Source organism: Macaca nemestrina, chromosome 5 (assembly GCF_043159975.1).
Source record: "Macaca nemestrina isolate mMacNem1 chromosome 5, mMacNem.hap1, whole genome shotgun sequence".
Taxonomy (NCBI): domain Eukaryota; kingdom Metazoa; phylum Chordata; class Mammalia; order Primates; family Cercopithecidae; genus Macaca; species Macaca nemestrina.
Genome location: NC_092129.1, coordinates 151,241,098 through 151,379,584, shown reverse-complemented (window position 1 = coordinate 151,379,584; position 138,487 = coordinate 151,241,098). Strand labels below are relative to the sequence as shown.

General features: G+C 47.7%; 8 protein-coding genes, 3 long non-coding RNA genes and 2 other non-coding genes across 21 annotated transcripts; 7 read left to right on the top strand and 6 right to left on the bottom strand.

The window, feature by feature from the left end:
- The first annotated feature begins 8,149 nt into the window (after nt 1-8,149).
- Nucleotides 8,150-11,018, top strand: LOC105497647 (uncharacterized). 2 transcript variants are annotated; one of them, XR_011623854.1, is made up of 3 exons: nt 8,150-8,458; nt 8,660-8,813; nt 10,133-11,018. It is a non-coding gene; the product is annotated as an uncharacterized lncRNA (long non-coding RNA). The 2 variants fall into 2 exon arrangements; XR_011623855.1 differs by having other exon boundaries at nt 8,318-8,458; nt 10,650-11,018.
- Nucleotides 11,019-15,642: 4,624 nt separating this feature from the next.
- LOC139363446 (uncharacterized) lies at nt 15,643-30,061 on the top strand. The gene is made up of 2 exons (XR_011623856.1): nt 15,643-20,846; nt 23,496-30,061. It is a non-coding gene; the product is annotated as an uncharacterized lncRNA (long non-coding RNA).
- Nucleotides 30,062-44,570: 14,509 nt separating this feature from the next.
- On the top strand, nt 44,571-58,866 carry LOC105497646 (MHC class I polypeptide-related sequence B-like). The gene is made up of 6 exons (XM_011768924.2): nt 44,571-44,973; nt 52,808-53,050; nt 53,320-53,598; nt 54,173-54,451; nt 54,550-54,687; nt 56,925-58,866. The coding sequence occupies exons 1-6, from the start codon at nt 44,883-44,885 to the stop codon at nt 57,050-57,052; spliced, it is 1,158 nt and encodes a 385-aa protein (XP_011767226.2). The 5' UTR covers nt 44,571-44,882; the 3' UTR covers nt 57,053-58,866.
- A 24,146-nt stretch (nt 58,867-83,012) lies between these two features.
- Nucleotides 83,013-84,277, top strand: LOC105497643 (mitochondrial coiled-coil domain 1). The gene is made up of 2 exons (XM_011768920.3): nt 83,013-83,249; nt 83,800-84,277. The coding sequence occupies exons 1-2, from the start codon at nt 83,079-83,081 to the stop codon at nt 83,986-83,988; spliced, it is 360 nt and encodes a 119-aa protein (XP_011767222.1). The 5' UTR covers nt 83,013-83,078; the 3' UTR covers nt 83,989-84,277.
- Nucleotides 84,278-84,279: 2 nt separating this feature from the next.
- Nucleotides 84,280-96,048, bottom strand: LOC105497644 (DExD-box helicase 39B). The gene is made up of 11 exons (XM_011768921.2): nt 95,909-96,048; nt 94,278-94,620; nt 93,121-93,248; nt 92,762-92,854; nt 90,533-90,716; nt 89,404-89,522; nt 86,835-86,966; nt 85,347-85,456; nt 85,106-85,250; nt 84,832-84,979; nt 84,280-84,503 (listed from the first exon to the last, which is right to left on the bottom strand). Exons 2-11 carry the CDS (start codon nt 94,486-94,488, stop codon nt 84,487-84,489), a joined length of 1,287 nt encoding a protein of 428 aa, XP_011767223.1. The 5' UTR covers nt 94,489-94,620; nt 95,909-96,048; the 3' UTR covers nt 84,280-84,486.
- LOC112429470 (small nucleolar RNA SNORD83) lies at nt 90,407-90,482 on the bottom strand. The gene has a single exon (XR_003021727.1). It is a non-coding gene; the product is annotated as a small nucleolar RNA SNORD83 (small nucleolar RNA).
- LOC112429469 (small nucleolar RNA SNORD83) lies at nt 95,060-95,137 on the bottom strand. The gene has a single exon (XR_003021726.1). It is a non-coding gene; the product is annotated as a small nucleolar RNA SNORD83 (small nucleolar RNA).
- A 2,296-nt stretch (nt 96,049-98,344) lies between the features above and the next one.
- LOC105497639 (ATPase H+ transporting V1 subunit G2) lies at nt 98,345-100,684 on the bottom strand. Its single transcript, XM_011768909.3, has 3 exons — nt 100,356-100,684; nt 99,992-100,092; nt 98,345-99,467 (listed from the first exon to the last, which is right to left on the bottom strand). Exons 1-3 carry the CDS (start codon nt 100,435-100,437, stop codon nt 99,294-99,296), a joined length of 357 nt encoding a protein of 118 aa, XP_011767211.1. The 5' UTR covers nt 100,438-100,684; the 3' UTR covers nt 98,345-99,293.
- A 44-nt stretch (nt 100,685-100,728) lies between these two features.
- Nucleotides 100,729-113,374, top strand: LOC105497640 (NFKB inhibitor like 1). Of its 4 annotated transcripts, none has more exons than XM_011768911.3 (4): nt 100,729-100,874; nt 102,095-102,371; nt 112,173-112,349; nt 112,567-113,374. In XM_011768911.3, exons 1-4 carry the CDS (start codon nt 100,752-100,754, stop codon nt 113,154-113,156), a joined length of 1,167 nt encoding a protein of 388 aa, XP_011767213.1. In that variant the 5' UTR covers nt 100,729-100,751; the 3' UTR covers nt 113,157-113,374. The 4 variants fall into 4 exon arrangements, with proteins under 4 accessions (XP_011767213.1, XP_011767212.1, XP_011767215.1 ...); XM_011768910.3 differs by having other exon boundaries at nt 112,173-112,394; XM_011768913.3 differs by lacking the exon at nt 100,729-100,874 and adding an exon at nt 101,399-101,682.
- LOC112429463 (uncharacterized) lies at nt 102,331-131,974 on the bottom strand. 2 transcript variants are annotated; one of them, XR_011623853.1, is made up of 3 exons: nt 131,523-131,974; nt 105,021-105,136; nt 102,331-102,417 (listed from the first exon to the last, which is right to left on the bottom strand). It is a non-coding gene; the product is annotated as an uncharacterized lncRNA (long non-coding RNA). The 2 variants fall into 2 exon arrangements; XR_003021719.2 differs by lacking the exon at nt 131,523-131,974 and adding an exon at nt 127,375-127,561.
- On the top strand, nt 126,781-129,105 carry LOC105497641 (lymphotoxin alpha). 2 transcript variants are annotated; one of them, XM_011768918.3, is made up of 4 exons: nt 126,781-127,094; nt 127,520-127,627; nt 127,714-127,819; nt 128,064-129,105. In XM_011768918.3, exons 2-4 carry the CDS (start codon nt 127,529-127,531, stop codon nt 128,474-128,476), a joined length of 618 nt encoding a protein of 205 aa, XP_011767220.1. In that variant the 5' UTR covers nt 126,781-127,094; nt 127,520-127,528; the 3' UTR covers nt 128,477-129,105. The 2 variants fall into 2 exon arrangements, with proteins under 2 accessions (XP_011767220.1, XP_011767219.1); XM_011768917.3 differs by having other exon boundaries at nt 126,781-127,238.
- Nucleotides 130,347-133,334, top strand: LOC105497642 (tumor necrosis factor). Of its 2 annotated transcripts, XM_011768919.2 has the most exons (4): nt 130,347-130,710; nt 131,310-131,355; nt 131,549-131,596; nt 131,898-133,331. In XM_011768919.2, exons 1-4 carry the CDS (start codon nt 130,525-130,527, stop codon nt 132,317-132,319), a joined length of 702 nt encoding a protein of 233 aa, XP_011767221.1. In that variant the 5' UTR covers nt 130,347-130,524; the 3' UTR covers nt 132,320-133,331. The 2 variants fall into 2 exon arrangements, with proteins under 2 accessions (XP_011767221.1, XP_024653691.2); XM_024797923.2 differs by lacking the exon at nt 130,347-130,710 and having other exon boundaries at nt 130,941-131,355; nt 131,898-133,334.
- Nucleotides 133,335-135,347: 2,013 nt separating this feature from the next.
- LOC105497638 (lymphotoxin beta) lies at nt 135,348-137,422 on the bottom strand. Of its 2 annotated transcripts, XM_011768907.3 has the most exons (4): nt 137,225-137,422; nt 136,605-136,650; nt 136,350-136,421; nt 135,348-135,955 (listed from the first exon to the last, which is right to left on the bottom strand). In XM_011768907.3, the coding sequence occupies exons 1-4, from the start codon at nt 137,420-137,422 to the stop codon at nt 135,501-135,503; spliced, it is 771 nt and encodes a 256-aa protein (XP_011767209.2). In that variant the 3' UTR covers nt 135,348-135,500. The 2 variants fall into 2 exon arrangements, with proteins under 2 accessions (XP_011767209.2, XP_011767210.1); XM_011768908.2 differs by lacking the exon at nt 136,605-136,650 and having other exon boundaries at nt 137,225-137,418.
- Nucleotides 137,423-138,487: the final 1,065 nt, after the last annotated feature.

Below are 138,487 nucleotides of genomic sequence, written 5' to 3'. Positions count from 1 at the left end.
AAAAAAATGCTTGTGATTTTATTGGAGCATGAATTTAAAAGTGTTGATGTGACCGGGCGCAGTGGCTCACGCCTGTAATCCCAGCACTTTGGGAGGCCGAGGAGGGTAGATCACGAGGTCAGGAGATCGAGACCACAGTGAAACCCCATCTCTACTAAAACTACAAAAAATTAGCCGGGCACAGTGGCAGGCACCTGTAGTCCAGCTACTCGGGAGGCTGAGGCAGGAGAATGGCGTGAACCCAGGAGGCGGAGCTTGCAGTGAGCAGAGATCGCGCCACTGCACTCCAGCCTGGGTGACAGAGCAAGACTCCGTCTCAAAAAAAAAAAAAAGAGTGAAGTATTTGTTCAGGGATAGACAAACAGAAAAAATTATTAAAATACAGTCCTCTGTATTTTCTTCTAGGAGTTTTATAATTTAACCCTTACATGTATGTCTCTAATCCATTTTGTGTTGATTTATGCATATGCTGTGAGGTAGGGTTTCAGTTTTTTTTTTTTTTCTTTTGCAGACACAGTGTCTGTGTCACCCAGGCTAGAATGCAGTGGGGCAATCAGAGCTCATGGTAGCCTTGAACTCCTGGGTCCAAGCAATTCTCCTGTCTCAGCCTCTCAAAATGCTGAGATTGCAGGTGGAGTCACCACTTCCAGCTCCCCAACTTCATCCTCTAGAATGTGGACATCCAGGTGTCCCAGTTTCATTAGATGAAGAGTGTATAGTTTAACACGTTGAGTTGTATTAACACCTTTACTGGGGTTCTTTACATATAATTTCTTCATGTGTCTCTGAGCTGTTGTCTAGTACCCTTTCATTTTAATCTGAATGACTCACATTAGTATTTCTTATAGGAAAAATCTACTGGCAATGGAATCTCTCAGTTAGCTGTTAATTAACTGGAAATATCTCAATTTCTCCTTCATTTATTTTAACTTATTAATTGTGATAAAATGCCCATAACATAAAATTTACCATCTTAACCATTTGTAGTGGTAGTGTTCAGTAGTGCTAAGAACATTCACACTGTTTTGCAAACCAATCTCCAGAACTCTTTTCATCTTGTAAAACTGCATATTTTCATTTTTGAAGAATAAGTTTTCTGGATATAGAACTTTTGGTTGACAGCTTTCTTTTTGTAGCACTTTAAACATGTCATACCACTCTGACTTTCCTCGGTGTTTTCTGGTATGAAATTGGCTGTTAATCTCAATGAGGATCCCTTGTACATGATGCATTATTTGTCACCTGCTGCTGTCCAAGTTCTCTCTGCCTCTATTTCAACAGTTTGGTTATAACGTATCTTGGTTTGGATGTCTTTGAGTTCATTCCACTTGGAGTTCATTCATTGAAGTTCTTGAATGTGTAGATTCACAGATTTTTATCAAGTTTGGCAAGGTTTCACCTCTTATGTTACCCTGCCAGGACCAGCTCAGTCAGGGAGACCCTAACCCAGCAACGCTAGAGGAATTAAAGACACACACAAAGAAATATAGAGGTGTGAAGTGGGAAATCAGGGGTCTCACAGCCTTCAGAGCTGAGAGCCCCAAACAGAGATTTACCCATGGATTTATTAACAGCAAACTCATCATTAGCATTGTTTCTATAGATATTAAATTAACTAAAAGTATCCCTATGGGAAACGAAGGGATGGGCCAAATTAAAGGAATAGGTCGGGCTAGTTAACTGCAGCAGGAGCATGTCGTTAAGGCACAGATCGCTCATGCTATTGTTTGTGGCTTCAGAATGCCTTTAAGCGGTTTTCCACCCTGGGCAGGCCAGGTGTTCCTTGCCCTCATTCCAGTAAACTCACAACCTTCCAGTGTGGGCATTAGAGCCATTATGAACATGTTACGGTGCTGCAGAGATTTTGTTTATGACCAGTTTTGGGGCCAGTTTATTGCCAGATTTTGGGGGGCTTGCTCCCAACGTTACCCCATATTTTTACTGTCTCTTTCTATCTCTCCTCTACTTTGGGAACTCCCATTATGCATCTGTCAGTCCACTTGATGCTGTAGAGAGGTGTCATAGCCTCTGATCATTTTGCTTTATTTTTTTTTCTTCCTGCTCTTCAGATTACATAATCTTAATTGGCCTATCTTCAATTTGCTGGTTCTTCTGCCCGCTAAACTCTGCATATATTAGTAAGCATGATGGTGTCCCACAAGTCCCTTAGGCTCTGTTCACTAATTTTTTATCCTTTTTTTCATTTGTATTCCTCACAGTCTACAATTTAAGATGACTTGGCTTCAAGTTTGCTGATTCTTTCTTCTATCTGTTCAAGTCTGCTATCAAACATCTCTAATGAATTTTTTTCAGTAATAATACTTTTCCCTTCTAGAATTGCAGTTTCCTTATTATATTTGTAATGACAGTCTTTATTTTGTGAGATATTGTTCTTCTGGTTCATATATGTGTGTGTATATATATATAGTATATATAGTCCATGGTCTTTTTTATTTATTTGAGCATATTTAAAACTATTGGTTTAAAGTCTTTGTCTAGTAAATCTAATGACTTGGCTTCCTTAGGGACAGCTTCTGCTGATGTATTTTTTTCTGTGAATGGGCCATTTTCTTAAACTTCTAAATACCTCAAGAATTTTTGTTGAAAACTGAACACTTTGAATACAACAATCTAGTAACTCTGGATACTATATTCTTTCCACTCCCCAGAGTTTCTTGTTGCCACTTGTGGATGGAGTTGTTTCTTAGTGACTTTTCTACACTATTTTTTAAGCTTTTTCTTTGTCATGTGTGACCACTAAAATCTATTCTATTAGCTTCATGGTCAGCCAGTGATTTTACAGAAGTTTCCTTAAACAGCTGGAGCCAAAAAATAAATAAATAATGCCTCCCAGACTTTGCAGATGGACTCTGAGTTGGGATACTCCTTCGACACTTAACCAGGCAGTTTAGACGTCCACCTTAACCTTCATTGGCTGCTTACTTGGAGGCTAAAGATCACCCATAGGTAAAAGCCTAAGGTCATCTCAGGTCTTTTTAAAGAATGTGTTTGGCCCTGGCCGTGTATGTGGCATTCTGATTTCCTCAGTATATGTGGGATATTTTGAAAGCCATATTGCCTTATGTATCTCCATCTCCAGCCTCTACCTTCCTAGGCTTTTCAGTCTGTCTGCTATTAACCCATTCGTCATTCCATGCCCCAGGCATCTGTGACTAGTATTTGCCTTTAAATGCTTTTGACAAACATAGCTATGGAGACCATTCCAATCTTAATAAAGTTCCAAGAGGAGTGAAGCAAAGACCAGCCTCTAAGCTGATCTTTTTGGGGGCTATCATACATGTCAAAGGACACAAACACAATTATTTGAAAAGAAAGTTCATTTTGCCTCTTCTGGCATCAGGAAACTACACCAGGAATGTGGGCCACCATCCCCATGGCTGCCTCATAGCTGAGGGTGTAGGGTTGGGAGTGAGTAGGTGGCTAAGGAATAGTGGCACCATGCTCTCTTACTAAAATCTAGAGTTCCTTTTTCATTAAGCACTACTTCGGTTGTTGTAAAAAAAAAAAAAAAAAAAAAAAATGTATAGGCTCCAGAGTACAGAAAAACTTAATTTTGTTATTTTTTTCCAGATTAACAGTTGCTTTAGTGGGGGAGTGTGTTTTTGGAGTTCTCTACCATTTTTGGTGAAGGCATTACAATTGTCTTTTAATAAGATTTAAAAATTATGAAAAAGTCTTACGTATCTACCCACATGCTTACCATTTCTGGTGCTCTTCATTACATATTTGCATTTGGTATCATCCTTTTTGCCTGAAGGACTGAACTACTTATTACAGTTCATGTCTCCTGGTTATGTATTTTTTCACTCCCTATAAGTCTAAAATCCCCGTATTTTTTGATAGATATCTTTAGAGTCCATTAAGTAGCTTGATGTAATCATTACACATGGTATATATATATCAGTACATCACACAGTACCTCATGAATGTATTATTATTTGTCAATTAAAATTATACATATATACATATATGTTTTTTAAAAGTTCTTTTTTCTGGAAATAGAATCTAGTTTGACAGCATTTTCCTTTCAGAACTTTAGAGATGTTGGTTGTCTGTCTCCTCATTTGCATTGTTTCCAATGAAATAACTACGGTCATCTTTATTACTATTCTTACGTTTTGTGTTTTTTGTTTTTTGTGTTTGTTTTCTGCTTTTTCAATTTTCTCTCCTCTGGTTTTGAACAAATACATGTTACTATCACTCACAACCATAAAGTGAACTTGGGAAACAATCTGTAGGGAGAGTTTGTTGATGATTGGTTTTTCATGAAAATTTTCAGAATAAATTTTCAGAAACAATTGTTTATTCCTTGTTTTACAAAGGCGAATTTCCTTAGAATATTATTGTATTGAAGAATGTCACAAATAATTTTGTCACCTGGACCTGGTGCCCAGATAGGTGGTCAAGCATTATTCTGGATGATTTTTTTAGGATGTTTCTTGGATATGATTAACATATAAATTGCTATACTTTGAGTAAAGTAGATTGACCTCTATAATGTGGACAGGCTTCATTCAGTTCATTGAAGGTGTAAATTGAACGAAATACTGATCTTCCCCAAGCAAGATGGAATTCTGTCCTGGGATTTGAACTGCAGTATCAGTCACCTGACCCATAAAGAGCTGGTTGGTTTGTGTATAGCATTTGTAAGATGAATGGACAACACCCCGTTTGGAAGTCCACCCCTTTGATCAAAGAAGATAAAAACAGAACAGCTCTTGTGGAATGAATTGCAGGGTGTTTTCTTAGCAGTGATGGAAGAATTGAACAATGATAAAAGCTACCATGTTTTAGTTTTTACTGACTTATGGGCAGTGACTGATGGACTGGCCATATAATTAATTAAGAAAGCAACGGAAAACTGGCCTATGAAAAGAATGCCCATATGAGACACAGTCCTATGGAAATCACTATGGTAATCTGAGGGGTGCATTAACATAAGACATGTTGATGCCTGATATAGATTGGATGTTGTCCCCATCCAAATCTCATGTCAAGATGTAATTCCCCATGTTGGAGTTGGGGTCTGGCAGGAGGTGACTCGATCATAGGGTGATTTCTCATGAATGGTTTAGTATCATCCCCTCAGTGCTATTCAATACCCATCAGAATAACTCCCCTCCAGGTTTGGAAGGTGATTGAAATCAACAAGCATTTATCTCTAAGTGCTTGCCAGGTGCACCTGTAATTCCAGCTATGAGAGTGTCTGAGGCAGAAGGATATCTTGAGTACAGGCATTTGAGTTCAGCCTGAGAAATATTTGAGTCTAGCCTGGGAAACATATCAAGACCACATCTCAAAAAAATTTACGTTTGCTTGTGAAGATCACTGGGGTCTATGAAATAAGTAGACACTGGGGCTGCAGCCATCCAGAGATGGGCTGAATCAAGACATATTCCTCTTGCATCCCCGACCTCACAGGCACATAACACTCATAAGAACTGTTCTTTTTAACAAGACTGGGTGCAGTGGCTCACACCTGTAATCCCAGCACTTTGGGAGGCCAAGGCGGATGGATCACTTGAGGTCAGGAGTTTGAGACCAGCCTGGCCAACACGGCGAAACCCTGTCTCAACTAAAACTACAGCAATTAGCCAGGCATAGTGGTGTGTGCCTGTAATTCCAGCTACTCAGAAAACTGAGGCAGGGGAAAAGCTTGAACCTGGGAGGTAGAGGCTGCAGTGAGCCAAGATGGCGCCCCTATTCTCCACCCTGGGTGACAGAACAAGACTCTGTCTCAAAAGAAGGAAAAAAAAGTATTCTCTTTAACAAGAAAAGAGACAGAGACAAACAGAGACAAGAAAAAAACATGAATGGCAGGTATTGCCACCATGTGGACCACTGAGCCACATTACACCAGGAAACACATTTGCCCACAATGTTCAACAATGGTCAAAGAAATTTCTTCCTCAGAAGAAGAGTTTCAGAGATAATTAAAATAGTTGAAACATTGAGTGTATAAATCAGGAGTAGGGAGACATAAGCATGAAGGGCGGGCTTACACACCTTCATGAGTGTGCTCACACTTGATATGAGTGTGGACAAAGGAATGTCCCCACTAGAGAGTGTCCTCTTTTTCCCTGCTGGATCGGGGAAAGGTGCTGGTGTGACTCCACATACAATCCTTCCCAAGGCCGGAAGACACTAGATTGATGACTATACTTTACCTCAACTTGCTTTTCTCATACCCGACGCGGTGGTCTCAGGACTAGGGATGCAAATAAAAGTCCAGAAACAGGAATTATTCCTAAGCAAGAATTTGTTAACATCTTTAAAAACCATTATGCAAGACTTCCTAAGGGCCTGGAGAAGTAGACATGCCTTCACTGCATCTGGCAAAGTTGGAGCTAACATTGAATGAAACTGTATTGCCTGGAAGCCAGATAGCCAACCAGTTCTCTGCCTGCATAACCCTAACCTCTGTGAACTGAAATGGACTGATGGAAGACACTCACTGTTAATAGCACGTATAGCTCCCTGCAGGCAAGGCCAGCACAGCAGGAGAATCTAATGTCCCTTCCAAAACGAGAAATATTTGGTATAAATGCAGAAGAGGAAGAATAGTAGCTGAGGTGAAATGAATGAATAAAAGGGGTATGTAATGAGGAAAATCCAATATAACATGAACTCCTCAAAAGAGGTATAAACGAATGATGAATTGTCTTTTATCTCATTTTTACCAGGTGTCTGCAAGGTTGCAGCCATATGTTGCTGAGACCATTGCTATTTTTGAACGGCAATGGGCTAATTGATAATGACTAAACAGGACTCTGGTAATGCACCAGTATATTTTTACTGTTATGATTCTTCTGCTATAGGAGATCTGTGGTTAGCCAAGCAAAGGGGCTCACATTTGTAATTTCACCACTTTGAGAGGCCATGGTAGGAAGATTGCTTTTGAGGCCAAGAGTTTGAGAACGGCCTGGGGCACATAATGAGACTGCATTTCTACAAAATATTTAAAAACTAGTCAGGCATGGTGGTGTGCACCTGTAGTGCCAGCTACTCAGGAGACTGAGGTGGAAGGATCACTTGAGTCCAAGAATTTGAGGTTACAGTGAGCTATGATTGTGCCACTTCATTCTACCCTGGGCAACAGAGCAAGACGTTGTCTCTAAAATAAAATAATAAATAAATAAATAGAAATTATAAGAAGAGATAATGTGGTTAAAGGCAGGAAGTGATCTGTGGTCTAATAAATATATTTGATCTTTGCTCCTGTTCCCTGACAGGCAGGTCCTAAAACGCTTGCAGTCCCCTCAGTGATAAGCATGACTTTAATATGGCAATGAGATGACTATGGGGTGAGGGGCTCCTAGATAGCTTCAGAATGGGGGCTGCTTGCCAGAAACACCAGCTGTGATTAGAGGATTGGAACTTTCACTGCCACCCCCATCCTCTGGGAAACAAAAGGGGGCTGGAAGTTGAGCTCAGTTATCAATGGCCAATGATTTAATCAATCTTGCCTACACAATGAAAATTCCATAGATACCTCTAGACAGTGGGTTTTGGAGAGCTTCCCAATTGGTGAGCACATCCACATGTCCACGTGCTGGGAGGATGGTGCACCCCATCTCCATAGAGACAGAGGCTTCTGTGCTTATCTCTTTCTGTAAAGCAGAAACCCTTGTTTCTAGGAGGGAACTAGGGTGGACTGTGGATTCTTTCTCTGGGTCAAATAAAAATGTAGAGTCAGAAAATTCAGACACTTTGTACTCCTCATGGGACACTCCAGCAGCACTCACGTGACCATCCTGAGAATGGACGGGACACCTGGGGTGGGGAAGGGAGCACAGAACCCAGACATCAGCCTGGACACAGGCACCTGGGATAATCTCCTATTCCTTGGGAAGTTCTAGTCTCTGAGGGGGGAACAGCGACTTCTGGTCCTGACCTGAGTGGAGGCCGAGGGACTCAGAAGAGCGGGAATCAGACCCCCACACACACTGAGTGTGAGGAAGAGAACAAGGCCTGAGAGAAAAAGTCACAGTGCCCAAGGCTGCTGCAGGGGTCAAAGGGGACTGCTGATCAGTATTCCAGGGATTTGCTCCAGATTAATCTGAGTCATGGAAAAACTGCCTTTCTTTTGTTCCTAAACAAATACCTGCAAAGACAAAAGACTACATAAATAAATCCCCAGGTGCACAACTTTTTCAGATTTAAAGAAAAAATAACCCTTGTCTTTGCACCTCCATTCCCAGGACAAGCTCACTCTGTGGCATCAAGCTTCCTGGGTGAGTTCTCTTCTAGAAGAGTCCAAGGGGACAGGCAAGGAGTGGGAGGCAGGAAGTCCAGTTCAGGGAGGGGGATTCTGTGATGAAAAGTGACGGGAGACGGACTGAGCCCATGCCGAGGGTTTTTCCCTGGTTTCTCAGATAGCTCCGGGGCCAAGATTCGGGAAGACATCGAGACAGAGCCTTTGATATAAAAGAAGCGGGTAAGAGCCAAGTCCCAGGGCCCGGGGACTTGGCTTTCTGGGTTTCAGGCCCCGAGGGCGGTGTCTGGGGTGGGGCGGCTCAGCCTTGGGACCCAACTCCCCTCTCTCTCCCCTAACTTTCCCAACCTGTGTCAGGTCCTTTTTCCTGGATACTCATGACGCGGCCCCAGTTCTCACTTCCATTGGGTGTTGGGTTCCTAGATCAGCCAATCAGCGTCGCCGTGGTTCCTGGTTTTAAAGTCCTCGCCGGCCCACGGGACTCATTCTCCCCAGACGCCAAAGTTAAGGTTCATGGCGACCCGAACCCTCTTCCTGCTGCTCTCGGGGGTCCTGGCCCTGACCCAGATCTGCGCAGGTGAGTGCGGGGTCGGGAGGGAAACGGCCTCTGCGGGAAGGAGCGAGGGGCCCGACCGGCGGGGTAAATCTGCACATATATTTAATTACAGATTACAATTACAATCAAGGCAGAAATGATCTTATTTTTACATTTTTACACAAATGATTCTCCATCAAGAGATGGAGATACAAGAGATCAAGGCAGAGAGGGGACCTTGTGCTGTAGCTGTCACAAAAACAGCATTTGGCCTAAGGCTATGTTAATAAAGCTATTGCCTTTAGAATAGGGAGATCCTCTAAAGTGATCATTCATTCAGCTGACCTTTGTTGTCTGACAGACGTAGGACAGAGTGGTTCTGCATCTGGGGAACATAAATGAAGTAAACTCAGAAAAATCTTTGGCCTTGTGGAGCATGTGTTCCAGTGGAAAGAGGCAGACGATAGATACACTATAAGCAGATTAAGGAAAGAAAGTGCTGGAAGGTAGAAAAGTGTTGTGGGGAGATGATCCCCCTCAGTTTTATGGCAGGGTTGGAATGTTTCTGGGGGAGGTGAGTTTCTCTTGGGGCAGACATCTTCCCGGCCAGCCGGAGGGGCGTTTTCTCGAAGCTAGCATGTCTCTGGTCCAGGAGGACTTTGGAATGTTTCTGGTTGAAGATGTTATTTGTGGCTTATGGTCGTGCTGACCTTAGCCGTTAGGCTGATGCCCTTTGGATTTAGGCGGTTTTTTATTAAGGTGAACTTTAGAATGAGGGGCTTATCAGAGATGGTGATGCTCCTGCTCTGTCACGGAGTGTGTTATTTCTTCACATAAAACACTCCAGTAGGCCAGGCGCAGTGGCTTACGCCTGTAATCCCAGCACTTTGGGAGGCCGAGGCGGGCGGATCACGAGGTCAGGAGATCGAGACCATCCTGGTGAACACGGTGAAACCCCGTCTCTACTAAAAATACAAAAAAAATTAGCCGGGCGTGGTCGCAGGCGCCTGTAGTCCCAGCTACTCGGGAGGCGGAGGCAGCAGAATGGCGTGAACCCGGGAGGCGGAGCTTGCAGTGAGCCGAGATCGTGCCACTGCACTCCAGCCTGGGCGACAGAGCGAGACTCCGTCTCAAAAAAAAAAAAAAAAAAAACTCCAGTGGCTCCATCTCAGTCTTGTGAAGCTTCTAGAATGTCAGGCACATGAGCATATGAGGGCACACTTGGTTCATCATAGGCACTAATTTAATTTGTGTTGATTGAATCAATGAAATATGAGTGTATTAAAATTTAACTGCATCACCAAAAATTATAAAAATTAAAAATTTTACCTGTAAAATTTTTACATTTTTATTTGTCCCAGAGACAGAATCCACAGTCCTCCCTAGGTCCCTCCTAGAAACAACTGCCCCTGCTGCTGAGCACAGACGCCACTGCTCACACCTCTGACACCCTGGTGCTGGACACTGGGCCCTGAGGCTAGGACAGATGTCACTGCTGCACCTGGAAACTGGACATCACCACTGTCACTCAGTCATCTTTACTAAAATGCGTTCTGCACAGTCACAGCCTCGTCCTGGGTCGGGGTCCCGTAGGTGGTCGTCTGACTGGTGGAGCCTAAGCCTCATGTCCATGACCAACTGCCAGGGTGACTGGGGCACTGTTCTGTTCCAGGGAGGGAAGTGGTTTCTGTCTCCTCTCAAGACTTTAAGTGTCATAAAGCAAAAATAAACTTCAAAGACCGCCAACCCAACCCCAAACATCTTCTTAATGGACACTATCCTCACCCGCGGCACTCAAAATTTAACCTGAAAGACCAATTCAGGCCATGATGGCAAGGGGGCACTGAACATTCTTCATTATGGTCTCTTCCCTTTCAGAATTATTCTCTCTGAAGCCTGCCACCTGGAGGCATCATCGGCATGATAAACTTTGGTCTCCACAACCTCTTATCATAACCCAGACATTCCTTTCTATTGATAACAGCCAATTGCCAATCAGAACATTTAAAAATCTACCTAAAACCTAGAAGCTCCTCCTCCCCAACCCTGAATCAAGTTGTCCTGTTTTTCTGGACCAAACCAATGTATATCTTAAATGTATTTCTTTGATGTCTCTTATCTTCCTAAAATGTATAAAGCCAACCTGTGCCCCAACCACGGTGAGCACATGTTCTCAGTGTCTCCTGAGGGCTGTGTCATGGGCTGTGGTCACTCATATCTGGTTCAGAATAAATCTCTTCAAATATGTTACGAGTTTGACTCTTTTTATCAACAATGTGGAATTCTGATGTAGTAAGAGGGTTCAAGTGCTGGAGTGTGAGGGGTGGGAAAAGAATGACAAATTTTAATTCTTGGAGCAGTGATCCAAGATGAGAACTTTATCTGGTACCTGGTAGACAGAGTGGCTGAATGTACCAGGGACTAGTAAATAACATCTTTCCACCCATTCCCTTGAGAGTATGGTATTACGTGAAGCTTTTGCCTGTCCCCGTTCATACTCTAGATTATCGGAGTGGCATTGTGTGATGGTGAAATGATTATTCAAACATCTCCCCTCGGCATTGTCTCTTACTAGGACTGAAACACCCAAGTTTGTAAGATCTCATAAGATCTGGGTGCACACTGATGTTTTATATTAATATTTATATTTTCTTGTGTTTGGAAATATTTCTGGGTAGAGAATCTCTAACATTTATTAGTTTTTATGTAACTCCCTCAATATGTGCTTCTGAAGTTTTTTTTTAAGCAGCCCTATCGTGTTTTCCAGTCATTTGCTGTTCCCTCACTGGTTATTCCTATATAACCTTTTTCTGTTGGGTTTATTTTGACCAACCATGTGCATTTCCAATTCTGTAAAAGTTTAATTTAGGTGTATGTGTGGTGATATATAACACATCAAATCCTTTGCAAGATGAAATTGGCTTGCACATCAGATTGAACATTGTATACCAGAAAATCTAGAGAGATGCCAGTGAGCCAAGGATCAAATGACCTATTTCTAGCCAAGGCCATTTTCATGAAATCCTGGTCCTCTCTGTCACATGCCTCTTTACTATTGGCTATGGCTTTGTTCCAATTAAGAAGTCATAATCAAGTAACTAACTGGGCACCCAGCACTGGCATAAGACACAGAACCTGTGAGACCACCCTGGGCTGCTGCCCAATTCCATCCCCCAGAAAGAGCCTCCATCCTGAGTCTTGTGATTATTATTTCTTTGTATTTTTATAGAAATGTGTACAATAAGTCTATATATCCCCAAACAAAATATGAGTTAGTTTTGCCAGTTTGGGAACTCCCTGTACGGTAAACTCATACTGCATTTATGTTTCCAGGATGCACATTCTGTGCAGGAGTCCTCTTTGGTGTGGGCGGCTGTCATCCATTCATTTTTAGACTGCTGAAGCTTTACATTTTATTGTTATACGATCATTTTGCTGCTTTTCTATTCATGTATATGTGGTTGACTCCAGTTTTTGTCATAAACATTAGTGTGCATGTCTCCTGGACACATAGGCAAGAAGGTTCCGAGTACATGATCAGGAGTGGGATGGTTGAATGATATGTTGCATGGACTTTACCCATACTAGATAATGAAAATTTGATTTTCAAACTGATTGCACCAACTCAAACTTTTACAGTGAAACTTTTACATCAGTGGAAGAGCTGATGTTGATGATGTCTTCTGAAAACACTGGCTTAAAGGTGAGGAATTAAGAGTTAAAAGCCACTGTCTTGACTGCAGAATTACAATGGGTATTTTTTATTCAGACTCTGTTAATAACGTCCTGCTCTTTACTGGTATCCCATATACAGTAGCATTGTACTTATAACATAGATTCAGAAAATGCTTCCTTAGAGCATTACCACATAGGGTTATTTTACGTCTTAGGAATGTTTCATAATAAAAAGGAAATATGGAGGAAGTGAGGGAGGATGGAAGGAAGGAGGGAGGTTGCAAACAGAAAAGAAAGAGAGAGGGAGAGGGACAGAAGAAAAAACTAAGGGAAGGAAAAGAAGCAACAAAGACAAAAAGACAAACTGAAATCAAGAAGAGAATAGATGTAGAGGAACTGGAAACACCATGTATGGCCAGTATTATCAAAATAGAAGGAAATAAAACACACATAGATAGCCACTCTAGAATCGTGGAGACATAAGAGAGCTACATTAGTTGTCTGTTGCTGTGTAACAGACGTCTCCCAAGTTTAGTGACTTAAAACAACTTAAATGTAAAACAACTTGAAACTGGAGCCACTGCAGGTGGGAGAAGTTAAATAAACAAAAGGAGTTTACAATTTGGAATAAGTAAGAGGTCACCGGTATGCAGATGGAAATGATTTTGTTGGTCCAAGTCCTCCAAGAAGCAGATGCCACCATGGGATGAAAGTTGCAGCATTTTATTAGGGGAGGCACCTGTTAGACAATGTGGGAAGGGAGCCAGCAAACCCTGGGAAAGGCAACAGACTGAGATGCAAGTGTGACCCCAAGTGATGGGCAGAAGGAGAAAAGGTGTTTTGGATGCATTCTAGAACACAGGCAATCTAAGGAGAGTTGAGCAAGGCCATGGAAGAGTCCTGCAGCCACCGTTGGCCATCAAAGGAGTCCTCTGTGTCCCAGGAATGGTCCTGCTTTCGTGTCCCTGGTGTGACCCATCACTGGTTGGGAACAACCCGCAGGAAGCAGGGCCTCTGCATCACTGCTGCTGAGGATGTCAGAGCACAGGAACGAGGCCTTGGGAAATGCAGCTCAAAACTTCCTTCCTGAGGGGTTTGGGCTTTTGGAAGTTAAACCCTCTCAGTCTGGGTTGGTGGATCATTCTCTTCACACTTACAAAGGGACAAGCGGAACCAGGAGGCCCCAAGGGGATCCCTGGTTTCCACACGAACTCCTCTGAGAAGGGGACTCCTCTTCTCACCTGCTGGTCTCTGGGCACACACTGTCCAAAATTCCCCTGTGGCAGCTGTAATGTGTAGTTCAGTGGGCACTCATTTGTCCCCTTTTAAGAGTACTTTCCTTTAGAATCCAGGACCTTCTTCCCTGCAGAGCATGGTTTTGGGAGAGGAGAAGTGCAAAATCCCACAGTAGGTGAGTTGAAGGAATGGGATATGGAGCCACATCCACGTCTACCCCTTGGTATCTGGACCCACGTGTTCTTCCTACTGAGATCACAGAACCGTAGAGATGTCTTTGATTTTAAAAATGCACCATGTCCTGAAAGACGGCACCCTCCCACCCGCAGAGAGCTTCCTGCAAGCTGGCGCTGAGCTGTGCCTACAGAAGCTCTTTTCAGCATTCTTTATGGCCAGCAGCCCTTGGTTGGTGCAGATGGTGATAGGACCAGTGGGTCCCACAGCCATGGCCACACTGCACCTCCTTCCCTGTCAAGTGGGTCCCCACGAAGATACTGCACGGACAGCAATGCCAAGCCTGTGGATCAGGAATATCAACAGCCCCCAGAGAGTGGTGCTGGCTGAAGGTCCGAGAGCAGGACAGGAAAACCCACCTATAGAATAGGTGCCTATCCCTGTGAAGATGAACCTCTGGCCCTTCCAGGATGGAAGGAGTGCAATGTAGTCAACTCCTCACTTAGGGTCTTGTTGGTCACCTGAAAACATAGAGCCCTACCAGGTAACATCATTGGCCTCAAATGCTGATGAGTAGGACATTCAGAGGTGGCAGCATCTGGATCTGCCTTGGTAGGAGGGAGTCAGTACTGTTGGACCCATAGGTAGCCTCAGCCCTGCCACTGTGTTTGCTCCATTTATGTACCCATCCTACCCGGCCTGGCTGACCCATGGGGAAGGCTGGCTAATTTCAATGCTTCTGCTTGGTGGTTCAAGGCCATTTCAGGTTTGGGTGTTTTCTGTGGATGTTAACATGGGATTCAGGCTCAACTCACATAAAACATTTCCATCTCATGATGGATGCTCTCGGGCATGTCCAATGTATGACTTCATGAGTTACACAGATGCTGATTTGTAGGGGCACTTGGAATCACATGATCGTTTGTGTCCTATGGTCAAGCATTCTATCTCATCAGGGTCCATAACATGCCAAAAGTTGCTTCTAACATATTGCTCTGCTTTGGATGGGGTATATGTCTGTGCTGTGAATGGCGTGGCCTTACTCCAGAATCCCAGGCCCTCCGTTGTGACTCTCCTGCTGGTGCTTGGTTTGGTTCCATCCCAAATCTTACCCCACCACTGGCCCTTTCAGCACCAGTGGGTCTGAGGGATGATGGCTGCAGCATGGCCTGGATCTACTGCAGTGTCCTTTCCTGTGGAGGCTCCACTCAAAGCTGGCATCCTTCTATGTCACTTAGAGTGTGGGCCAAAGCAATATATCTACATGTGGAATTTGATGTCAGAACTCAAACAGGCTCACCAGGCAGTGTGCTTGCTTCCTTGCATGAGGATGCGAGATGCAGCAGTTTGTCATTTACTTTGGAGGGGACACACCTGGATGCCCCTAAACACTGGAGCCGTAAAACTTCACTGCAGTGGCCATTTCTGAATCTCTGTTAGGTTATCTTCACCCTCTGGAGAGAAGATGTTTTACCAAAGCCTCCAGTGTACTTTTTTCCTCTTGCTCATCCATCCCAGTCAACATGATGTTGTCAATGAAATAAAGAAATTTAACATTCTATAGGATGTCCAGGTTCTCCAGATCTCTTAAGACCGTACTATAGAGGACTGGGGAATTACAGAGGCAAACTATAAATAAATGTGTTGTGGATCCCACATAAATCACTTATATCCACTTTTTTTTTTTTTTTTTTTTTTGACAGAGTCTTGCTCTGTCACCCAGGCTGGATTACAGGCTCACGCCACCATGCCTGGCTAATATTTTGTTGCTGGGTTTTTTTTTTTGTTTTTTTTTTTTTTTTTTGACAGAGTTTCGCTCTTTTTGCCCAGGCTGGAGTGCGATGGCACAATCTCGGCTCACCGCAAACTCCACCTCCCAGGTTCAGGTGGTTCTCCTGCCTCAGCCTCCCAAGTAGCTGGGATTACAGGCATGCGCCACCACGCCCGGCTAATTTTGTATTTTTAATAGAGAGGGATTTTCTCCATGTTGGTCAGACTGGTCTCAAACTCCCAGCCTCAGGTGATCCGCCCTCCTCTGCCTCCCGAAGTGCTGGGATTACAGACATGAGCACCACGCCCGGCCTATATCCACTTCTAATTGGAATGGAAAGGAATGCACTCACCAAATCCCCAGCTGCACACTGTGTGCCTGAAGCCTTATTAATCTGCTCTACCAGATATATCTAGCCGCATATATCGGTATAAATATAGGCATGCTAGCTGCAAACAGGACTCCTACTTAGTTACGTCTGGAGGAGTCCCATTCATTCCTTAGGCCGCATCAGGCTTATTTGCTAGATTACATGGAGAGAATAGGCAACCCAACACCACCCCACATCCTTCAGCTCTCTAATTTTGGTGCTAATCCCACAACACTTGCAGTGCCCTCCACAAGATTCACCCTGGGACACATGATCATTTGTGATTTGGCCAGAATGGAGGTGGTTTCAGAGATTTCCCTTTGGCCTTCAGCACAATGAGAGCCCTTACTCCACAGACTAGGGACCCAGTGTGGGGGTGACTCCAGCCGCCAGGGCATCATGTCAAATATGCACTAGGAGAATGGGGACATAATTAGGGCTGGGTCTATGGACTCAGTGATTCCATCATGAGCCATAATGTGTCCAGGTTTATTTCGTGGCCTCCTTAGTCCCCAATGTGATGGGGGTCATGATGGTGCTGTGGGCCTCTGGGCATCAATGTCATCTCACACCCAAAGTCAGACCCGCCCAGGTTCTCCCTATTTCCCTTTCCCAGGGTACAGTCTCTAAAGTAAATGGCTGTAGGTCCCTTTGCAGAATGGCTCAGGGAATTGACCCAGCATATACTTGCCATGGGATTGCACAGTCCTCCCTCCTAGGAATATGGACACCTCCTCCATCACTGGGGTCTGAATCTGAAGCTTGACTGAGATCTAGGCATTGAGAATGGATCATGATTTTGTATTGGGTCAAACACCCTCAGCCTCCTGCTCAATTCTTGCTTTCTTATCATAGATATCAAGCAGCACCCTTGCTGGCTGCCCGTCTGTTCTGACCCTGGAACACCACCCTCTATTAACCTTCCCCACAACTCCAGACAGGTCAAGCCCCCTCGGCTGCTCCTCTGGGGTTGCCATGGTAACTGTGTCCTCTGGCTGTTGCAGGTCACTGCCATCACTCGTTCTCTATCTCTTCAGAGCCACACTCTACCCACAGATATTCATGAGCCCAACTCTGAGACAACCTTTCCTACCATCACCCCCAGCCTTCAGAGAACAACACAATGAAACTTGTTAGTGATGCAGGTTCCTGTCGGCAGCACGTTCCTGAGGCTCTGGTGAAGGTGGGGCCCCTGGGTCCTCTTATAAAGCATGGTTCTGGTGAGCCTTCTGGCCTCACCCGGTGTCTCCATCCCACATGCCAAATTCCCTCAGCCTCATTATTCCATCCTCTACGTGTTCCAGGGCAACTAAGTCTGGTCTAGTTTGTGAGAGTCCAGCATCATTTTTTTGCAGTCTACATGGATCACCCTAGCAGTGGGTTTGCCCCATGCCCTGGGGTCTTTGAAAAACCCATGTGATATGGTTTGGCTGTGTCCTCACCCAAATCTCATCTCAAATTTCCACGTGTTGTGGGAGGGACTCTGTGGAAGGTAATTAAATCATGGGGGCAGAATTTTCCCATGCTGTTCACATGGTAGTGGGTAAGTCTCATGAGATCTGATGGTTTTATAAGGAGAAACCCCTTTCGCTTGCTTCTCATTCTTCTCTTATCTGCTGCCATGTGAGACATGCCTTTTGCCTTCTGCCGTGATTGTGAGGCCTCCCCAGCCACATGGAACTGTGAGTCCATTAAACCTCTTTTGGTAAATTGCCCATTCTGAGGTATGTCTTTATCAGCAACATGAAAACAGACTAATACATCATGCCTTGAGACAGTGTTCCCAAGTCAAAGGAGTTTTATTTATCTAGCTTGAAATTCTCTCCATTTGATCAAACGCCCTCAAATTCCAATCCCAGAAGTGCTCCCCGGAATCCTATGTGGCCACGCCGGCTGGTTCCTGCAAAGCTCCTGAGAGGGATTCCCGCTGCGTTGTAAGGGGGAGGCTTCTGCAGCGTCTCCCAGCCTGGGAAGTGGGAACCATTACTAGAGAAGGACGGGCCTTCTCTGCACACCCAGAGGGTCCTGGAGGGCACCCATCAGATAATGCTGCCCTAGTTTGCAGCATCTCATGTTTCCCCACCAGGGCCCTGACTTTCCACAACAGGCCTGCCTTGGCTGAATGTCAAACATCTCTGGAGTTCTGTGACCCTCACAATAATGTCTTCAGCTACCATCGCATGCTCTCTACCCTTTCTCCACAGGAAATAAGGGCCTCTCCATGAGGCACTGCAGAGGCCCTCACACGTAGCCAGTGACAGCTGTTAGAATCCCTTAGATTCTCATTCTCCTTTTACAGGGCATCAACACAGCCGAGCAGTAACCAGCCAACTTCCCTGTTATAGGTTTTCCCTCCCACCCTGTCATTATTGTGTAGAGGCTTCTATCACCCCACCTAGCACCCGGTAACCAGGACATCTTCTCAGGTCAGTGCTGGGGAGATCCGCAGCAGCTTCAGCTGCACCTTGTGCCGTGGACTTTCTGTGTCCCCCACCAATGCGAATGGCATCCTCGGCCTGCCAGGCAGTGGGCAAGCTCAGCCCCAATCCCCGATTTTGCCTGTGTTTATTGACCACTCCTGAAGCCACTTGTGTTGGTTAGCATCCCCTGAGGAGCAGACTGCAATACAGAATTAAATGTGCCAGGATTTATTAGGGGAAATAGTCATGAAAGAAATTGGGGAGCAAGACAGAAAAGACTGGGAAAGCCATAAGACTGTGACGCAAGTGGCTTTCTTTTTTATTTTTGTTTTTATTTTTTAAGCGATCTCAGCTCACTGCAACATCCACCTCCTGTGTTCAAGTGATTCTCATGCCTCGGCCTCCCAAGTAGCTGGGATTACAGGCACACATCACCACACCTGGCAAATTTTTGTATTTTTAGTAGAGGTGGGTTTTCACCATGTTAGCCAGGCTGGTTTCAAACTCCTGACCTCAATTAATCTCCCCACCTCGGACTCCCAAAGTACTGGGATTACAGGCGTGAGCCACTGTGCCCGGCCAGACTACAGTGTGAGTTTAAACCCCAGTGAAGGAGAGAGGAAAGGAAGTTTGGCTGGAAGCATCCTAGACCCAGTGCAGGTTAGGAGAAGTTCAGTAAGGGTGAGCCCTGGATCCTCAGTGGGCCTTTAGAGGAGAAACATTCCTGTCTTAGTTTCCCCTCTTCCCTCAATTACTGAATTGAAGAAGTCCATGGCAAGTGTGGTCTCAGAGCAAATGTAGCAACAGATTTCAGGCTGCAACAGCTGGAGCATTATCAGTTGTGCTTCCTCTAGCTGAGGGGCTGGGATGTGCATTCTTAAGACTGCCACAATGATCCAGTGGGGAGAAAGGACAAAGGGTGATGATAAAAGAGAGAAAAAGGTATGAACTGATGAACTGATACCTTTAAGTAAATGAGAAGGGATGATGTTTGGGACACCAGTAGAGGGACTGGCTCTGGCTGGGAGCAGGAAGGTTAACCCACAACCACCATCCATGTAGTAGAAGGCCCAGCATGCAGCGCAGCTGCAAATGCAAAAGCAGATGGAATCTGTGAAGTTGTCTTCTAGTGTGTTCAGTTTTCTCAGTGAAGTAGGAAGCAAGGTCATTAGCTGAAGTAAGAATGCAGATAGAGGGTTGGATGTGTGAGCAGAGAGAAGGTGTGTGAGAGTCACCCAGGCCAGCAGGAGGCTGAGGGTGAACCATGCGTGGAGAGGGTGATTGCTGGCCATGGTAGGGGCTCCCTATGAGGTTTGGGTCATGAAGTTGGAGAGAGTAGTCAGTGTGCTGTGTGCTGCTCTCCAGCCTCCTGAAGCTCATGGGGGCAGGTGCAGTGTAGGCAGAGGTCGAGTTACCCACAAAGGGAAGCCCATCAGACTAACAGTGGATCTCTCAGCAGAAACCCTACAAGCCAGAAGAGAGTGGGGGCCAATATTCAACATTCTTAAAGGAAAGAATTTTCAACCCAGAATTTCATGCCCAGCCAATCTAAGCTTCATAAGTGAAGGAGAAATAAAATCCTTTATAGACAAGCAAATGCTGAGAGATTTTGTCACCACCAGGCCTCCCTTACAAGAGCTCCTGCAGGAAGCACTAAACATGGAAAGGAATAACCAGTACCAGCCACTGTAAAAACATGCCAAACTGTGAAGACCTTCGACATTATGAAGAAACTGCATCAATTAATGGGCGAAATAACCAGCTAGCATCATAATGACAGGATCAAATTCACACATAACAATATTAACCTTAAATGTAAATGGGCTAAATGCCCCAATTAAAAGATACAGATTGGCAAATTGGATAAAGAATCAAGACCCATTGGTGTTCTGTGTTCAGGAGACCCATCTCACATGTAAAGACACACACACACTCAAAATAAAGGGATGGAGGAAGATCCACCAAGCAAATGGAAAGCAAAAAAAAAAAAAAAAAAAAAAAGCAGAGATTGCAATCCTACCTCTGATAAAACAGACTTTAAACCAACAAAGATCAAAAGAGACAAAGAAGGCCATTACATAATGGCAAAGGGATCAATTCAACAAGAAGAGCTAACTGTACTAAATATATATGCACCCAATACAGGAGCACCCAGATTCATAAAGCAAGTCCTTAGAGACCTACAAAGAGACTTAGACTACCGCACAATAATAATGGGACACTTTAATACCCCACTGTCATTATTAGACAGATCAACGAGACAGAAAACTAACAAGGATATCCAGTGATATAATTCCCCCCTTGCAGAGTTTCAGGAGAATAAGTGAGAAAAGACACAGTGCCAAGAGAAACAGATACAAGACCTGTAGTGGGTTGGACACCAGTGCTCTAAAGCAAGTTCTGCCTAAACTGGCAAGAACATTTTTCAGGTCAGGAACAAGAGTTGTTCTGGATTCTGTCTGGGGCCAGGCTGGGAGGGAGCTGGGCATGGCAGAGTAGGATGGGGGCAAGGGCTGTGGCAGGGCCTGGCACTGAAGTGAGGCCAAAGCCTGGAGAGAATGGCTCCTGGTGGCTGTTGGGCAGCTCACGTAGCTCCCTGCCTCACCCACTGTATAAGTCAGGGTTCTCTAGAGGGACAGAACTAATAGGATGTATGTACAATGTAAGGTAGTTTATTAAGGAGAATTGACTCACATGATCACAAGGTGAAGTCCCACGACAGACCGTCTGCAAGCTGAGGTGCAAGAAAGCCAATGGTGGATCAGTCCAAGTCCCAAAACCTCAAAAGTAGGGAAGCTGACAGAGCAGCCTTCAGTCTGTGGCCAAAGGTGTTTGGCTGCAGATTCCAGGACAGGACCTTCTTGTCCCCTGCAGTGACCCCCCACCTTGCCTGACTATATCTGTCCAACTTGATGGTGCCACTGAGGGCTCTGATGCAGGGAAGGAGCTGTGTGCTCTGTGTGGGAGAATGCCTTCTGCCTTTCTAGCGGGGCCTCAGATGAGGGCTATGAGCCTGAGCTGGAAGAGGAGATGGAAGGGAGATGGCCTTGGAACAAACGTCTGCCCCTGATAGTGTATCCTGTAGGTATCATCCCATCAGCCAGTGCATTGGCAGGACCCCATTCACTCAACCCTCCCCCTGGAGGTGGTTCCTGGTGGTGCCTCCTCAGGAGCTCCCGCTTCCAGCTGCACAAATCCCTGCAAATGGCACGTGGGTACGAGGGTGTCGGTAACTGTCATGCTCCAGTGCTGACTTGAGTGTGTGTGTGTGTGTGTCTGCACAGGTGTGTGCATGTGTGCACAAGTGGGAATTGGAGTGTGTGTACACGTGTGTAAGTGTGAGAGTGAAGCACGAGTGTGTGGGTGCCCACAGGCAGCAGTCGGGGTCCCAGGGTCCTCACTCCTCTCTGCTTTCCTTTCTCTCCAAAATTTGACCACACAGCAGCTTGGTGACCATCTAGGTTTAAGTGTATCAAAGAGAAGGGAAACGCAACTAGGATTCCTGTAGTGTGGGGAAGGGAAATGCCTTAGCCCAGCTCTCTGATTTGCCTTTTAATGGGTTTGAGTTGGAATGTGGGTGCAGAAGAGCCTCCCACAGTGCCACTGGTGGTGGAGGAAATAGCCCCTCCCAATGGCCCATTTTCATGCTGCTGATAAAGACATACTGGGAAGAAAAAGAGGTTTAATTGGATTTACAGCTCCACATGGCTAGGGAGAACCATGGTGGGAGGTGAAAGGCACTTCTTACATGGCAGTGGCAAAAGAAAATGAGGAGGAAACAAAGGCAGAAACCCCTGATAAACCCATCAGATCTCATGAGACTCACTCACTATCACAAGAATACCACGGGAAAGACTGGCCCCAAGGATTCAGTTAACTCCCCCTGGGTCCCTCCCACAGCATGTGGGAATTCTGGGAGATACCATTCAAGTTGAGATTTGAAGGGGGACACAGCCAAACCATACCACTGGATGAGAGCATTTAGATGGATGTCACAATGTATATGGGTCCATAGGAACTTGAAAGACTCTTCCCCTTCACCCTATTTTAGCAAGATAAACAGCGGAAAGGAGCTTCCCTTAAGGGAAGATATTGACTCTATCCCTGAAACTAAATCACAAGAAAATAAGAAATGCATGAAATCTAAACTAAGATATTTGGGTAAACTGTCTCAGAATTTAAAGCATCAGCAGCGACAAGATATAAGGATCAGTGACAATTCTTTCACTCCATGGTCTAGTCCAATGAGACTGGTCAGGTCTTGCTGCCTCAGTGCTGTCCTGGTACTTTGAAACTATCTGTGATTCTGTGAACTGAACCCCCAGCTGCCCAAAAACTTCCCTTTGCTGATCTGAGCCAGACTCTGCTTTTATGGCTTACACCCAAATAATTCAAGTTATTTTAAAAAACAATAATAATTCAAGTTATTCATTTATGAGTTATATAGTCTCATGTGGGGAAAGAGAAGGAGAGTGAGGTAATACTCAATTTTACTACCTGCTAAGCATTTATAAGTGAGATACTTCTTTTTAAAGTCATACTTTTGGATTAAAACAAACTCTGGTGTATTTAAGTAAATTCCCTGAGGAATGTGAACACCGTAAGCAGGTGAGTGCGTTATTCGCTGCTTCCCCTCCACAGAGCTGTGGTTCACTCTCCTCCATCCTGCCCCCTGCACTGGGAGGCGACCACAACAGACAGCGTGGCCTGTGCTCCTGCACCACCTGGCTTCTGCTTGAGTGTGGATGAGAACAGGCGTCTGCAGGAGATGGGAGCATGGTGGGAGAAGTAACTCAGGGTTTTCATTTCCTTAACTCCCTCTGGACAGGTCTGTGGTTCTGTAATCATTGCCGCCCTCTACCTACAGCCACAGGCATGCGGGGCTGCCCCTAGTGAAAGCCACAGATTTCCCTGGGTTCTGGAAACTGCTCCTTCTTCCTTGTTTTTTCAAGCTCAGAGATGGAAACAGTTTCCTGCCACTGATCATCCCAGGGAGCTTCAGCACCCCTTGTGGTTTTCTTAGCCCTGCCAGCACCTCTGTAATGTGTCTTCCTTCTTTGTCATCTCTTTCCTGCCAGGACCCTGACTGCCTCACAGAAGAAGTGTCAAGAATTTATTTATGACATGGCAATAACACATCTATTCATGGTGTTAATTCAATTTGTTTCCTAGAGACAGGGTCTTGCTATGTTGCCCAGGCTGGTCTTCAACTCCTGGCCTCAAGCAATCCCCCTGCCTTGGCCTTTCAAAGTGCTGGGATTACAGGAGTGAGCCATTGTCCCTAGCCCTTAACTTGAAAATCTGACTTAGTATAATAAAAGAAAAAAATAGAAGTATTCTGGAAATGGAGCAGGAAAGAAGGCAAAGGTGGGAACCATCAGTCTGTGTCATCTGAGAAGCCCCCCGTGCAGAGACTGTCCCGGGTCTATAGTGAACAACAACAAAGCACACAGGATGCTGGTGTTAGGGACAGAGCATGGCCGCGGCGGGATGATAGCGGCTATCCTATGAAATAATGCTCATATACAGCCCTTGTGAGAAGGATCAGATCAACATATAAAAATATGCCAAATAAAGTGAAACTCAAGGCAGGAGTGGGACTGGCCATTCTCAGCCCCTGACCTCCATGGACTTGGAGAAAGGCTCAGCCTGGAGATGTGTGAGGCCTCCCACCTGGAGCAGCACCCGCCCCTAAAGACCAGGCACAAATCCCAGCACGTGGAGGGATCCAGACAAATACACAAGAAATGACCACAGCGGGAGCCTTACTGAGCACAGAGCGAGGCCGCACACCACTCAGCACCTGCCCCTCCACCTGCCCTTCTCTCCCCAGCACAGCAGATCCTCAGAATCCGAAAAGAGATCCTAACCTCCATGTTTTATTAATGGTTTATAATATTTTATTGCATCTTGAGAAAACAATATGCAGAAGATAACTGTAGAGCAAGACATCTAGTTAGGGTGAGTGAGTCACAGTGGAGATTTGGGAGGGAAACCCTGTAAGCCTTTCATTCCAAGAAAAGAAAGTTTGATCCAAAGAAGGGGACCCCAGGCCTGGATATTGGGATTACATGCAAGGGATTCTGGAACATCAGGAGAATGGGTTCCTCTCCCTACATCCTCCCGGGGCTATGCTTGGGAGGACAGCAGCTGGGGGAAGAAAAGTCAGGGTCCACAGAAATATAAGGGGACTGAAAACAATCTGTGTCTTGCTGGTCTGCACAAGGCAGCTCTCAAACTGTGGAGAACATAGTAATGACCAGATTCAGCTCAGCCACTCTCAGCCTTGAAACCCAGAGCATTATGAACAGCCCATCACCATCCCCCACCTTCAAATCCAAAGATCCCTACAGCCCAAAGCTGCTCCCTGGCCTCAACTCCTGTTGGCATCAGGCCCCAAGGAAGCTGGAGCACGTCTGTCTGGGACCCTGTCACCTTCTGGAGAATGACAATAAAGAGGACCCAGCAGCCTGCAGGAGGAGACTGTATTCGAGGCAGGACCATGGGATGGGTGAGGCACAGGACTGTGGTTCTATCCTCTCTATTCGAGGGATTAGAGATGAGCTGCCTCTGCCACCCTTTCCGTGGTGATATTTCTAGAATACACCCCTGCTGGAATTCGTATGAGGAAAGAAACCCGATGAGATGCTGTGGTGAAGAGGGGCTACAAGGGTCTTGAATACCAAGTTAATATCGCTACCAGCTGAGATTTGGAAGTGAAACCCAGGACCCAGGAGAGGAGGAGGAAGAGATAGTGCAGGACCCTGTGATCGCTCTCCTGGCCGTCTGTGTGCAGTGAGGCGCTTCCCTTCAGGGTTGGGAGCACCCAGTATCATGGTCCTGAGTGTTGTGACCCTGTCGTTCTCATCTGTGACTGGGGCCGGATCCCTTTCTTCCTCTAATATAAATAACTTGGAGGATCTGTCACCAGACACCTCATATCTACATATTAATAAATTCTGTACAATGGTTTGGTTTAATGTTTTATATGTTATAAGAAATAAAACATAGGGATGATATTTTTAGTAAAGATAATTCAGGGGATATGAAAATCAGATTCCTAGGGTCCTGGGTACCTCATCTTGCTGTCTGAAGTCCTGATGGAGGATCAGTGGAGAGCAGAGTTCAGAAATCATCCTGAAGGCTGAAGTTCCCTGGTGAAAAGGACCCTCTCCTGCACCGTGGGGCTCAGACGGAACAACACAGCTCCCTCCTGGGGGCTCCAGCCTCTGGCCTGTGTTGTCAGTCTGCACTTTCTCGGCCTTCCTGGCTGCCAATATTCTGGTTCCCAGCAGCCTCCTCTCTCACCCTTCACCTCTTCTGACTGGGTGTAAATGGTAACTAGACCAGGCAGTGCCCTCCCTGTCAGTCTGCCTGTCTGCCTGGTTCCCTCTCAGAGTTTGTGTCTTCATTCCGTTCACCATCCCCAGCCCCAGCAGGAACAGGGAGAAGTGACTCGGCAAATCCCCCACTCAAAATGGGATCCCTCAACCAGAGACCACGTATGAAAGTCAGTTTTCCCTGACTAAAGAAACAGGTCATTTACCCTGTTAGAAGTTCGTGTCTGCCAGAGACCTCCACCTGGGAAATGCTGGTTCATGGCAGGGTCTCTCTTTTAGTAAAGGGAACAATTCCTGGCTAATTGACAGCTAATAAGTCATTTAGAATCCAATTCTTGTAAAAAGATTACCTACTTAAAGGATTAACTCCGTTATAATAAGGACACACATCCCACACCGTACATCCAATGTCATTTGTGAGATTGTTTTCATTTGCTCATGTAGAATGTTACTCTACTGCCTTGCAGAGAGGCTTGCCACACATTTCAAATCTCTGCTTCTCATTTCACACCATCTGGCTCAGGAGGTGAAGGTGATGGGAAGTGTCTTCAGACAATACTCTGAGGTTTGTCTCTCAGAGTCACAGTCATATATTACATATAGAGATTATTTTCTTAGAAGTTGTAATTTATTGATATGTATTTTAATCATGGCATAGATAGATACTATCCAACAATTTGTTTTTATTACCTCCATGTTACACTGCTTAGGTGGCCACTACTGGTATCTCTGCATTTTCTTTCTTGTATGTGACATTAATGTATAAGATTGTGTGTACATGGTGGCTTGGTTTCCAGGAATTGCTGATTAGGTAATTTAGACCATTCCTTCCACTGAGTACAATGGGAAAAGGAGGAAAACACACATATTGGAAAAATCTGGTTGAGCAAATGGATGGGCTAACAAAGCAGTGAAGACTTGCCTGGCCAGGAACCAGGAGAGGCAGAAATCCAGAAGAGCATCTTGAGCTGTGGAGCTGCTTTCGTGGATCAGAGGCAGTGACACCTGCTCCCTGGCCGGAAGCCCACTTCCAGGGTTCAGGACTCAGGATTCAGAACTTAGACGGTCTCTTGGTCTCTCTAGAATTTGGTGCTCATTTAGCCAGGGCTAACACCCCCACACACAATGGCTGGAGGATCCAAGCTTATGGTATGACTGCCTCTGGAGCATTTCACTCTAGAGAAATCCCAACAGGTGGAGGTAAATGGTCCAGAGGGCACCAGCCAGCCTCCCACGGAACTCAGTCTAAGGCACTTCCCTGTGTTGTTACCCATGTTGGCCGTGTCCTCAGGAACTCAGTGGAACGGCCATGTAGTCTCTGAGTGGAAGTGAGGGCCAGGGAGAGGGGCAATACAGGGCGGTGGTCCCTAGGCCGTCAGAGATTTTGTGTCCCTGCGTCCCTTCCTTCCATCCTAATCAGAGACCACTTGTGAAAGCCCAAGAACAAATGTCCTTAAATGTCAGAGGTGAATCCAAGACCACTGATCCATTGTGCCCAGGAGCCTTGGGCCATGTAGCCCAGCAGTAATAAAGTCTATGAGGCCTTGGTCGCCCCCAAAGTGTTGCCCCAAGAGGAGCTGCCACTCATTGCCATCAGGCACCCCAGGAGCTGGACATGTTATTCACTGTCATTTCTGATGAGGAGCTAGAGAGGTCCCATAGCATATACACCTTGATCAAATTGGGTCATGGTGGAGTCAGGCAAAATTCTGCAATGACTCACAGGTACCTAAGTATAAAATAAAGTCTCAACTCAGAGCATCCATCAGAGCTTCAGGCTCAGTAGTCATTCCTTTGTGCTGTTGCTGTGCTTGTACTGTGAAAACTGGTGCTTGAAGGAAGGAGATATAGTGACATGTTGCAGGAAAACACATGTCATTAGAAAACTTGGCATGATTCAGGGAGTGGGAGGGACCATTGTCTTTTCCATGGTAGATGTGGGGCTCTCTGTCATCTTTATCCTGTTGTTCCAAGTGCAGAAGAGAAAGCTTCTTCCTACTTCCAGCTACATGACTGACAACAGGAGCTGGAATTCAGAGGATCAGTGGCAGACTCTCTCTCTCCAGGCCCCAACCCTGTAAGTTTAAGGAACAGACTTAGGTCTCTGGCACTTTGTTCTCAACATGCATTTTCCTTCACTCATTCAGGAAAAAAAAAAAAACATAGAAAATGAACCAAAGGCTGCAATTCTCATGGCACCTAGAGAACTGGAGTACGGACCAAGGTTGCCGTGTGCCTGTCATTGCTCCACCACACTCGGTTGCTGTGTGACCTCAGGAGAAGCTCTCTACCACTAGGGACTTTTAAATTCATCTGTGAACCCTGGATAAACACAGACATTCCGGTAACCTTACTGAAATGAAGTGAGGACCAATGGGTTGACAGGCAGAGAAAAATTTAAGTGATGGCATTTACTCCTAGACAGGGCTGTTTAGGAACATGCATCTTAAAAGTAGGAGGAAAACATAATGCCAGCAACGCCCTGCCTAAAATCCCCTTTAGTGATGATAATTATCATTCATCTTTCTATAAAAGTACAGCAAGACTTTCTCTCTCAACATCTCAGATCAGTTAAGTATATCTTCTGATCATATACCAGTGTGGACCCACATGTTTTGCTCTGAGTGAAAATGAAAAGGAATGAGAACATCTCCACCTCCGTGTGGTGACCATGGGACCACAGAGGTCTGGAAACCAGCCTACATCGCCCAAACTCTACATCACTTTCCCTTGTCAATTTTCAATCTATCTGTTCTATGCTTTGGAATCCTACATAATTCATACTCTTGAATAATCTCATTTCCATATGCAGGGCAGGGTAGAAAAGGTGATATCTCTGTTTTAATTTGCTAAGACTTCCATAATAAAGTGGCACAGACTGGGTAAGTTAAACAATAGAAATGTATCATCTCCCAGTTCTGGAGGCTACAGGTCCAAGATCAAATGTATTGCAGGGCTGATTGCTCCTGAGGCCTCTCTCTTTGGCTTATACATGGCCATCTTCTCCCTCTATCTTGTCAACATAGGCCTCAAAATATGTGTAGAGGGACACAGTTTAGCCCATAACAGTCTGTGCCATCCTTGGCAGTGCCTTTTGTAAGAAATAAAAGAGAATACAACCCTTTGGCTGGACTCTGTTGATATTTTGAAATGTTGGTCTTGCAGTAAGAACACCACCAAAACAAGGAAGCCAAAGTTTAGTTTTCCCTGGAAGGGGAGCCCTCCCTGAGCCTGGCTGCCCCAGGGCAGCAAGACCCAGTGCTATGTAGTTCTCCAGAGTGCTATTTACTATAGTGATTCTGATTCTCTACTTTTAACTGGGAAAATAATTCTCTCTCAGGAAAGCAACCACTTCTGATGCTATGTAGGTATTATTCTCCTTATACTTACAGGAGAAAAAAATTGATGTTAATAAACAGGAAATATTTGCCAAATTATTATCACACAAATAATTTTTATATTATCTTAAGATATCCTTTATTGTATTGCGCTTGTTGGTTTTTTAATAAAAAAATTACTGGCACATAATATTTGTACATATTTTGGGGTACACTAATATTTTCATGCGTGTGTAGAATGTGAAATGATCGAGTCGGGATATTTAGGATATTCATCACCTCAAGCATGTGCCATTTATTTGTGTTGGGTGAATTTCAAATCCACTCTTCTAGCTATTGTGAAATATACAATACGTTGTTGTAACCATAGCCAGCCTGCTGTGCTATCGAATATTAGAATTTATTCCTTCTATTTAACTGTATCTTTGTACCCATTAAGCTACCTCCTTTTATCTCCCAGGTCCCCCCACACACGTTTCCCAGCCTCTGGTAACTATTATTCTACTCTACCTCAATAAAATCAACTTTTTTTCAGTTCTCACATGTGAGTGAGAACATGTGATATTTGTCCTTCTTTGCCTGGTCTATTTCACTTAACATACTGACCTCCAGTTCCATCCATGTTGCTGCTAGTTATTATGAAGTAGCTCTAGCTAGAAGAATGGAGAATTAAAAGAAATCTTTGTGAAGCCACTACCCAGGTTTGTCCATTTGTAACATTTTAATATTATTGGCTATATGTAGTATACATAGAAAATAATAGAAATATATGTAGATAGCCCTGATTTTCCACAGTTCTGTTATGTATGCGTTTCAGTTGATACTGTACTGAGTAAAGCAAGGACTGCCAGTGAGAAGTGAGCGATGTCTTGAATTTGGTGAATGCCTTTATAATGTTACAAAGTTTTTTAAATCCCTTTGTTTGACATGATTTTAGACTTTGTATAAATTGTTTTTTGTTGAATGCATCATTCTGTGGCTTGCTTTTTCATTTAACATGGTCTATGAGGTGAATCCACACCCACAGAAACAGTTCATTTGTTTTCAGTGCTGGATAGTATTCATGGGAGGAATATCCCACAATTTATCTCTTCTCCTGTCCACAGACCTTTAGCTTGTTTCTGGTACAGACACTGCCACGATGAACATCCTGGGTCATCTCTCTCTGGTCCCCTGTGTGAGTTCCCCAAGATATGGATGGAGGAACAGGATTACTGTGCTTTTACCACATGATGTTATAGGATGTCAAATTGTTCTCTGAAGAGGTTGTATCAACTCCACCTCTAAAATCTTATTTGATATTTTACAGGTCAAGTTCTCTTCCTCCCCAACTGACTGCTCATCCTCAGTCCCCCTTCATTGGCTCCTTTTGTTGTAGATGCTGGAGCACTCTGGGGTTTACTGCCTCCCAACCACTCTAGTGTCCTCCACTCCCAGGATTTTAAATATTGTCTAGACACAGATGGCTCCCAAATATATATCTCTACGTATTTCTATAATCAAAAAGATAATGGTACCAAAACAGGTACCCTGATATATTGCGGATGGGCCTGCAAACTGGAAATGTTTTCAGGAAAGGCAGTATGGCGATTTCTGCCTAAGTTAAAAATGCATACACCCAGCAGTCCCACTTCTAGAAATGTGTCCAAAACTACCCCTGCATTCCTGAAAAATGACTGTATTCAGAATTAGATGTTGCAACCCTGTTTGTAAAAGCAAAAAGGAAAGAAGAAAGAAAGAAAATGAAAAATAAAAGAAAAAATAATCCAGATGTCTGTCACTAGGGGACTGGTTAAAAAAGCATTGCAAGCTGGGCACAGTAGCACTCACCTGTGAATAGCCACTCTACTCCACTCTGGGTAACATAAGGAGGCCTCCCTACCTTCCTAAGAAAACCCAAACAAGCACTGCGTATCTACACCGCGGAGTCTACAAACATTTAACACAAAAGAAAAAAGACATAGGAAACTCTTGATATTCCCTCATGGGATGGTCTCTATGATACATTATTAAGAAGAAATAAAGCAAGGTGTAGAATAACATATAGAGTCTGCTAAAATTTGTGTGAAAAGGGACAAAGATATATATGTACACATTTATATTTGCTTGCATATGCATAAAATATATTTGGAAGAATAAACAAGAAGTTGATATCCCTGGTTGCCTGTTGGGGATGAGACAGGGTTAACAGAGAGACATTTTACCTTTTGAACATTTTAAATTTTGAATTTTGAACTATATCAAGAAATAAAAGATAATTCCTAGGGAGACCAAACAAACCCAAGAAAATTCACAATGCAAAACCTTTTAAAAACTAATAGAATTTTTTTACTTTTATTAAAATAAATTTTAGGCCGGGTGCGGTGGCTCAAGCCTGTAATCCCAGCACTTTGGGAGGCTGAGACGGGCGGATCACGAGGTCAGGAGATCGAGACCATCCTGGCTAACACGGTGAAACCCCGTCTCTACTAAAAAATACAAAAAACTAGCCGGGCGCGGTAGCGGGCGCCTGTAGTCCCAGCTACTCGGGAGGCTGAGGCAGGAGAATGGCGTGAACCCGGGAGGCGGAGCTTGCAGTGAGCTGAGATCCGGCCACTGCACTCCAGCCTGGGCGACAAAGCGAGACTCTGCCTCAAAAAATAAATAAATAAATAAATAAATAAATTTTAAAAATTTTCTAAATATTATATTATTCCTTTAACAAGGAGGTTTACTACCATTTTAACTCAGTATGTTGTTTTCTTTTTAATTGCATTATTTTTCCTTACATCTGTCTTTTTTCCAACACAACGTAAAATAACAGCATGATTGATTAAATGCAATTTGTTTGGTGAAGGAAATTTTGTTCAAATCTTGGTCTAAGTGGGAAAGGGATTCTAGAGGATCCAGTGCAACAATTACGGCTTCGGTATGTTCACAACGCCCTCTAGTGTTTATATGGGCTCATGGATGTGATATCTAGAAAACACTGGAATTCTCAAGGACACACGACTGAAGCCATTTGCCAAATGTTCAAGGTCCTATTAAAGGCCCATCTGAGTACTTGTCATACAAGGTCACCCTATCTTTGAATCAGAAGGTACACTCAGAGCTCCTAGGGTCACATCTCAGGCCCAACCAGCTAAGGTCAGTCAAGGAAGGTCTGGAGGTCAGTGTCGTGAGGAGTGGGGGGTCAGTGTCACTGGGAGTATGGGGACCAGTTGTGGAGTGGTGGGAGTCCCAGGTGCTGTATGAAGCCGAGCCTTTGGATCACTCTGTGATTCCACATTTGGTCCCTTCTTGGGTGTCTGATATTCCCGGGACTCCAAGGAAATCAAATGCTGCAAGCTTGGGTTGGGGAGCTGTCCAGGATGGGTCAGGTGTGGTCTCATTGATCCTACACTTCTGCCTCCCAGCCCACTCCCAGCCCTCTTCTGATATTAGAAATCAACACGGATTGCCTTAGGGTGGTGGTTCGCAAAGTGTGGTCCTGGGGGAAGCAGCATTGGCATCACCTGGGAACTTAGATATGCAATCTTCGGGGCCTGGCCTGGACTTACTGTATCAGAAACTCTCCATTTTAACAAGCCCCCAGCAGAATTCTGCTTTTCAAATCAGATCTCTGTCTCTCTCTCTCTCTCTCTCTCTCTCTCTGTCTCTCACTCTTTGTTTCAAGTCTCAATATTGAATAACTGTGACTTCTGGATAGTCAGATGTTAGACAACCTTTCTGCCAGGAAGCACCAGGCTCCTTGATCAGCTTATTCTCATTCTTGGCCTGGCCCAGAGGAAGATGTTCACTTCCTGGATTCTGAGCAAAGCTCTCCTATCCTGGGTGTCTGTGGTGCTCCCACTTACACCACAAAACAAAGTTCAAATAATATTCTTTTCTTTTATGAGATTTTTGGTATTCCTTCATTAGTCAGAGCTGAAGATCTACATATATGTCTACCAAGCAAGTGTGCATGTCTCACTAGCCAGTTTGTTAGTCTTGCCAATGCACCACAATGTAGCAGCCTCTCAGTGTCTTCTTGTGAGGTGTTACCTGGAGTTCTTTGTCTCACCACCAAGAGAATTAAGGAGCGTGGATACAAAGAGTGAGGTTGGAGCAAAAGTTTAATAAGCAAAAAAAGAAAGCTCTCCCCTGCAGAGAGGGGGCTTGGAAGAGGGTTGCCATTTTTACAGTTGAATGCAAAGGCTGATGAGGGCTGGGTGTCTCATTTGAATAAGGCACGAATTTATGGTAGCTCCACCCCATCCTCCTAGTGCCCATGTGGACCCTTAGCTTGACTCCACATTGCTTTGTTTCCCTTACTGCCCATGTATCGGGGAACAGAATTTTCCATTGCGGGCATGTCTGGGCAAGTTTCCTGTGTAGCCTTTCTTATTTGTGCAGCTGTGGGCATGTCTTAGGCAAGCCCCCCTGTGCAAGTTCCCTTTTCTGTGCCTGCAGGCTGTTCTTTTGTTTGAAATAATTCAACTGAGGACCCACCATAACTGGCCACCTGACCAGTTTCTTCCTTTTTCCTCTCTCAATTTGTGTTATAATTTCCTTACTGATCTCTGCCTGAGCAAGACTGGGCATACCTTGAAGGCAAGGAGGGTTTACTTCCTCTTACCTCAGTCCCAGCTCCTCTTAAAACAATGCCCGGCACGCAGTAGGTATTTGATAAATGTTTGCCAAATGAAGGGATTGCCTGCAATGGCCTGGCAGACAGGAAAGCAGAATGAAAACCCACAGGCCAAAAGTGGCTGGGAGAAGATTTTCCAAATCCTGGTGCTGGGCACAGGGCCCACTAAAGTTCACTTTTGAACCTTCCCATCTGTCTCATCCTCCTCTCTTCAGGGACATCCGTGCCCCACAGAGCCCACTTAGTCACACACTACCTTTCAGGACCACCTTCCAGATCAGCCAGGCACAAACCCCACAGACTTCCTGCCTGTGGCTCCAAATCCTCCGCTGAAATTCTGAGGCTAATTTCAGTGGAGTTAGAGGCTTATCCCTTAGGAGTGGCAATGGCTGGCTTTAAGATTCGAGAAGTAGTGTTTCTAATTTTTTAATTTTTTTTTTTTTTTTTGAGACGGAGTCTCGCTCTGTTGCCCAGGCTGGAGTGCACTGGCGCGATCTTAGCTCACTGCAAGCTCTGCCTCCTGGGTTTACACCATTCTCCTGCCTCAGCCTCCGGAGTAGCTGGGACTACAGGCGCCCGCCACCTCGCCCGGCTAGTTTTTTGTATTTTTTAGTGGAGATGGGGTTTCACCATGTTAGCCCACGTTAGGATGGTCTCGATCTTCTGACCTTGTGATCCGCCCATCTCGGCCTCCCAAAGTGCTGGGATTACGGGCTTGAGCCACCGCACCCGGCCCGAGAAGTAGTGTTTACATCTCAAAAGAGAAGACCGCTCCACCAGAAATGCAGAGTTTTGGTATGTGCAGGTCCGGGGTCTTCAGGAGGTAAAGAATGATAGCTCCAGGAGCACTGGGACCCCCATGCAGCCCACCTGTCACCACAGCCTAGGCAGGGGTTGGGCTCTCACCTCGGCCCCTCCTCTGCACGCCCTGGATGTGGATGGTCCCTGTGTGTGAACTCACCTGGGCTCTGACCCTGGTGCTCTTCCCGCTGTTGTGGGGCCTCTGCGGGTGTGGGGCCTCTGCGGGTATGGTGCATGCACAGGGGGCTTCACAAGAGACCTGGGGCCCTTTAGAGTCTCAAGGCCAACATTCTTGGAGAATCCATGTCAGGCATTCAGGCTCTCAGGGACTCAGATGCCCAAACTATGAAAATGAGAAAATCTATCCCACTCTCTCAGGTGTGGTGAGATTCATATTACATGACAATCGGTCATCTATATGTCAGGCCTCTGAGCCCAAGCTAAGCCATCACGTCCCCCGTGACCTGCACGTATACATCCAGATGGCCTGAAGCAACTGAAGATCCACAGAAGTGAAAATAGCCTTAACTGATGACATTCCACCATTGTGATTTGTTTCTGCCCCACCCTAACTGATCAGTGTACTTTGTAATCTCCCCCACCCTTAAGAAGGTTCTTTATAATTCTCCCCACCCTTGAGAATGTACTTTGTGAGATCCACCCTCTGCCTCCAAAACATTGCTCTTAACTCCACCGTCTATCCCAAAACCTATAAGAACTAATGATAATCCACCACCCTTTGCTGACTCCTTTTTCGAACTCAGCCCGCCTGCACCCAGGTGAAATAAACAGCCTTGTTGCTCACACAAAGCCTGTTTGGTGGTCTCTTCATACGGACACATGTGAGACACTATACACGCTTCGTACTCTCAGTGTTGCCTTTATCAGTCGGCCAATGCCTAAAACCCAAAGATGGGTCAGGCATTGTGGAGGAAGAGTTCCTTTCTTACCTTCTGAAGCTGCCATCAAAAGGAATTTCTACCCTGTGAACTCTAGAGGGGACTTTCCTTGAAGCTGAGTTGGGAATGGACATTTGGACTTTTTTTTTTTTTTTTAGAGTTAATAACTCCATGGAGAACCACACGTTTATTTGCTTACTTTAATTCTACAGCAACCTTCAAGGTGGCTTACTGCAACAAACCCAGTGTAATAAATACATACAAATTATTTTAAAATCAACACCAGGGAAAATATACATTTTAAAAGATTAAGGCTGGGGTAAGGCTAGAACATTACCAGGCAAGCAGGAACATCTAAAACATTTGCTGAAATGGAGTTCTCTGTTTACCTAGCCATAGGTTTGTTGCCTCATGATTTCACTGCATCTGAGCACCACGGAGCGGGGCGACAGTGCAGGTCACTAGTCCCTTGTTTCCTGATTCAGGAACAGCATGCTGTTCTACACTTACAGTCAAAGGAAATTACATCATTATAAGATGTTTAATGATGCAGTCAAAGTCCACAGAGTCAGCAAGTAAGTGTAAAAACCTCAGGAGTCCAAGGAGAGTCTACATTTCTCCCCGGAAATGGCCTCACGATGCGCTGTTGAAGGGAGCGGGTCCTTTCAAGGGGCCCCAAGATGCAGGAGCAACTGGGCTGCAGCTCTCAGTAAAGATGCCCTTTCTACCTGCAGTTCCACGAAACCTCACAGGCAACTTCGGTGATCTCACCTGAGCTAGGAATTCGGGTTTTTGATATTGGTTCTCTTTGAGCCATTGTGTGAGCTTTAAAATGTGATGTGGAGATTTTGCTATACTGGTGTTTTCTTGCTGGAATTTGACATCCACGCTGACTCTGGCTTCCCTGTCTGGTCTCAGGAGGAAATGGAGTGTCCTGCACTTTTTTCCAGCATCTCTTTGTGTAAGAAGGATCAGGAGACTTGGATTCAAGGGCTCCTCCAATCTCACTCTCCTCCATAAAACAGTGTCCCATAAGCTTTCTGGGGGTGAGGGCCTTGACACTGTGCTGTTCTGATGAATATAATTGTCCCAGCTCATGAAATAAAATCATAGGTGTACAAAATACCGACTCTTGCAAGCAATGCCAAGGTGGGGATGTTTCCTGGGCACCAGGTTTAGCACTTTGACTTTGTATGTACACACACAGGAGCCAGGCATTGTGGTTTATGCCTATAATCTCAGCACTTTGGGAGGCTGAGGCATGAGAATTGTTTGAAGCCAGAAATTCAAGACCAGCCTGGATAACAAAGCAAGACCCAGTTTCTACAAAAAAAAAAAAAAAAAGAAAAAAAAGAAAAAATAGATGTATATACATACACACACACACACACATAGTAGTGGCTCCAATCTGTAGTCCCAGCTACTCGAGAAGCTGAGGCGGGAGGATTACCTGAGTCCAGGAGTTGAAGCCTGCAAGGGGCTGTGATCGGGACACTGCTCTAGCTTGACCATTAGAGTGAGACCCTGTCTCAAAAACAAACAAACAAAACAAAACAAAGCAAAATACATACACACACACAGCCAGAGTCAGCGCTAAGGGAGAGGGTGACCTCGGGGTGGGGTCACAGGCATTTCTCAGGTCCCTCTCAATGGCCGTTGTCTCTTTTTCCTGGAGGAATCTGTACTCCATGAGGGGAAGTCCTCTGAAGAAGGCGGGAGATACTTAGGAGCAGGGTCCAGAGAGCAAAAAGGATGAGGAAGTGGAGACAAAGTGTAGGGGGCAGGGCAAGAAGGGAGCATGTGAGGAATAGGGAGGGGGAGGACCTTCCAGCTGTCAGAAAAGTCAGGCAGAATTTGGCTCTTGGTTTTTGTGCTTTGTAAGAATGGATTTGGGGAACCAGCCGGAGTGGGAGATAAGAGTCTACTTTGCAGAGGACACGCGTCAGTCTCCTAGTTTGAACTCATCAGTAGCAGCTGACAGCCAGGACCCTTGTGGGGGGCACGTGACACCCCTTTGCAACCAGGGTGTTTTCTGCACCCCACTGGCCGCCCCTCCTGGGACAGTGCTGGTCCCTCCAACCCTAACAGGGAGGGAAGGAAGGAGAGATCTGGAGGCTTTGGGTCCTCCCTTGTGCTCCTTCTTCCTCTGCCCTTTATTCCCTGAGTGTCCTAGCCCTTCCTCTGCTACCAGGACCCCACTACGGCAAAGCACATCCTGCACACTGGCCTGGACTCCCTTTGTAACTATCCAGTGGGTTCATCTTGCCCGCTACCTAGACAAAACCGATTTACCAAGACAGGAGAATTGCAATAGAGAAAGTAATTCATACAGAGCCCTCCGTGCGGGAGACTAGAGTTTTATTACTCAAATCAGTCTCCCTGAAAACTCTGATCAGTTTTTAAGGATAATTTGGTGGATGGAGGGGCCAGTGAATCGGGAGAGCTGATTGGTTGGCTCCGGTATGAAATCATAGTGAGTGGAGGCTATTCTCTCAGGCTGAGTCAGTTCCTGAGTCCGGGCCACAAGACTGATTGGCAGGTCCAGATGGGGCCCTCCAGTTGTTAGAAATGCAAAAACCTGAAAAGACATCTCAAAAGGCTGCTCTGAGGTTCACAATAGTGATGTTACCTTCAAGAGTAACAGGATAAGTTGCAAATCTTATGACCTCCGGAATAATGGCTGGTAATATTCAGAATTCCAGCCCCTCTCATCCTAACTTAATGGCCGGTGGCCTTTCTTCGTTTTACAAGAACAGTTTCCTTTTAAACTATAAACTAAATTCCTTCCCAAGGCTAGTTCAGCCTATGCCTAGAAATGAACAAGGGCAGTTTAGCGGTTAGAAGCAAGATGGGGTCACTTAGGTCTGATACCTTTCACTGTCATCATTTCCTTAGTTAAAATTTTGCAAAGGCGATTTCATCTTGGCTTCAGACCCACCAATGCAGTATCACTGTGCCCTGTCCTTCCAACCACTGCCACTAGGTGGAAGCAGAGCGAGCATCGCCCAGATGGGCTAGATTCTTGCCACAGGCTCACTGCTAGAACGAACACTCTTGAGACTTTAGATCTGAAAGTCAGCCTGATTTCTGAAAGCCTTTGACCGGTTCCAAAATCAAATCAATACTCCAGGAACAAGATCTGCCTCGGCTTTGTCTCCACCCAAGAACGCTATGGCAACGCAGTTTTCAAACGTGCTTTGAGAATAAATGGAAGGGTCCCCTGTGTCCACACTCATTTGTGTTTTCCTTTTTATTACAGCCAACCCCTTTTGTAAATATTGTTACACGTCTCTCTATTCCACTGTAAACATCTCTTTCAAAGGCACTTTAAGAAAGATTCAATGCCATGAAAATATGAAGGATCCTCTTGAAAGAGAGTTTCTGGTGGTGGGTTTTAATGAACATTTTGGTTTTTAAAACTCTAACTATTTCGTTGTGGGGCTTAGCTTCATATTTTCAAACTGAAATATTCTCTTCCTTAACCTCCACATAAATCCAAGTTTATAATTTTTATTATTTTAAATTTTTATTTATTTTTCTGTTTTGGGGACAGGGTCTCCTCCTGTCACCCAGGCTGGAGTGCAATGGCACAATCGGAGCTCTCTGCAGCCTGGAACTCCTGGGCTTAAGCAATCCTTCTGCCTCTGATTCCCAAAGAACTGGGATTATAGTCATGAACCACTGCAATCCACCCAAATCCAAGTTTATACTAAAAGATAAAATTTCAACATTGTAGGGGATTGGTCAGGTGGTGGGAATAATTATAAAGATAAAGTTATAGGTAATAGATACAAACCTTCTTGGAAGGCAGAAAGTTTTGCAAAAGCCTCAGGATAGGGTTATGGCTGAAAGCAGCCTAATCCTCTTACCTTGAGTTAATAGCTTCGAGTAGGTACAAAGACATGTAAGGGAGTTTATCTAAAGAGCATGTTTACTCATGTGGTCCTAAGACCAACCTTTGATCATTTGTAGTACTGCTCTCTCCGGGGGGATGGCGACCAGATTAATTACCCACAGATGTGTTGACTCAAAGCCTTTGTCATTAAATCTATGCTGAATAAAGGCCCACAAGGTCAGCTAGTGAAGGTATGCAGCTGCCACAACCCTTTCTGTGAGTGGCCCGGCCCCCGGCGCACTCTTTCACTGAATATCGGTGTCTTGAGTACGTTATTCATCCATCGTGCAGCCTGGGTCTGCCGGTCAGACCCCAGCACAACATCTAAGAGGAAATGAAAGTCACAAAGTTATCCCAGTCTCTGCAGTCACTGTCAAAACTTTCGTGAGGAATCTTCCAGGTTTTCCCCTACTTAAAATATATATTAATATTATGTAAGTGGTATTAGTGGCATTTTCGCCCAGGCTGGAGTGCAGTGGCATGATCTCAGCTCACTCTAACCTCTGCCTCCCAGATTCAAGCGATTCTCCTGCCTCAGCCTCCCAAACAGCTGGAACTACAGGCACCCGCCACCACGCCTGGCTAATGTTTGTATTTTCAGTAGAGACAGGGTTTCACCATGTTGGCCAGGCTGATCTTGAACTTCCGACCTCAGGTTATATGCCCGCCATAGCCTCCCAAAGTGCTGGGATTACAGGCATGAGCCACTGTGCCCAGCCTCCTTAACCTTTTAAAAAAGGTTAAAAGTATGCTTGGCATATCTTTTCATAGCAATACTTAAAATTGCTCTTACTCTTTTTAATGACAGCACAGAATTTTATCATGTAGCTGTTCTTTGGGAGACGACTGAAATCTTCTTTATCTTCACTGTGGTAAAGGAGATGTGGGTGTGTGCAACAGCTAAAATTCATCAAGTTGAACATTTTAAATAGATGCAGTTTATTGCATGCAAAGTATGCCCCAATAAGATGATTTAAAAATATTATCCTCTTTGAGGCTTGTACTTTGCTTATGTGAAACAAAACAAAACAAAAACCTTGTTCTTGTGCCCAGGAGACACACCCTGACACATCTGGAGGTAGAGGGTCATGCTCTCTGCAACTTACCTCCACAGGCCCTGAAATAACAATAATAGCAGTATGTTTACAGATTCACAGAGAGAGAAAGCTATTGTAAAAATGTTCATAAGTAAAACTAGATAAAGAGCAAAAAAAAGAAATAATGAAACTGCGTCTTTTAAATTTTATCTCTCCGGCCGGGCGCGGTGGCTCACCTGTAATCCCAGCACTTTGGGAGGCCGAGGTGGGCAGATCACGAGGTCAGGAGATCGAGACCATTCTGGCTAACACAGTGAAACCCCGTCTCTACTAAAACACAAAAAATTAGTCGGGCGTGGTGGCGGGCGCCTGTAGTCCCAGCTACTCGTGAACCCGGGAGGCGGAGCTTGCAGTGAGATCCCGCAACTGCACTGCAGCCTGGGCGACAGAGCGAGACTCCGTCTCAAAAATAAACTCATAAATAAATCTCTCCTTGACTTTTTCTCTCCCCTTTTCTTCCTATCTCTTCCCTCCTTTCCTCAACGCGTCCCCCTATCCTTCCCTCTTTTCTGCATTCTCTGCATTTGATCTCCGGTGTATTCCAGCCTCCAGGCCAACAAACGTGTCCGCATCCGCCGGGGGCAGGTCAGGGAAGGGACGCGAGGCGGCGCTGTCACCGCATTCTGAGAGCCGCAGCGACCTGGGCCCCTTGTATCATTTCAGTGAAGGTCACTCCAGTCTTTGATGGAGGCCACACTCGGAGCGTAAATTAGGATCCTCACTGAAGTGGCAGGACCCCGAGAGGCTTTTTCCTGGCCCCTTAGTTGTGGGTTTTCCTGCGGGCGGTGGAGACCGTTTCCATCAGAACTGCCCAGAGGCGGTCTCTGCCTTCCCGGGGAGACGGAGCAGCAGGAAGCGTTTTCGGATCCTGGAATCCGTGGGCGGCCCGTGGGAGGAACTGAGGCGCATTTCCCTACTCACCCGGCTCCGAATCCACCGCGGTGCTGTTTCAAGCGACTCAGATTCCAGATCGCGCTCCAGCCCGGACTCGGAATTCCTGCCCCGCGGGTCTGCATTTCACAGCGGCAGGTGTGAGTGACCCGCAGCTGGAGACCAGAAGCCTGAAGGCAGCTCTGCCCTCCCCAGCCCGCAGCGCCGTTATTCCGTTTCTATATCAGTGAACACGTTTCGTTTTCCGTAGACCAGGGCGGGGTGACGGGTGATCCCAGTCCTCGCAGTGAACTCCGGGCCGCAGAATTCAAAACGCTTGCGGGCAAGGCCGGGCGCGGTGGCTCTCGCCTGTAATCCCAGCACTCTGGGAGGCCGAGGCCGGCGGATCACCTGAGGTCGGGAGCTCGAGACCAGCCTGACCAACATGGGGAAACCCCGTCTCTACTAAAAATACAAAATTAACCGGGCATGGTGGTGAATGCCTGTAATCCAAGCTAGTAGGGAGGCTGAGGCAGGAGAATCGCTTAAACCTAGGAAGCGGAGGTTGCGGTGAGCCGAGATCGCGCCATTGCACTCCAGCCTGAGCAACAGGAAGGAAAACTCTGTCGGAAAAAAAAAAAAAAGCTTTCGGGGCCGGAGCGCAGCCCCGCCCTGGGTTATGGGAGCGACCGCGCTGGGCCGTTTCTCTTTCTTTTCCGGACCCTGCAGTGGCACCTAAAGTCTGCAAGAAGGAAATCGCCTCTGTGCTCCTGAGTGCATGGGGTATAAGGCAAGTGCTGAGGGAGAAAACGTAGTTGATGGGGCAGAGCAGACGGGGCTGGTGGTGGGGTGGAGGGGGAGGGCTTTGGACAGAAGACCTGGGGGGCTTGGTGGGAGAGGGATGCCCAGGCCTGGGCACTAAGAAGCAACTCTCCTGGAGCTTGAGACCATCTTGGCCTCCCCCAGCCCCGGAGAGGACTGGCTTCATGTCTCCCTGAAACCACTTCTAAATGCCTTAGAACAAACCTTGCATATTTATTATTATTATTGAACTATTAAGTCTTTTTTGGCGGTGAGCTGAATGAGATGCTTTGCTGGAGCTGGCACAGGGAGAAGGTCCTGGAGGGAGGGTAGACACTGTGGAGGGAAGGGCTGGGTCCATCTCCCTCTCTGTCTCTCACTAGGCTTACGATCTTTAGCAGTGAAAATAATCTCTCTGAGGCGGGGAAAGGACTCCAGTCCCTGCTGTGCTCAATAAATTATGAGGATCAAAATAAATTATCAGTGAATGTGAATGGGAAAACTAAGAAATTGTTAAAACTCTCAAATATGCTACATTTTAATCCACAGAAAAGTATAGGCTAGGGATCATGGGGGAATAGTTAGTAATGACAGGTATAGTTTAACTTAAAAAAAAAAAAGTTTGTGAGGCTGACAAAGAAGAAATGGGCACATTTCCTGATCTTGGAGGGTTCACAGGGTAGAAGATGGTAGATGACAGCTGGGTGTGGTGGCACTCGCCTGTAGTCCCAGCTACTCAAGAGGCTGTGGTGGGAGGATTGCTTGAGCCCAGGCATTCAAGGTTGCAGTGAGCTATAATCACGCCCCTGCTTTCCAACTGGGTGACAGTTGGAATAAAAAAATAAAATAAATAAAAAAAGATTCAAGGCAGGGCACAGTGAGTAGTACTATTAGGAAAGTTCAAACCACGGGCTAAATCTGTAGTTCTAAAACGACTATACATTGGAAACACGTAGGGAACTTTAAAAGATACTAAGATTTAGGTCCAACCTAGGTTTACTGATTTAACAACCTAGGTTGTGGCTGTGGCCTGGGAACATGGATTTTGAAAACTCCACGTGGTTCTATGCAGTGGCTAGGTTTGAAGACCACTGCCTAGATGGCCCAGCGACTAAGAAATGCACTTTGGGGACAAGGCAATTCTCTTAGTAGAAAGAGGCTTTCCGGACAGCATTCTTACTATTGAGAATTAAGAATTCATATGCCACACAATTTATCCTTTTAAAGTGTACAGCTCAGTGTCTTTTAGCATAATCACAAGGTTGTGCCACTGTCACCACTATCTACCCTGGAAGATTTTTTTCCTTTTTTTCTTTTTTCTTTTCTTTTTCTTTTAAAGGCTAGTCAAGTGAAACACTGGGAGTGAAGAAGAAACAAAGACATCTGTAACTAGTTGTGATCAATTAGTTGTAAACACCACTGCACTCAGACCAGCCTAATTGGGAAGATTTTAAGGCTATGGTGCGGTCTGATGGGTTCCAAGTCAGAGGTGACAGTAACCTGGAAGAGGGAAACTGCTTGAGAAGTGGCATTCTGGTGGGATAGGGTGAGGAGACCCCAGAGCCCACTTTTACTGCAACCCTGGAGAGATGTCATCAGAGAAATGGGGGTGGTGCCAGACAGCAGGTTGTGGCAGCTGTGGTTTCCATGATAGAGTAGAAGCATCCATCATGTGTGACATTCAGCAGATGGGGCGCTGTGGGTAGCTTGGAGCACTCTGGTTGTAACTGAGGCAGGCACAGTGTTTAGGAAGCCTGTGCAGTAATCTAGGCTGAAGGGAGGGGAAAGCCCAGACTAACATTGTGGCTGTGGGATTGAAATAGGGTTGGAGGAGCTGACTTTGATTCCCGGAGATGAAGGGGAAAGAGGAAATCAGAAAGGACCAAGGATGGTGATGTTCTTAAGAGAAACTGAGGAGGAAGAGAGGATGATGTGGTGGGAGATGTGTAGAGTCCTTGTAGATCTGCCACATTGGAGGGGACTATGGTCCCAGAGGTACAGATGTCCTAAAACAGGCTGGAAAAAGGAGTCTGGAGAGAGCTTGGTGTAGTGAACCATGGGGAGCCTCCTCGTTGGCCCTGTGATCACCCAGGGACTGAATAGAGAGGCGGCCCTGGGAGACCTCAGACACTTAAAGGATATAAAGGGGTGAAAGGGGGGCCTGGCTTTGAGTCAAAGGGAGGAGAAGGAGATTATAAAGCTGAAACGTCTAAGAGAGTTTGTGGTCTGAGCTGTTCTACTGGGGCAGGTACTTTTGAGAGGCAGAGGTGGCTGAGATCTGGAAACAGGTCTGCAAATCTGGCCAGTGACGCTATGCGCGGTTAAGGGAGTGTGTTGGGAGAATAGCCACGCATTGTCCGTCCCGGAAGGAACAAGCCAGCGAGAGCCGATCTGATGGGGCGGCCGGCGAATGGGGCTTGGTGAGGCCCGCGATCCTAGGGGTGGGGGTGTGGGGATGGGTGGTCGCGATGCCGGGAGGGCGGGCAGGGCCCTGGCCGTGCTCATGAAGTTGGAGCTGTTCTCTCAGCTACTCGAAGCTCGTCCCTGCTTTAGGCTGCGCTCCCGCGTGCTCCCCTTTTCTGGGAGCCAAGTCCCGCCTTCTAAATCTCCCCAAGTCTCCAGCTCACTGGAATTTTCTCTTCCGAGCGTGGCCCCGCCCTCTCCGCTCCTGATTGGTCCTAAGTTCCGGGCCCCAGTTTCATTGGATGAGCGGTCGGGGCCGGGCCAGGTGATTAAGTTTCCGCCGCGCTTTCCCCCCGGGCTTAGCTCAGTTCGCCACTGCTTGAGCCGCTAAGAGGGTGGGGACGTCGGGGCCATGGGACTGGGCCGGGTCTTGCTGTTTCTGGGCCGGGTCTTGCTGTTTCTGGCCAGCATATTCTCTTTTACACGTCCGGGAGCCGCTGCTGGTGAGTGGCGTTCCTGGCGGTCCTCGGCGGAGCGGGAGCAGCGGGGCGTTTCGGGGGGTCGGGTGGGTCGCGGCGAGCGCTGTGTGTCAGGGCGGGGCTCAGGTGCGCTGTCGGTGGTGCGGGGAGCCGGACGCGGCCGTTGCCGCCACCCTTCAGCCTGCTTTCCCGTCTCTTTTCAGTCCTCGGGATCCCGCATCACCTGCCTATTCTGATCTCCTCCTGCGCTTGCTCTCCTCGCCTCTCCTCCGCTTCCTCTCACTTTTCGGACAAACCAGTCCTTCTGAGGCCCATGGGTTCCCGGGCTGCCTCCGGGGCTGCTCCTGTGAATGGCATTCGAGGGCTCTTCCAGCTCGGCCACTGAGGCAGCCACAACCCCCGGTGCTCGGGGCGGCTCTCAGGTCCCTGAAGTCCTGTCCTCTCCCGGAGCCGACGTGTTCTCAGCTCCTGGGCCACAGCTCCTGGATTTGGAGCCCTCCTTTCTTGGGACCCGGAGCTGGTGCTTCCTGCTGTTGTGGGTACTGTGGGGGTTTGGAGTCTGCAGGCTCCGGACAGAGGATTCTTCCTGCGACTTCTCTCATCCCCAGCTCATTCTCCCCTCGCCTCCGGCTTCCGGGAGTCCTCTCCTCTCTCGCATCCCACTCCTACTAATGACCAATGATCTAAGGACACCAGATTCCCTCCTACCTCCTCCCTGCCCATCTCAAGGCCCGCTGGGTGCTGTTGCCCTCCCAGCTCCCTGCTACCCCTTCCTGTGTGCTGTTCTCTGATCCATTTCTAGGGTGTCCTCTGCCCTCATCCCCTGCCCCCGCCACCGAAGGTCCCTCCTGCCTCCCTTATGGGCCTTTCCTACAAGCAGCCTTCACCCAGTGCTGCCCCTATGCCTCCTACTCCCAACTGTCCCTGACCCTAACTTTCTGGTGCTGCCTTTTTTCTGGGGGTCTTCCCTCCATCCCACTCCCCTCCAGACCACCCAAGGGGAGCCCTGGTGCTAATGGCAGTTGGGCCTTAGGCAGGGCACAGGGCAGTGCAGATGCCCCCTCCTCTCTAGCGCAGGTGCCTCCTCTGGACTCTGCCTCACGGTGGCCCCTTCCCCACTTCTTCATCCTCAGCCTCACCTTCTTGAGGACCCCACCCTCCAGCCCACAGGTGCTGAACCATCCCTCCCGGGTCCCTCCGCCCCTCTCCACCTTGGGACCTTGCACTGCTCCCACTTCTTGCCCAGCTGCCTTGGGCCCTCAGCAAGTTCTCATCTTTCCCAAGTCCCACCCTCCCCTCCTGTCCTCACCCTACCTCAAGTTCTCCCACAGTTACTCCTGCCCCATGGTCATGCCGCCCTCCAGTTCTTGCTCTGCCCATCTCCCCTCCCCAACCCAGACCTAAAACAGGCTGTTGGGCCAACTGCTCCTTGACCTTCATTCTTTTCTTTTGGTTCCTTGACCCCAGTGGGCTCTCACTCCCTACATCACATATCTAAAATCTGTTTTGCCTGCCCTTGGGGTGCCACTGTTCCCCCTCCAGCACTACTCCTTTTGGCAGGCCCTTCCTCAGGCTGAGAATCTCTCCCTCTACCTTGGTTTTCTCTCTCTGGCCAGCACTCCCACCCCTTACTTTGTTTTTAATTTTTAACTTTTGTTTGGGTATGTAGTAGATATTATGTATTTATTTATGGGGTACCTGGGATATTTTAACACAGGCCTACAATATGTAATAATCACATCAGGGTAAATGCAGTATCTATCACAACAAGCATTTATCCTTTCTTTGTGCTACAAACCCATTATGCTCTTTCAGTTATTTTTAAATGTACAATAAATTATTGTTGACTGTACCCACCCTGCTGTGCTATCTACTAGATCTTATTCGTTCTAACTATATTTTTGTACCCATTAACCATCCCACTCCCCCACTCCCCACTACCCTTCTCAGCCTCTGGTAATCATCATTCTATTGCCTCTCCCCATGAGATCAACTGCTTTAATTTTTGGCTCTCACAAATAAGTGAGAACATGCAAAGTTTGTCTGTCTGGGCCTGGCTTATTTCACTTCACATAATGACCTCCAGTTCTTTGCAAATGACACTATGGCTGAATAGTACTCCACGTACACACGTACGCCACATTTTCTTTCTTCATTCGTCTGTTGATGGACACTTAGGTTGCTTGCAGATCTTGGCTGTTTTGAATAGTGCTGCAATAAACATGGAAATGTAGGCAACTGTTTAATACACCGATTTCCTTTCTTTTGGGTATATGCCTAACAGTGGGAGTGTGGAGCATATGACAGTTCTATTATATTTTTAGTTTTTGGAAGAACCTCCACATTGTTTCCCATAGTGGTCGTACTAGTTTACATTCCCACCAACAGTGTACAAGGGTTCCCTTTTGCTACATCCTCGCCACCTTATTGCCTGTCTTCTGGATAAGGGTGGGATGATTTGATTTGCCTTCATCTGATGACGCATGATGTTGAGGACTTTTTCATATACCTGTTTGCCATTTGTATGTCTTCTTTTGAGAAATGATTATTCAGATCTTTTGCTTATTTTTAAATTGGATTATTAGATACTATAGTTTCTTAGTTTGAGGTCATAGATTTACGTCTTTAATCCTTTTTGATTTGATTTTTGTATATGGTGAGAGATAGGGTCTAGTTTCATTCTTCTGCATGTGGATATCCAGTTTCCCCAGAATCATTTATTGAAGAGACTCTCCTTTGCCCAGTATGTGTTATGGGTACCTTTGTTAGAAATGAGTTCACTGTAGATGTATGGATTTGTTTCTGGGTTCTCTATTCTGTTTCATTGGTCTGTGTGTCTGTTTTTATGCCACTACCATGCTGTTTTGATTACTGTAGCTCTGTAGTATAATTTGAAGTCAAATAATGTGATTCCTGTAGTTTTGTTCTTTTTGCTCAGGGTAGCTTTATCTATTCTGGGTTTTTTGTGATTCCATATATATTTTAGAATTGTTTTTCTATTTCTGTGAAGAATGTCATTGGTGTTTTGATAGGAATTGCATTGAATTTATAGATTGCTTTGGGTAGGATGGATATTTTAACAAAATTGATTATTCTGGCTGGGCGCAGTGGCTCACACTTGTAATCCCAGCACTTTGGGGGGCCGAGGCGGGTAGATCACTTGAGGTCGAGAGTTCAAGACCAGCCTGATCAACATGGAGAAAACCCGCCTCTACTAAACATACAAAATTAGCCGAGCATGGTAGCATATGCCTGTAATCCCAGCTACTCAGGAAAGCTGAGGCAGGAGAACCGCTTGAACCCAGGAGGCAGAGGTCTCGGTGAGTTGAGATCACGCCATTGCACTCCAGTCCAGGCAACGGGAGCAAAACTCCGTCTCAGAAAAAAAAAAAAATTGATTATTCCAGGTCATGAACATGGAATGCCTTTTCCATTTTATTGTGTCCTCTTCAGTTTTTTGCATCAGTGTTTTGTTTTTTTTTGTTTGTTTGTTTGTTTGTTTTTTCTGAGACAGAGTCTCGCTCTGTCGCCCAGGCTGGAGTGCAGTGGCCGGATCTCAGCTCACTGCAAGCTCCATCTCCCGGGTTCACGCCATTCTCCTGCCTCAGCCTCCCAAGTACCTGGGACTACAGGCACCCGCCACCGCGCCCAGCTAGTTTTTTGTATTTTTTTTTTAGTAGAGACGGGGTTTCACCGTGTTAGCCAGGATGGTCTCGATCTCCTGACTTCGTGATCCGCCCGTCTCGGCCTCCCAAAGTGCTGGCATTACAGGCTTGAGCCACCGCGCCCGGCTCCGCATCAGTGTTTTATGGTTTTTATTGGAGAGATCTTTCACTTCTTCAGTTAAGTTTATTGAAGGGGTGGCCTGCCCCTCCACACCAGAAATAAGACACAGAGACAAAGTATAGAGAAAGAAAAACGGGGCCCAAGGGACCGGCGCTCAGCTTACAGAGGACCCACACCGGCACCGGTCTCTGAGTTCCCTTAGTATTTATTGATAATTATCTTTACCATCTTAAAGATAAGGGAGTGGCAGGACAATAGGATCATTGTAGGGAGGAAATCAGCAGTAAGACATAAGAACAAAAATCTCTGTGACGTGAATAAGTTTAAAGGAAAATGCTGTGCCTTGAGATGCATATGCAAACATCTCCATAAACCTTTTAGCAGCATTGTTTCAGCCTATCACGTGGGGAGAAACCTTGGACAATACCTAGCTTTCCTAGGCAGAGGTCCCTGCGACCTTTGGCCGTGTACGTGTCCCTGGGTAGTTGAAATTAAGAGAATGGTGATGACTTTCAACCAGCAAGCTGCCTTCAGGCATTTGTTTAACAAAGACATCCTGCACAGCCCAAAATCCATTAAACCTTGAGTCACCACAGCACATGTCTCTTGCAAGGACAAGGTTGGGGGGGTAGGATCACAGATTAACAGCATCTCAAATACAGAACAAAATGGAGTCTCTTATGTCTACTTCTTTCTATATAGACACAGTAACAGGCTAATCTCTTTCTTTTCCCCACAGTTTATTCCTAGGTATTTTATTTTATTTGTAGCTAAATGGGATTAGTTTCTTGATTTCTTTTTCAGATTATTTGCTGTTAGCACATAGAAATGCTACTGATTCTTCATGTTGATGTTGTATCCTGCAACTTTACTGAATTTGTTCTTCAGTTCTATTAGGTTTTTGGTGGAGTCTTTAGGTTTTTCCAAATATCAGACCACATGATGTACAAACAAGGATAATCTGACTTCTTCTTTTCCAATTTTGATGCCCTTTATTTCCTTCTCCTGTCTGATTGCTCTAGCTAGGACTTGCAGTATTGTGTTGAATAACTGTAGTGAAAGTAGTCATCCTTGTCTTGTTCCAGATCTTAGAGAAAAGGCTCTCAGTTTTCCCCCATTCAGTATGTTACTAGCTGTGAGTTTGTCATATATGACTTTTATTATATTGAGGTCTTTTCATTGTATACTCAGTGTTTTTAGAGTTTTTATCATGAAGGGATGTTAAATTTATCATGCTTTTTCAGTATCAGTTGAAATGGTGATATGACTTTTGTCCTTTATTCTGTTGATATGATGTACTACATTGATTAATTTGTAGATGCATACTTGGAATACATTCCACTTGATCATGAAGAATGATCTTGTTAATATATTGTTGAATTTGGTTTGCTAGTATTTCATTGACAATATTTGCCTCAGTGTTCACCAGGGATATAGGCCTGTAGTTTTCTTTTTTTGATGTGTCTTTGCCTGGTTTTGGTATCAGGATATTCCTGGCTTTGTAAAATGAGTTTGGAAGTATTCCTTCCTCCTCTATTTTTCAGAACAATTTGAATAGGACTGGTATTTCTTGTTCTTTAAATGTTTAATTGTGGTAAAGTATACATTACATAAATTTTACTGTTTTAACCACTTTTAAGTGTATACTCGGTGGCATTAGCTACATTCACATTTTTGTGCAACCCAAAACTCTGTACCCATTAATCGGTAACTCCGCATTCCTCGCTACCTCTGGCCCCTGGTAACCACCATTCTACTTTTTGTTTCTATGAATTTGACACTCTAGGTACCTCATTTAAGTAGAATCATGTAATGTTTGTCTTTTTGTTTCTGGCTTATTTCACTTATAATATTTTGAGGTTCATCCAGGTTGTAGTATGGGTCAGAATTTCATTCCTTTTAATGATGAATAATACTCATGATATGTATGTACCACGTCTTGGTTATCCATTCCTCAGACAGTGGACACTTGGATTATTTCTGCCTTTTGGATATTGGCAAATATTTCATTTCTCTTGGGTATATATTTATTTCTTTTGGGTATATATCCAGAAATAGAATTGTTGGATCATACAGTATTTCATGTTTTAATATTGAGAGGCATCACATAGTGTTTTCCATTGCAGGTGTGCCATTTTATATTTCCAAAAGCAGCATACAGGGGCTTCAGTTTCTCTACCTTCTTGCCAAACTTGCTATTTGTGTGTGTGTGTGTGTGTGTGTGTGTGTGTGTGTGTGTGTGTGTGTGTGTGTGAGATAATAGCCATCCTGATTGGTTTGAGGTAGTATCTCATTATCTCATTGTGGTTTTGATTTGCATTTTCCTAGTGACTACTGATATTGAGCATCTTTTCGTGTGTTTATCGATCATTTGTATATTTTCTTTGAAGAATTGGCCATTCAAGTATTTTGCCCATTTTTCTCCCCCACATAGCTTCTCATGGCTACTTTGCCCATTTTTGAGTGGGTTGACTGTTTTGTTGTTTTTATCAGACTTTTTAATATTCTGTATATTCTGAAAACTAATTTCTTGGTTTTTTTTTTTTTTTTTTTTTTTTTTTGAGACAGAGTCTTGGTCTGTCACCCAGGCTGGAGTGCAGTGGTGTGGCACGATCTCTGCTCACTACAAGCTCTGCCTTCCAGGTTCATGCCATTCTCCTGCCTCAGCCTCCCTAGTAGCTGGGACTACAGGCTCCTGCCACCATGCCCGGCTAATTTTTTTTTTTTTTTTTTCTGAGACAGAGTCTCCCTCTGTCACCCAGGCTGGAGTGCAGTGGCGCCATCTCAGCTCACTGCAAACTCCGCCTCCTCGGTTCACGCCATTCTCCTGCCTCGGCCTCCCAAGTAGCTGAGACTACAGGTGCCCACCACCGTGCCCGGCTACTTTTTTTGTATTTTTTTTTTTCTTAGTAGAGACGGAATTTCACCATGTTAGCCAGGATGGTCTTGATCTCCTGACCTCGTGATCCGCCTGCCTCGGCCTCCCAAAGTGCTGGGATTACAGGCGTGAGCCACCACGCCTGGCCTTCTGGAAGCTAATATCTTATCAGATATATGACTTGCAATTTTTATTTCATTTCAGGGGTTGATTGCTTTTTCACTCTGATTGTGCCCTTTGATGCACAGATGTTTTGATTTTTCATGAGTCCAGTTTGTCAGTTCTTTCTATTCTATCTGTGCCTTGGCGTCATATCCATGAAAGCACTGTCAAATCCTGTGTCATGAAAATTATCCCCAATGTTTTTTTCTAAGATATTTTTAAGTTTTAGTTCTTGAGTGTAGAGTTTAGGTCTTTGATTCATTTTGAGTTAATTTTTGTATATAGTACAAATTAAGGGTCCAATTTTATTTTATTTGAACATCCAGTGCCCCCAACAGTATTTGCTGAAAAGATGGACTGACTCTTTGAGACCTGTCACCTGCTCACCCCGGTGGACACTAGCTGGTCCGTCCAATTGCTGTCCTGGGGCCTTGTCATGCCACTCCTCCACTTTGGACCCAAGCCCACACCATTGCTCCCCTCTGGGATACTGACCCCACTATAAGCTTCCCTGGGGCTACAACCTTCCTACCCTTGTGCCTCATGACCACCCCCTCCCTTGTCCCCGCCATGCCCATGATGAGTCTTTTCTCGAGGCAGCTCCCCTTGCCTCCATCTCACCCTCACCTGTGCACCACAGCCACACTGGACATGGGTCCCCCTGAGCCTGAGTCCCTTCCCATTCCCCCCGTCCCCTCTGGCAAGACCTTCCTTCCACCGCTGCCTTCCCTTGCCCCTTCAGGGCAGCCTCACCCCATGGCCCCTATTCCCTTAGGGGGCTTGTGGCCACCCAGTCCTGGCACCTGGCCTACAAGTTTGCCATCTCCATTCCCCCTTCTTCTGTTCGTCAGTCCCCTCCTCTGTCCTCCCACCCTCACAGTTTTCCTTGTATCTGAAATCCTCGTTCTTGTCCCTTTGCCCGTGTGCATTTCCTGCCTCCTCAGGAAGCTTGGGACAGCAGACCTGTGTGTTAAACATTGATGTTAAGTTATTTCCAGGAAGAAGTTTCATCTGTGATTTCCTCTTCCCCAGAGCTCCACAGTCTTCGTTACAACGTCACGGTGCTGTCCCGGGATGGATCTGTGCAGTCAGAGTTTCTTGCTGAGGGACATCTGGATGGTCAGCTCTTCGTGCGCTATGACAGGGAGACGCGCAGGGCAAGGCCCCAGGGACAGTGGGCAGAAGCAGTCGTGGGAGACCAAGAGACCGAGGACTTGACAGAGAATGCGCAGGACCTCAGGAGGACTCTGACTCATATTGAGGGCCAGAAAGGAGGTGAGTGCGGGCAGGGGCAAGAGTAATGGGAGGCCTTCTCCAAGAGAGTTGGAGGCAGAGAGCAGGACCCGTCTCTTCCTGCTGGTTCTGGCTGGGGGTGGGGGTGAGGAGTAGGTCGGTGGGGCTCAGCAGGGAGGTGAGTCGGCACTAAGCCCACACAGGGAGGCATGGAGGAGGGCCAGGGAGGTGTCCCTGCTGGGCTGAGTTCCTCACCTGAGTGGAAAGGTGACGGTTTCAGGAATGGAGAAGTCACTGCTGGGTGGGGGCAGGCTTGCATTCCCTCCAGGACATTCAGAACTGTGAGATCTATGAAGATGGCAGCACCGGGGGCTCCCGGCATTTCTACTACGATGGTGAGCACTTCCTCTCCCTAAACCTGGCGACTCAGGAATGGACAGTGGCCCAGTCCTCCAGAGCTCAGACCTTGGCTATGAATTTCTGGAAGGAAGATACCATGAAGACCAACACACACTATCGCGCTATGCGGGCAGACTGCCTGAAGAAACTACGGCGATATCAGAAATCTAGGGTGGCCGTCAGGAGAACAGGTACCAACCCTGGCCAGGGGCTCTCCTCTCCCTCCAATTCTGCTAGAGTTGCCTCCACCTCCCAACTCTTTCCAGGGAAACCCTCCCTGTGCTATGTTAGCATCTTGTGTCCTGATTTTCCTCTATCGTTAGAGCCACTGGATAAAGACAGTGGGTCAGGGACTGAACCATCCAGTGTTGTAATCTGGGAAAGCGGCGGGCCCTGCGACAGAAGCCTGAGCCTGGGGTGGGAGTTAGGCAGGAGAGGAAGCCCTCAGGGCCAGGGCTGCCCCCTCTGCCTCCCAGCCTGCCCATCCTGGAGAGTTCCCTCCTGGCCCCATGACCCAGGAGTCCACCTCGACATCCCCCTCCTCAGCATCAATGTGGGGATCCCAGAGCCTGAGGCCACAGTCCCAAGGCCCATCCTCCAGCTAGCCTGGAGTAATTTGGCCACAGGTTGAGGACAGACTTACAGAAGGTCCGGGATCTGTGAGGGATTCAGCCAGAGTGGGAACAGTGGAGAGGAGCAGACCTGTTCCCCGCATCTCCCTTTGTGGGGAGCAGGGCTTCACTGGCTCTGCCCTTTCTTCTCCAGTGCCCCCCATGGTGAACGTCACCCACGGCGAGGCCTCAGAGGGCAACATCACCGTGACATGCAGGGCTTCCGGCTTCTATCCTGGGAATATCACACTGACCTGGCGTCAGGATGGAGTATCTTTGAGCCATGACGCCCAGCAGTGGGGGGATGTCCTGCCTGATCAGAATGGAACCTACCAGACCTGGGTGGCCACCAGAATTCGCCAAGGCGAGGAGCAGAGGTTCGCCTGCTACATGGAACACAGCGGGAATCACAGCACTCACCCTGTGCCCTCTGGTGAGGCTGGGGTGACCCTGGAGAGGGTCAGGCCAGGGTAGGGACAACAGGGAAGGCTGTAGTTTTCTGCCCAGTGTATAACAAGTCCCTTTTTTCAGGGAAGCCACCGGTGCTTCAGAGTGAACGGCTAAACCTTCTGTATGTTCTTGTTGCTGTTGCTGTTGCCATTACAGCATTTATTATTATCTGTGTTCATCGTTGCAAGAAGAAGAAAACATCAGCGGCAGAGGGTCCAGGTGAGAAAAGGAGGCAGTTTCTGGAGATGACAAGGCTCCTGTCTGGGCAGCAGGGTCCCCTCATTGCTCCTGATAGGATGTAGGTGACAAGGCTGGAACAGGGGATGGAAGTTGGGGTATTTGGGAGGGGAATGGGAGCCACATTCCCATCTACACCCATAAGTCCTTCCCAAGCCAGGACTGGGGAAAGGCCCTCGAACGTCCAGCTGTGGCCTCCTCCTGCTGCAGGTGGAGTGGGCAGCAGGGAGGGCTGCAGCGCCTGCTCTGTCCCCGTCCCGGCCTCTCTGTCTCTCAGGCTCACGAGAGTGCGTCCAGGTGGGGTGAGTTGGGAATCACATGCTGATGGATGATCATGGCCTCAGAGGGAGCAAATAGTAAAGGCAGCTGTGATCTGGGGAGGGCCAGAAACTGGAGAGGAATCCAAGGAGAGGCAGTGCCTCCCCTATGTGCCTCCTCCAGGAGGCACTTTCCAGGTTCCCACCACCTGGCCTCCTAGAGTTTCCTTGCAGATGACATGGATGAATAGATAAGCAGATGTTCCTGGGCCATTTGAGGAGCGGGGCCCAGCCCCTCATCAGGGCAGCTGTGGTCCCTGTTTTCATCCCACCTCCGAGTGTTTTGTTCTCCAGTCCCTGAGGGACACAGTCCCCAGGCACCATCTTTTGGGGGCTTTGTTCTGTGCTCTGTGGCCTCACCTTGCCCTCCCTGAGCCAACTTCCCTTTCTCAAGGTAGTCACTGCCTGGTAAATTTGGAGTAAGGGACGGTCAGAATCTTTTCTCCCCCAGTCAGGTTGTTTGATGGGAGATGAAAAGAGACAGCAGGAAGTTTTGTGTTTCTGCAAAAACAGGCCATGCAGGGGACAATGAGAGGCTGGGGTGTCCAGGAGACCTGAGTCTTTCCCCACTTCTGTGTGTCTAGCGGTAGGGGCGCTGGTTTCTCATCCTTGAACCTAATTGCACTATCAGTCGGCCCCTCAGGCCTGAGCAGATGGGAAGGTTCATCCTCTGCCCTGCAGCAAGAGGGCCCCGTCCAGGAGGCACCCACAGCAGGGGCAGCGCAGGTCTGTGGTTGCTCCTGCTCTCACCTGCAGTGTCTCCCGTAGAGGGATTGTCGGTTCTGCTTTCCTGTGGGCAGGAATGGTTTCCTCGTAGGTCACTGGGGTTTTGGCCAGGAAAAGGGTATGAAATTCACGTGCCAATTGCTCAAAATTCCTGCTTTCAATGTTGATGTCCAATAAAAATGTTCATAATTTCAGCTCTATAATCTTAATAGGATTTCCTCTAATACTGCTGTTGTAAAGCATATTAAATAAAACAGGAACTCAAATTTGGAGCCCCCTCTCCAGGAGAATCTGTGTGGGAGATGGTGGCTGTGGCAGTGGCAGTTCCCAGGTGCAGAGGGTGGGCGGAGGCAGCCTCAGGCTAAGGGGACTCCCCTACTTCACATGGAGAAAATCCCTTTTAGATTGCAAGGGCAGTGGCCTAGGTGGAATCCCTGCTAGGGACAGAGCAGGAAGGCCTCACAGCCTCACCAAGCAGCAGCCCTGGGGTGGAGTAAGTGGACCAGGCAGGAGCAGTGGTGACTCAAGAGCAGGTCACAGGCCTCGGTGGGTGCTGAGGGTCAGGAGAGGCCAGGCCTTCTCGAGCAAGGTGGGGTCCCAGGGTCACGTCAGGTGCGGATTCTCTGGCAGCCACGTCTTTCCATGCTGGGCCTGCTGGGCCCCCCAGCCTTCCTGATGGGATTCCCAGTTAGGAGCTGTCTGCTGAGGGCTGGGAGAGGAGGAGCACTGAGCTGCAGATAGAGGGCAGAGCCCACAGTGGGCAGGGCCTGCCCTGGTGTGCAGGTGCCTCTGCAGGAGAGAAGGGCCTGGGGACTGAGAGCAAGGGTCAGGACCTCTCTTTGGGGAGGTCTCTCGCTGTAACAGGACTGGTCAGGTCTGAGAGGAGGGGAAGGTACTGGGTTCCCTCTTGGGTCTTGTCCTTTAGTCTTGTGGCCCTTTCACTCCGTGCACGATGGGTGGTGGGCAAGGGCAGGGGCTGATGTTGATGGAGTGATGGGAGGGAACTGGCAGGAGCTGGGAAAAGCAGGGAGGGAGGAAGAAAAAAGTGGGGGCCTCATCTTCCCTCAGAGAAAGGGTGAATCTGGTTTTGGAGCAACTGAAGAGAGAAAAGTCCTCAGGGAATAAACAGAACACTGCACCCAGTGGAGCATTTACCCGTTTCCCTCTTTTCTCCAGAGCTCGTGAGCCTGCAGACCCTGGATCAACACCCGGTTGGGACGGGAGACCACAGGGATGCCACACAGCTCGGATCTCAGCCTCTGATGTCAGCTCCTGGGTCCACTGGCTCTACTGAGGGTGCCTAGACTCTACAAACAGGCGGCCGGGATTCAACTCCCTGTCTGGATCTCACCAGCACTTTCCCTCTGTTTCTTGACCTATGAAACAGAGAAAATATCAGCACTTATTTATTGTTATTGGATGCTGCAAAGTGTTAGTGGATATGAGGTGTTTGCATCTCTGCCATATAGAGAGCGGCAAAGAGATCATGACCAACTCAACATTCCTTTGGAGGCTATATGATCAAACAGCAAACCGCTTATCATGAATGCAGGATGTGGGCAAACTCAGGACTGCTCCTGCTGACAGAAGGTTTGCTGAGGACAATCACTCCATGGTGCTCATTGAGGTTATCTACTGGGTCATCTAGAGCCTATTGTTCGAGGAATGCAGTCTTGCAAGCCTACTCTGGACCCAGCAGCTGACTCCTTCCACCCCTCTTCTCGCTATCTCCTATACCAATAAATACGAAGGGCTGTGGAAGATCAGGGAGCCCTTGTTCGCGAGAAGCAAGGAGCCCCCTGACCCCTTGTTCCAAATATACTCTTTTGTCTTTGTCTTTATTCCCACGTTCATCTTTCGTTCAGTCCAGTACAGGGTTGTGGGGCCCTTAACAGTGCCATATTAATTGGTATCATTATTTCTGTTGTCTGTGTGTGTGTTTTGTTTTTTTGGTTTTTTTTATTTTGAGACGGAATCTCACTCTGTCACCCAGACTGCAGCTCACTGACTTGATCTCAGCTCACTGCAACCTTTGCCTCCCAGGTTCAAGGAGTTCTCATACCTCAGCCTCCCGAATAGCTGGGATTACAGACAGGCACCACCACACTCAGCTAATTTCTGTATTTTTCGTAGAGACGGGGTTTCGCCAAATTGGCCAGCCTAGTCTCAAACTTCTGACCTCAGGTGATGCACCTGCTTCAGCCTCCCAAAGTGCTGGGATTACAAGCATGAGCCACCGTGCCTGGCCTATTTTATTGTATTTTAATATATTTTATTATATTAGCCACCGTGCCTGTCCTATTTTCTTATGTTTTAATATACTTTAATATATTACATGTGTAGTAATTAGGTTATCATAGGTAAGCTTTGTGAGTATCTTGGTGATGACTCCGGACCAGCTTTCTTGTCACCTTGAGGTCCCCTCACCCCGTCACACTGTTATGCATTACTCTGTGTCTAATATTATATGTGCATAATTTTATACCATAGATGTTTACTCTTTAAATAGACATTTCTGGTCTGTGTTTTATTTCATGCGTCTGGGAGCGGATAAAGTGTGAGGTTCAGAGAGAAGAAGAAGAGGTGTGTCTCAATGCCCTGAGCCAGCATCAAAGCCATCTCCCCTCCTCTTTCCCTTTCCCTGCTAGTTCCCAATGACTGACAGATTCATAGCAGAACAGAAAGGACTGGGAAGGGATGGAGGTGGGACATCTTTCACCAACATTCAGGGGCTGACCTTGTGGGGGAACATCTGCTCTGAAGAGCTGGAGCCTCTTGTGATGACACAGAGATCTTTGTCACTGTGTTCAGGGAAAGGACCGAGCCTCACTCCCCATGCGGAGAGGAGGTTCTGGCTGTGACCAGCCTGTGGGAGAGGTGAGGACCCGCTCCCTCTACAGTGACAGCCAAGAACCTGCAGGTGACAGAGAAGGCTTCCCCTCAACTGTGTCCTATCAGGTTCTTCCAGACATCAAGGAATAGACCTGGGACACTGCCTTCAGTGACATGAACACACCCGGAAGTGAGGTGGCCCTACCAGGGGGTCCTGGGGCTGCCACTTGTTTTGGGAACTCAGTGTCTGCAGAGGGGCGTGGAGAGTAGGCTTTGTGCAAAACAGTGATCATGACCTATAAATTATTTTATTCTTCATTAGCTTTTTGTCATAAAAGTTACTCAAAAAGAAAAACTGTCTGAAAATGTTTCCCTTTAATAATAATAAAAGATAAATACCCTTCAACCACCAGAGATACAGAAGTTTGTCAACCAGCCCAGAAACCCCATCATTTGCCCCAACTCAGTGATAAAGGCTTCCCTCCTCTGCATAAAATCACAGCCTGACCTTTATGATCATCACTTCTTTGTTCTATTTTATATTTTCATCATCTGAAATTGTAGTTAAGTTTTACCTTGGGATATATAAATTTTGTTCTCTTTTTTTTCTTTTTTTTTTTTTTTAAGATGGAGTCTCAATCTGTCACCCAGGCCGGAGTGCAGTGGCGCAATCTCCGCTCACTGCAACCTCCGCCTCCTGGATTCAAGCGATTCGCCTGCCTCAGCCTCCCGAGAATCTGGGACTACAGGCGCGTGCCACCATGCCCAGCTAATTTTTTTGTATTTTTAGTAGAAACGGGGTTTCACCGTGTTAGCCAGGATGGTCTCAATCTCCTGACCTCATGATCTGCCTGCCTCGGCCTCCCAAAGGGCTGGGATTACAGGCGTGAGCAACCGCAGCCTGGCCTGTTCTCTTTTTCTCTCTATGCTCCTCCTTGAAATTTATATTGTCCTGGTTGAGTTTTCCATAGTTTGCATTTTGCTGTCTCCATCCCAAGGCATAGTTTAATATGGACCGGTTTTATCTGTACTTTCTATAAATTGGTACTTGGCTGCAGATATTTGCTTATAGGCAGACTTGATTTTCTTCTTGAATACTTTATGGCACTCCATTGTATTCTTCCATCAAGAGGAAGAACTTAGTACTGATTATTTATACTTTACTTTTTTCTTTCTTTCTTTTTTTTTTTTTTTTTTTTTAGATGGAGTCTCTGTCGCCCAGGCTGGAGTGCAGTGGCGCGATCACAGCTCACTGCAAGCTCCGCCTCCCGGGTTCACGCCACTCTTCCGCCTCAGCCTCCCGAGTAGCTGGGACCACAGGCGCCCGCCACGCCCAACTAATTTTTTGTATTTTTAGTACAGACAGGGTTTCACCGTATTAGCCAGGATGGTTTCAATCTCCTGACCTCGTGATCCGCCCGCCTCGGCCTCCCAAAGTGCTGGGATTATAGGCGTGAGCCACCGCGACCGGCACTTTTACTCTACTTTTAATTGCCATTGCTTTTCAATGGCTAAATCTGTTAATTCGTTATGGGTTGCAAAAGAATTATAGTCTCAGTCTCTCATTCCTTCCTCATTTACTAGCTGAATAATTTCTGAAATAAGAGATTTATCCTTGGCCGGACGCGGCTCATGCCTGTAATCCCAGCTACTCGGGAGGCGGAGGTAGACGAATTGCTTGAACCCGGGAGGCGGGGGTTGCAGTGAGCCGAGATCGCACCATTGCACTCCAGCCTGGGTGACAAGAGTGAAACTCCGTCTCAAAATAAGTAAATAAATAAAGTGGAGCACTTGACGGCCATGGGAGAGAATAGGCTATGACCACACATAGCAAGATGATGAGCCCAACAAAGATGATGAGCCCGACCACATGAAAACAACTTTTAATTTCATTCGATCAGAACCGACAGAACTAATCTACTGTGTTACAAATCAATACAGTGGCTACTGTAGGGTTGGGGAGGGTGGTTTATGAGTGAGTAGGATTCCAAGGTGTTTCTTGGAGGGTGGACATGATGTTGCTTGATGAAGGTGTTGTTTATCTGAGATTTTACTTGGTCAAAACCCACTGCTCACCTGTGATTTGTCCCCCTTCCTCCATGCATGATGTCTTTCTTTCTTTTTTTTTTTTTTTTTGAGACGGAGTCTCACTCTTGCCCAGGCTGGAGTGCAGTGGCCGGATGTCAGCTCACTGCAAGTTCCGCCTCCCGGGTTCACGCCATTCTCCTGCCTCAGCCTCCCGAGCAGCTGGGACTACAGGCGCCCGCCACCTCGCCCGGCTAGTTTTTGTTTTTGTTTTTGTTTTTGTTTTTTGTATTTTTTAGTAGAGACGGGGTTTCACTGGGTTAGCCAGGATGGTCTCGATCTCCTGACCTCGTGATCCGCCCGCCTCGGCCTCCCAAAGTGCTGGGATTACAGGCTTGAGCCACCGCGCCCGGCCGCATGATGTCTTTTTTTTTTTTTTTTTTTTTTTTTTTGAGACAGAGTCTGGCTCTGTCACCCAGGCTGGAGTGCAGTGGCCGGATCTCAGCTCACTACAAGCTCTGCCTCCCAGGTTTACGCCATTCTCCTGCCTCAGCCTCCCAAATAGCTGGGACTACAGGCGCCCACCACCTCGCCCGGCTAGTTTTTTGTATTTTTAGTAGAGACGGGGTTTCACCGTGTTAGCCAGGCTGGTCTCGATCTCCTGACCTCGTGATCCGCCCGTCTCGGCCTCCCAAAGTGCTGGGATTACAGGCTTGAGCCACCGTGCCCGGCCCGCATGATGTCTTTCATTCAAGTTTACATTTCTGGTGTTTTGAAACAATTCTCTCTAAGCTAATAGAATTTCTCCTACTCCAAGTCCTTAGAAATGCTGCATTGGAAATACCAGTGAAATTTTTTTTTAATTCCAGGAAATAAACACCTGTGACTCAGATATAAAAAGGAGAATCTACCACAAGAGCAGTCGGCTTGGGAGCTGACACCAGAACAGCTTTGGAAATGGCTGTCCAGCCAGGAACTAGGAATCAAAACTCAAACAGGACCACAGGAGGTGGAGGGTAGAAATGACGCCCCAGCAGTGCATGAATGAATGAGTCATGGGCAGTGGCTCGCGGGTTGCCTGGCCAGTCTGGAACTTGGGGAAAATAAAGTTGGAAAATTGGGGGGTAGAAGAGAGAAGTGTGCATTCACCTCTTTCCATGGGAAGAGCGTGTGAAGATAGAGGTTGCATGTAGATGCCCACCAGAGGGTCTCCAAGGGCTGGGGCTCCCTGTAACCAGTTGGGCGAGATGGCTTGATGGACGATGCCACTCAGTCGCACAGGGCTTGCTCATGGAGTTCGTGCATGAAGTGGCCATGGTGGCTGCGATGGACACTGCATGGGCACAGCAATTGAGTCGCCACTCACCAGGGCTGACCTGGCAGCTGCCACTGCTGAGGACCTAGCCTGGTAAAAGCAGCTGTTTCTTTGAACAGAGAAAAAAAAAACAGACAATGCTAATTAAGAGCAAGACAGTGTTACGACAGATAAATATGCCACTGCAGCTATAGTAGAGATGTAAACAATCTTGAAATTATTTAAAAAAAAAATGTTGATGGAAAAGACTTATTGCAAGTAAAGAAGTTAAAACAGTTGTAAAAATTATATTTCTGCCCAACTATATCCAGATTGTTTCACAGGGAAGTCCTACTAAACCTTCAAAGAAGGTTATTGGACTTATTTAAAATATTCAAGAGAGGCCAGGTGCGGTGGCTCAAGCCTGTAATCCCAGCACTTTGGGAGGCCGAGACGGGTGGATCACGAGGTCAGGAGATCGAGACCATCCTGGTTAACACGGTGAAACCCCGTATCTACTAAAAAAAAATACAAAAAACTAGCCGGGCGAAGTGGCGGGCGCCTGTGGTCCCAGCTACTCGGGAGGCTGAGGCAGGAGAATGGCGTAAACCCGGGAGGCGGAGCTTGCAGTGAGCTGAGATCCGGCCACTGCACTCCAGCCTGGGCAACAGAGCCAGACTCAGTCTCAAAAAAAAAAAAAAAATATTCAAGAGAATGGGGCAAAATATGAAAAGCTAGACAACTCACTTTATCAGATATGAATAATGTTAATTCTAAAGTCAGAGAACAAATAATAAAGAAACATGATAGGAAAATCACTATTAATAATTAGATGAAAAATAGATGAGAAAAAAGTAGACTGTGTCCATCAGTGTGCTATAAACAAATTAAATATCTTGACCAAGTTATGAATCCCGAGAATGCAAGAATATTTAAACTTTAAATCTTTTAATGCATTTTAACACTTAATTCAATAATTCAGAAAGAGATCATCATAGTTCACTAGATGTAGAAATCACTGCAGATGAAATCCAACACTACACCTGACCTACATTTCTTCAGTTATCTCTACTTTTAAGAATTCGTGATCAGGCCGGGCGCGTGGCTCAAGCCTGTAATCCCAGCACTTTGGGAGGCCGAGGCGGGCGGATCACAAGGTCAGGAGATCGAGACCACAGTGAAACCCCGTCTCTACTAAAAATACAAAAAATTAGCCGGGCGCGGTGGCGGGCGCCTGTAGTCCCAGCTACTCAGGAGGCTGAGGCAGGAGAATGGCAGAACCCGGGAGGCGGAGCTTGCAGTGAGCCGAGATCGCGCCACTGCACTCCAGCCTGGGCAACAGAGTGAGACTCCGTCTCAAAAAAAAAAAAAAAAAAAGAATTCGTGATCAGTGCAGCACTATTCACAATAGCAAAGACAAGGAATCAACCTAGACGCCCATCAACAGTGGAACGGATAAAGAAAAATGTGGTACATATACACCATGGAATGCTACCCAGCCAAAAAACAAGAACAAAATCATGTCCTTCACAGCAACGTGGATGAAGCTGGAGACCATTATTCTAAGCAAATTAATGTAGAAACAGAAAACCAAGTACCACATATTCTTACCTATAAGTGGGAGCTAAACCTTGAGTACACATGGACCCAAAGAAGGGAACAATAGACACTGGAGCATCCTTGAGGGTAGAGGGTGGGAGGAGGGGGAAGATTAAAAAAAAAACTACCTATCCAGTGTAGTGCTGATTACCTGAGTAACAAAATTATCTGCACACCAAACACCCATGATGCACAATTTACCCATGTAACAAACCTGAATATGTATCCCTTGAACCTAAAAAGTCGAAAAGAAAAAAGAAAAAAAGAATTCCTGATCAGGTTGAGCCCACCTAAATAATCCAGGAGAATGGCCGGGCGCGGTGGCTCACGCCTGTAATCCCAGCACTTTGGGAGGCCGAGGCGGGTGGATCACGAGGTCAGGAGATCAAGACCATCCTGGCTAACAAGGTAAAACCTTGTCTCTACTAAAAATACAGAAAATTAGCTGGGCATCTTGGCAGGCACCTGTGGTCCCAGCTACTCAGGAGGCTGAGGCAGGAGAATGGCGTGAACCTGGGAGATGGAGCTTGCAGTGCGCCAAGATCGTACCACCGTACTCCAGCCTGGGCAACAGAGCGAGACTCTGTCTCAAAATAATAATAATAATAATAATCCAGGGCAGTCTCGCCTCTCAGTGTCCATACCCTTAACAATATCTGCAGTTCATCTTGTTGTGTAAGATCACACATCCAAAAGTTCCGGAGCTTAGAGTTTGAATATATTTGTGGGGCCATTATTCTGCCTATTATAATTATATGGTGGCTGAATGAGATTTAACATTAGTCTAATTAAACTCCTAGAAGATGAAAGGTAAGTAATTACAAGGCGGCATTCCATAAGGAGATATGGCAAACAATTAAGTAAAGATATACACAGCCCCATGAATTAAAGGAGATTCACATCAACTCAGACCGCACTGGAACTTCAGATGGTAAAGACAAACAGTGATCTTTAAAGTGGCCATAGAAGAAACACAGATCTGGCCAGGCACGGTGGCTCACGCCTGTAATCCCAGCACTTTGGGAGGCCGATGTGGGCGGATCACGAGATCAGGAGATTGAGAACATCCTGGCCAACATGGTGAAACCCAGTCTCTACTAAAAATACAAAAAAATCTGCTGGGCGTGGGGGTGCGCACCTGTAGTCCCCACTACTCAGGAGACTGAGGCAGGAAAATCGCTTGAACCCGTAGTCCTAGCTACTCGGGAGACTGAGGCAGAAAAATAGTTTGAACCCAGGAGGCAGAGCTTGCAGTGAGCCAAGATCGCACCACTGCACTCCAGCATGGGCAACAGAGCAAGACTCTATCTCAAAAAAATAAAAATAAAATAAAAAGAAACAGATCATTATTTAATTTTTTTTTTTTTTTAGATGGAGTCTTGCTCTATTGCCCAGGCAGGCTGGAGTGCAATGGTGCCAAATCGGCTCGCTGCAACATCTGCCTCCCAGGTTCGAGCAATTCTCCTGCCTCAGCCTCCCAAGTAGCTGGGATGACAGGTGCACACCACCACGCCTGGCTCATTTTTGTATTTTTAGTAGAGACAGGGTTTCACCTTGTTGGTCAGGCTGGTCTCAAACTCTTGACCTCGAATGATCCATCCGCCTCGGCCTCCCATAGTGCTGGGATTACAGATGTGAGTCACCAGGCCCGGCCAACAGATCATTTAAAATGCAACTGGATTGGAATGTAGCTGATGTCTCTCCCTGTCAGCCCCAGTAGCCAGAAGAGACACTGGCATTCACAAGCTGAGGGAAAAACCAACATCAAACTAGGAATTTGTGGCTGGCAAACCGATCTTTTGAGGCAGGCAGATCATAAGGTCAGAAGTTCGAGATCACCCTGGCCAGCATGGTGAAACCCTGTCTCTACTAAAAATAAAAAAATTAGCTGGGCATGGTGGCACGTGCCTGTAGTCTCAGCTCCTCGGGAGGCTGAGGCAGGGGAATCGCTTGAACCCGGGAGGCCGAGGTTGCTGTGAGCCGAGATCGTGCCACTGCACTCCAGCCTAGGTGACAGAGCGAGACCCTGTCTCAAATAAACAAATAAATAAATAAGATAAAGTTAAATAAGGTCACAGGGTGGGGCCCTAATCTGCTGGGACTGGTGTTTCTAAGAGGAAGACATAGAAATGTCTCTCTTTCTGCAAGCACACGGAGGAAAGGCCATAGGAGGACATAGTGAGAAGATGGTCATCTACAAACCAGGAAAAGAGCCCCCACTAACCGGAAACGAAATTTTCCAGTACTTTGATCTTAAGATTTTGTTATTGAATGAATGTTTGTGTGTCAAATTCATATGTCAAAGCTCTAATTCCCAGCATGATGGTATTAAGAGGTGGACCTTTGGGAGGTTATTAGATTCAGATGAGGTCAAGAGATTGACCCCATGATGGGATTAGTGTCCTTATAAGAAAAGGAGGAGACTGGAGCTCTCATTCTCTTCACCACATGAGGATATGGCAAGAAGGCCGCTGTTTCCCAGGCAGGAAGAGGGACTTCACCCCGAACTGAATCTGCTGGCACCCTGATCTCAGACTTCCAGCCACAAGATTTGTGAGAAACGAATTTTTGTCATTTAAGCCACCCATCTGTTGTGTTCTGTTATGGCAGCCCTGTAACTGAGTACCCCATTTTCCTTAAAATTATCTTTACCTTTTTTCTTTTTCCCTGTGTGTTCGCCTCTTACTTAGCTCTTTAAGAATGCAATTATAACCTTTGCCTTCTCTCTCCCAGACACTCCCTACACTGCAAGCTTACCTATGTGTGGGCTTAGAAGTTCCAGGGACCAGCAGGCTCATACCTATAATCCCATCACTTTGGGAGGCCAAGGTGGGTGGATCACCTGAGGTCAGGAGTTCAAAACCAGCCTGGCCAAAATGGTGAAACCCCATCTCTACTAAAAATACAAAAATTAGCTGGGTGTGGTGGCGGGTGCCTATAATCCCAGCTACTCAGGAGGCCGAGGCAAGAGACTCGCTTGAACCCGGGAGGCGAAGGTTGTAGTGAGGTGAGATCACACCACTGCACTTCAGCCTGGACAACAAGAGTGAAATTCTGTCTCAGAAAAAAACAAAACAAAAAAACAAGAAGAAGTTCTAGGGACCAAACCTTAAAACAAACCAGGAACCTCCAGAACTCTCCCCCACCAGGAGATTGCTTTGAGACAATGGTCAATTTACAACCTAGTTCTGCCCACAATGGTGCCAATCGGACCACTCAATAGATAAGCCATCAAACAAGTCACGTAGACCTCACACCTCCTTACCCCTTCCCTGCAAGCCAGTCACACCAAGTCCCCCTTTATAAACCTTGGCCTTCTCCCTAGAAATTTGAAGTATTTACTTTGGATGGGAATTTGGCCACTTCCCCACTACTAGTTTTGGTTAATAAAGTTACTTTCTTACTACCAGCCCTCCTGCTTGTTATCTGAATTTGCAAGCAGCAAGTAGCCAGACCTGAGTTCAGTTACAGTGCAAGATGACTAAGGCAATCCCCAAAACCAAATACCAGTAACTCCCCCTTTCCAGTCTCAAACCCAGCTTTAAGATCACAGCATTTAATCATGCCTTTTTTTTTTTTTTTTTTTGAGACAGAGTCTCGCTCTGTCACCCAGGCTGGAGTGCAGTGGTGCTATCTCGGCTCACTGCACGCTCCGCCTCCCAGGTTCACGCCTTTCTCCTGCCTCAGCCTCTTGAGTGGCTGGGACTACAGGCGCCTGCCACTGCGCCCGGCTAATTTTTTGTATTTTTAGTAGAGACGGGGTTTCACCATGGTCTCGATCTCCTGACCTTATGATCCGCCCGCCTCGGCCTCCCAAAGTGCTGGGATTACAGGCGTGAGCCACCGCGCCCGGCATTAATCATGCCTTAACAAATATTTAGTGAGTGCCTCTGTGCTAGGCATGGTTCTAGGCCTGGTGATCATTTAATCAATAAAAGACAAACACCTGCTCCCTGATGCTTACAATCTGAAAGACAGACAATAAATAAAAGCATAATAACAGTAGTGGGTTACATGGATGTGTTCCAGTAAAAAAAATCTTAAAATAAAACAACAGACTTTATATGTTCTCTCTTTCTCTGGGTTGACTGGGCTCAGCCAGGCAGCTCTTCTGCTCCATGTGACATAGGCAAAAGCTGCCATCATCTGGAGCCTGAGGGGCCCAGAGCATTCAAGAGGCTTACTGGGGCTGTTAACTCGGTTGTCTGAGTTCTCCTCCACCTACTGCTCCACATGGCTAGGTTGCTCCCTGCTCCATCCCTGGGCTTCAGAGGGGGTGTTTCAAGATATCTAGTCAGAACCACAAGGGATCTTTTGTAAGAACCTCAGAAGTCAGGCAGTATCATGATCCCCATGTTCTAGTCACCAAAACCAGTCTCAGATCCAAGAGTCAGGGAGTAGGGGGATTAGGCTCAGGTCTTGATAGAGGATGGCAAGGTCACATTGCTAAAGGGCATGTGGGATCGAAGACATTGGTGAAGCCATCTTTGGAAAAAGACATTTGCATACTTAGAAAGAGATAGGAGATAAGAAAAACAATAATACAAAGTAGAGAATTAATGCAAAGTCACACAGGTGGCATTTTTAAATAGTATGGTCAGGGCCGAGTGCGGGGGCTCATGCCTGTAATCCCAGCACTTTGGGAGGCCTAGGCGGGCAGATTCCCTGAGGTCAGGAGTTCAAGATCAGCCTGGCCAACATGGCAAAACCCCATCTCTACTAAAAATACAAAAATTGGGCCAGTCACGGTGGCACATGCCTGTAATCCCAGCACTTTGGGAGGCCAAGACAGGCGGATCACGAGGTCAGGAGTTTGAGACCAGCCTGATCAACATGGTGAAACCCTATCTCTTCTAAAAATACAAAAATTAGCTGGGAGTGGTGATGCGCACCTGTAATCCCAGCTACTCAAGAGGCTGAGGCAGGAGAATCACTTGAACCTGGGAGGCGGAGGTTGCAGTGAGCCAAGATCATACCACTGCACTCCAGCCTGGGTGACAGAGTGAGACCTGTCTCAATAAATAAATACATAAATACATAAATAAATATAGGATGGTCAGGGTGGGCCTCTTGGATGGGCCATGTGAGCAGACCTGAGGAGGAAACAGCTATGCAGATATTTGAAGGAAGAACCTTCCAGTATCACGCTGTAAGCATACCCAGGACTCTGCTCTGGGGCAGACCCTAGAGCTGCAGTAGAAATGGAGGTGGCCACACTCACAGAGACTGTGGCAAAGTGATGGGGATTTGGGTCTCCTTTTCCTGTTGTGGCTGTTAGAAGTTCTGGAGTTGGGGAGGGAAATGCACTGGCATGTGGAGGAAGATGAGGAGAGGAGGGGGAGGCTGAAGTGTGTCCCACCCTCGCTCCACCTCTCTGTTCTCTCTCTCCTGCACCCGATGCCTCCCCGACTTCCCCAGAGTTGTGGCCACTGACAAAGAGGACCCTGAGGGCAACCACACCTTGCCATGCAGAGCACCTGGCTTCTGACCTGCCGACCTCACTCTGACCTGGCGGTAGGAAGGGAAGGAGCCAACTCTGGACTCAAGGCTCAAGGGGACCAGACCCAGGGAGATGAGACATATCAGGGCTGGGCAGCTGTGGGGGACCCTCCCAGAGAAGGCATGAGATACACCTGCCTGCAGGTGCCCCTGGGCCTAGAGAAGCCGCTCAGTGTGACTAGGTGAGGTGTTGTCAGAGGACCAGGGGCTGAGGGAGGGGCATCCCATCCAGACCCTGCCCCCCTCTCTGCCTCAGCACTCAAGGCCCCTTCCTCCCTCCTCTATGGAGATGCTGAGGATGTCCTCATTCTCCCTCTGAGCACTCACATCTCACCCCTCATCTGTCTCTCTAACCTCCTTCCTTCCTGCTGCAGCTTCTGCCCCAGCCCCAGGGCCTCTCTCTCCCCAGTTCCACCCTCCAGGGGGTGATGGTTCACTTCCCTCTGAGGAGCCAGCACTAGGTGAGAGGCTAGGAGAAGGAAAAGCTCACGGGCATGGATTGGGAGGGAGAATGGGCACTGAAATGGAAGGCTGGGGAGACAGAAAAGGCAGGTGTTTCCAAATCACCATTTTTCTGTCATGGTCAGAGTGCCATCCTGCTGCCAGGCCCAGGGACGTGGAAGGAGCAGCAGGAATTGGGACATACTCCACAGGAAAGAACAATGTGACTCCTTCCTCCACCGTCTTCTTCCTCTTGCCTATTCTGGTCAATTCTGTAAGTGAATCATGTTACCAAAATGTTAAATGTTTCTTTTAGGAAAGTCTCCAAATATTAGGGAATAAAATTATTAGGGTCTAAGCCCTGCAAACTGAAAAACAGAAGCTTTAAGAAATAAAGACCTGCATGGAGAATTGGTCATCAAGTCGGGGATGTCAAAGTCTGCGCTGAATCAGCTCTTTTTTTCTTTCTTTCTTTTTTTTTTTTTTTGAGACAGAGTCTTGCTCTGTCACCCAGGCTGGGGTGCAGTAGTGTGATCTCAGCTCACTGCAACCTCTGCCTCCCCGACTCAAGCAATTCTCCTGTCTCAGGCTCCCAAGTAGCTGGGATTACAGGCATGCACCACTACACCCAGCTAATTTTTGTATTTCTCAGCAGAGATGGGGTTTTGCCATGTTGGCCAGGCTGGTCTCAAACTCCTGACTTTAGGTGATCTGCCCGCCTCAGCCTCCCAAAGTTCTGGGATTACAGGTGTGAGCCACTGCGCCCAGCTGAATCAGCTCTAAAGTGGTGCTGAAGTGAGAGCCATTTATGTGCCTGTGTGAGCTCAGGCAGGTCTCAGACAGGTCTTGGGACCTCTGTATCCTCCTTAGAAGAGTGAAATAAGCACCCATTGCCCAGACCTTGGTTATGATACGTCATTCTCCGATAAAAGGAGGCAGGGCTCCTTAGAAAAACAGCTGATTCTAGGGCTGGGATAGCAAAAACATAAGATGAGCCTGGAACATCTTGTAATGCCGGAAAGTAACCCCCACCCATCTCCCAACCCTCACCACCAAAAAATAAGGGCATGTCAGAGGGACACAGGAGTCAACCTGAAAGACAAAGCTGGAATAATCTGAGCAACAAAGTACAATAGTATTGGATTATAACCCAAAATATAAATAAATATTCATTCCACACTGATTTATTTAATCAAAAATAATTAAATAAATAAATAAGGAAGAAGAGACAAATCTTCCTTACAGAAGAATTTCAAAAAATATATTACAAGAATCTCCATTCCAGGAGACGGAATTTTATTTCTCTCACCTTGAATACAGGCTGGACTTACCGACTTGCTTCCAAAGACTAGAGTATGAAAAGGGAAAAACAATAACTTTACAGTGGAAAAATGTAGCAGACACTACCTTAACCAAGCAATCAGTCATGTTAACATCTTGCACCCCAGAAATGATGTGATGAGGACACTCCCCCTCTATAGTATTCTTCCCTTAATCCCATAACCCCAATCTAATCATCATAAGGAAGCATCAGACAAACCCAAAGTGAGGGACATTCTACAAATTATCTGTCCAGTATTCTTCGAAACTTTCAAGGTCATGAAAATAGGTAAAGACTGAGAAACTCACAGATCAGAAAGACTAGAGAGACTCAAAAGCTAAATGCATTAATGGGCCCTGGAAAAACAGGTGAAGTCCAAATAAATCTACAGTTTAGCAAATAGTATTATAGCAATGTTAATTTCTTAGTTTCTTAGTCTTGACATAATTTTGTTAGATGTTAACATTAAGGAAAGCTGGAGTTTATGGAAACTCTGTGTTCTAGCTTTGCAACTCTTTAAATCTATTATTGTTATTGTTATTTTTTGTTTTGTTTTGTTTTGTTTTTGAGATGGAGTCTTGCTCTGTCACCCAGGCTGGAGTGCAATGGCGCGATCTCAGCTCACTGAAACCTCCACCTCCTGGATTCAGGTGATTTTCCTGCCTCAGCCTCCCGAGTAACTGGGATTACAGGTGCCTGCCACCATGCCCAGCTACTTTTTGTATTATTAGTAGGGATGGGGTTTCACCATGTTGACCAGGGTGGTCCCAAACTCCTGACCTCAGGTGATCCGCCCACCTCAGCCTCCCAAAGTTAAATCTATTATTATTCAAAACAAATTGAATTTAAAGTGAAATTAAGCTAGGCAGAGTAGCTCATGCCTGTAATCCCAGCCTTTTGGGAAGCCAGGACAGAAGGATTCCTTAAACCCGGGAGTTTGAGAGAAGCCTGGGCAACATAGTGAGACCTTGTCTCTATAAAACAATTTTTAATATAAAAAGTGAAATGAATAGACATATATTAAATAAATTAAATCAATAATTAATAACATTCAGAAACAGAAAACATCAGCCCGCAAATGGGTTTACTGATAAATTCTACCAAACATTTAAGGAAAAAAATTATACCAATTTTCTATAATCTCTTCCAGAAGCCATACTTTCTTTTGCTGCTGTTGTTATTTAGTTTTAATTTCATAATCATAAACTTAATGCTGCAATCCAGCTAGGCATGGAAGGGAACAAGGAAAACATGGAACCCAAAGGGAACTGCAGCGAGAGCACAAAGTTTCTAGGCTACTACGAGCAGATGGGTGGAGGGTGCTCTCCTGAGTTATGGAAGGAATGGTCTAGTGGTTAAGATAAAACACAAGTCAGGCCAGGCATGGTGGCTCACACCTGTAATCCCAGCACTTTGTGAGACTGACGCAGATGGGATCACCTGAGGTCAGGAGTTCGAGACCAGCCTGACCAACATGAAGAAACCCCATCTCTACTAAAAATACAAAATTAACTGGGTGTGGTGGCTCATGCCTGTAATCCCAGCTACTCAGGAGGCTGAGGCAGGAGAATTGCTTGAACCCGGAAGGCGGAGGTTGTAGTGAGCCAAGATCCTGCCACTGCACTCCAGCCTGGGTGACAGAGTGAGACTCCATCTCAAAAAAAAAAGAAAAAGAAAAAAAAAAAAAACTGGGAATCATTTGTGTTGGGTCCAGCATTTGCCATGTACAAGATGCCAGGACCTGTCTGCTTTAGGATGAAGTTCTCATCATCAAATTTCTCTCCATAGATGGACTTGCCACCAGTGCCATTATGGCATGTGAAATCACCACCCTGACACATAAACCCTGAAATAATTCTGTGAAAGGAGGAACTTTTATAACTAAATCCTTTCTCTCCAGTGCTAAGAGCATGAAAGTTTTCTGCTGTCTTTGGAAACTTATCTGCAAACAGCTTGAAGGAGATGCAGCCCAAGGACTCGCCATTGACGGCGATGTCGAAGGACACGGTGGGGTTGACCATGGTTGATAGTACAGGGCTCCTGGGGGTGGCATCTGCAAAGCCAAGACAGACACTTTCTATCTCATTTCATGAGGCCGGGATTCCATGAGGGAATACTTTCTAACTCATTCCATGAGGCCAGCATTTGCCAAATACCAAAATCAGATGAAGACTTTACAAAAAAAGAAAACCACGGACCAATATCTCTCATGAACATAGATGCAAAAATCCTCAGCAAAATGCTAGCAAATCAAATCCACAATGTATGAAAAGAACAATACACCATGACTAAGTGGAATTTATCCTAGGTATGCAAAGTTACTTCAACATTTGAAAATCAATTAATGTAATCCATTATGTCAACTGGCTAAAGAAGAAAATCACATGATCATATCAACAGAGGTAGAAAAAGCAATTGACAACATCCAACACCCACTCATGATGATTTAAAAAAAAAAAATCTCTCAGGAAGCTAGGAATAGAGAAGACCTTACTCAACTTGATAAACAACATCCACAAAACATCCACAGCTAACATCACACTTAATGGTGAGAAACTAAAAGCTTGCCTGCTGAGATCAGGACAAGGCAGGAATGACCCTCTCAACACAGCTTTTCAACATTGTACTGGAAGTCCTAGCTAATGCAGTAAGACAAGAAAAGGAACTAAAAGGTATACAAATTTGGAACGAGAAACAAAACTGTCTTTGTTCACAGATGATATGATTGTCTATGTAGAAAATCAAAAAGAATCCACACATAAAAAACTCCTGGAACTAACAAGCAATTATAGCAAAGTTGCAGGATATAAAGTTTATATGTAAAAGCCAATCACTTTTCTTTTTTTTTTTTTTTTGAGATAGAGTCTTGCTCTGTCACCCAGGCTGGAGTGCAGTGGCCGGATCTCAGCTCACTGCAAGCTCCGCCTCCCGGGTTCACGTCATTCTCCTGCCTCAGCCTCTTGAGTAGCTGGAACTACAGGCGCCCCCCACCTCGCCCGGCTAGTTTTTTTGTATTTTTTAGTAGAGACGGGGTTTCACCGTGTTAGCCAGGATGGTCTCGATCTCCTGACCTCGTGATCTACCCGTCTTAGCCTCCCAAAGTGCTGGGATTACAGGCTTGAGCCACCGCGCCCGGCCGCCAATCACTTTTCTATGTATCAGCAATGAACATGTAGAATTTGCCATTTAATTTTTTTTTTGTTCAAGATGGAGTCTTGCTCTGTCGCCCAGGCTAGAGTGCAGTGGCGCCATCTCAGCTCACTGCAACCTCCGCCTCCCGTGTTCAAGCAATTCTCCTGCCTCAGCCTCCTAAGTAGCTGGGATACAGGCGTGTCCCAACATGCCCAGCTAATTATTGTATTTTTAGTAGAGACGGGGTTTCACCATGTTGTCCAGGCTGATCTCGAACTTTTGACCTCCTGATCCCCCTGCCTCGGCCTCCCAAAGTGCTGGAATTACAGGCGTGAGCCACCACTCCTGGCCCAGAATTTGCCATTTAAAACACAATACCACTTACGTTAGCACCCCTAAAAATGAAACACTTAGGTACAAATCTAACAAAATATGTGCAAGATCTATATGAAGAAAACTACAAAACTCCAACAAAAGAAATCAAAGAACTAAACAAATGGAGAGAAGTTCCATGTTCATAGTCACGAAGGCTCAATATTGTTAATATATCTGTTCTTTCCAACTTGATCTGTAGAATAAATGCAATCTCAATAAAAAAACCTCAGTAAGTTATTTTGTGGATATTAACAAACTGATTCAAACTTTATATGGTGAGGCAAAAGACCTAGCCAGCACAATACGGAAGAAAAATAAAGTCAAAGTACCACCACTACCTGACTTCAAGACTTCCTATAAAGCCACAGTAATCAAGACAGAGTGGTGATTAGCGTAGCTATTGTGGGAAACGATATGGAGGTTCTGCAAAAATTTTAAAAATGAAATACCACATGATCCAGCAATCCCACTAATGGGTATATATCCAAAGGATACAAAATCAGTATGTTGAGATATTTGCACTCCCATGTTCATTGCATCGTTATTCTTTTTTTCTTTTTTCTTTAGAGACAGAGTCTCTCTATTTTGCCCAGGGTTGTCTTGAACTCCTGGCCTCAAGTCTCAGCCTCCCAATTAGCTGGGATTATAGGCACAAGACACTGCACTGGGCTGCTGCATTATTCTCAATAGCCAAGATATGGAATCTACCTAAGTGTCCATCAATGGATGAATAGATAAAGAAAATGTGGTATATATAAAAAATGGAATACTATTCAGCCTTGAAAAACAAAAGTCTGTCATTTGTGACAACATGGATGAACCTGGAAGACATTATGTTAAGTGAAATAAGCCAGGCATAGAAAGACAAATACAATTTCACTTATACGTGGAGTACAGAAAAATGTCAGACTCACATATAGAGAGTCAACTGGTGGTTATCAGAGGCTGGGAGGTGGGGGAACTGGGGAGATTTTAGCCAAAGAACACAAGATTTCAGTTAAGAAGAATAAGTTCAAGAGATCTATTGTACCTTATGGTGACTAAACTTAATAACAACATATTGTATATTTCAAAATAGTATGATAATTGCTTTAAGCATTCTCATCACACACACAAAAAATATGTATGTGAGGTAATGTACATGTTATTAAATTGTTTGGTTTATGCATTCCACAGTGTGTGTGTATGTGCGTGTGTGTGTGTGTATGTATATATATATATATAAACATGATATACACCATAAATGTATAAAATTTGTTAATCAAAAAATTAATTTTAGAAAGACAGAGTGGCATTGGCAAAGAATAGTCAAATTGATCCACTTGAGCAGAATAGAGAGCCAAGAAATAGTCCCACATAAATACAAGGAGCAAAGACAATACAATGGAGAAAAGATAGTATTGGTCAGGCACGGTGGCTCACGCCTGTGATCCCAGCACTTTGGGAGGCCGAGACGGGAAGATCACGAGGTTAGGAGCTCGAGACCATCCTGGCTAACACGGTGAAACTCCATCTCTACTAAAAATACAAAAAATTAGCCGGGTGCAGTGGCGGGCACCTGTAGTCCCAGCTACTCAGGAGGCTGAGGCAGGAGAATGGCGTGAACCCGGGAGGCGGAGCTTGCAGTGAGCCGAGATTGCGCCACTGCACTCCAGCCTGGGCGTCTCAAAAAAAAAAGAGAAAAGATAGTCTTTTCAGCAAATGATGCTGGAACAACTGGACAGCCATGTACAAGAAAAATGAAAAGATCTCTCTTAAAAGGTTACTGTGAAAGCCACCTGTGACAGTAACAGAAAGTGCCCAGCAGGGTCTCTGACACTTAGTAATGTAATCTCTCTCACTGTAATGTAATGGCTAAACTCAGCCCCTATCTCCATAAAACTTTCCCATAGAGGCAACAATGATTCCTGTCAGTCACCCAGTCCTGCCAATCCACTGGGTAGGATACAATATTGAAGGGCCCATCAGCACACTGGCCTTAGGGGGCTCTGCAGCCCCTTGACCTTGTGGATGATGCTGGTCTTAATCTCTTCTTGTCCCTGGCTAAAGACAGGCCCCTCCTGCGGAGGCCAGGTCAGAATGCTCATCTGATTAAGACTCTATTAAGAGTCAGGAATAACAAAAACAACAATAAATAAATAAACATAGCAACATAATCTATGTGTCTTAGTCCATTTCCTGCTGCTATAACAGAGTACTACAGACTGGGTAATTTATTTTGTTATTTTTCAAACAGGGTCTCTCTCTGTTGCTCAGACTGGAGTGCGGTGGCATGATCTCAACTCATTGCAACCTCCACCTCCCAGACTCAAGTGATCCTCCCACGTCAGCCTCCTATGTAACTGGGACCACAGACCCGCACCACCACACCCAGCTAATTTTTGTGTTTTTTTGTGGAGATGGAGTTTTGCCATGTGCCCAGTCTGGTCTCAAACTCCTGGGCTCAACCTTGGCCTCCCAAAGTGCTTGGATTACAGGCGTGAGCCACCACACCCAGCACAGACTGAGCAATTTATAAAGAGAATAAATGTATTTTCCACAGATCTGGAAGCTGGGAAGTCCAAGAGCATGACACTGGCATCTTATGAGGGCCTGGCTGCAGTATCATCCCACGGTGAGAGGTGGAAGGACAAAGAGGCTGAACTGAGTTTTATCTTGCCATACAATGGCATTAATCTATTCAACCTAATCAACCCTGAAAGGTCCCATATCGGCCAGGCACAGTGGGGTGGCTCACGCCTATAATCCCAGTACTTTGGGAGGTCAAGGTGGGCAGATCACCTGAGGTCAGGATTTCGAGACCAGCCTGACCAATATGATGAAAACCTGTCTCTACTAAAAATACAAAAATTAGCTGGGCGTGGTGGCACGTGCTTGTTATTCCAGCTACTCAGCAGGCTGAGACAGGAGAATCACTTGAACATGGGAGGCAGAGGTTGTAGTGAGCTGAGATTGTGCCATTGCACTCCAGCCCGGGCAACAAGAGCGAAACTCCACCTCAAAAAAATATAAAAATAAAAAAGTCTCACATCTTAATACCATTAGGATAGCAATTAAATATCAACATGAGTTTTGGTGGGGGACATTCAACCTTAGCACTAGGTATTCTGGTTTGTGTATTTTTTTAATCTTAATTCCTTCATTTCTACAATTATGAGATCTACAATTCGTCCACTATATTTGTTTTTTGGTTTTTGTTTTGTTTTGTTTTTTGGGTTTTTTTGTGGTTTTTTTTGTTTTTTTTTTGTTTTTGATTTTTGAGACGGAGTCTCGCTCAGTTGCCCAGGCTGGAGTGCAGTGGTGCCATCTCGGCTCACCGCAAGCTCCGCCTCCCGGGTTTACGCCATTCTCCTGCCTCAGCCTCCTGAGTAGCTGGGACTACAGGCGCCCGCCACCGCGCCTGGCTGATTTTTTGGATTTTTAGTAGAGACGGTGTTTCACCATGTTAGCCAGGATGGTCTCAATCTCCTGACCTTGTGATCCGCCCGCCTCGGCCTCCCAAAGTGCTGGGATTACAGGCGTGAGCCACCACGCCCAGCTGTTTTTGTTGTTTTTTTTTTTTGAGACGGAGTCTCACTCTGTCACCAGGTTGGAGTGCAGTGGCCTGATTTCAGCTCACTGCAACCTCTGGCTCCCGGGTTCAAGTGATTCTCCTGCCTCAGCCTCCCAAGTAGCTGGGACTACAGGCATGCACCACCATGCCCAGCTAATTTTTGTATTTTTAGTACAGACGGGGTTTCACCATGTTGGCCAGGATGGTCTCAATCTCTCGACCTTCGTGATCCCCCGCCTCAGCCTCCCAAAGTGCTGAGATTACAGGCGTGAGCCACTGAGCCTGGCCTCATCCACTATATTTGAACTGACCCAAAGGCCAGCGCTTTCTCAATTAAGTTCCCACAGATGAACAAAACCAAAATTCAGATTCTATTTTATTTATGGCTTAGAACTACCTACTGTTAAAACACACACACACACACACACACACAAACACAAAAAAACAAAAAAACTACCTACTATAAATTATTGAGGGTTAGTCCATTTAGTCCATTTTGGAGTTCATAACCTAAAGCAGAAACTCACATGATTGAAATGTCATTTTCCCAAAGGATCGTTATTAGTGTATCATTTAGATTGTCTTGCAAAAGTCTCATTTGTTGTTTTTTTCTAAATGGCTGCTAATCTTTTAAATTAACAGATATACGGCCAGGTGCAGTGGTTCATGCCTGTAATCCCAGCGCTTTGGGAGGCTGAGGCAGGCGGATCACTTTAGGCCAGGAGTTCAAGACCAGCCTGGCCAACATGGTGAAATCCAGTCTGTACTAAAAATATAAAAATTAGCTCCACATAGTGGCACATGCCTGTAACCCCAGCTTCTTGGGAGGCTGAGGCATGAGAGTTGCTTGAACTCGGCAGGCGGAGGTTACAGCGAGCAGAGATTGTGCCATTGCACTCCAGCCTGGGTGACGGAGCATCGCTCTGTCCACCCGCCAAAAATGTAGTTAATTTTCTTTTTTTTTTCCTTTTTTTTTGTTTTTTTGAGATGGAGTCTTGCTCTGTCACCCAGGCTGGAGTGCAATTGCACGATCTCAGCTCACTGCAACCTCCCAGGTTCAAGCAATTCTCCAGCCTCAGCCTCCTGAGTAGCTGGGATTACAGGCGGCTACCATCATGCTTAGCTAATTTTTTGTATTTTTACTAGAGACGGGGTTTCACCATGTTTGCCAGGCTAGTCTTGAACTCCTGACCTTAAGTGATCCACCTGCCTTGGCCTCCTAAAGTGCTAGGATTACAGGCGTGAGCCAACCGCGCCCGGCCAATTTTCAATGTTAATTGGTTGTGGATTGTTTAACCATATACTGCATAGTTTCACTTATCTATAACAACAGTAGTTTGGGGCTCTTATATTCTAATAATTAAGACTTTAGCTGTGTGCACATTGCAATTAAAGTATAAATCATGCATAACCTTATCACTAAGATACAAGAGGGAAAGCCCTTCTCCCCTAAAACTTTCACAAAGGTTCTGGGTTCTTTTCCCACTTAAGTGGGAAAAAGTCAGCTAATGAGGAATGTAAAGTTTTTGGCCTCATCTAAAGGTGCTTTGGCCTGCAACTGTGAGAAGCGCTGACTGCTGGGAAGGCCTCCCAGCCTGGTTCCTGGACTCCTACACCACGGCAGAGGCCATCTTCCCTCCCAGTGCAGAGTGATATCCAGATAGTAAGCTGGCTAGTAGCTGTCCACTCTCCAGCAATCCTGCCTTCTGGGGCATGGTTTTCTAAGGACCTTCCTGTTCCTAGATGATCAAAATTGGGACCAGCCACTCCCCTCTGAACCACCCCTGCTTCTGGGCCTGTGGCTATGCCCTCCAGTAACAACAGGACACCCCTTCAGAACACCCTGCAGGAAGCTGACATCTCTACACAGGCTCACACATGCACGGTGTGTGCACAGGACTTTGGTTCTAGTTCAGGAGGTATGGGGGGAGGCTCACTAGTCCAACAGAACTTGAGGCCTATACCAGTGTCATATCCCAGGAGCCAAAGTTACAAGGGATACAAAGTGCCCAGACCTACCAGAGAAGGCAAACCCCTACAGCATGCAGGGCTAGACAGGGGCAAGAAACAAGGTCATTCTGGGCCAGCAAGAAGAGGGAAGGGGAAATCACAGGCATACCTTGGAGATACTGCAGATTTGTCTCCAGACCATGGCAACAAAGTGAGTGACACAAACTTTTTAGTTTCCTATTGTGCATAAAAGTTATGTTTGTACTATACTGTAGTCTGTTAAGTGTACAGTAGCATTGTGTCCAAAAAAATGTGTATACTTAACGGAGTCTCGCTCTGTCACCCAAGCTGGAGTACAGTGGCATGATCTTGGCTCACTGCAACCTCCGCCCCCTGGGTTTAAGCCATTTCCTGCTGAGCCGTCCAAGTAGCTGGGACTACAGGTGCCCATCACCATGCCCAGCTAATTTTTGTATTTTTAGTACAGATGAGGTTTCACCATGTTGGCCAGGCTAATCTTGAACTCCTGACCTCAAGTTATCCACCCGCCTCAGCCTCCCAAAGTGCTGGGATTACAAGTGTGAGCCACGGTGCCTGGCCATATACTTTAATTTTAAAATATTTTATTGTTAAACAAATGCTAACCATCATCTGAGGCTTCAGCTAATCCTGATTTTTTGCTGGGGGAGGGTCTTGCCTCCATGGATCAGGGGCATGGTTGCTGAAGGCTGCTTTGACAACTTCTTAAAATAAGACAATGACGTTTGCCTTTTGCCGCATGGATTATTCCTTTCAATATTATTGTGCCTCAGGGAATAGGGAGGCCCAGAAAGCAGAGTCGGGAGAATGGCCAGTTGGTGAAGCAGTCACAACACACACATTTTTCCATTAAGTTTGCTGTCTTATATGAGCATTGCTCATGGTGTCCCAAAACAATCACAATAGTTAGAGGTCACTGTAACAGGTATAATAATGAAAAAGCTTGAAACATTTTGAGAATTCCACAGTGTGACACGGAGACATGATGTCTGTCTGCTGTTGGAAAAATAGCATCAACAGACCTGCTTTTTTTTTTTTTTTTTGAGACGGAGTCTCGCTCTGTTGCCCAGGCTGGAGTGCGATGGCCGGATCTCAGCTCACTGCAAGCCCCGCCTCCCGGGTTCACGCCATTCTCCTGCCTCAGCCTCCCCAGTAGCTGGGAGTACAGGCGCCCGCCACCTCGCCCGGCTAATTTTTTTTTGTATTTTAGTAGAGACGGGGTTTCACCGTGTTAGCCAGGATGGTCTCGATCTCCTGAACTCATGATCCGCCCGTCTCGGCCTCCCAAAGTGCTGGGATTACAGGCTTGAGCCACCGCGCCCGGCCATCAACAGACCCGCTTGATGTGCTTGACACAGGGTTGCCACAAGCCTCCAATCCCTAAATAAAAAACAGCGTCTGCAAAGAGCAATAAAGGGAAGCACAATAAAAAAGGTACATCTGCAAAGGGGAATCAGCACTTAAGCAAGGTCAGGATGAGCTTTCAAGTCAGGTGGACCTGGACATGAACCCTCCAGGCCCTACTACCAACCAGCTGTGGACCCTCGAGCATATCCAGCCTAGAGCTGCCCCTAACAGACACTTCCCCAGTGAGTGCTGAATGAAACCATCTGAGCCAATTTCCTCAGGTGCAAACCAGTGATGTAATTCCTACCTTGTAGAGTGAAGTGAGAAAAGACAGTGTTAAGAAAAGAAAAAGACATGCCGGGTGCAGTGGCTCACGCCTGTAATCCCAGCACTTTGGGAGACCGAGATGGGCGGATCACGAGGTCAGGAGATGGAGACCATCCTGGCTAACACGGTGAAACTCCATCTCCACTAAAAATACAAAAAATTAGCCAGGCATGGTGGTGGGCACCTGTAGTCCCAGCTGCTCGGCAGGCTGAGGCAGGAGAATGGCGTGAACTAAAGAGGCGGAGCTTGCAGTGAGCCCAGATTGTGCCACTGCACTCCAGCCTGGGCGACAGAGTGAGACTTTCTCAAAAGAAAAAAAAGGCCGGGCGCGGTGGCTCAAGCCTGTAATCCCAGCACCTTGGGAGGCCGAGACGGGCGGATCACGAGGTCAGGAGATCGAGACCATCCTGGCTAACGCAGTGAAACCCCGTCTCTACTAAAAAATACAAAAAATAGCCGGGCGAGGTGGCGGGCGCCTGTAGTCCCAGCTACTCGGGAGGCTGAGGCAGGAGAATGGCGTGAACCCGGGAGGCGGAGCTTGCAGTGAGCTGAGATCCGGCCACTGCACTCCAGCCCGGGCGACAGCGCGAGACTCCCTCTCAAAAAAAAAAAAAAAAAAAAAAAAAGACGCAAGACCTGTGGTAGCCTTTCCTTTCTGTCTGGCAGCAGCCACTGGGTAAACCAAGATGGTGCATACAAGTACATCCAGGAGCTATGAAGAAGCAGTCTGATGTCATGAGCTTTCTTCTGAGGGTCCGTTGCTGGCAGTACCATCAGCTCTCTGCTCTCCACAGGGATCCCCTCCCGGCCCCACCCAGCCCAATAAAACACGCTACTGGGCTACAGCCAAGCAAGGTTGCGTTATATAGAAGCGCCGTGGTGGCCGAAAATCCAATTCCTAAGAATGCAACTTAACAGCAAGCCTATCATGGTGTTAACCAGCTAGTTAGCTCAGAAGAGCAAGCTGGATGCCACTGTGGGGCTCTGAGTCCTGAATTCTCATTGGGCTGGTTAAAGATTCCACATACAAAGTTTTTGAGTTTATCCTAGTTGATGCACTCCATAACACTATCAGAAGGAAACCTGACACCCAGTGGTCCACAACAAGCACAGGGAGATGCGTGGGCTGATATCTGCAGGCCAAGAGAGCCATAGCCTTGGAAAGGGCTGTAAGTTCTACCACACTACTGGTGGTTCTCGCCATGCAGCTTGGAAAAGGTGTAATACTCTCCAGCTCCACAGCTACCACTAATGTAAGTAATGTTTGTAAAATTCATACCTAATAAACACTAGATTTAAAAACAAAACAAAACAAAACAAATCACAGACCTGTGGTAGGCTGGGCGCCAGTGCTCTAAAGCAAGTTCTGCCTAAACTGGCAGGAACATTTTTCACATCAGGAACAGGAGTTGTTCCTGGACTCTGCCTGGGGCCAGGCTGGGAGAGAGGTGGGGGCAGAGTGGGACAGAGGCAGGGGCAGGGCTGGGGGCCGGGGCCTGGGCAGGGCCAGGCACTGAAGTGAGGCCGAGGCCTGGAGGGAACCAGTTCCTGGTGGCTGTTGTGCAGCTCACACAGCTCCCTGCCAGGTCCCCCGCCATGGTCCCCCCTCTGCCCTGGCTCTCTCGGTGCCATTTCCTTCGCCTCCTTCTGCCCTCTTGGTCCCTGGCACCCCAGGGCTCCCGTGGGTGCTGCTCCCAAAACCCCAAGGCAAGCATGGAAGAGCAGACCAGCTCCAGAGGCAATGGGAAGATGACATCCACTCCCAGGGTAAGTGGCACCACAGGTAGGAAAAAGAGGGTGTGAGAATTTGTACTGGGGTATGGAAAAAAAACCCTCAATCCCACCCTGCACCACCCCACACCATGCCTACCCCTGCAGCTCTTTTCCTAAATTCAGCTACCAGCTCCTCTCCTCCCCTCCCCCAGTCCAGACCGCAGGGCTCCCTTCCCCCACCCCCACCCACAGCAGCACAGTCCACAAAGTCCTTGAACAGGATCTATTCCCCCTCACATAACAGTTAATTATTTCTTAGTGGGGAGGAGCTGCCGATCCTCTTTCCAGTGACCCCATATCCTTGTTCAAGGAAACCAGTTATGGCCCCTGGGCCAGGGAACTCTATCTGCACCCCCCCCACCAAAGGCCTATGCCCAAGACAGGGAGCTACCTGGGCTTCTCAATACAGGTGTCCTTAAAGGACCGGGTCAAAACCAGATAGGGAAGGTGGAATTTCTCACTTCCAGCCCAGAGCCTGCAACAGTTTCCCAGGGCCTCGGCCCCCTGCCCTGGCTGATGCTCCCTCCCCTAATTCCCTCACCAGGGCCCCGGGATCCACCGCACGGCTGAGCTGGCCCAAGCTGAAGAGTTGCTGGAACAGCAGCTGGAGCTATACCAGGCCCTCCTGGAAGGACAGGAGGGAGCCTGGGAGGCCCAAGCCCTGGTGCTCAAGATCCAGAAGCTGAAGGAACAGATGAGGAGGCACCGAGAGAGCCTGGGAGGAGGCGCCTAAGCTTCCCCTAGTGCCCACAGCACCCTCTGGCACTGAAAATCCATGTGCCACCCACCAGCGGCCTTGGGATCAAAGACACCCCAGCCGCTCCCAGACCAGAGAAAGTGGAAGAGACCCCCACAAATCGCGGGCAATTGGCAGGTAGTGGGGGAGCCAGGGCTCTGCCGTCTTAGTCCCATTCCCCTTTAATCTCACAGCAGGCAGGGCACCCAGGCCTTACAGGAATTTACCCTGGACCATGCCCTAAAATACCTCACCCCAAATACAATAAAGGGACGAAGCACTTATAGATACCACAGACACATGTGTTTCATTTTTAGTTTTGTTAAAAAAAATTCTGACAAATCAGAAATGGGGGTTCAGGAGTGGTGGTGATGCAAAAGATGGAAGCCATGGGGTGGGGGCTGTCAGGGGTGGGGGCAGTAGTGTCTCCTTCACCCCCACCCTGGTGTCCTCTCCTGAAGGACAGACGGTCACATTCCAGAATGGGCGAGTCTTCTACCGTGTCTGTTCAACTAAGGAGAAAACATAGCATGGTCAGAATAAGGCATGAAAAGGGGAAAGCAAGGCAGGAACACACAGCACACATGCAGATGCTGGTGTACTGTGTGGGTTCAGAGAACAGATGTGGGGGTGAGGGAAGGGATATAATACGATGAGAGAAGACAAGAGACCCCACATAAAGGTCAGGAAAGCATCCCAACACAGCATCAAAGATCAGGGGGCATGAACCAGCCAAGTGTCCATTATGCATCAGGTGCCAATGATCTAAGTGATGGGATTTAGGACAAACACACTAAGGAACAGGGAGGACCTAAAGGGTTTCATGAGATCAGTACTCACTGTAGGAGGAGATGTCTATCTCATCAGGCAGCTCACTAATATTGACCTCAAAGCGATCCTGCACATCATTGAGGATCTTGGCATCATTCTCATCGGACACAAATGTGATAGCCAAGCCCTTGGTGCCAAACCGGCCTGCTCTGGCCACCTGGAAGGAGACAGAGGGTAGCACTGGAAGATCAAAGAGGAAAGAGATCCAGAGGCAGGGATGAAGATGTACAAATAGAAAAGAAGGGAATGGGAGAGTGGGATTTCTTCAGCCTGTGGGGTTTACCCGATGTAGGTAGGTGTCAGAATCCTCAGGCATGTCATAATTAAAAGCAATGTTCACCCGCTCGATGTCCATGCCTCGGCCAAATAGGTTGGTAGCCACAAGAATTCGTCGTTGAAAATCTTTAAACTGCTGATACCGAGAAAGCCTTTGTGAGAAAGGAAATTTTAAAAATGTTGAGATGCCCTTCTCTCAACTGTCTTTCTCCCAAAGACACAAAATATCTTTCCCATCTTCAACTCACCTCTCCTCCTGGGGCATCCCACGGTGGATGGCAATGGCTGGAAAGTTCTGCTCCACCAGTAGCTGGGCCAAGGCAATGCACCGCTGCACAGACTTCACAAAGATCACCACCTGTTGTGGGGTGGGGTGGGAGGTGGGGGGGTCGCGAATTGGGGGAATAGGAGTCCATAGTGTGTGTGAGACATTACATGGGAGAGAGGAGTTTCTAGTAATTACGTTCTCAGGAATTCCTCTTCATCTCTCTTATTCCCCCATTATATATTTAGAGCAGAAGAGGAAATATAACTTTATTTTAGCACTGATTTTTCCCTAGGGAGGCTGGCCTCTGAGGTAGCACAAAGTTCAGAAACCAAAACTGCCAGACATGGTAGGAGACAAGGATGAGATCACCTCATGAAAAAGTGATAAAAAACTAGAATTAAGATCTGGGGGGGTAACTGATATTCCTGCTCACCAAAACATTAAACCTAAGGGAGCTATCCTAATTCTATAAAGTAGTTTTAAGTGCAAATAGGCCACTCACAAGTATATTAATGAAACACTTTTTTGACATGGGGTCACTGTCCCCCAGACTGGAGTGCAGTGGTGCAATCGTGGGTCACTGCAGCCTACACCTCCTGGGCTCAAGAGATCCTTCCACCTCAGCATCCCAAGTAGCTGGGACCACAGGTGCACACCACCACACCCAACTCCTTTCTTTTTTTTTTTTTTTTTTTTTACTATTTGTAGAGATGGGCCTCTCTCTGTTACCCATGCTGGTCTTGAAGTCCTGGGCTCAAGCGATGTTCCTGCCTCAGCCTCCCAAAGTACTGGGATTTATGGGCATGAGCCACTGCCCTGCACCCAGTCACAAATGCTTCTCTTGAATAAGCAGTTATTAGAGGAATTAAACATGTAAGAACCCTAACTTGCCCCCCAAAATCATTTCAAGCCTTTAACAACTTCCTAAAACCTTTCAAGGACTTTTGGAGACAAGGTCTCACTCCACTGCCCAAGCTGGAGCACAGTAGTGCAATCATAGTTCACTGCAGCCTCAATCTCCTGGGCTCAAGCTATCCTCCCACCTCAGCCACCAGAGTATCTGGGACTACAAGCATACACCACCACACCTGGCTAACTTTTTCTTCTTTGGTAGTGAAGTTTCGCCATGTTGCCCAGACTGGTCTCAAAGTCCTAGACTCAAGTGATCCACCTGCCTCAGTCTCCCAAAGTGCTGGGAGTACACACATAAGCCACCGTACCTGGCCAAGGATCTTAACTTTTGAAGTTTATTTTCCTTGAGGTTATTGAGGACATACATATCCATGCCAACCACAGAATAGAAAAGCAGCTTCCACCTTACTCATGCTCAGCCCCTAATGTTTACACCCTCATAATTCTCTCCCACATCACACATGTGATTTCCTCAATAAAAGTGTACTTAATATCCAGGTTTCTGCTACAGCTGGAGTGCTCCAATGCTCATCCCCCTACTGGACGTGTAACTGACCTGGTTGAACTCAAGGACATCCAGAAGGTCAAAGAGCTTCCGGTTCTTCTCGTTGTCCTTCAGTTTCACGTAGTACTGCTGCAACCCATGCAGCGTCAACTTCGTCTCATCATCCACGAAGATCTCCATTGGCTGGGGGGGAGGAAGGGGTGGGGAACGGGAGGAGGGCAGAGTGGGGGGGTTAAACCTGGGGGGGTGGAGGAAGCTGATCTCCAATACACCCCATGGGGGGATGGGGAGGAAAGAGAAGATTGAAAACCCCACCCCACTCCCAAAACTACCCATATTTTACTGTGGTCTCTCTCACATTACATCTAATTTCCTTCCTATCAGAGGGGTTTTAAGACTGCCCAACTAAAAACTATCATGGGAAAGAAACTGCAAATGAAGTAAAGGAGCAGTGAAACCACCCAATGGCACAGATGCCACTACCTCAAATAGAGGTGGGAGAAGAAAGAAAAAATGTGGAAGATGATTCTCAAAGGGAGAGCAAGGCCCAAACGTCTGGGAAATGATGGGAGGCAGTGACTCAAGGTCAGAATAACTCCATCACAGCTGCTTATAAGAACATGGGGTGGGGGCAGGACAACTGCTCCATTTGATTCTCCTACTTCAACTAAGAGAATCTCATATACATTAGGAAAGTGGATGTCAATTTTAAGATCAGAACACTGCAATGGACAGTCAAAATGCCACTTAAGGAGAAACAAAAATTACTCAAGATAAGTAACTTGCCGTCAGACCACAACAGGATAATTTTAGATGAGACTGGTCTCTTCACTAAGAATTAAACCATCTACAGGTTTACAGGGAAGGTATCAGTAAGTGGTATTAAAAAACCAAATTCAGACCAGGCAGATATGCTTTTAAGGGACAGGATCTCACCATGTTGCCCAGGCTGGAGTGCAGTGGCTATTCACTGGCACAATCATAGCACATTATAGCCTCAAATTCCTGGGCTCAAGTGATCCTCCTGCTTCAGTCTCCCGAATAGCTGGGACTACAGGCACACACCATTATACCTCACTGCATTCATCTTTAAAATTTAAAAACCCCCTGAAGGGGAGGAGAGTAACAAAGACAGAAATTACCACAACTCCAAAACACAACTTTCCTAACACTTTTGTACTTCTCTGGGGGAAGATAGTTAATATTAAGACCCAGAGGACAAAATAGGAAAGGATGGGTATGTCATGGGAAAAAACAGAAACCCAATCCCAAAAGGCAGGTTTTGATACAGGGTCTTACTCTATCACCCAGGCTGGAGTACAGTGGCACAATTACAGCTTACTGCCGCCTCCGTGTCCCAAGCTCAAGCAAACCCTCCTGCCTTAGCCTCCCAAGTAGCTGGGACTACAGGCATGCGCCACCACGCCTGGTTTTTCTGGTAGAGACAAAGTCTTACTACACTGCCCAGGCTAGTCTCAAATTCCTGGGCTCAAGCAATCCTCCCATCTTGGCCTCCCAAAGCACTGGGATTAGAGGTGAGCCACCAGGCCCAGCCAAGGCAGGCTTTCTAAAGAGAAGTTCCATGGCCTTCTTCAAATCTCATTCTAGCCCCAAATAAAGCTAAAGAGTTATCATCCCACGGGAAGGAACACTGCAGGGAGAACACACTCCACTGCTTATGCAATTGGCCCCACCTAGCCCCAAACCCTAACACCCACCCGATTACATCCACTTTACCTTTCCTATGTCCCTCTCCTCTGAGTATTAAAAAAAACAAAAAAATTTTTTAAGGAAAAAAAAAAAAAATCTACCACCCCATTGAGGACACCCCTCCCCAACACATATGGGGGGAAACGGGGCACGGCACGCGTTGGGTTCAGGAAAAAAACCGGGAACGGAAAAAGAGGCTGGTTTGGTCCTCAGCTTCCTGGTCAGGTTTCCCCGCGGCCTCCGCTGCCGCCATCCACCGCTGGGTGCCGTCTGCATTCCCTCGCCGCGCCACGGTGCTTCTCTGTTGCCGGCTCACATCAACCGAGGTTCCAGATGGGTGCAAGGAGATGTGGGTGGGAAGGAGTAGGGTATCGGGGATTGAGGTGCCAAAGGCCCCCACCCCTGGAGGTGGGGAAGGGGAGGATTCATTTGTGCTGATGCTCTTCTTTTGGACATGCCCTGCCATCTGTCTGTCCCTCTCTTGCTCTCCTGCCACCGGAAAGTAGGAGTTTTGGTGAGCAGAAGGCTCCAGCTGTATGCTCGACGCCACCTTGACAGTGCGTGGCTGTAGGGGGCACGTAAGAGACGATGGGTGGGTGGTAGGGCAGAAAAATTCTGCCCTCCCCCAAAGGGAGAAGAGGTTCAAAAATGTTGTGATTTTTGAAAAAGTCGAACACTACCCGCTCTCACATTAACCCGACCAAGTCTTCCGGAGTTTCCCTGGCACCCGCGCAGACCCTAACACTAGCTGTCTCTGCTTCTGTATGTCTCTTCAAGGAGTCATTACTCCCAGTTGGGCACAAGCCGCCTTCTTGGCACTTGAATGACAAGGGAGTCTGAGGAAGAGGGCGAGGAAGGGGAGGAGGCAGCGGGCGGGGAGTGGAGGGAGAGAAGGTAGAAGGGTATTTACATCTTGCATGAACTTGCGGCAGACTGGACGGATCTCTTTGCTCAAGGTAGCACTGAACATCATGACCTGCTTCTCGTGGGGGGTCATGCGAAAAATTTCCTGGACATCCCGACGCATGTCTAGAAGAACAAGGAAAAAAATTGTAGGAGAAAATAAGCAAGCATGATAAACAAAGATTAGAGGTAGACTTTCCAGTGAGGTGAAGATTGCTGGAAATAGTAATAACACAACGGAAAGAGCAATGGACTTGGAATCAAGAATTGGGATCAGATTCCAGCTGTTCGTTTTAACCAAGCAAGAAATAAGATAAAACCCCAAAGTTCCCAACTATAAAATGGGGACAAAGCCCAGTGCAGACGCTCTCAAGGCCTTCGAAACATGCTTTACAGGCCCTTCTCCCAATCCTTTCCTGTCCAAGCCCCAGCCAGCCCTCAGGAGACTACAAGTATCAACCATATATTACATTCCAGGTAGCAGAGTCCATCTATGACTCTCTGGATCACTTTTCTATCAAGTCAGGCAAATATGACATCGCTACCTGGAGCCCACCTTTATAACTCACCACACTGAATTGCCGAAGACCATCTGTAATGACTTATGGGGCCTATGTCCAACCCCACACTCATTCACCAAGATTCAAATCTTACAGAAAAAACTTCCATTAACCCCACTTGGCACACTAGAATACCACACCACACGAACTGCTACACTCTCTACATTAATCCCAGACCTGAGTCTAGAAACTTATTCAGCTATAAATTCTGACTGTAAATGCTGTGCTGGAGATGCCAGAAGGGTACTGTCTTCTCTTTCAGTTTAGAATCTCCCCTATGACTTCCAGTATAGGAATCTATAATGAAAACGGTGGTGGTGGTAATAACTTAGGCCTGAAATTACCGAAGTCTCCTATTCTCAAAGATTAAAAACAAAAATCATAGAAAGATGATAGATGACATCCTTTACTGTGCTTAAAAGCATAATAAAGCCCAACCAGGGAACCCAGAGCCATCAGTCATGGGTGATAGATAAGAGTCGTCCTTGCACTGAGGCGCTCCTGTTTCAAATAAACATCATTTGGCTCCAAAGAACAACTCCCCAGCATTAGCCAAGTCCCAGCACTGCCACTCACCGAGCTGTTCAAGCATCTTATCACATTCATCCAAAATAAAGTGTTTAATGTGTTTGAGGTTGAGGCTCTTATTTCGAGCCAGGGCTAGGATACGGCCTGGAGTCCCCACGACGATATGCGGGCAGTTCTTCTTCAGCACCTCTTCATCCTTCTTGATAGACAGACCACCAAAAAAAACAGCAACCTGCCGAGAGCCAGGAGCAAAGAGTCTCAAAAAAGAGGAAGGAAAGAGTCCAATCCCCCCAGAGTTCCCACTGTTTGAGCTAAACCAATTTTTAGCATGTTTCAAAACTAAAACGAACTCTAGAGGTCACCTAATTTAGAAATGTTATGTCCCCCCACCAAACACTGAGGGTGACTGCCTAAAGTTACATAGCTAGTCGGAGCAGTCAGGACAATAATTCAGTTCTTCTGACTTAATCTAACCGTCTTCCTTCATTTATGAGGCCAAGCTTCATTTTAAAAATAAAGGAGTCAGGTGTGGTGGCGCACGCCTATAACTCCAGCTACTCGGGAGGCAGAGGTTGCGGTGAACCAAGATCTCACCATTGTACTCCAGCCTGGGCAACAAGAGTGATATTCCGTCTCTAAATAAATAAATAAATAAATAAATAAATAAATAAAATAAAGCCAGGCCCGGTGGTTCACGCCTATAATCCCAGCAGTTTGGGAAGTCGAGGCAGGTGGATCACTTGAAGCCAGGCGTTCAAGACCAGCCTGGCCAACATGGTGAAACCCCATCTCTTCTAAAATACAATATTTACAAATTTACTACTAAAATACAAAAACTACAAAACTTAGCCAGGAGGCTGAGGAAGGAGAATCGCTTGAATGCAGGAAGTGGAGATTGCAGTGAGGCGAGATTGAGCCATTGTACTCCAGGCTAGATGACAGAGCGAGACTCCATCTCAAAAAATAAAAAATAAATAAAGGACGGCAAGAAATTACCAGGATTAGTATAAAGTACCACAAAAAAACACATGGAACATTAAGTTTTCCTAAATAAACCCAGAATCTCAAACTCCTTCATACAAACCCCATGAAATTACTGCTTTGGGTGAAATATTATCACTTCCTGTTAAAACCATTAGGTGAATAGTGGGTTAGGGATCTGGGCCTTGGTACAGTGTCAAATAACACCAGAAACTCTAGTTTTAAGGGGGAAAAGAATGACCATGGAATCAGACTGTCACGATGCTAATCCTATGGTAAACCTAAAATCACTAATGAGGCCAGGCACAGTGGCTCACACCTGTAATCCCAGCACTTTGGGAGGCCGAGGTGGGTGGATCACTTGAGGTCAGGAGTTCGAGACCAGCCTGGCCAACATGGCGAAACCCTGTCACTACCAAAAAAAAAAAAAAAATTAGCCGGGTATGATGGCACACTGTAGTCCCAGCCACTCAGCAGGTTGAAGCAGGAGAATCGCTTGAACCTGGGAGCTGCAGGCTGCAGTGAGCTGAGATCGCACCACTACACTCACAGCCCAGGGGACGCAGCAAGACTCCATCTCAAAACAAATAAATAAAAATAAAAATAACTAACATAAGTCAACCCGATTTGTGGCATAACAGGAGATACAGCATTACCTATGAAGGATAATTGCCAAAAATACTTAACTTCAATCAGATTTTTTTTTTTGAGATGGGAGTCTCACTTTGTCACCCAGGCTGGAGTGTAGTGGCACAATCTCAGCTCACTATAACCTCTGCTTCCTGGGTTCAAGCGATTCTCCTGCCTCAGCCTCCCAAGTAGGTAGGACTACAGGTGTGTGCCACCACGCCCGGCTAATTTTTGCATTTTTAGTAGAGACAGGGTTTCATCGCATTGGCCACACTGGTCTCGAACTCCTGACCTCAAATGATCCACATGCCTTGGCCTCCCAAAGTGCTGAGATTACAGGTGTAAGCCGCTGCGCACTTGGCCAGAATCCTCAATATTCACACACCCCTGAAGCTGTTTTAAAGTTTCTGGCTTTCTCTGCCACACACCCCAAAATTACCAAACTGATAGGATTCAAAGTCAGTATAAAGTAGTAAAAAAAAAGGGTGGTCTCGGTTAAGCATCATCCATAGCCCAATTACGAATCCTCCCGTTACATAGGATCTTAACACTGTTAAACCATGGCAAACTAAAACTTCTCCAAAATAAAGAGACTACTGGCCTACAAGTTTCTTATCCCTCCAACTTGCCACACCCTCACTCTGAGGTCTCTTTACCTCGGCTTACCTTGACATTGGGCATGTATTTAGAGAAGCGCTCATATTCCTTGCTGATCTGAAAAGCCAACTCCCGAGTGTGACACATCACCAGCACAGACACCTTAGGCAGGAAGTAGACCGAGACATACCATGAGTGTAGCCCTTCATCGTTCCCTCCAGGGAAGTGACTGACAAAAACACACCTGGGCCGATAATAAATGACTTCAATTCTGTGATCTAAATCACGAACCCCATGCTTGGATAGAACATTCCCCACAGCTGTCAGGTTGTCAAGGGTAACCGAGGTCATCATGTAGCTAGGACAAAAACACCCTTCCCTTATAGTCCTAACCAAAACCCCTTCCCCAGCACTCTCCCCAAATATACCTGCCCAGTAACTGGCTCCAGCTGTTGCAGTGTGGCCAACACAAACACTGCTGTCTTTCCCATGCCCGACTTGGCCTGGCACAGGACATCCATTCCCAGAATGGCCTGAGGGATGCACTCATGCTGGACTAAAAGTAGGGAGAAAAGATAAATTAGACTTCAGTCTCCAGATAACTCTACAACCTTTTTCATCATGCCAAGCCCATTTCTTACCACTCAATTCTCAAAATCTAGTATTTACCTGGTTCTTGCCAACTTCCAGACCCCTTTTACCTCTCTCTGCTCAATTATATTCACCTCAAAATCAGACTCTCCTAATTCATCCCAGCTTTGGCCTCCTCCAGATCTAGGCCTTCCCAGTCCTACTAACAGCCCCCTTGCATCTACCAACCGCTCACCTTCAATGCTCCTGGCTCTGTCCTTATTTTTCTTAATCTGTAACAATTCATGACATCTGAATACCTGCTAAAGACATTTCTCCTACTTAGGTTGCCATACTTCGGGTCACATAACAACAACCCGGGACAAAATGAAGGACTTGGTACCTGACCCAGGAGCCAGTCATCTCTAAACCAGTCATAGAGGTTTCCAGAGGCCACAGTTGGCCTGGCCCAACAGAGGGAGACTACAGGTCCAATCAGGACCTTTCTGGAAATTTAAAATTACAAGTCAAATGACAAAATTAAAAATAAGCAGACAAAAGAAGTCAGTCACAGGAATGAATGGCAGACCTAGAAGCTACTTTTGGATAATTAGCACTTTGGTGCTATCATGAAAGAAAGAACAAGTCTGTATAATCCTCCTCTATCCAAAATCGTTTTCGATACTTATCTCCTGATTTTTTTTTTCCTCACTGTCTCCCCGGCTGGTGTACAGTAGTGCAATCACGGCTCGCTGAAGCCTCAACCTTCACCTGCTTCGTTTAGTAGAGACAGGAGTCTCCCTATCTTGCCCAGGCTTCTCTTGTACTCGAGCTCAAGTGACCACCCCTCCTGCCTTGCCCTCCCAAAGCGCTGGGATTACAGGCGTGAGCCCCTGCACCTGACCCTGATCTAGCCTTAAGTATAAACTTTTACCACCTGAGCAACAACAAACACATCTTTTTATTGTACCCTTAAAGTGCCCAATGAGCACTACATGCCCAAGAGAAAATTTACCTTCTGACGGATGCTCAAAGCCACAGTCGACAATGGCCCGGAGCAACTCTGGCTTGAGCAGGAAGTCACGAAAGCCAGAGCTGTGGATGGAGACATAGGAGCCCTTGACATCCTTCTTGGCAGGGGCCTCAGCCCCATCTCCCCCAGCTGCTGTCTCCACCTCATCATCTTCATAGTCCAAGAGCTCATTGTCCACATCGTTCTCTGCCATAACTGGGCCGGCAGGGGAAGACGGGAAGGGGGATCTGGATGGGTTCTCGCAAAACAGGTGAAAACAAGGGGTGAAGAGTAGGGGATTGAGGAACAGCAAAGGAAAATAAAGATACTATTTCTAACAGAAGAGCTGGGGAGGGGGAAAAAAAAAAAAGCAAGACTTAGTCACGAGCAGAGCCTTCACCACCTCTTTTCCATTCCCAGTTCCCACTTTCCCTAAACTAGGAAACTTTTACATGGAAAAAAAAACAGATACACAACATAAAAACGAAAAGCAAATACAACAGAACAGAAAAAGCAGCACCAGCGAAAGTGGTTAGGACACAGGTTCCCAACAAGATTAGCAATCACAGTAGCGGAAACCAGAAAAGTTGGAAGGGGAAGACCAACTTATAAATTCTTAATCTGAAAATAACAGTGAGGAAATATAATAGATAATAAAAGATAAAATATGATTAATAACTTAGTAAAGTGGAAAATGGAGATGACAAGCAGAGTCCTGGAAAGTCCTCAAAGGAAGACTGTGCTTTCCCTATTATAATCCCACCGTTATGGATGCCTAACTCAGCAGCCATCAGTCAAGGGTGATAGATGAGGGTCATCACTGCGCAAAGCGCTCATCTTTCGAAAAGAAAACATCATATGGCCGCCGTCCACCTCCCATAGCTCTCAGCCTCCCACTTCTCAGTATCCTCTCTTCCGTTGTTTAAGAAAGCCTTGTGTAATTAGCATGGGGGGGAGGGGCGGTGCAAGACAAATGGCTCGGCCACCAAAAAAAAAAAAAAAATCCATGTCTCCACCCTACAATAACAAAGTTAATAGTTGACAGAGAAAGGCAATCCCCGCCCAGGCTTTAACAGGATCTTTACCAAGTGGTCTGACATCACTGTTGCGCTACGAAGGTGAGACTCCTTTTGGAGAAACATACAATGACACCAATAGTAAACACTTGTAAGGCACTCCAAATTAACTTGGGCGAGTCAAGGTGAGAAAAATCCAACTGGGCCCAAAAACCGGCTCCTCCTCCCAGTCCCACCGTGGGCCAAAAAAGGGCTCAAGAAAGGACAAGTAAGGTGATAAGAGCCCCGCCCTCCGCAAATACCAAGACCAAGGGACGCCTAGCGCCGCCTCTCATTGATGCTGAGGCCTCCAATATGAAAAGAACCTACTGGAAGAAGGGAGCAAAACGAACACAATGGCGCCGAGGACACCATCTTGGATTGGGCCCCCCCTTAGCTTCCCTTCCTTCCCCCAAGAGCTCTTTGCTCTCGAAAGGGATGCAAGCTACGGAAATGGGGAACCAACTAGGCCCCAGAGACCAGACGATCGCCTGTGAAAAGGGTATCAGGAACCCATGTGACGGGATGGGTGCGAAGAAGCGCAGATGGCAACGGATTGTAGTGAACGCCAAAGCTTACCTAAGCAGGCAGAGCGCGTATGGCGGCAGCAACAGCGACGAAGGAGGGAAATCTGCCTTCACTTCCGGTTGCAGGCTTCTCTCTACTCCAGCCTCCCGCCTTCTTGGCTGCAAGAGCGCAGGCGCAAGGGACCGGAAACGGGGCCTTCCGCGGTTGTACAGATCCGTGCGCTCCAGGCTTGCCTTTGGAAAATGCCTGTCTGAAATTTGTTTTAAAACCGTTTCTAACTTCCCTGCTACCGCCAGTAACAAAACGTATAAAGGAAACTAACGTCTCCTCCCACTGTTATCTTTCTTCTGTTGTCGTACTCCTCTCCATGCCTCTCATCTCTTCGTTTAGGTTTTTGCCATGCAGGTCTTCTCTCTAGGCACTCCATGGATGCGCGAGGAACCGGTGTGGCGAGGGCTGCGAGTTCCCACGGGGTCCTTGGCCCGGTAGTGAAGGTGACCTGAGGGCGGCTGGGCAAGCACTAGGAAACGGCAGGCCCTAGCTGAGGGGAGGGGCGTTGCCCGACTCTTTCCCAGTCGTGGGGCTAGTGGGCGGTATTTTCCCAAAAGGATGCTGTCCGAGGTAGCTGCGGCCCTAGGGCCAGGGAGTCAGGAAGGTGTTCTGAATCCGAGCGGGAAGACGGGGTCTGGATTCGGCCCCAAGTGTCAATAGTAGGGCTTGAGGGTTATACTACATTCCATTAATACTGTTTTTCTTTTTGTTTTGAGACAGTTTCGCTCTGTCGCCCAGGCTGGAGTGCAATGGCGTGGTCTCGGCTCACTGCAACCTCTGCTTCCTGGGTTCAAGCGATTCTCCTGCCTCAGCCTCCCAAGTAGCTAGGATTACAGGCGCCCGCTACCACGCCCAGCAAATTTTTGGTTTTTTAGTAGAGACGGGTTTTCACCCATGTATGACCTCAGGTGATCCACCTGCCTCGGCCTCCCAAAGTGCTGGGATTACAGGCGTGAGCCACCTCACCCGGCCCATTAATACTGTTAATTCGAGCAGAATGTTCTTGGCCCCACCCCAACAGCCCCATTGTTCAACCTGGATTTTTTTTCCTGAATGAAACATTTGCCATCCCTGTCTTTGAGATGGGGAGCTACAAAAGTAAGACCTGATGTCCTGCTGTGTAATAAAACAACAAACGTTTGACCCTCTCCCTGTTAGCACACTTAATCTTTTAATACTAAGGAGTAGGTACCGTTCTTGTCATCTTATTGACAGAAGCAAAGCAACATATCCCAAGCAGTACAGCTAGTGAGGTTACAGCCAGGATGCAAACATCTCTAATTCTCTATTGTATTCTGCCTCCCTGCTCAAAGAATCTGGTTAGTAAATACACTACGGGTTACCTTATTGGTTCAAATTCTTGGTGAAGCAAGCTTGTCTTCAGTGATAAAATGAAGTAACTAATTCAAGAATAGTGTCATAGAAGGTATTTTCCCACGTATCATTCAATTTATGCAAAAGTATCAACTGCCTCCCTTGTGCCACATGCTGTCCTAGGTTCTGGGGACACAGCAGTCAACAGCCCTTTTCTCACAGTGTTTACATTACAGGGAAGAAAACACATAAAGACAAATATAATGTCAAGTATCGATAAGTGTTCGGGGTCCAGTGGCTCAGGCCTGTAACCTAACCCTTGAGGAAGCCGAGGCCGAAGGATTGCTTGAGCCCAGGAGTTTCAGACCAGCCTGGGCAACAGTGAATCTCTACAAAAAATTTTAAAATTAGCTAGGCATAGTGGCACTCGCCCGTAATCCCAGCTACTCAGGAGGCTGAAGTGGGAGGATCATTTGAGTCCAGGAGGTCAAGGCTGCAATGAGCTGGAACTCTAGCCTGGGCAACACAGTGGGACCTTGTCTCAAAAAACCAGTAGCAGTAAGTGCTATGAAGAAAATGCAAGGTAAAGGGGCAAAGAGCACTTGCTCCTACATTCCAGCTTTTCTCTATAGTTGCCATCTATAGTCGTCAGATTCCCAAATGAGGAACCATGTTTCTCCCTTTAGAGAAATAATAAAGTACTACTTGTTCTTGTTTCCCCAACATGTTTCAAAGGATAGCCATTTGGGCTGTTTAGGGAATATGTAAACAAAAAACAAGAAAGTGACTGAAGGCCGGGCGCAGTGGCTCACACCTCTAATCCCAGCACTTTGGGAGGCCGAGGCAGGTGGATCACTTGAGGTCAGGAGTTTGAGACCAGCCTGACCAACATGGTGAAACCCCATCTCTACTAAAAATACAAAAAATAGCCACGTGTGGTGGCACACACCCATAATTCCAGCTGCTTGGGAGGCTGAGACAGGAGAATCACTTGAACCCGGGGGCAGAGGTTGCAGTGAGCCGAGATCGCGCCATTGTATTCCAGCCTGGGCAACAAGAGCAAAACTCCATCTCAAAAAAAAGTGGCTGAAAATGAGAAATGATGAGGCAAAAGGAGGCTGCTTCAACTCACCAATTTATTTGCCAATAGTTATTTTATTGATACTTTTTTTATTGTTACAATGGGAAAGTAAGGTGTCAAGGATGTAGAAAGGAAGGGCATGCATATGAGGGAACACAGTATCATTTTAGATCTTGGAAAACAATGAGCATCTGATAAGTCTCTGGGGAAATAGGAAAGGAGGAAAATCCAATAAAGAGAAAGATCAGCATAAGAAAAACAAAGACAGCCTACAAAATGCAGTTATCTACCTGGAATTGTAAGCGAGGGGCTAAATGTAGTCATCTCCTCTTTTTGGAGATCAGAAGGTCTCTGGGAAAAGAGAAAAACCAATTATTCAGAAAATAACTAGGGTCACAGAATGAACAAGTGGAATTAGAGAGCCACTGATGGAAGTGAGGAAACAGCAGTGTAGGTTTTGGCCGGTGAGCAGGTGGTGGTAATAGTATCATAGGGTTGCTAATTATTGAATCACTGCTACTACATGGGAGGAACTGTGCTAGACTTTACAGAATGATTCCAAATCATTGAAGCAACCCTCACAAGGTAGGCATTATTATCATCCCAGTTTCACAGAGGAGGACATCGAGGCTACCAAGTTAAGTAGCTTGTCCTGGTTCCACAGCCAGCAAGCAACAGGGTCAAGAGAGGGGACCCACATCTGCGAGACACTGAAGTCAGGATGTTTTCCACATTCCTACTTCCCCATATTACAAATTTCACAGAGGGTTTAGGTGAGAATGACTTGGGAGTTTACAAAGTCCCAGTGAGGGTTAAAGAACAACAAGGAGATTCAGATGTGAGCAGGATATTTATAAGTGTCACAAGAAAATTATTGGATCCTGCCTCCCAGGATTTTTAGGGGATGGAAAGAAGACAGGGATTATGGTGGGAGGTGATTTTGATTGGAGGATTTCTTTGAGGGAGGGAACTGGCAGAAGGAGTCAGGCCCTAGGCAGAAATCCGGTAGTTGGGGTGGACTTGGGGCCTGACGTCGCAGACCATGCCAAGAAGCTGGGCCAGGACACGCTCTCGGTTTCTCTGCTGGGAGCTCTGCATGCCCTGCACCTGGCGCCTTGTAGCCTGCTCCACCTCAGCGGACAGGTTCCCCTGGGAACCCATGGCCTGGGGGGTAGGGAGAGGGGTGGAAGAGAGAAAGGGAAAAGCAGAAACAGAGAGACAAGGGTCCAGGCATATGAGGGGAAAGATCCTGAAACAAAGCCTAGAAGAAAGGCCCTCTCAGAAACCACCCCCATCCCACAGAAATATCCCAACACCAAAGAGATCAACCCTTTCCCCTTAGACCTAACATGCAACTTCACCCTAAAACAGACTGTAATATCCCCACCACCTCACCGTCCATGACCATAAAACTCTACCCTCCACCACAAATGTTAATCATACTCCACATAGATGTTATACTTTACACAGACTGTGACATTCCACCCATAAGCTCTATGTGGCCTTCAAAAATCCCAGACTCTCTTACATATCATCACAAAGTTTCACCAATGTTGTGGTCCCTGCCAGGGTCCCCTCAGCGTCAGCCCTCTGCCACCATATTTTCTTGTTGAGTCACCCTTACACACCTCACAAGATGTACCCACCAGCTTGCACTGGGGTCTCATACCAACTCTGCCTCAACTCACCGCCTGCTGCTTGCTCTGGAATTCCTGCTCTCGCTCTCTGCGGTATTGCTCCACCTCCATCTGTGCCTCCTCCTTTGCCTGCTTCAGTCTCCGGGCCTTCCCTGGAGGCAGAAGAAAGGACAGTGGGTGGGGTGGGCCCACACACACACACATGTAATAGCAGGGGTCAGTCCCTTCCAGAAAGTTATACAGCCTTCTCTCAGCCAACCAGGGGCCAGATTCTAATATCCATCCATTTCTTCCCTCCTAACCAGCCTCCAGACCCTAGCTGTCTTCCCACCAGCCTTGGGTTTTCCCAAAATGTTTGCGTCCCCCACCCCCAATTTTCTTTCCAGACTCCTAAGGGAGGAAAGAGGAGACTCACTCTTTCTGGCATCTGCCACCTTCTCAGCTGCCCGCTTCTCAGCTTGCAGAAGCTGCTGGATACCCTGGGACTGACTGGCCATTTCTGTTGTTATGGCCAATGCTGTTTTGAATGCTGTGAAGGTACCAGATGGCTCCCACCCCCCACCGCTCACTTCTCCTCCTCCAGCTCGTTGCTACAGTCCTCCACTACCCCTGGGTCTTAGTGCTCCCCTTCTCACTCAGCCTACTGCACCGGGTGTTTCCCCCAATCTCATCCTCCTATTGATGACTGGTCCTGCTCTCTAGCACTTCTTGCTCAGGCAGTACCCAAAGGGGCCGCCTGGGAGCAGCAGAGACCAGGCCCAAAGCTGTGGGTTTATAACAGATTAGTCATCCCAGTCGGAAAGGTCTAGGGATGAGGCAGGGGCGGAGACGGGGGAGTACTGGGGTGGGAGAAGGAGAACTTGATTGGTGGGAGAAGGAGAACTTGATTGGTGGTATCAGAGGAAGCATAAAGGGTTGTGAATGGGGTGAAAAGGTAAGGATGTCATCATGCAACCTGTGTTGGGAAAAGAGCATTCTGGGCTTAATTCTAAACTAACTCTCTCCCTTTCTCTCGCTCTCCACCACCCCGCCCCCTCCCCGCCTCCCGTTGTTAACATCTCCATCTTTTTCTACATAATTCTCAAGTACAAATTTCTGCATCTCACTTGCCCTATCCTACGATAGTCTTCTTCTGTCTTTTGTGTGTATTTTTTCTCTTTTTTGATCTGTCCCTGTAATTGGCCCACTGTGGTTTTTGTTTTTGTTTTCCATGTTTAATGTGATTTTTATCCTATCTTTATCTCCCGTTTTCTCTCTCTTCTCATCTTTTCGTCCATCACTGAACCATCTCCTCTCTCTGCCAAGTTAGAGGAGGCGGGAAAAAACCTCCAAATAACTCTCTTTTCTCTCTCCCCTCTCCTCCCCTCCCCTCCCCTCCCCTCCCCTCCCCTCTCCTCTCCTCCTTTTCCTCGCCTCTAGTCCAGTCTTCTGGTTTCAGACGGACCCTTAACTTAAGTTCCCTAGTTTCCCCCGGGAGATGTGGCCAAGAACCACTCTGTCGGGGCGGAACGACATCCGGTAACACCCCTCACAGTTCACTTCCGCCCTCCACCTGCGACTCTGCTTGCGCCATTTCCTCCAGCCCGGAGTGTCTCCGCCCTTCCCGCCTCCAGTCTCCGAGCTTCTTAAACACAGGCCTTGGGCCTACAGCTCTGGGGGTACTTGGGGGGGCGGGGGCAGGTCTGATGAGTAACCCCTCCCCCCAGGTTCCAGAGGAAGAAGCCTCCACATCTGTCTGCCGGGTACATGATATTGAATTTCTAGATCATTATTGGAGATTATCTGTGACTTTTTAAAACTCAGATTTCTGCTGATAAAAATTTTCCCCATCCGGCCCTGTTGGGTTTTTTAAAAGTTCTTTGTTAAAAATTAAAAATTTACCTGGGCTCCTGAGCCTTAAACCAATTATTTACCCTTTTCTTGAATTTTACATTAAAAAAATTAAATCTCTGATCCATCACCCCCCTCAGAAAAAATTTTTTTATTCAAATCTATCATCTGATAAAGGATAAGGGTTAGGATAGGCCTCATCTCTTGTTGAAGATATTAGAAAAAAACGGAACCAAAGGGAGAAACAACAGGGGATGTCAGAGATGGAGAGAGAAGGACCAGCCAAGGCTGAAGTCCTGACTGCTGCCTTTTTTCCTTCCTCAGCCCAAGAGTTCCATGGCCTCCACTTCCCGCCGCCAACGCCGAGAACGTCGCTTCCGTCGTTACTTGTCTGCAGGACGGCTGGTCCGGGCCCAGGCCCTCCTCCAGCGACACCCAGGCCTCGATGTAGATGCTGGGCAGCCCCCACCACTGCACCGGGCCTGTGCCCGCCACGATGCCCCAGCCCTGTGCCTGCTGCTTCGGCTCGGGGCTGACCCTGCCCACCAGGACCGCCATGGGGACACGGCACTGCATGCTGCTGCTCGCCAAGGCCCAGATGGTGAGTCTGCTCAGTGGGGAACAAGGTCATAAGCAGCTGACCAGACCTGAAATGAAAGCCAACCAATAGTTGAGAATTAAGCTACTTATTTTGTCATCAGGACCTAGGGAAGGATTTAACCAAGTTGGCATATGGCTGTCATTTGTGCCTTTACATTCCTGAGCTACCATTGTCTGAAGAACCCAACATTCCCCAAACAGCAACTGGTCTTCAAATTTCACATCTGTTTAGATTAGTAGCTACTTTGTTTCTTTTTTTTTCTTTCTTTCTTTTTTTTTTTTTTTTGAGACGGAGTCTCGCCCTGTCGTCGCCCAGGCCGGAGTGCAGTGGCGCAGTCTCGGCTCACTGCAAGCTCCGCCTCCCGGGTTCACGCCATTCTCCTGCCTCAGCCTCCCAAGTAGCTGGGACTACAGGCGCCCGCCGCCACACCCGGCTAATTTTTTGTATTTTTAGTAGAGACGGGGTTTCACCATGTTAGCGGGGATGGTCCCGATGTCCTGACCTTGTGATCCGCCCGCCTGGGCCTCCCAAAGTGCTGAGTTTACAAGCGGGAGCCACCATGCCCGGCCCCTACTTTGTTTCTTGACGGATTGTTTGCTTGTAGCCAAAAAGTAGCATAGAAGGTAGGTTCTGGAGTTAGACTGCCTGGATTCAAACCCCAGCTCCAAATCCCAGCTCCACACTTCATAGCTACCTATTCTTGGACAGGTTACTTGAGGCTTAGTTTGCCGATGTGTAAATATTAAAATAATAACAACCTTTGCTATGTGCCAGGCATTTCTCATAAAGTAACACATTTGATCCTCACAACAATCTTAGGAGGTGAGTACTGATATTATACCCCATTTCCCAGCCAAGGAAACAGGGCATAGATAAGTCATTTGCCAAAGTTACAGTTATTCACTGGTAGAGCAGAGATTATAACCCAGATGGACTAGATAGAGTGTCCATGCTTTTAACAGCTACATTGTCCTGTGTTAGACATTATAGCATTGTACCTTGATTGTGCCCATGTTCAAAGTACCCATGTTGTGCTATATATGTTTGGAGAAGCAATTGACATAGTACATAATTAGAGTACCTGGCACACACAATAAGCACTTGGTAGATGCTGGCGATTGTTGTTCCTGGTTTGTTTGTTTGTTTGTTTGTTTGTTTGTTTTTTATGGAGTTTCTGTCTTGCCCAGGCTAGAATGCAGTGGTGCGATCCTGGCTCACTGCAGTCTCTTCCTCCCTGATTCAAGTGATTCTCATGCCTCAGCCTCCCAAGTAGCTGGGATTACAGGCGTGTGCCACCACGTCCGGCTAATTTTTATATTTTTAGTAGAGATGGGTTTTCGCCACATTGGACAGGCCGGTCTCGAACGCCTGACCTCAGGTGATCCACCAACCTCAGCCTCTCAAAGTGCTGGGATTACGGGCTTGAGCCACCACGCCTAGCCTTGTTCCTGTTTTTGTTATCAGCAGGTCCATACTCCCTTACCCACAATTCTAAACTCAAAAACACTCTGAGAACCGAACATTTTTCATCAGGCTGCCACCAAAATTCATTTGGTGACAGAAAACTAATCTGAACTAAAGTAAGACTTATCTATGATTTATTTTTATCCTACTGATGTCAATATTCATACATTTCCCTGCAGAAACACTCATGTGTTTGGTTCTTGGGGCTACCCAGGCCCTCCTGGGCTACCTGATATACAGTGAGTATACTTTTAGGTCAGCCCTATCAAGTCCCAAAATCATTTGAATTCTGCAAAACTTTTGGCACTTGAAGGATTCACATGGGGAACCTGGTGATATTGTAATAGGGTGGAGGCTGGGCACAGTGGCTCACGCGTGTAATCCCAGCACTTTGGGAGGTCGAGGAAAGCAGATCACGAGGTCAGGAGTTCGAGACCAGCCTGGCCAACGTAGTGAAACGCCTGTCTGTACTAAAAATATAAAAATTAGCCAGGCATGGTGGTGCACATCTGTAGTCTCAGCTACTTGGGAGGCTGAGGCAGGAGAATTACTTGAACCCGGGAGGCAGAGTTGTGGTGAGCCGAGATCACACGACTGCATTCCAGCCTGGGTGACAGTGAGACTCTGTCTCAAAAAAAAGGCCGGGCGCGGTGGCTCAAGCCTGTAATCCCAGCACTTTGGGAGGCCGAGATGGGCGGATCACGAGGTCAGGAGATCGAAACCATCCTGGCTAACACGGTGAAACCCCGTCTCTATTAAGAAATACAAAAAACTAGCCGGGCGAGGTGGCGGGCGCCTGTAGTCCCAGCTACTCGGGAGGCTGAGGCAGGAGAATGGTGTGAACCCGGGAGGCGGAGCTTGCAGTGAGCTGAGATCCGGCCACTGCACTCCAGCCTGGGCGACAGAGCGAGACTCCGTCTCAAAAAAAAAAAAAAAAAAAAAAAGGAAAAAAATAGTGGTGGAAGCAGCTCTTTATAAGTAGAGCCCTGCTTATTAGAATAAAAGGTGAAACCTTCTTTCCCCATCTAGAGATTTCCTTCTGGAGTAAGACCATTAGAGGAAAACCTCTAGATCCGATGAACAACCCTAACATCCCCCAGCTCAAGTATAGACAGAAGGCCCCTCCCACAAAACCTCCCCCAAATGGTCAAAAACCCCCCTATTTAAAAATGTCCTTTAACGTACCTGAGATAGGCTAGCATATTCAGATTTGTTTCTTCTTGTTATTTTTACTTAAAACAGAGTAGATTTACCAAGTGTAGGCATCTAACTTGACAGCTCATATTGTAAGAGGCAGGACCCTGGAAGGCAAAAGAGCAGATTACCCCGAGGCAGACCTGGATCCAGACCCCAGCTCTGCCATCGACAGGGACATGCAGCTTACCTCTGTGAGCCCAATTTGCCTCACAAAAATGGGAGTTTTGCTTTGTTTTGTTTTGTTTTGTTTTGAGACGGAGTTTCATTCTTGTTGCCCAGGCTAGAGTGCAATGGCGTAATTTCAGCCCACCACAACCTCTGCTTCCTGGGTTCAAGAGATTCTCCTGCCTCAGCCTCCCGAGTAGCTGGGATTACAGGCATTTGCCATCACGCCCAGCTAATTTTGTATTTTTAGTAGAGATAGTGTTTCTTTTTTTTTTTTTTTGAGACGGAGTCTCGCTCTGTCACCCAGGCTGGAGTGCAGTGGCCGGATCTCAGCTTACTGCAAGCTCCGCCTCCCGGGTTTACGCCATTCTCCGGCCTCAGCCTCCCGAGTAGCTGGGACTACAGGCGCCCGCCACCTCGCCCGGCTAGTTTTTTGTATTTCTTAATAGAGACGGGGTTTCACCGTGTTAGCCAGGATGGTCTCGATCTCCTGACCTCGTGATCCGCCCGTCTCGGCCTCCCAAAGTGCTGGGATTACAGGCTTGAGCCACCGCGCCCGGCCGAGATAGTGTTTCTCTATGTTGGTCAGTCTGGTCTCAAACTCCCAACCTCAGGTGACCCGCCAGCCTCAGCCTCCCAAAGTGCTGGGATTACAGGCGTGAGCCACCACGCTCAGCCAAAATGCCCCTGATAGTATGGTAGGGATTTCCTTTATTGTTTGTTTGTTCGTTTTGAGGCAGGATCTCATTCTGTCTCCCAGGCTGGAGTGCAGTGGTACAATCTTGGCTCACTGCAGCCTCTACCTCGTGAGCTCAAGCAGTCCTCCCACCTCAGCCTCCCTAGTAGCTGGAACTACAAGCACACACCACCATGCCCAGCTAATTTTTTGTATTTTTGGTAGAGACTGTTTTGCTATGTTATTCAGGCTGTTCTCCAACTCCTGAGTTCAAGCAGTCTGCCAACCTCAGCTTCCCAAAGTGCCGGGACTAGAGGCATGAGCCACCATGCCCAACTCTATTGTATTGAATTTTAAGAAGCTGGTAAGACTGATATCCCATTTACAGATGAGGAAAGCAGAGCCCAGAAGGTTCGGGAACTTGTCTGAAATCTCACATCTTTCAGGTCATTGTCTTCCAGAGGGGAACCCAAGCTCAGTACCTTCACTCCCAAACCCTGGTGTCCTCTCTGGCCTTATTTACTCCTGGTCCCCTGCCAACCCTGCCACCAGATGGCCTTCTAACTCCTTGGTTGAAAGACCCATCTCATTCGGCTTCCAGCTTCCTTTTTTTTTTGAGACAGAGTCTTGCTCTGTCACCCAGGCTGGAGTGCAGTGGCACGATCTCGGCTCACTACAGCCTCTGCTTCCTGGGTTCAAGCAATTCTCCTGCCTCAGCCTCCCAAGTAGCTGAGATTACAGGCACACACCACCATGCCCAGCTAATTTTTTTGTTTTTATTTATTAATTTTTTTATTTTTATTTATTTATTTTTGAGACGGAGTCTCCCTCTGTCCCCCAGGCTGGAGTGTAGTGGCAGTATCTTGACTCACTGCAGCCTCCACCTCCCGGGTTCAAGTGATTCTCCTTCCTCAGTCTCCTGAGTAGCCAGGACTACAGGAGCCTGCCACCACGCCTGGCTAATTTTTGTATTTTTAATAGAGACGAGGTTTCAACATGTTGGCCAGACTGGTCTCGAACTCCTGACCTCAGGTGATCCACCTGCCTCGGCCTCCCAAAGTGCTGGAATTACAGGTGTGAGCCACCATGCCCAACCCAATTTTTGTATTTTTAGTAGAGAAGGGGTTTCTTTTTTTTTTCTCGAGACAAAGTTTCGCTCTGTTGCCCAGGCTGGAGTGCAGTGGCGGCGCGATATTGGCTCATTGCAAGCTCCGCCTCCCAGGTTCACGCCATTCTGCCTCAGCCTCCCAAGTAGCTGGGACTACAGGCGCCCGCCACCACGCCCGGCTAATTTTTTGTATTTTTAGTAGAGACGGGGTTTCACCGTGTTAGCCAGGATGGTCTCGATCTCCTGACCTCGTGATCCGCCTGCCTCAGCCTCCCAAAGTGCTGGGATTACAGGCGTGAGCCACCACACCCGGCCAAGATGGGGGGGTTTCAACATATTGGCCAGGCTGGTCTCGAACTCCTGACCTCCAGCGATCTGCCCACCTCAGCTTACCAAAATGTTGAGATTATAGGCATGAGCCACCATTCTCATCCCACAGAAGGTTTTTTGGTTTTGTTTTTGTTTTTTGTTTTGTTTTGTTTGAAAAAGAGTCTTGGCCTGTTGCCCAGACTGGAGTGCAGTGGCACAGTCTCAGCTCACTGCAACCTCTTCCTCCCAGGTTCAAGAGATTCTCCTGCCTCAGCTTCCCAAGTAGCTGGGACCTGCCACCACACCCAGCTAATTTTTGTATTTTTAGTAGACACGGGGTTTCACCGTGTTAGCCAGGATGGTCTTGATCTCTTGACCTTGTGATCCACCCACCTCAGCCTCCCAAAGTGTTGGGATTACAGGTGTAAGCGACCGTGCCTGGCCAAAATGTTTTTTATGTTTATTTTTCTTAGTATGAAACTCCAGCGTATTAAAGAGCATTGGGAGCGGTTGATCTGGTAAATCACTATAAAGGGGGCATTTCTTTTTTTTGGGGGGGGGTGTGGGGGGATGGAGTCTCATTCTGTTGCCCAGACTGGAGTGCAGTAGTGTGATCTCGGCTCACTGCAACCTCCACCTCCTGGATTTAAGCCATTCTCCTGCCTCAGCCTCCCGAGTAGCTGGGATTACAGGCGCCTGCCACCACACCCGGCTAATTTTTTGTATTTTTAGTAGAAACAGGGTTTCACTATATTGGCCAGGCTAATCTCGAACTCCTGACCTCATGATCCGCCCACCTCGGGCTCCCAAAGTGCTGGGATTACAGGCGTGAGCCACCGCGCCCGGCCTAAAGGGGGCATTTTTAATACTGGAGAAAGGTGAACTATTTTTTTTTTTCTCCCCAAGACAGAGTCTTGCTATGTCACCCAGGCTGGAGTGCAATGACACAATCTCAGCTTGCTACAACCTCCACCTCCTGGGTTCAAGTGATTCTCCTGCCTCAGCCTCCCGAGTAGCTGGGATTACAGGCATCTGCCACCATGTGAGGCTAATTTTTGTATTTTTAGTAGAGACGGGGTTTCACCATCTTGGCCACACTGGTCTTGAACTCCTGACCTCATGATCCACCCACCTCGGGCTCCCAAAGTGCTGGGATTACAGGCGTGAGCCACTGCGCCCGGCCGAGTTTTTTAATTTCTAAAAATAAAAATAAGTGTACATTTAAAGTAGTAGAAGAAAATGCAGAGAATGTTTTATAATCTTAAAATAGAGCCTTCCTAAGAGTGAAATGAAATAAAAAGTCAGAAAATAATATATTGATGCAGATTTAACTACATGAAAATTTTAGGCTGGGTGCGGGTCACTTGAGCCAGATCTAGGCAGATCACTTGAGCCAGAAGTTCAAGACCAGCCTGGACAACACAGTGAGACCTGGTCTCTACAAAAAATACAAAATTAGCCAGGCGTGGTGGTACGTGGCTGTAGTCCTGTAGTCCCAGTTACTCAGGAGGCTGAGGCGGGAGGATTGCTTGAGCCCAGGTGGGGCAGAGTTTGCGGTGAGCAAGATCATGCCACTGCACTGCAGCCTGGGCAACAGGGCGAGACCTTGTCTCAAAAATATAAAGTTTTTTTAAAGACAGAAGAAAATGTTTGCAATATGTATAACACATACAGTGTACAGAACCCTCATATCAATATGTGTAATTTCCAAAGAAAAAGTAGATAAAGAATATGAGCAATTCATTCACAAAAAAAATACAGATAGCCAAAAGACATGAAAAAGAAACGAATATCATTAATAAAATATTTTTTTAATTTATCCAACTGGCAAAATTAAAAGGGTTGATGATACTCAATTTTGGTAAAGGAAGACACAGGCACCCTTGTATTCTGGCACAAACTTATTGAGAGCAGTTTGGCAAAATTGCACATGTCTTTGACTCAGAAATTCCACTTATGAAAATCTACCCACCCAGAAAGACTGTAACGAGTCAACAAAGATACTCATGAGGCTGAACATTTTTGGAAACAAGTCTATCGATATTGGGGTAAGGAGATTTGCTTTGTACACACAGTGGAACACTATACAGTCATCAAAAAGTATGAGGTAGACTGTATATATTCCTGTGGAAAAAATATAAATGAGATGTTAAAGAAGCAAGTTGCCAAGCAATATTTGTAGTATGGTTACATATGTGTCATATGTATGCTTTTATGTACACCAAGACAGGACTGGAAGGGATCACAGTACGCTGTTAATAGTCATCGAATGTGTTCTTCCTTCTTTAAAAAGAAAATTTCAACTTAATTATATCCCTTTCACATTAAAATGTCAAATAAAAATGGGGGATAAGCCACCTACAGCCCCACCACCCATAGGCTAGAATTTTTACATATTTTTTGCCAGTCTATTTTTTTTCTTTTTTTTCTTTTTTTTTTTTTTTTTGAGACGGAATCTCCCTCTGTTGCCCAAGTTGGAGTGCAATAGCACAATCTCAGCTCACTGCAACCTCTGCCTTCCAGGTTCAAGTGATTCTCCTGACTCAGCCTCCCAAGTAGCTGGGATTACAGGCACATGCTACCACGCCTGGTTAATTTTTGTATTTTTAGTAGAGACGGGGTTGGCCAGGCTGGTCTGGAATTCCTGACCTCAGGTGATCCACCCGCCTCGGCCTCCAAAGTGCTGGCATTACAGGCCATGAGCCACCACACCCAGCCTTTTTTTTTTCCCAACCATAGGATTTGGCCTCTTGTTTTAGACAGTTAGGATCTGATCCTCTCTGCTTCTTTTTTTTTTATTTATTTAATTAAATTAATTAATTTATTTTATTTTTTATTTTGTATTTATTTATTTATTTTTTTTTGAGACAGAGTCTCACCCTGTCGCCCAGGCTGGAGTGCAGTGGCACAATCTCAGCTCACTGCAACCGCTGCCTCCCAGGTTCAAGCAATTCTCTGCCTCAGCCTCCCGAGTAGCTGGGATTACAGGCACTGGCCACCACGCGTGGCTAATATATATATATATATCTGTGTGTGTGTGTGTGTGTGTGTATATATATATATATATATTTTTTTTAAGTAAAGATGGGGTTTCACCATCTTGGCCAGGCTGATCTTGAACTCCTGACCTTGTGATCCACCTCCCTCAGCCTCCCAAAGTGCTGGGATTACAGGTGTGAGCCACCATGCCCAGCCAGATCTGATCCTCTCTACGGTTTTGTAGCCAGCTGTTTTCAAACACATGCCTCAGTTGTAGTGGCTGTTTAATATTATGTTTTTATAGTTGGAGGTCCTATTCCTTGAAACCTATGAATGTAAACCTCCCATGCAAGCCTGAGCACCCACTACACTCACACCTGCAGTGAGCTCAGGTGGGGAACATGTGAATGAAAGACAGAACCAGGTACTCCCTGGGTGGGATAAGTTGAGAGGGTCTGTGACAGGTCACAGCAGCACTAGGGAGAAGTGCCCCCACTCTCCCCTCACCCTGATGTGATTTGGGTAGGGATGGTGGGCCTTGACCAGCCACAGCTGGGCCGTTCTGTCTTCTTGCCTTCCTGGCCTTGCCTTCCCCTATTCCAGCTTTCTGCCAGGTAAACAGTACTTTCCAGCACTACCGAATAAAGATTTAAGGACTGCTAGTCCATTTCCTCTTACCCCGGGGAAAGAAAGTAGGTCCACAGGAAGGATGGCTGCCTCCCTCCCCTTCTTCTATCCCCCAGGTGAAAGAGTTGGTTGGCGGCCACAGTAGGTGGGCCTGGCCAGGGTGCCTGGGTTGGCAGTGAAGGAAGTAGCATAGCACTAAGCTAACCTTGGGCCAGATGCAACAAGGTTGGGACTGAAGAAAAGGGGAGTTCAGAAACGTCGATTCCTCTCCTGTTTTCTCTCAGCCCGTGGGTGAGACCCTCTGTCACACTCCACTCCTTTTCCCCGCCCTAGGTCAGCAGTCATTTGGAAAGAACTTGCTCTGCTGCGGCCACATTCTGTGGCTCATACTTGTTGCCGGTTCACCTCCCCACCCCTCTCCCATCATCCCCTGGTAAGGCTGACTGAGAGAAATTCCCCTGAAAACATTTATTTTACTCAGTTTATTGATAAGTGATAATAAAAGATAAGTATTACATATTTGTGTATTATTAATGGCCCAGAGTAGGGCGTTCAGATATTTTCCCAGTCTCATATATATGGTTTCAGATGAGAAAATAAGGGATTTATATAGTGACAGTATTTTTAAGTGAAAAGTGGAATGCATAGTCAAAGAATTTTGGCACTGCCTTGGTGGCTGGAGGCAGGTCAGAAAATGTCAGTTGGCATGGTAGAACTTCTGGGACACTGAAATAGTTTGTAGAGACACAAGTGAGAATTTTTTTTTTTTTTTTTTGAGACAGAGTCTCGCTCTGTCCCCCAGGCTGGAGTGCAGTGGTGTGATCTCAGCTCACTGCAAGCTCCACCTCCCAGATTCACGCCATTCTCCTGCCTCAGCCTCCCGAGTAGCTGGGACTACAGGTGCCCACCACCACACCTGGCTAATTTTTTGTATTTTTTAGTAGAGATGGGATTCACTGTGTTAGCCAGGATAGTCTTGATATCCTGACCTCGTAATCTGCCCACCTCAGCCTCCCAAAGTGCTGGGATTACTGGCGTGAGCCACCGCGCCCAGCCAAGAATATTTTAAACTACTACACTTATCATGCATGTGGTAAACTATCAGTCTGTATTTATCAGTGATGGTTATTTCCTAATACCCAGGAGGCATACATGTGGGCCACCCTTCCATTGCTTTAAGACCAAGGGAGTGAGTGACCAGCAGGATTCAAGATGGCAGCTCTGCCGAGGATTGGGAGTCCCAGCTAACTTCTGCTCCCTGCTCTCCCACCAACAGCCTACACCGATTTCTTCCTCCCGCTGCTAAGCCGCTGTCCCTCTGCCATGGGAATAAAGAATAAGGATGGGGAAACCCCTGGCCAAATTTTGGGCTGGGGACCCCCCTGGGATTCTGCTGAAGAGGAGGAAGAAGATGATGCCTCCAAGGAGCGGGAATGGAGGCAGAAGCTCCAGGGTGAGCTGGAGGACGAGTGGCAGGAAGTCATGGGGAGGTTTGAAGGTGAGAAGTCCACTGCTATCCACAGCTGCCCTTCCCCGCTGGCCGCTTTCCATCTGCATGAATGCATCACACTAGGCTCCTCTGCCTCCTTCTCTGTGTTTCCCTGCCTCTTGGGGTCCATCACCTTCTCACAGCCTCTCTCCAACTACCCCCATGCCACCCTCCCAAACAGGTGATGCCTCGCATGAGACCCAGGAACCTGAGTCCTTCTCAGCCTGGTCAGATCGCCTGGCCCGGGAACATGCCCAGAAGTGCCAGCAGCAGCAGCGAGAAGCAGAGGGATCCTGTCGACCCCCACGGGCTGAGGGCTCCAGTCAGAGCTGGCGACAGCAGGAGGAGGAGCAGCGGCTCTTCAGAGAGCGAGCCCGGGTCAAGGAGGAAGAACTGCGTGAGAGCCGAGCCAGGAGGGCGCAGGAGGCTCTAGGGGACCGAGAACCCAAGCCAGCCAGGGCTGGGCCCAGGGCAGAGCACCCCAGAGGAGCGGGGAGGGGCAGCCTCTGGCGATTTGGTGATGTGCCCTGGCCCTGCCCTGGGGGAGGGGACCCAGAGGCCATGGCTGCAGCCCTGGTGGCCAGGGGCCCCCCTTTGGAGGAACAGGGGGCTCTGAGGAGGTACTTGAGGGTCCAGCAGGTCCGCTGGCACCCTGACCGCTTCCTGCAGCGATTCCGAAGCCAGATTGAGACCTGGGAGCTGGGCCGTGTGATGGGAGCGGTGACAGCCCTTTCTCAGGCCCTGAATCGCCATGCAGAGGCCCTCAAGTGACCCTAGGGAAGAAGCAAGAAACTTCGGGGCTGCAGCCTCAGGATGAGGCAGAAGGAAGGGTAAGGGAAAGGATGGGGACCACAAGGAAGAGCCAGGTGCTGCTCAGCAGAGGATATGGGTGGGAGTGAAACTTGTAACAAGTGGGGGTGGGGAGTGCGGGCCGCCACCACTGCTCTTTGACTCTGCCGTTTCCTAATAAGACCTGGTTCCACATCTCACTCCCAGTGTCTCCTCTGTCTTTTTCCATTGCTGTGGTTTTCATCACCCATGACATCTCCTTTCCCGCCCCGCCTGCTGAAACCCACAGCTCCCACACACCTGCAACACACACACACGCTAACGCGGGCTCTCGGCTGGAGGCAAGAAGCCTCTGCATGCCCCCACAGTTCAGCCCTAAGAAGGCCCAGTTTGCCATGCAGCCTCACTGCGCTCCCCACACCGGAGTCTTGTCCACCCTGCAGTCTGTGGCTGGAGAAATAGATGCGAACAGAGGCAAAAAGGGGAACAAAACCAGTTTCCCTCCCCTCCCTGGCTCCCCAAGCTGAACCACATCCTCCTCCCCACTTAACACCCCCTTCCCCCAACACAGGGCTTTCCCTTTGCTGAGTCACTGAATGAGCGAGTTGGGGGCAGCCGGGGCTGGGGGGCCATGAGGAGGCTGGGGGAGGATGGGGAATACAAGCAGAATGGCTGGAGGAAGAGCCCTGTGGGGGAGTGGAATTTCAGTTGCTAAAATTAGGAGCAGAGGAAGGAGGTGGAAAGAGCAAAATTATGTAACCTGGGTTGTCTGTTCTTGGGCAACTGGAGCTCCACACCCAAGGCCAGCCATGCCGCTGGCTCCATCGTCTCTGCCCTCTAGCTTGTCAGTTGTATCTCTCTTCCTCCAGGGCCCCAATCTTCATCTCTGCCATTCAGCTTCTGCCCCATCCTAAACCTGAGTTCATCTCTGGGCAGCCCAGGCATGGCCTTCCCTATAAACATTTCCTTTTCCAAGAATCAGTAGTTGAAGTCCTGAGGGGTAGAGGGAGAGTCTGGGATTCCCACGGAGGAGAGAGGGGGGCTCCCTGGAAACCAAGATAGGAAATGACAGACCAGACCCCACTACCATCGCCCAGGACACAACTGGGAACTCGGCAAAAAGAAAGGACCGGGCTGCAAGGAGAGTACAGGCATGTGCTGGTGAGTGCACCGTCTGCATAGTTACACCAGAGCATCTTATCCATCAGAAACTTATTTTTCAGGTTTATGAGCCCAGGTCTCTACAGGAGAATCCCAGGAGTGGAAGTGGAAGTCAGTAGAGGACAGGGAGGGCAAACCTCTGGGAACATGGGAACATGGGAACATGGGTGAGCACGAGATCCTTGAAGAAGACAGAGAGCCTGAAGTTCGGAAGAGACCCAAGGCCTCTGAAGGACCAGGCAGATGTTCAGGGTGCAGGAGGGGGAAGGGCTGGTGAGAAAGATCCTGTGAGAGGAAGCTGCTGTGATTCAGAGAAGAGACTTCAAGCTGTGTGTGACCCTGGCGTCCGGTTCCTCTCACAGGCTGGAGCTTTTCGGAAGTGGCATGCAAAGAGCCCAGGTTTGGCCTTGGGGGGAGTTGGGGTTATGGTCCCTAAGCTGGGGGTTGAGAGGTAAATTGCAGAAAACTGGTGACCAAATTTGCTCCTCCACCCAGGAGATTTCTTACTGGTTTTTAAGCACATCATTTCCCCTTCTGCATGAGTTACATAAAACCAAAGCAAAATAAGCCCTGAAACCTGGGCCCACCGGATCACAGTCTTTTCAACGACCCTACCTGGTGTCTGGCCCCCAGCCTTGGTGGGGGTTCCCCTGAGATAAGGGCTGTTCACTTTCTCTGACCACATGGTTTCCGCTTCTGTGTCTCTTGTTTCCTAGGCTGATAAAAATACTGAGCCCTAGAGGCCCTGGCTTCCTCTGACCCCTTGGGGCAGGCAGCAGGCATCCTGTCCAGCATGGGGGGCAGGGGCGGGGGGGCCCGGGATTCCCAAGGGGTGACTCAGTGCCTGCCATGAAACAGTGGGTAGGTGGAAGTGTATCTCTGCTCTCTCGAGCTGGCACCAGGAGTTGAGCCTCAGTGGAGGATGCACTGGGATTCAATTGGAGGAATAGGCCTAGAAAAGAATAATGGGATTGGAGAGGGTCAGTTTGAGGACTCAGGTTGGGACAGGTTTGGGTTAAGTTAGGAAAAGGAACTGGGAGAGACTCTGTTCCGTGTAGGTCACCTGAGCATTATGTAGCCCAAAGATCAATTTAAACCCTGCTTCAAGCTTACAGTCTAGTGGGGAGGCAGACCCATATCTAATTAACTGATTCAAGGCATGGTGAGTAAAGTTTAAGATGTTTACAGAAAGGGGGAGATGAAGTCCATCTGAAAGCCTCCAGGGAGCCTCTGAGGAGACAGCATTGAACTTGCTCTAATGAACGGGTTCGCTAGGTGGAGGTGGATGGAAAGTTTCCATAGGCAAATAACATGTCTTGAGCAGAGCCTGACAAGTCAGAAAATGCAGTATGTTCCGGGAAAGGAGCATCCTGAGGTAAAAGAAGCACAGGTGTGAGGGAACGTGTGATGAAGAAAGGACCACAGAAAGTCAAGGTCAGAGATTGGACTTCATCCTGTGGGCAGTGGTCCAGGTGATGAGAAAGAGGGAGAACAGGAGAGTGCTGCAGGAGTACAGACAAGTAAGAAAACGGTCATCATCTTGTGAATGAATACCTACTGTGTGTTAAGCAGCCCTTTTCCTAACACCACAAATCCTCTCAATGTCTGTCCAAAAGGTGGGTGGTGGTGGTCAGGCACCTCGCTTCTATAATCCCAGCACTTTGGGAGGCAAAGGTGGGAGCACTTCGGGAGGATCACTTAAGGCGAGGAGTTCAAGACCAGCCTGGCCAACATGGTGAAACCCCGTCTCTACTAAAAATATAAAAATTAACTGGGCCTGGTGGTGGGTGCCTGTAATCCCAGCTACTCAGGTGGCTGAGGCACAAGAATCTCTTGAACCCGGGAAGCGAGGTTGCAGTGAACTGAGATCACACCTCTGTTCTCCAGTTGGGGTGACAGAGCAAGACTGTATCCAAAAAAAAAAAAAAAATTTTAAGCACCTGTTAGGAGCAAGGCACTGCTTGACAATAGGTATAAATAATAAAGTCATTTCCTTCATAGAACTTGCAATCTAATGAGACAATATACAAATAACTATACATTATAGTTATAATGTATAGGTATGCCTGCTTAGGGTAATAAAGTGCTCAAAGAAGATTTGAGGTACCAGCATGACTCTCAGGTGGAGATTTCCAGAAAGCAGGTCTGGAGCCCAAGAGAAGTTGGGTCTGGAGGAATAGATTTGGGCATCATTCCCTTCCCAGTAGAGGCTGAGCCTTTGAGTGGACAGGATCTTCAAGGGAAGGGGCAGAGTGACCAGAAGAGCCCTGAGCATGATCGAAGGAAGAGAACCAATAAAGGAGAGGTTGGGAGCAGTCAGAAAAGTAGGGCGTGGGGGCGGGGGATGCCAAGCAGAGACAGGGCAGCCATGTCTGAGGCTTCAAAGAGGTCTAGTAAATGAGGGTTGAAAAAATTGTTGGGTTCGGGAACTAGATGATTACAAATTTTGAGAAAACCGTTTCCATTTAATAGAGGAGCAGAAATCACTTTACATAGGTTGAGGAATGAGTGGGAGGTGAGGAAAAGGAGGTGGTGGGCACAAAGTTAGAATGGTGAACACAAAATAACTGAGAATCATCTCTTAGTTCTACCCACAGATGAGGGAAATTTTACCAGTTCCTGAAAAAGTGGTTCGTTAAGGGGCTAGTCTTTTGAGACATCACACGAAAAGGGAAGGTGAGATGATGGACTGGACATTTGAGGGAGAAAGATTTCAAGGAAGGATCTTTTTTGTTGTTTATTTTCAAGAAATAAAATTGAATGTAAAATGAAGATGCTTAAAGAGACAAAGATAGGCCAAGTGCAGTGACTCACACCTGTAATCCCAGCACTGTGGGAGGCCAAGGTGGGCGGATCACTTGAGGCCAGGGGTTCAAGACTAGCCTGGCCAACATGGCAAAACCCCGTCTCTACAAAAGATACAAAAATTAGCCAGACGTGGTGGTACATGCCTGCGGTCCCAGCTATTCGCTGAGGTGGGAGAATCACTTGAACCCAGGAGGCAGAGGTTGCAGTGAGCTGAGATCACACCACTGCACTCCAGCCTGCGTGACAGAGTGAGACTCAGTCTCAAAAAAAAAAAAAAAATCCAGGTGTGGTGGCTCACACTTGTAATCCCAGCACTTTGGGAGGCCAAGGTGGGCGGACCATAGATATCAGGAGTTCAAGACCAACCTAGCCAACATGGTGAAATGCTGTCTCTACTAAAAATACAAAAATTAGCTGCGCGTGGTGGCACACGCCTGTAACTCCAGCTACTCAGGAGGCTGAGGCAGGAGAATCACTTGAACTCAGGAGGTAGAGGTTGCAGTGAGCCAAGATCATGCCACTGCACTCCAGCTTGGGCAACAGAGCAAGACTATCCCAAAAACAAACAAACAAGAGAGAGAGTGAAAACCTAAGTAAAAAGTGGGGAGAGAATGTAGTAAAGATAGAGGAAGTGGAATAGAGTACAGATAAAAGGATCAGCCTTGGAAACAAGAAAAAGTACTGTGAGTCAATATGTAAGGAAAGATTAAATATAAATAACAAAATGAAGGGAAGAGAGGGAAGTGAGATCCACACTGGATGGCCTTAAGCTCAATGAAATGTTAATAGATGAGAGTGAAGGGCATCAGAGGCACGGAGATTTAGAACATCACGCACAGGAGTATAATGGGGAGTCAACAAAGAATGAGTAAAAGTTGTGTCCAGAAACACTGATGACTCTCAGATTAGCTGGCCAGGATTAGTTATAGGCCTCATGGTGACTCAGCTGTCTACTGCAGTGCTTGGCAGCCTAAGACAAAGCCCCAAGAATGAGACCACTTAGTTTACCCAAGTCAATTTTTGAGACGGAGTTTCACTCTTGTTGCCCAGGCTGAAGTGCAATGGCTCAACCTTGGTGCACTGCAACCTCCACCTCCCAGGTTCAAGCGATTCTCCTCCCTCAGCCTCCTGAGTAGCTGGGATTACAGTTGCCCACCACCACACCCAGCTAATTTTTGTATTTTTAGTAGAGATGGGGTTTCACCACATTGGCCAGGCTGGTCTCGAACTCCTGACCTCAGGTGATCCACCTGCCTTGGCCTCCCAAAGTGCCGGGATTACAGGCATGAGCTTCGGTGCCTAGTGGTAAGAGATTCTAAAATGCAGACAAAGTGGAGTTGAAATTGTTGACCATGCAGTATATGTTAAATCAACAAGCAAAACCAGGAAAGCAGAAGCAGCCGGAAGTCTTGGTAAGAATAAAGAACTGATACAAGGGGAGGCAGAGAATGGGAGATGTGAAAAGTGAGTGGTTGTGATGAGAAGGGTAATTCAGAGATCAAGATCTTGAAGGCATAATTCTTCCAAGTGTTGCTGGAGTTTAAGGTACAACCTTACTCCTGGGTGGCTAAAATGGAGGAGGGAAGAGACTGTAAAACCAGTAGATTTGACAAACTTGGAGAATTGAGAGGCCAGATTGTAAGACTCATCTGATCTGTGTAGCTTTTTTTATTTTTATTTTTTTTCCTCTGAGACGGAGTCTCGATCTGTCACCCAGTGCAGTGGTGCGATCTTGGCTTACTGCAAGCTCCGCCTCCCGGGTTCATGCCATTCTCTCACCTCAGCCTCCCAAGTAGCTGAGACTACAGGCACCTGCCACCACGCCCAGCTAATTTTGTTTTTGTATTTTTAGTAGAGACAGGGTTTCACCTTGTTAGTCAGGATGGTCTCGATCTCCTGACCTCGTGATCTGCTTGCCTCAGCCTCCCAAAATGCTGGAATTACAAGTGTGAGCCACCGTGCCCAGCCGATCTTTGTGACTTTTGAAGTCACTAAAGATGATGGTAGGAGGCCGGGTGTGGTGGGTCATGCCTGTAATCCCAGCACTTTGGGAGGCCAAGGGAGGTGGATCGCTTGAGCTCAGGAGTTAAAGACCAGCCTAGGCAACATAGCAAAACCCTGTCTCTGCAAAAAAAAAAAAAAAAAAAAGGCCAGGCCGGGCATGGTGGCGTGCGCCTGTAGTCCTAGCTACTCAGGAGGCTGACATGGGAGGATCACTTGAGCCCAGGAGGTCGAGGCTGCAGTGAGCCAAGAGCATGCCACTGGACTCCAGCCTGGGTGACAGAGCAACACCTTGTCTCAAAAAGCAAACAAACAAGGATGGTGGTAGGGATAAGATGTGGAGAAAGACTAAGCTAGTTATACAAGTTGTTAAGAGCATAACCAAGATTTTGATGGATAAGATTGTGCTGTGAAGACAGGAAGAGCATGACCAATGCAAAAGGCACATGCTTTGGGAGAGGAGGAGGAGGTTGCCAATGGTCCAGGGGAGAGAAAATAATAACCCCTCTCTTCTACCTTCATTCCTCTAGTGATGGAGGTCGAAGAAAGAGCAGCCTTCACCACAGAGAGGACTAGCATCATTAGGGGAAAGCCAGGTTTCAAAATGCCCAGAGGAAAACACTTTCAAACATAGAAGACAAGATTTGAAACTGTGAGGAGTTCCACCATATATTGTGAAGTGGATTGGTAGAAGGGTCCTTGTGGAGTCGGGAATTGAATCCAGGGAGGTGAAATCCCAGTGGGAATTCAGAAGACTAAGTCTGGAGAGTTTAGCTTCTGGGAGCAGGAGGTTGTTGCTTCTGGAATTCAGAAGGGAAGATGCACTGCATCCATTGTGAGGGGAAACAAGTGTCTCAAAGGGGTCTTATAGGGATGCCCAAGAGAAGTTCCATGGCTTTAAACACCATCTTCATGCTGACCATGCCTAGGTTTCTTTATCTAGCTTGGACCTTGCCCTGAAATCCAGATGTTTATCTGCCAAGTGACATCTCTACTTGCGTGTCTAATAGACTTACACTTAACCACACCCAAAATAGAAGTTTTTAGTTTTTCCATCCATCAGAATCCTGCTTCTCTCCCAGTCTCTACATCTCCCACCCATCAATCCATCATCTAGTCCTGTCGATTCTACCCTTGGAATGTATAATATATCCCAAACTTGTCTACTTCTCTCCATGTCCATGGCTGCCACTATTTTCTCTTCACCATTAATGCCACTGCCACCTGTCTCCTACCAGCCAGCCTAATCACAGGAGCCACAGCGATCTTTTAAAAACAAGTCCAGGCCGGGCACGTTGGCTATGCCTATAATCCCAGCACTTTGGGAGGCCGAGGCGGGTGGATCACAAGGTCAGGAGTTCGAGACCAGCCTGCCCAACATGATAAAACCCCATCTCTACTAAAAATACCAAAATTAGCTAGGCATGGTGGTGCATGCCTGTAATCCCAGCTACTCAGGGGGCCAAGGCAGGAGAATCACTTGAACCTGGGAGGTGGAAGTTGCAGTGAGCCAAGATCATGCCATAGCACTCCAGCTTGGGCAACCGAGCAAGACTCTTATCTCAAAAAAAAAAAAAAAAAGTCCAGGCCAGGCTCAGTGGCACATGCCTGTAATCCCAACACTTTGGGAGGCTAAGGTACAAAGATTGCCTGAGGCCAAGAGTTCAAGGCTGCAGTGACCTATGATGGTGCCACTGTACTCCAACCTGGACAAAAAAAAGTGAGACTCCATCTCCAAAAAAAAAAAAAAAAACAGGCTGGGTGCAGTGGCACATGTCTGTAATTCCAGCACTTTGGGAGGCTGAGGCAGGCGGATCACTTGAGGTCAGGAGTTCAAGACCAGCCTGGCCAAGATGGTGTACTTTCTCTACTAAAAGTACAAAAATTAGCCAGGCATGGTGGCATGCACCTATAATCCCACCTACTTGGGAGACTGAGATAGGCGGATCACTTGAACCTGGGAGGCAGAGGTTGCAGCGAGCCGAGATTGTGCTACTGCTCTCCAGCCTGGGCGACAGAGTGAGACTCTGTCTTTAAAAAAAAAAAAAAGGCTGGGCGTGGTGTCTCACGCCTGTAATCCCAGCACTTTGGGAGGCCGAGGCAGGTGGATCACCTGAGGTCAGCCTGGCCAAGATGGTGTACTTTCTCTACTAAAAGTACAAAAATTAGCCAGGCATGGTGGCATGCACCTATAATCCCAGCTACTCAGGAGGCTGAGACAGGAGAATCGTTTGAACCCAGGCAGTGGAGGTTGCGGTGAGCTGAGATTGCACCATTGTACTCCAGCCTGGGCAACAGAGTGAGACTCCATTTCCAAAAAAAAGAAAGAAAAAAATTCCAGGGCCGGTGTGGTGACTCATGCCTGTAATCTCAAAACTTTGGGAGACTGGCCCAGCATAGTGGCTCACAACTGTAATCCCAACACTTTGAGAGGCTGAGGCAGGTGGATTACCTGAGGTCAGGAGTTCGAGACCAGCCTGACTAACATGGTGAAAGCCCATCTCTACTAAATACAAAAAATTAGCCAGGCATGGTGGCGTGCACCTGTAATCCCAGCTGCTTGGGAGGCTGAAGCAGGAGAATCACTTGAACCTAGGAGGCAGAGGTTGCAGTGAGCTGAGATCAGCCATTGGACTCCAACCTGGGCAAAAAGAGCGAAACCCCCTCTCAAACAAACAAACAACAACAAAAAAAAAACACTTTGGGAAGCTGAGATGGGCAGATCACTTGGAAACCAGGAGTTCGAGACCAGTCTAAACAGCATAGTGAGACCCTGTCTCTACAAAAATTTAAAAAATTTTTTTAAATCAGCCAGGCACAGTGGCACACACCTATAGTCCTAGATACTTGGGAAACTGAGGTGGAAGGATGACTTGAGCCCATGATAGGTTGCAGTGGGCTATGATGGTGCCACTGCACTCCGGCCTAGGCCATAGAGCAAGACACCATGTCAAAAAAAAAAAAAAATCCAATCACCTCTGCTCACCTCTCTCTTCTCTATCTCTCTCCCCTGCAACACACACACTGACAACCTTTAAAGGCTTCCTGTGGCTGGATGAAATCTAGAGGCTTTACCCTCCTCGCATGGCCCTGCATGACCTGGCCCCTGGCCTCCTCTCTGACCTCATCTCCCACCCCTCTCCCAGCCTCTCTGCTCCAGCCACACTGGCCACCTGTTTGTCTCCAACACCCCCAGCTTGGTTCCGCCTTCCAGCATTTGCAGTAGCTGCTCCCTTTACCTGGAATGCTTTGCTCCCAAACTTTTACCTGGTCAATATTTTTTGTCATTTGGGTCTCAGCTCCAGTGCCACCCAATCACTTGAAGCGGATTTTGCTGACTGCTGTGTTTAAAAGTAGCTCCCTGCCACTCTAACAACACCAGCCTGTCTTATTTTCTCATAGCACTATGTACCAATTTCTTCTTCAGTTTCTTTCTTTTCCGTCTGGCCTCACTGGAATACAAGCTCCGCAGGTGCCTTCTCTGATCCCTTTGCCTCTGTGTCCCTCCTGCCTTAGAACAATGCCCAGCATGTGGTAGGCACTCAGATACCACTAAATGGAGGAATGGATGAATAATTCATAAAGCAGGATAAAGTTCAACTTTAGGTTGTGGCTCAGATTGGATTTACATTTAGAGTCAGATTTAAGTTTAGTGTTAGGAGTGGTGGTAAACTGGTTTCAAGATCAGCCCTAGAAACAGGGTTGGGTTGGGGTAGAGGAGTTTTATTTAGGGGGTTATTAATTGGAATATGTTTAGATTTGAGGTTAGGGTTACAGTTGGGGTTGAGTCTGAGTTGTGATTTGGGTTGAGGTTAAATTTGGGTTAGGGTTGATGTTGGTATTAAATCCCAATTTAGGTTTTGAGGCTAAGTTCAAGTTTGAAGCTAATGTCATTTCAGTCTCATTTGGAGGCTTCAGAGATTTCACTAGTTTCTCCACAAAGACCACTATAAAGACTGTATTTCCCTGAGTTTGGGGCACAAGACTCCAGTCATCAGCTCTCCCACCCAGGGAAAGTCCCAAACCAACTGCTGGCCTGCCCAAGAAAGAAACCAAATTTCATACAACCTCCGAAACTGAGATTGAAACCAAGATTGGCTCATCTCAAGGAGCATCCTTCAGCATATCTCACATGCACGTGACACAGCCTCAGCCCAGTCTTGCCCTTCCTTCCTCTCTGTCTCTCGTCTGCCCATCACTCCTTCTTGCCTTTAATTTAAATTTCTTCCTCTTTAATTTAAATTTCGCTCTGTGTCTCACTATTAATTGCAGTACCATTTTGGGGTTTTTTTTGTTTTTTGTTTTTTGTTTTGTTTTGTTTTTTGGTTTGTTTGTTTGTTTGAAATGGAGTCTCACTTTGTTGCCCAGGCTGGAGTGCAGTGGTGCGATCTTGGTTCACTGCAATCTCTGCTTCCCGGGTTCAAGCAGTTCTCCTGCCTCAGCCTCCCTAGTAGCTAGGACTACAGGCACGTGCCACCACGCTTGGCTAATTTTTTGTATTTTTAGCAGTGATGGAGTTTCACCATGTTGGCTAGGATCGTCTCTATCTCTTGACCTCGTGATCCACTCTCACACTCTCCTCGGCCTCCCAAAGTGCTGGGATGACAGGCGTGTGCCACTGCACCCAGTCTTGCAATACCATTTTATATTTTAATATAGCTCAGTTGGGGTCTCAGTCTATCAGCTCATACCATTAGAGAAGCAGAAAGAGACAACAGGAAGCAAAAAGGACCCTGAAAGAAAGGGCAACACGGAGAAAAAGAAAGGAACAGGGGCTAAGAGGGAAACCAACACTGACGCAAGAGATAAGTTTAAAAGAGTGAAAAGAAGGTTGGGCACAGTGGCTTACGCCCATAATCCCAGCACTTTGGGAGGTCAAGGCAGGCGGATCACCTGAGGTCCGGAGTTCGAGACGAACCTGGCCAACATGGTGAGACCCCCCCCCCCATCTCTACTAAAAATACAAAAATAAATTAGACGGGCTTGATGGAGCGCCTGTAATTCCAGCTACTAGGGAGGCTGAGGCAGGAGAATCGCTTGAACCCGGGAGGCAGAGGTTGCAGTGAGCGGAGATTGTGCCACTGCACTTCAGCCTGGGCAACAGAGTAAGAACCTGTCTCAAAAAAAAAAAAAAAAGGAAAAGAAATTTTCTGACCTACCCCATCTGATAGTAGGTTATAAGACCTTCATTCCAGAAGAGGTTCTGCCCTCTCCCTGGGAGGAAGGAACGCTGTACAGAGAGACCAAGAAGAATATGGCCAGGCCTTACTGGGATCCCCCCAATTCCAGTCTATCACCATTAGATTATACTCCTTTTGTTCAATTACATTTCTGCACAGCTGTTCATTCTTCGTCAAATCTAAGCATAAAAAGAGATTTCCCTGGGTCCTTCGGTCCTCATTTCTGAAGACTCCCATGTCCTCTAAAACTTTGATTAAATAAATGTATTACGCTTTTCTCTTGTTAATCTGTCTTTTGTTATAGGAGTATTGGCCATAACCCTTATGATGGGTCAGGAAGGGATCACCCCTTTGTGCCCCTACAGAAATAATAGCTAAGACTAGTAAAGCATAAAAGGCAAAGGTACACGGCCTCAAGTAGAGAAGGAGAACAGGAGAAATAACTCATACACACCCAGAATGTTAATTACATGTCCCTCCATGTTACGCCAAGACCCCTCAGGGACCTTGTGCCTGGGGAGAGAAGTGGTCTGCCCCCATGGAACAGTGGGCTTGACCCCGGGTCACCACCAGCCCCAGCTCCAACCCCTCTAACACTCTCCAAGTAAAATCACATCAGTAGCAGTAATAATATTTGAGGTGACCAGTTGGTATTATCTCAAACTTAGGAAAAGTGAATAAAGTCATCTTTAGAAACTTTGCTTTTTTTTTAAACCTTGTAACTTGTAAGCTAACTGAAAATGGGCTCATGTATGAGAATGTTCATATCAACATTTTTCGTGTTCGACAAAAACTAGAAACAAACCAAATGCCCATCAACAGAATATATTAGAGTATATTGATACAATAGAATATCACATCACAATTTTTTTTTTTTTTTTTTTTTTTTTGAGATGGAGTCTCGCTCTGTCGCCCAGGCTGGAGTGCAGTGGCCGGATCTCAGCTCACTGCAAGCTCTGCCTCCTGGGTTTACGCCATTCTCCTGCCTCAGCCTCCCAAGTAGCTGGGACTACAGGCGCCCGCCACCTCACCCGGCTAGTTTTTTGTATTTTTTAGTAGAGACAGGGTTTCACCGGGTTAACCAGGATGGTCTCGATCTCCTGACCTCGTGATCCGCCCGTCTCAGCCTCCCAAAGTGCTGGGATTACAGGCTTGAGCCACCGCGCCTGGCCCACGTCGCAATTTTTAAAAAAAATATTACTGATACATAAAACCATGTGGATGAATCTCACAAACATAATGCTGACTGAAAGAGGCCAAACAGAAATGAGTACATTCTGTGTGATTTCATTTATATGATGCCCCAAAGCAGGAGGAACTAATCTCTGATGACAAAGGAGAGAGAGTGGTTGGTTATCTTTGGAGGGTATCAGCAGGGAGGGGGCATGAGGGAACCTGCTGGGAACCTGAAAATACGTGGAACTGGGTGATGGCTACATACAGATGGAAAAATTCATCAGTCGTACACTTAAGAGTTGTCCACCTCATACTTAAGTTACATATCAATAAAAAGGAAAACATTTTTGGAACTTTTTTTTTTTTTTTGGAGACAGTCTTGCTCTGTCCCCCAGGCTGGAGTGCAATGGTGTGATCTTGACTCACTGCAGCCTCCATCTCCTGGGTTCAAATGGTTCTCCAGCCTCAGCCTCCCAAGTAGCTGGGACTACAGATGCGCACCACCAGGCCTGGCTGATTTTTGTATTTTTTTTAGAGATGGGGTTTTACCATGTTGGCCAGCTGGTCTCGAACTCCTGACCTCAAGTAATCCACCTGCCTCAGACTCCCAAAGTGCTGGGATTACAGGCGTGAGCCACTGCACCAGGCCTGGAACAATTTTAAAATAATGTATTGGCTCTGCAAATGCAGCTTCAGGACAAGTCCCTTAGCTGTCCCCACCCCACCCTAAGTCACCACCCTTAAGCCTCACCCATGTGGAATTCTGAAACTTCCCTTGTAGAGAATGTTGGAAGGTGTCTGCCACATTGATCCTGGAGTGTGTGTTTATTTGTGGTTATATAAATCTGATCTGTGGAAGCCACCTGAGGTCAGGAAGAGATGGAGGGCATCCTTCAGGAGTGAGATGAGACATCATCATACTTGAGTGTCCAGCATCATCTCTGAGTAAGGGGACCAAAAAATATATCTTCCAAACTAGGACATTTTCAAGAGTGGAAGGGGGCTCCATTAATATTTTCACCTGCACGAGAGGCAAACGCTAGAATGTCCCCGATGAAGAGGATATATAATGAACCTTCTTGATGTGAAACCTGCCAGATGGGCTGGAAAGTCCATATACTGGAACAAGTATGACTTGAGTTGTTTGGGACAAGGGCAGGGGTACAAGAGAAGGAAATGGGCAAAGAGAGAAGCCTGTACTCAGCCAAGGGTGCAGAGATGTTATATATATGACTGCTCTTCAGGGAACCGGGCCTCCAGCCCACACCCCAGCTGCTCAACCTCCTCCTCTCCGAATTGACTGTCCCTTCTCTGGAACTCTAGGCCTGACCCCACTCCCTGGCCCTCCCAGCCCACGATTCCCCTGACCCAACTCCCTTTCCCAGAACTCAGTCGCCTGAACCCCCAGCCTGTGGTTCTCTCCTAGGCCTCAGCCTTTCCTGCCTTTGACTGAAACAGCAGCATCTTCTAAGCCCTGGGGGCTTCCCCGGGCCCCAGCCCCGACCTAGAACCCGCCCGCCGCCTGCCACGCTGCCGCTGCCGCTTCCTCTATAAAGGGACCTGAGCGTCCGGGCCCAGGGGCTCCGCACAGCAGGTGAGGCTCTCCTGCCCCATCTCCTTGGGCTGCCCGTGCTTCGTGCTTTGGACTACCACCCCACAGTGTCCTGCCCTCTGCCTGGGCCTCGGTCCCTCCTGCACCTGCTGCCTGGATCCCTGGCCTGCCTGGGCCTGGGCCTTGGTGGGTTTGGTTTTGGTTTCCTTCTCTGTCTCTGACTCTCCATCTGTCAGTCTCATTGTCTCTGCCACACATTCTCTGTTTCTGCCATGATCTCTCTCTGTTCCCTTCCCGTCTCTCTCTGCCTCCCTCTGCTCACCTTGGGGTTTCTCTGACTGCATCTTGTCCCCTTCTCTGTTGATCTCTCTCTCAGGGGTGGGGGGGTGCTGTCTCCCAGGGCAGGAGGTCTGTCTTCCGCAGCGTGCCCCGCCCCGCTTACTGTCTCTCTCTCTCTTTCTCTGCAGGTTCTCCCCATGACACCACCTGAACGTCTCTTCCTCTCAAGGGTGCGTGGCACCCCCCTACACCTCCTCCTTCTGGGGCTGCTGCTGGTCCTGCTGCCTGGGGCCCAGGTGAGGCAGCAGGAGAATGGGGGCTGCTGGGGTGGCTCAGCCAAACCTTGAGCCCTAGAGACCCCCTCAACTCTGTTCTCCCCTAGGGGCTCCCTGGTGTTGGCCTCACACCTTCAGCTGCCCAGACTGCCCGTCAGCACCCCAAGATGCATCTTGCCCACAGCACCCTCAAACCTGCTGCTCACCTCATTGGTAAACATCCACCTGACCTCCCAGACATGTCCCCCCAGCTCTTCTCCTACCCCTGCCTCAGGAACCCAAGCATCCACTCCTCTCTGCCAACTTCCTCCACGCTAAAAAAACAGAGGCAGGCACTCCTATGCCTCCCCCTGCCACCCCCCAGGAACTCAGCTGTTCAGTGCCTGCTTCCTCAGGGATTGAGACCTCTGATTCAGACCCCTGATCTCCCATCCCCATCCTCTATGGCTCTTCCTAGGAGACCCCAGCAAGCAGAACTCACTGCTCTGGAGAGCGAACACGGACCGTGCCTTCCTCCAGGATGGTTTCTCCTTGAGCAACAATTCTCTCCTGGTCCCCACCAGTGGCATCTACTTCGTCTACTCCCAGGTGGTCTTCTCTGGGAAAGCCTACTCTCCTAAGGCCACCCCCACCCCACTCTACCTGGCCCATGAGGTCCAGCTCTTCTCCTCCCAGTACCCCTTCCACGTGCCTCTTCTCAGCTCCCAGAAGATGGTGTATCCAGGGCTGCAGGAACCCTGGCTGCACTCGATGTACCATGGGGCTGCGTTCCAGCTCACCCAGGGAGACCAGCTATCCACCCACACAGATGGCATCCCTCACCTAGTCCTCAGCCCTAGTACTGTCTTCTTTGGAGCCTTCGCTCTGTAGAACTTGGAAAACTCCAGAAAGAAAAAATAATTGATTTCAAGACCTTCTCCCCATTCTGCCTCCATTCTGACCATTTCAGGGGTCACCACCACCTCTTCTTTGGCCATTCCAACAGCTCAAGTCTTCCCTGATCAAGTCACCGGAGCTTTCAAAGAAGGAATTCTAGGCATCCCAGGGGACCACACCTCCCTGAACCATCCTGGATGTCTGTCTGGCTAAGGATTTCAAGCCTGCCTAGGAATTTCCAGCCCAAAGCTGTTGGTCTGTCCCACCAGCTAGGTGGGGCCTAGATCCACACACGGAGGAAGAACAGGCACATGGAGGAGCTTGGGGGATGACTGGAGGCAGGGAGGGGACTATTTATGAAGGCAAAAAATTTAAATTATTTATTTATGGAGGATGGAGAGAGAGGAATAATAGAAGAACATCCAAGGAGAGACAGAGACAGGCCCAAGAGATGAAGAGTGAGAGGGCATGGGCACCAGGCTGACCGAGAGAGAAAGAAGTAAGGGTGAGGGATCACAGGGCCCCAGAAGGCAGTGAAAGGCTCTGAAAGCCAGCTGCTGACCAGAGTCCCACACGGAGGCATCTGCACCCTGGATGAAGCCCAATAAACCTCTTTTCTCTGAGACGCTGTCTGCTTGTGTGTGTCTGTCTGGGAGTGAGAATCTCCCAGTCTATCTAAGGAAAGGAGGGAGGGATAGAGGGCTCAAAGGGAGCAAGAGCTGTGGGGAGAACAAAAGGATAAGGGGCTCAGAGAGCTTCAGGGACATGTGATGGACTCACTAGGTGAGGCCGCCAGACTGCTGCAGGGGAAGCAAAGGAGAAGCTGAGAAGACAAAGGAAAAGTCAGGGTCTGAAGGGGCGGGGGTCAGGGAGCTCCTGGGAGATATGGCCACAAGTAGTGGCTCTGAGGAATGGGTTACAGGAGACCTCTGGGGAGATGTGACCACAGCAAAGGGTAGGAGAATGTCCAGGGCTATGGGGGTTGAGTATGGGGACCCCCCCTGCCAAGACAGGGCCATGTAGAGGGCCCTAGGGAGTGAAAGAGCCTTCAGGACCTCTAGGTATGGAATACAGGGGACGTTTAAGAAGATATGGCCACACATTGGGGCCCTGAGAAGTGAGAGTTTCATGAAAAAAATCAGGGACCCCAGAGTTCCTTGGAAGCCAAGACTGAAACCAGCATTGTGAGTCCCCGGGTCAGAGTGAAAGAAGAAGGCCTGCCCCAGTGGGGTCTGTGAATTCCCGGTGGTGATTTCACTCCCCGGGGGCTGTCCCAGGCTTGTCCCTGCTACCCCCATCCAGCCTTCCCTGAGGCCCTGAGCCTGCCCCCAAGCCCCCAGCTCCTTCTCCCCCAAGGAACCCAAACGCAGGCCTCAGGACTCAACACAGCTTTTCTCCCTCCAACCCCATTTTCTCTACCTCAAGGACTCAGCTTTCTGAAGCCCCTCCCAGTTCTAGTTCTATCTTTTTCCTGCATCCTGTCTGGAAATCAGAGGGAAACAGACCACAGACCTGGTCCCCAGAAGAAACGGAGGCAATAGGCTTTGAGGGGCAGGAGGACGGGATTCAACCTCCAGAGTCCCACACACAAATCAGTCGGTGGCCCAGAAGACCCCCCTCGGAATCGGAGCAGGGATGGTGGGGAGAGTGAGGAGTATCCTTGATGCTTGGGTGTCCCCAACTTTCCAAATCCCCGCCCCCGCGATGGAGAAGAAACCAAGACAGAAGGTGCAGGGCCCACTACCGCTTCCTCCAGATGAGCTCATGGGTTTCTCCACCAAGGAAGTTTTCCGCTGGTTGAATGATTCTATCCCCGCCCTCTCGCCCCAGGGACATATAAACGCAGTTGTCTGCACACCCAGCCAGCAGACGCTCCCTCAGCAAGGACAGCAGAGGACCAGCTAAGAGGGAGAGAAGCAACTCCAGACCCCAACTGAAAAAAAACCCTCAGACGCCACATCCCCAGACAAGCTGCCAAGCGGGTTCTCTCCCTCTCACATACTGACCCAGGGCTCCACCCTCTCTTCCCTGGAAAGGACACCATGAGCACGGAAAGCATGATCCGGGACGTGGAGCTGGCCGAGGAGGCGCTCCCCAGGAAGACAGCGGGGCCCCAGGGCTCCAGGCGGTGCTGGTTCCTCAGCCTCTTCTCCTTCCTGCTCGTGGCAGGCGCCACCACGCTCTTCTGTCTGCTGCACTTTGGAGTGATCGGCCCCCAGAGGGAAGAGGTGAGTGCCTCGCCAGCCTTCATCCACTCTCCCACCCAAGAGAGGGAGAGAGATGGGATGGGCGAAAGATGTGTGCTGACAGGGAGGGATGGAGAGAAAAACAACGTGGAGGAAGACGAGGATGCAGAAAGAGATGTGGCAAGAGATGGAGAACAGAGAGAGAAAGATGGAGAGGCAGGATGTCTGGCACATGGAAGGTGCTCACTAAGTGTGTATGGAGTGAATGAATGAATGAATGAACAATCAGATAGTAAATAAGATATGGAGACAGATGTGGGGTGTGAGCAGAGAGATGGGGGAAGAAACAAGTGATATGAATAAAGATGGTGAGACAGAGAGTGGGAAATATGGCAGCTAAGGAGAGAGATGAGGGAGATAAGGAGAGATGAGGGAGATAAGGAGAGATGAAGATAGGATGTCTGGCACACAGAAGACACTCAGTGAAAGAGTTGTTGAATGCATGGAGGGTGAATATACAGATGAATGGAGAGAGAAAACCGGACAACTCAGGGCTAAGAGCGCAGGTCAGACAGGCAGCCAGCTGTTCCTCCTTTAAGGGTGATTCCCTTGATGTTAACCATTCTCCTTCTCCCCAACAGTTCCCCAAGGACCCCTCTCTAATCAGCCCTCTGGCTCAGGCAGTCAGTAAGTGTCTCTAAACCTTTTTCCTAATTCTGGGTTTGGGTTGGGGTGTAGGGTTAGTACTGGTACGAAAGCAGTGGGGGAAATTTAAAGTTTTGGTCTTGGGGGAGGGCGGATGGGGTGAAAGTAAGGGGATGGGGGGTATTTTCTAGGAAGTTTAAGGGTCTCACCTTTTTCTTTTCTCTCTCCTCTTCAGGATCATCTTCTCGAACCCCAAGTGACAAGCCTGTAGCCCATGTTGTAGGTAAGATCTCTGATGATGTGTCTTGGAACTTGGAGGGCTAGGATTTGGGGGTTGAAGCCCGGCTGAGGGTAGGCAGACCTTGGAGACAGTGTGAGAAGGACTGGCTGAGCTCAAGGGAAGGGTGGAGGAACTGCACAGCCCTTAGGGGGATACTCAGAACGTCATGGCCAGGTGGGATGTGGGATGACAGACAGAGGGAACAGGAACCGGATGTGGGGTGGGCAGAGCTCGAGGGCCAGGATGTGGAGAGTGAACCGACATGGCCACACTGACTCCCCTCTCTCTCTCTCCCTCCCTCCAGCAAACCCTCAAGCTGAGGGGCAGCTCCAGTGGCTGAACCGCCGGGCCAATGCCCTCCTGGCCAATGGCGTGGAGCTGACAGATAACCAGCTGGTGGTGCCATCAGAAGGCCTGTACCTCATCTACTCCCAGGTCCTCTTCAAGGGCCAAGGCTGCCCCTCCAACCATGTGCTCCTCACCCACACCATCAGCCGCATCGCCGTCTCCTACCAGACCAAGGTCAACCTCCTCTCTGCCATCAAGAGCCCCTGCCAGAGGGAGACTCCAGAGGGGGCTGAGGCCAAGCCCTGGTATGAGCCCATCTACCTAGGAGGGGTCTTTCAGCTGGAGAAGGGTGATCGACTCAGCGCTGAGATCAATCTGCCCGACTATCTCGACTTTGCCGAGTCTGGGCAGGTCTACTTTGGGATCATTGCCCTGTGAGGAGGACGAACATCCATCCTTCCCAAACCCCTCCCCCGCCCCAATCCCTTTATTATCCCCTCCTTCAGACACCCTCATCCTCTTCTGGCTCAAAAAGAGAATTGGGGACTTAGGGTCAGACCCCAAGCTTAGAACTTTAAGCAACGCCACCACCACTTCGAAGCCTGGGGTTCAGGAATGTGTGGCCTGCACAGTGAAGTGCTGGCAACCACTGAGAATTCAAACTGGGGCCTCCAGCACTCACTGGGGCCTACAGCTTCCATCCCTGAACTCAGTCTGTGACATCTGGAATCTGAAGACCAGGGAGCCTTTGGTTCTGGCCGGAACGCTGCAAGACTTGAGAAGACATCACCTAGAAGTTGACACAAGTGGACCTCGGGCCTTCCTCTCTCCAGATGTTTCCAGACTTCCTTGAGACATGGAGCCTGGCCCTCCCCATGGAGCCAGCCCCCTCTATTTATGTTTGCACTTGTGATTATTTATTATTTATTATTTATTTATTTATTTACCGATGAATGTATTTATTTGGGAGGTCGGGGGATCCCAGGGGACCCAATGTGGGAGCTGCCTTGGCTCAGACATGTTTTCTGTGAAAACGGAGCTGAACAATAGGCTGTTTCCACATAGCCTCCTGGCCTCTGTGCCTTCTTTTGATTATGTTTTTTAAAATATTTATCTGATTAAGTTGTCCAAACAATGCAGATTTGGTGACTGACTGTCACTCATTGCTGAGCCTCTGCTCCCCAGGGGAGTTGTGTCTGTAATCGCCCTACTATTCAGTGGCGAGAAATAAAGTTTGCTTAGAAAAGAAACATGGTCTCCTTCTTGGAATTAATTCTGCATCTGCTTCTTCTTGTGGGTGGGAAGAAGCTCCCTAAGTCTCTCTCCACAGGCTTTAAGATCCTTCAGACCCAGTCCCATCCTTCGACTCCTAGGGTCCTGGAGACCTGACATAAACAAAGCCCAACAGAATATTCCCCATCCCCCAGGAAACAAGAGCCTGAACCTAATTACCTCTCCCTGAGGGCATGGGAATTTCCAACTCTGGGAATTCCAATCCTTGCTGGGAAAATCCTGCAGCTTAGGTGAGATTTCCGGCTGTTGCAGCTGGCCAGCCGTCCGGAGAGAGCTGGGGAGGAGTCACATTCTCAGGTACCTGAATCACACAGCCAAGGGACTTCCAGAGATTCAGGTGTCTAGGCTTCAAATCACCCTGTCCTAACTCTGTAACTTGAACCAGCCACTTAACCTATCTATCCAATGGAGACAGGAATGTCCACCACACATAGGGCATGTGAGAGAAGGCCTGACCTCCATCAGAGGACCTCACTCAGCCCTTGGCACAGTGGGCACTCAATGAATTCTGGCTTACTTCCTTCAACCAGTTTCCAGCTGTTCTATCCTATTCCATTCTCTCAGTGGGTGAAATTGAAGAGACTGAGGACAATAAAGAACAAGGGACTGAACCGCTGGGCGTGGTGGCATGCACCTGTAATCCCACCACTTTTCGAGGCCAAGGTGAGAAGATAGATTGAACCCAGGAGTTCGAGAGCAATCTGGGCAATATAGTGAGATCCTGTCTCTATTTTTTAAAAAAGAATGAAATATAGGAATAAGATGTGGGTGAAGGACTCACATGCCAGCTTGGTCCCACCGGTCTTTGTGGTGAAGGAGGGGAGAGGTGAGAGGTGGGTGATCTGGAAGGAGAAAAGCACCCCTTCCCCCGATGAAGGCTCTTTTGGAGAGAGTCAAAGACAAATAAGGGCAGGGCGCAGTGGCTCATGCCTGTTATCCCAACACTTTGGGAGGTTGAGGTGGGAGGATCACTTGAGCCCACTAGTTCAAGACCAGCCTATGCAACATAGCAAGACTTTGTTTCTACAAAAAAAAATTAAAAATTAGGTGTAGTGGTGCATGCCTGTAGTTCTAGCTACTCAGCAGGCTGAGGCAAGAGGATCACTCGAGCCCAGGAGTTTGAGGTTACAGTAAGCTATGATCATGCCACTGTACCCCCATCTGGGTGACAGAACAAGACCCTGTCTCAAAAAACAATTCCAAAAACAAATATGGAGACAGAAATTGAGCCCCCCAAGACTGGGAGCCCCCACTGAGCTCAGAAATTAGGCTTTACCCCCGGCCCTGGGGTGCCAGGCAGGAGAAAACCGTGTGGTAGGCTAAGGGGGTGGGGTGACCCACTGGGGTGACCTAGATAGGGCCTTGGGTCACCCTCTGCCTCCTCCAGCCTGTGGCTGAAAGTCAGTCATGAAGTAAGGGGGGACTACTGTTACTCATCCCAGAAGCACCCACACTCACTCACTTTTGGGAAGGGGGACATAAAGTGTGAAAAAACGGTGAGGATTTTCCGCCTCACCCTAAATGGGACACCATAAGTGGGGCATTGGTTTTTCCTCCTCCCCAGAACTTCCTGGTGTTTTCAGGCACCACAGGCTCCTTCCTGCCGTCCCCATCTCTCTCTAATATTCTCCCCTTCTTTCTCCTTCAGCCTCCTCCCTTCAGACCCTATAAGCCTTGAATTAAGCTCCTTGGAGGAGAAGAGTGGACTGTGAGGTAGGAAACAGAGAGGCCTTCAGGCAGCCCTAGGGGGAGAAGTGCGGGGCCCCTCCAGGCTTCACTCCTCTGTCATGATAGGGGCTTACTCTGCTGCTGGGCCTTTCTGAGTGGTGCTTGCTGTGCTGTGTAACGACCCCTCTCACTGTTGGGGCGAACCCAAGAGAAAAGAGTGTGGTGCAGAGTCTGGTTGGGACCACGTGGCCCTGAAAATCAGGATGCCTGGAGAAGCTTCGGAGTTGGAGGAGTCCCCCTTCCTCCCACCCTCCAACTGGACTGATGATGGGGCCTGGCCATTCAGAGGCAGGGAGAGGGTGGGACAGGCCCACCATCATCCGTAGGAGCAAAGGCCATACGTTGTGTTGTGATGAATTGTTTCAAGCAACCAGAAGAGTACTGAGAATATTTAACCCACACCCGTGCACCCACCCTGAATTAAGACGTGTGTCGCAACTCGGCATCTTTATCGGCAGCACTGAAGCTTTCCATTCTTTATTTTCATCAGGCTCAAAATCAATTTCCAAACAGTCTCCTACATTTTTCCCACTGCCATGGGGTCCTGGGCGTCCGGGCCCCCAATATTTACACACTCGCACCACGCACTCATATTCCCTCACCCCACCATCACGGCCCCAAAGAAGGTCTTCCCTCTCGCGAAGTCCACCATATCGGGGTGACTGATGTTGACGTACACCCTCTCGCCCCTCCGGAGCTGCACCAGGCCGCCGAACCCCACGCTTGTGTACCAGAGAGGCCCGTACCCTTGCCTCCCGGCCGGGTCCAGCACGGGAGTCACGGTCTCAGCGCCCTCGAGCAGCAGCTCCGGAGTGCCCGGCCCGTAGGCGCCCCCCGCCCGGTACAGAGAGCTGCGCAGCGTGACCGAGCGGCCCCGGAGTTCCGCGCCGCCAGGGGGCGCCCGGCCCCGGTAGCCGACGAGACAGTAGAGGTAATAGAGGCCGTCCTGCGGGAGCGCCAGCCCTTCGGCGTCCGAGAACTGCGTCCCGCTCGTCAGAAACGCCTGTTCCTTCGTCGCCTCCCAGCCTAGCCCCTGCCCCTTCAGCGGAGCGCCTGCGGAGACACGGGCCCACACGCTCTTGGGAATGCGATCCTAAAGGCTTGGGACTTCTGGGAGGGGGGCGGCTTTTAGCCCCTGCGGGAACCGACCGGGCCGGGGGAGAGGGGATGCTGCTGTCTCTGGGATGAGTGCGAGTTGGGGGCCGAGGGAACTTGGATGTGGGGTGCAGAGCGCTGTAGTGGGGACCCCCAGGCCGGCTTTTGCTTGCACCGGAGGGAAGAAGAAACTACACTGCGGGGACGAGCGGAAGGGTGGGCATGAGCGGCGAAAGGTGGTGAAGCGGATGGGAAACCGAGCCCTGGAATCATGGAGCCGAAGAACTCTGGGCAAGCAGAATTGGAACCTTCGGATTATTTACACTCTTATTCAGGTCTTTGAGGTCCTTACCTATGAGGTGGGCAGCTGGGAGCCCGGGGCTGAGATCTGCTTCTGGCTCCTCCTCCGGCAGCTTCTGAAACCCTGGAAGAGGCAAAGAGTCCACGATTGGGGCCAGGGCAGCCACCCATGCAGGCTACCCTTGAAAGGACAGGCCGCAGGGATGGGGAGCCTGGATTCCTAGAGGAAGAGGTATCTGGGAAAGCAGCTGGGAGCTGGGAGCCCCTGAGGGGCTGAAGCGGGGAAGGAGAGACAGTCTGCTCTTACCCAGTCCTTGCTGGGCCTGTGCCCCGGGGTCAGCGGTGTCCGTTACCTGGTTGGGTGGGTCACAGTGCCCAGAGTTCAGATTCAGCTCATCTCAACCCTACCCCTCTGAAAGTGGACCCAAGCTGCAGGCCTGGGGTTTCTCCCACCAGCACCATCCCCAACACATACCTCCCTAGAAGGGAGAGCAAGCAAGGCATAGGTACTTGGGCAGAGAAACAGATGTGCCTCCGAAAGAGGAGAGGAGACACAAGGGGCTGTGTCAGGACACAAGCACAACATCACAGGAACATCACAGGAACATCACAGGAACATCGCAGGAACAGTGCTCTGCACCCCACATCCATGTTCCCTCTCCCCCAACTGGCACTCATCCCAGAGACAGCACCATCCCCCCTCCCACAGCCCGGTAGGTTCCCGCAGGGGCTAACTGCAGTGGCTCACTGCAACCTCTGCCTCCTGGACAGGAACATGGACACAGAGTCAGCAAAGAGACAGAACATCCCCACCAGGGACAGCCAAGCCAGCTGAGCCAGAGGGGGCAAAAGACCACAGGCACAACCAGAGGGAGCCAAGCATCTGCAAGATACAGCTCTCCACCAGGGCCTGTTGCAGCCACTCACCAGTCCTCCCTGATCCTGGGGCACTAAGGCCAGCACAGCCAGGACAGTGATAGGCACTGCCAGCAACAGGGTCACCAGAGAAGTGGCTCCTGCCACAGCTAGCAGGAGGGAGCCCCTCCCCTGGAGCCTCCCACCCCTGCCCTCCAGCCCCAGTGCCCCCATTGAGACTGAACCAGAGCCAGAGCAGGGGGCTTTCATACCTCAGGGACGGGGCCACCCCCTCTCTGTAGACCTACACACCTGGCTGGGACTTTCCACACACCCCTGCTCCCCTCACCCAGCTTCCTGTTTACCCAGAGCTGGGGTGGGGCAGCTGGATGCCTGGGTTCTCTGAACTGGGGAAGAAGTTGGGGTAGGGAGACAGACTCTCAGGGTGGAACCAAAGGGGTCCTTAGACATCTTCTGGCTCAGCAGAGAGGGAAACTGAGGCTCAGGGAGGAAAGGTAACTTGCAGGAAGCCAGTCAGCAGAGCTGAAATGAGAACACAGATCTCCAGGTTTCCATTGTGGTTTGCATTCTTCTAAACCCTCAAGGTAGGTGCTGAAGGAAGAGCTGATCCCGTCTCTGAGGTCAAGGGCTGGAGTAGGACAAGGACTGGAGTCTTGAGGGATGGATGTCTGGGTCCTTGAGAAGAACTGATTCCCATACTGGGCTGACATCCTCCCATTCCCTTGCTCACCTCCAGCCCCCTGTGCTGAGTGAGAAAGGGAGAGGTAAGCCTTAGCCTCACCACTGACTACTGACTCACTGAGGAGGGATGGAAATGGAGCTTTACCTCCCTTGCTACAAAGAGTAAAGACAGATGAACGAGGCATACTCCCACCCTCAGAGAGCTTCGAAGTCGACAATGAGCCCTATCCATTAGTAGGTGCTTACTAAATGTTTATATATAAATAATAAAAGGACAAATAAATGCAGGAATAACCAAAACAAAGCAGTAAGGACCACATGAATGGTAGACGTAGGCAGCATGAGTGGTTAAGAGTCAAGGGAGGAGCCAGGGTGGTGGCTCACACGTGTAATCCCAGCACTTTGGGAGGCTGAGGCAGGTGGATCACTTGAGGTCAGGAGTTCGAGGCCAGCCTGGCCAACATGGTAAAACCCCATCTCCACTAAAGATACAAAAAATTAGCTGGGTATGGTGGCACACGCCTGTCATTCCAGCTACACAGGAGGCTGAGGCAGGAGAATCACTTAAACCCAGGAGGCAGAGGTTGCGGTGAGCCAAGATCGCACCATTGCATTCCAGCCTAGGCGACAGTC

What these genes read in the sequence shown, in the direction of transcription:
- LOC105497644 (XM_011768921.2), bottom strand. Translation starts at nt 94,488, where the DNA reads ATGGCAGAGAACGATGTGGACAATGAGCTCTTGGACTATGAAGATGAT. An exon ending in AATACATGCCCAATGTCAAG is followed by an intron (nt 90,717 to 92,761) that starts GTAAGCCGAGGT and finishes GGCTCTCGGCAG; the next exon opens with GTTGCTGTTTTTTTTGGTGG. An exon ending in ATGTCCTTGAGTTCAACCAG is followed by an intron (nt 85,457 to 86,834) that starts GTCAGTTACACG and finishes ACCCCACAACAG; the next exon opens with GTGGTGATCTTTGTGAAGTC.
- LOC105497639 (XM_011768909.3), bottom strand. Translation starts at nt 100,437, where the DNA reads ATGGCCAGTCAGTCCCAGGGTATCCAGCAGCTTCTGCAAGCTGAGAAG. An exon ending in GGTGGCAGATGCCAGAAAGA is followed by an intron (nt 100,093 to 100,355) that starts GTGAGTCTCCTC and finishes TTCTGCCTCCAG; the next exon opens with GGAAGGCCCGGAGACTGAAG. An exon ending in TCCAGAGCAAGCAGCAGGCG is followed by an intron (nt 99,468 to 99,991) that starts GTGAGTTGAGGC and finishes CCTACCCCCCAG; the next exon opens with GCCATGGGTTCCCAGGGGAA.
- LOC105497638 (XM_011768907.3), bottom strand. Translation starts at nt 137,422, where the DNA reads ATGAAAGCCCCCTGCTCTGGCTCTGGTTCAGTCTCAATGGGGGCACTG. An exon ending in CCCAGGATCAGGGAGGACTG is followed by an intron (nt 136,651 to 137,224) that starts GTGAGTGGCTGC and finishes CCACCCAACCAG; the next exon opens with GTAACGGACACCGCTGACCC. An exon ending in CCCAGCTGCCCACCTCATAG is followed by an intron (nt 135,956 to 136,349) that starts GTAAGGACCTCA and finishes GTGTCTCCGCAG; the next exon opens with GCGCTCCGCTGAAGGGGCAG.
- LOC105497643 (XM_011768920.3), top strand. Translation starts at nt 83,079, where the DNA reads ATGGTCCCCCCTCTGCCCTGGCTCTCTCGGTGCCATTTCCTTCGCCTC. An exon ending in AGATGACATCCACTCCCAGG is followed by an intron (nt 83,250 to 83,799) that starts GTAAGTGGCACC and finishes TTCCCTCACCAG; the next exon opens with GGCCCCGGGATCCACCGCAC.
- LOC105497640 (XM_011768910.3), top strand. Translation starts at nt 100,752, where the DNA reads ATGAGGCAGGGGCGGAGACGGGGGAGTACTGGGGTGGGAGAAGGAGAA. An exon ending in GTTGTGAATGGGGTGAAAAG is followed by an intron (nt 100,875 to 102,094) that starts GTAAGGATGTCA and finishes TTCCTTCCTCAG; the next exon opens with CCCAAGAGTTCCATGGCCTC. An exon ending in AGTCATGGGGAGGTTTGAAG is followed by an intron (nt 112,395 to 112,566) that starts GTGAGAAGTCCA and finishes CCTCCCAAACAG; the next exon opens with GTGATGCCTCGCATGAGACC.
- LOC105497641 (XM_011768918.3), top strand. Translation starts at nt 127,529, where the DNA reads ATGACACCACCTGAACGTCTCTTCCTCTCAAGGGTGCGTGGCACCCCC. An exon ending in TCCTGCTGCCTGGGGCCCAG is followed by an intron (nt 127,628 to 127,713) that starts GTGAGGCAGCAG and finishes GTTCTCCCCTAG; the next exon opens with GGGCTCCCTGGTGTTGGCCT. An exon ending in ACCTGCTGCTCACCTCATTG is followed by an intron (nt 127,820 to 128,063) that starts GTAAACATCCAC and finishes GGCTCTTCCTAG; the next exon opens with GAGACCCCAGCAAGCAGAAC.
- LOC105497642 (XM_024797923.2), top strand. Translation starts at nt 131,115, where the DNA reads ATGAAGATAGGATGTCTGGCACACAGAAGACACTCAGTGAAAGAGTTG. An exon ending in CCCTCTGGCTCAGGCAGTCA is followed by an intron (nt 131,356 to 131,548) that starts GTAAGTGTCTCT and finishes TCTCCTCTTCAG; the next exon opens with GATCATCTTCTCGAACCCCA. An exon ending in GCCTGTAGCCCATGTTGTAG is followed by an intron (nt 131,597 to 131,897) that starts GTAAGATCTCTG and finishes CCCTCCCTCCAG; the next exon opens with CAAACCCTCAAGCTGAGGGG.
- LOC105497646 (XM_011768924.2), top strand. Translation starts at nt 44,883, where the DNA reads ATGGGACTGGGCCGGGTCTTGCTGTTTCTGGGCCGGGTCTTGCTGTTT. An exon ending in ACGTCCGGGAGCCGCTGCTG is followed by an intron (nt 44,974 to 52,807) that starts GTGAGTGGCGTT and finishes CCTCTTCCCCAG; the next exon opens with AGCTCCACAGTCTTCGTTAC. An exon ending in GGTGGCCGTCAGGAGAACAG is followed by an intron (nt 53,599 to 54,172) that starts GTACCAACCCTG and finishes TTTCTTCTCCAG; the next exon opens with TGCCCCCCATGGTGAACGTC.